This window comes from Neolamprologus multifasciatus, chromosome 6 (genome assembly GCF_963576455.1).
Source record: "Neolamprologus multifasciatus chromosome 6, fNeoMul1.2, whole genome shotgun sequence".
Classification (NCBI taxonomy): Eukaryota; Metazoa; Chordata; class Actinopteri; order Cichliformes; family Cichlidae; genus Neolamprologus; species Neolamprologus multifasciatus.
The window spans coordinates 12,322,291-12,429,389 of record NC_140444.1 but is presented as its reverse complement, the minus strand read 5'-3'; the positions used below and the strand labels follow the sequence as shown (position 1 = coordinate 12,429,389).

Below are 107,099 nucleotides of genomic sequence, written 5' to 3'. Positions count from 1 at the left end.
ATATATAGTCTTTGTTTTATGGTCAACCTCAATCAGCCACTGGAGTAACATATGATATGACAAGATAAAATAAGCCAAATTATTGGCTCTGGAATAGATGCTGCTTCCAAAAATGAAAGTACAGTTTATTTTATAAATGTTGTAAATAGATTTAAATGTTTTTTTTCATATCCAAGTTTCTTTTTCTGCATCATGTTTTGTTATTATTGAACTGTATTTATTTTCTCTTAGATTGCTTTATTAATTTTCCCCACTCTTTAAAGCTGCAAGGTATATTTAATGTTTTCTTTTCAAACAATGAATTAAATTGGGCCCTAATTAGATGAATTTATTGTACTTATGTACATCTAAAACTACACATTTTCTTCTTTCTTTAAAATGAGGCTTTTGTGGGTTTTTTGATGAGGATGATAACAGCAGAAGCACTCATGTGCATGCACACATGTTGTTAACATAAAAAGACAAACAGCAACAGGTATCTGCATTCACTGACTACTTTATTAAGTACACCTTGTCATATATCTAATCTAACAATCACATGGCAGCAGCTCATTGTATTTATGCATAAAGACATGGTCAAGACATCCTTCAGAAGTACAAACTGAGCAATGGGAAGGGGAGAGAAAGGTGGCTCAAGTGACTTTGAAGGTGCCATGGTTGTTGGAGCCAAATGGGCTGTGTATTGTATGCCCCCACAATGATCTCTAGAGTGTACAGAGAAAATAACCAATTCCCCTTCTAAAAATGTGTTATTGATGCCAGAGGTCAGAAGAGAAAGGCCAGACTTCATTAAGCTGGTATGAACAAGAGAGTAACTCAAATAGGTGGGCACAGCAGCAGAAGACCACACCAGGTGCATTTACTGCCAGCTAAAAACATGAAACTGAGGCAACAAGTTACATGGGCTCACCAACTGATTGAGACTAATGAAGTGAAAAAACACAGTATAGAAGGCGAGTTCAGAAACTCACCATTTAATCAGAAACCCAGTTTACCTAAAAACACACAGAAGAAACAAAATATTAATGAAAATCAAATAAAGGAGTCATTTTTGCTATACTGATTTATCATTATTATCTTAAATTATGCCCCCTTCTGTTGTATGAAATAGATATTAATGAGGACTGTCTTTCAGTAGATGCAATTTTCTCAAAATCGTGAAAAAGCAGTCTGAAACTTCAAAAGATGACCAGAATGATTTGTGACAACCCTCAGCTCCGCAGTGCTGTGGTCCTAAATCAAAGAACATTGTTTCTTTGTAAGATCTACTGCAACTTAAGGAGAAAGAAACTTAACACCATAATGATATACAAAAGTATATCACTGCAAGCCTTTTTTTTAAAACATTGTCAGTGACAGCAACAGTCAAAAGAGCATTTTCCTTTGAAAGCAAACATCTAAAATCAAGTGTACATTTTTACCTTCTGCTTTTTATCTTAAAGTATCTCCAAAACATATCTTAAGACTGCAGCTCTTGCAGAATAAAAGACTGTGGTTGAAATCCAATACATATGAAAAGAAGCATTTAGCTGTCCAGAAAATCTCAAACATTTTCTCTTTTCTTTGCATTTCTTCTCTTCCTCTGCAAACCTTTTCATCTTATGGAGGTTTCACCGCATTACTACAGAGACCTTAAACCGCAAGACCAAATCCTCAAGGTACACATTGTATAGATTCTGTTCCCACAGACCTTAAAGACCCATATCAGCACATGTCTGCACATCTCTCCCTTACATCTCCCTTGCAGCCTGTAAATCACCGCTCTTGGCCCCATTAAATAAATGTGCTGGAGTCGCTAACTAATTGATAGCGTTACAATCTGAACTGGTTCATAGTGGCACTAAATTGAAAACACAAGGGGAGGAAGACAGGGGGATGCTGGTGGTAAAGGGAGGGAGGAAAGGCTTATGAGGAGAGAGAAAGAGTACAGCGGAAATATCAACAAGGGACAGAAAGGATTTATATGAGGAGAAGAAAGAAAATAGGCAGATAACAAATATGTTGAAGGGAAAATGGTAGGGAGGTCTACCAAGGAAGAAGACATTAAAAGAGAGAGAAGGAAAGATGAATAGCTACAGTGATACAGAGGAGGAGATGGAGGACAAGAGAAAGACATCAGGAAAATATGTGGGAAATATTTATATTATGTCCACGTTAAGCTTTTGAAATCAGACAAAACAGGAACTTAGCCTCATGTCATCTATCCATTACATTACAAACAACACTGGGTAAGGACTCAGCAGTAAAGGTTGCTAAGTTTTTAACTATTAATCTTTGCGTCATTGTTCTGTTATTTTAATTTTGTCCGCCTATTAGTTCATAAACATGTTAATTTCTGGGCTTTTTAACATGGGGGTCCATGGGGATTTCCTTTCCAAATAGCAAAGTGGCTCAGGACCGGATCCACCCTGGATATTCTACTGGCTCCATAACAGATTCACAAATTGGGTTCAGTCTGCTTGCATGGTAAAATGGATCAGAAATGAATTAGGATCACAGATCTGGGAAAGATCAGGACTGGATCTGATTTGGATAGCTGACAGTAACAACAACAGCAGCTGGTTACAAGGTAACATGTCTGTGAAGGTTCTCAGTCATCCAGGTCATTGTAGTCAAAGGAGCTTGCAAAGAAAAGCGTCTGGACTTCTTTAAGTCGCTTGAAGACGTTTCACCTCTCATCCGAGAAGCTTCTTCAGTTCAGTTACAAGGTAACAAAATTCTGTTGACTAACGATAGCTTTGAGCAGCCTAAATATCGCACTCTCCCTCTGATAAGCAGTTATATTACATTCCAGTATTTAATGAGAATTTATTCCCTAAGTGTCTGTCCAATAATGATAGATCTATTTAAAAGAAAGTTCTACTGATAGCAGCTAACAGCAGTAATACAGCAGTGCTTGCTGGCAGAAATGTTCAGGATATCTTCAACACCTCACCTCTGTATGGCCGTCATCAGACAGAAGTGAGCTTCACTGACTCATCTACTCAAATCGGACTCCTTTCACAACATTTTTTTAGATATAACTGTCACAGTCATTCATGATTGTGACGATCATGTGATCATGTGGTGGTGGTGTTTGGTAACCACACAAACTACATGTAGCTTGCTTCCTAGACCAAAAAACAAGAAAACACCAACATTAATTAGTTTTCTTTATTTATTATTAATTTATTTCCTTCATAACAGAGGTTCATTGCTGTTCTAGTTCATTGGCCTGCACCCAAATTTCAGATCCTACTGAATGAAAAATGGATAAAACATAAATATCTCATTTTGGGTTATCTTTAATTGTTTAAACTTACATTTATACACAATATTTTAGAGGACACAGTGAGAAAAGGAGAGAAAGACAGAGTTGGATGTGAAGAAGCAGAGGGAGCAAAGGTAGTCAGGAGGAGGGGGTGTTGTCTTTGATCTCAGTGCATGTCTGCAATGCTATTTTCCTTCAAGGCTTCCTGGTAAGTTTCAGTAGACACCAGCGGGTCCACTCTCAGGAATCGGACACTAATGGATCAGTTAAAGGGGCCTATGCTTTATGGCCAGGCTAAGTGTTATCATCTGGGGTTAAAGACACTGACCACAGAGCAAACTTCTGCCTGATAGCCGCTCCTCTGGGGGATTACAGTAGGCTCTTTGCCAGAGTAAAGGTCTAACTGAGAGAAAGTGCTTCTCATTCTTGTTTTGTTTTGGTTTATTTATCTCACTTGGATCTCTCCCTTCATCTCATTCTCTTACCACTCTCCTCCTCTTGTTTCTTTTTACTTTTAGATTGTTCTTTTCGCAGACACACATCAGGGAATACTTCTGTAAAGCCCCCTGAATGCTATTTGAAACCATTTGTCAGCTGTGCAAGACAGAAAGCTGACGATGGATTCCAGAGGTTGAGGTGACCCCTCTCATACAGCAGTTTATCCGTGGGACCTGTCAGGGCCGACTGGTTCAAATATGATCCAGGGCTCGTCAGATAAGGATCACAAAAAAAGAGACATGCCTCCTAAAGTGATCATTCCTCGCCTGTGTTTTTGTTTAGCGATCGAGCCGAGAGGTAGATTGACAGTCGATACACTCGCTCTAATTGAATGTGATAGCTTCAGTCATTAAGTTAATTGGCAGCTGGTTTTGATCATGACCTGTCACACTCACTGAAAGATTTTATGGCTTAATTTTTGTAGCCAATTGGAAAAAGTTCAATCTTGCAACAAATACCACATCCACGAGGGAAGACCATACCTTTCACTTGGGTCTTTTCATCACTTAGTGTTAACAGCATGTGTTGTGCCAAAGTGTCACTACCGAAGCAAAGGTAACACAGAAGCATGTTTTCACCAACTGGGGTCCAGGTGAAGACGATTTCAAATTTTTATTAACTGCTGAAATTTTCAGATATGTTCCATATGTTGCACTGGTTAACTGTTTCTAAATAAAATGCAGTTAATTCTTTGTTTAATCAAAAAAAAAAAATACAAGACAGTGCAAAACCCTTTACTCGGCAGGTCTGAGGATGTTTGTCTCATTGTCAGTAAGCACCATGAAAAACCAAAGCCATGAATGAATTGGTTTTTATAATCACCTTTCTGCATCCTTTTGGCAAAAAGCATCCTTGCAGTGAACAGTGAACTACACTGAAGCACTGGAGGAATATAGAAAGAATGAGTAGAAGCATTTTTAAGAACGAAAAACAAAATCTGCCGTTCTTAACATACAACCTATAAGCGAGCGAGCTGCATCATATATGACCCCAGTCAATTATTTATATGCGCCATTGTGACATTTTTAGTCATAAAAATGTTTCCTACTATTAATTTGTCAAGCTACTTCTTCAAAAAGGATTTAGCCCATTTGTGCACCAACGATAATGGAAAGTTATATAGGGTTATTTATTACCCCAGAAATATGTGTGGGCTTTTATTAAAATGAGGCTTTTATTTCTTTCTTTTTTTTTTGCAGTTTCACACTTCTATTCACTACATTGTAAAATTTTGCAGTATGGCTAACGCGATAAATATTGTACATACTGCTGATGTTTGATGAAAATTAAAAAAAAGTTTATTTGATTATATGTGATCATTTTAGAATATCTTTCATAGATAAAGGGACAACAAAGTATAATATACACAGTTTATGGTGACATTATTTGTATGCTGTATCTCACTGCACTACAGGTGATCGTTTTCTTACTCACCACTTTATCACCATTGTCCTCTTTAGCTAACAGAAGAGAGCAGCATTGTATGCTGTTCATTTTCAAGGCTCTACCTCAAAGGCTGCCTGCTTATCTCTTCTCTTTTACTCAATTTAAACACAGTCAGTCAGTGCGCCCCAGGGTGGCTGTGGCTACAATGTATCTTGCCATCACCAGTGTGTGAATGTGTGTGTGTGAATGGGTGGATGACTGGTTGTGTAAAGCGCTTTGGGGTCCTTAGGGACTAGTAAAAGCGCTATACAAATACAGGACATTTACCATTTACTTACAGCATAAGTTCGTAGGACTTTTTTAACAATACCTGTTAAAGGAATGGTAATTATATAGAGTTTTTATCCTCTAACTGAGCACTCTTTTTACTACAAGCCTCATTCACCCTCTTCATTACACAGACATTCACTCAAGGATGTTTTTCTGTATCTAAACACTTTTTTTAACGTTCACTCACACACTCAGACTCTGATGGATGCACTGGGGGCAACTCGGGATTCAGTATCTTGCCAAGGATGCTTTGGCATGCAGACTAGAATTGCCGGGGTGTCGATTTGTCAACCGTGCGTTGGGTTGACGACTCGCTCTACTTCCTAGTTTCCTCTTAAATCCAATACTTAGTTTCTTAAAATGGAACAAAATACAAAAACTACTACTAGTAACTACTATCTGCAATTACTCTTGTACATAATTTTCTTAATTTCTGAACCTGCATAATGTGTCCTTATGTGTCTATGCGAATGTTTGTTTACGCAGGTCTCTATTGAAAAAGATTTTTTTTATTGTTTAAATAAAGGATTCAATAAAAATAATATAGTTATTTGAAAAATATCATGCATATCATAAACATAAACATCCCAGTCATTTATTTTAATCACTAACATAGCTTTGTCACACGAGGGTTAATAAAGGAACAAGGCAATGGTTTCCCTAATTACACTTAAAGGTCTCCTACAGTGGTTTACTCATACATGGTTTACGACTGAAGTAAACACATACGAAAGATGCAAAAGGGGCCAGTTTCATGAGCAAATCTGAGAGATCATGTCTTTCAAGACCTACAGCAGCCCTTAAATGAAACATACGTATTTTTTTGTTTATTTTTTTATACACAGTTTCTTAAATAAGGCTTGTTTTGTACTTTAAAACTTTTTAACAGTCAACTTCAACTAATTCTTCAGGAAAACAATCTGTTAGATGTTTATAGAAAAAAGAAAACAATAGACAGATTTTAATTTTGCAGCGCTGTGAGCATAACCAGCTAAATTTTATTAGCTTCTGCTGCACAAAGGTGACAGAAGAAAGCTCAACACGACAAAACTTGGACAATCTCGACAGTTTCATACGGCACCACAAGAGGTAAGTAAAAAAAAAAACCAACAACAAAAACCAAGCTCATATGCACACTGTCATTTTGGTGAACCAACCAAAGTGAGTTTTCCCAAGATTTTTCTGAGGTGAGATACAGTAACACTTACTTATGCTGGCTTGGCTCTGTCGAGTCTGTCAATCAAAGAGTGACAGACTCGACATGAAAAGGTCCTGTGCATACATCAAAACATCCAAGTCAAGGAAAAGTGGGGACCCATTGTAAAATAGCCAGTAACACATGTTTCAAATTGGCCATTGGTTATAGATTGGTTTACAAGGCTGGCTGGTTATCGGCCCAGTGGCGTTTCCCTGTGTTGATAAAGCACCAGGGAGTTGTGGGTCAATTAGTTTGCCAAAGCAGAAATTCCTGCAGAAAGCCAATTAAAGTTGTTGGCCTGTAGTCATGAAGCACACTCTTCCTGTTGACGACTCACGCAGTTATTCTGAGCCCCTGGCAGCCAGTGTAAAACTTTACACTAAGTCCAGTACCATTAAGACAGCGCTTCAGGAGATCTCTATAGTTAGCTGAAATTACTTTGATAAAGTTAAAGCATGTGTGTTTGTGAGAGACTTCCATACAGTGCAAATCAGTGATTGAGTTGCTTTATTTTGTTCCTTTAAGTCACTGGAAGGGTATACATAAAGATAAACACAGCATATAAAGAAATAAACAAAATCAAATAGGGTTACAAGAAGTTCAGCTGTTCAAAGGAGCATTTCGTAGATAGATGATTGGAGTGGAGGCCAAAGTGCTGCAAAGGATGACAGGAGATGATTGCAGGGAATCAGTTTTCCACTCTGCTCAGTCTGTCTTTGTCACAATCTCCTCTGAGAGCAAACCTATCTTCTGCAATGAGGAGGATAAACTTTTTAATCTTCTTCCCTTTGCTTCTGAGTGAAAAAAGTGCTCTCTGTCACAATATGAAGTCTTTTGTTCGCATACACGCTGTTGTTTTGGTGACGTGACGCAAGCGGAGCGTAACAGTAAACACTGGTTTGTTGTCGGCGGAGGTTTGGAGATCACCAAAGCCTCCACTGATGGAGCGTCTCTGTGAAGGGCAGGAAGGTCATCAGCTGAGTCATGAGCTGAATGAAACTGAGAGAGGATATTACTAAGTAGTGACGAGCTCTTGTTCTGTAATTCTTCTTTTATTACTAACAAAAGCATGCAAAAAAAAAAACCCAAACCCACACCTGTATAGCTGCTTTTGTTTACTGTGGGGTCCACATTAAATCAGCACAATCATCAATTTTACAGAAAGTGTAAAACTTCAAAGGTGAATCATATAATTGGATCAGATTTAGTCACGCACCTATGAGGGGGATGTCAGTCTGTGTGTCTGTCTGCGTGTCAGGGGCCCAACACAAAAGAGAGTTGGGTCCTAGGATTTCTATCATCCCTGTAGCTACCTACATAACCAATTTATGATTACTTATAAAAAGTCTATAGACATCAGCTGATCCACGCAGACAGGCACAAGAAGTGGCAACCCGGGAGAATACCCCTTTAAAACCCAATTATCCCGTGGAGCCGGTGTCGTTTCAAAGGCCAACAGGAGAAGATTCTGGCCCCCGATAAAGGACACATGTGTTCCATCACACTTAATTGAAGCAGGGTTTCCTGAAAAAGAAACAACCCCGGAGCAATATGACAAAACAAACAGATTTAAGGACATAACAACTGTATTTGTAATAGGAACGTTTTTCATGGTGCATGGAAATTGCTGTTGTGGGGGATATTTCTTTTTCAGAAAGACATTTTCTCATAGTCTAGCACAGCGTGTTGAATGTGTGCGAGAGCATTTCTTTTCTTTTCTGTTTTTTTGTTTCACTGGACATCATTCTGTCTTGGAGAGCACACCATGACGATAGGTTTCCAAACCTTCCCAAATTTGATTACAGGTCTGCAAAAACCTCAAACAATGCCGTGGCAAGCATGTCACTTACGGTCACAAGCCAAAGTCCTTCTCTGTTTTATTTTTCCTTCTCTTTGCCTTCTTTTCATCCTTATGATCTGAAGTTAAGAATAAAGACACAAGTCATGTGTTTTAACAGGAAACACGCACAACAAATTTACGGTAAAGAAAAAAAAACTGCATTGGGGAAAAAAAAAACTTGGATTCTGATTTATGTGTAGTGTACATTGGAAACGCAGAATATGGTGGCTTTCATTGTGGAATGAAAACGTTAAAGTAGCATTAGCACGTCTTGATTTGGACATTTTAATCATTTTTTCATCTTAAAAGTTCAGACTCTTCAAAGTCTGTTGCTCCCAGTGTATTCACATCATCTCTAGGATGTACTTTGCATTTACAATTTCTCATTTACAGGAATAATATTTCCTCTCTGGCACTGGGCCTCATTTTTGGAATCTGTCCCTTTACGTTTAAATCATGTGAACATTAAAGTCTTTCCTTGACTTACAAGACATGACATCTCTGGAAACATACAACCTAGGTCAAAGATGGAGCTCATTAAAAGATTGCACACGACCACAAATTCACTGAGAGAAAAAGGGACGAAGAAAAAAGAATGTTTAGTTAAGTCAGACTTCAGTCATTGGGGGGGGGGGCTGCTGTAACTGGCTGCTGGAGATGAGAGACAAAGACAGTTTTGTGCAGACCGCTCATTGAGGCTCTCCTGTCTTACTCAGTTTATCACAGAAAAATTGTGTTTGTTATCGACAATAGCTTTTAACAAGCACCACAAGCAATAAGGGGATATGACTATGAGGAGATAAAACCTCACAATAATGCACACTGTACTTTCCTCCCTCTGATGTTAAATTGAGACCACATTTTTAAAAAGGTCACATATAATTAAAAGCTGGTGGAGCTATTTGATCATAAACTGTTTTTCCCCTGTTCTCGTTTTTTAATCAGCAAATCATTCTTTTCCCCTCATGGCTCAGGTATTTGTACTCAACCTTCAATTACTATTAAACAAACTCATCTAAACCACTCATAATACACGCAATTCAGCAAATGAGCAGCACCTACAGAGTACAAAGAAATCTCAAATTGAGTTGCTCAGTCTTCAGAGCATCTATAGCCAACACTCAGCCGGGCATAATTACAGCTAACTATTTGTCTCATTAACTGCAGTTTGTATCCCATTAAACCGAGCCGGGGAGACACTTAATGACCCCACAGACAAGCAAATTACAGAGTTATTATTGCGAACTTTAATTAGTCTTTACTAGCTGCCTTCAGATTTAGATTTTGTTATTTTTAAGTCTTACTTTTCCAAAGAAATCCATTAGACAGAGGTATAGCTTCACGAGACAATTTTACACATCCCATAACTGCTCAATAATCTCGTTCACTTCATTTGGAGAGCTTTTTAGACCTCTGCTGAATTGCCCAACATCATGATGCAATTTGGGGTTTTTAATCGCCGTTTTAGCAGTTACAGCCTGGCTGTCCGATTTCCTGCAACAAAAGTGTGTAGTGCCATTAGTGCGAGTAATTCCACACAGCAGGCTTCCAGTTGTGGATGTGATCGGACCTGAAGAAAACAACATGCTTCACAATGGAAAACCTGAGCTAATGTCTTCGATCGTCCCAACTTTATTGTGTTTTTTCTGGGGCAATTACACTTTTTAGACATTACGAGGGAGAAGTACCCACAGATGGGATATAATCCCTTGGCTCTGTTGTTCAGTATGTTTATGCGAACTTGCTCTGTTTTCAGGTGTGTTTAGTGTTACACCATGTCATACTGAATACCGTGTCCCTTAAGATTTTCTAAATGGGGCTGGTAGAGCGCTGGAAAGTTATTGCAAGGTCAGTGGTGAGTCATGGACCTGATGGCAGGCCACTGGGGAGTGTGGTATAGTGCTGGGATGGTTTGCTACTGTGTCATTGTTACATTAAGAGATGTCAGGGTCAGACTTTTTAAGTACTTCCACAAAGAATCCCCTTTTCTCTCTGGGCCGGCCAGCACAAGTCATCTTGTGGGCAACCACGCACCTATAGTTAAGTGTATTTTTACATATACCAAGTGCCATATGTCTGACGACATGGAGGCCAACCTCTCCATTGCGGCCCACTCCAAATTTCAGTCCAGTGCAGAAGTCAAACAAGCAAAGCCACACAGCGGGTCAGATATTGAAAATTGTGCACTTATAGAGGGAAAAGCAAAACAGAGAGACTCCTTGTACTGTTTAAAACTTTGTCTTATATAAACGCAGCCAGAGCTGGGGTGATATCTGATAAAATAGATCAAAATTACATTATTGGCTTTTATAGCCCACTGAAAACATAGCCCAAAGGTATGCTATTTGGCAGAGAGCAGCTCGTAATATGTCTAAGAATTGTTACCATCTGGCTTGACTGCAGGGAATGCTTCTCTCTTAAAAACCTCAAAGTCAAAATGATACAAGTAAAATGCAGCATTCATAACCAGGTTGGCTTTTTATGGATGCCTGTCTACATTGATTTGGCTCCACACTGTCTTGAAGATAACTTGCGCTATTTAGAAGTAATCGTTTTTCTTTCTAAAAGTAGGCCTCGTCATATCGCTATAACGGTACAGAGTCCAGATAGAGTGTAAGATTTGAAACGTGCAATTCCTGCGTTAAAGAGGGATTGTTCTTTGTGAAATTTGTTATTTTTGTGCTAAAAAGTGATTGCCAGTAATCCTTTTAGTTACAGCCTGCCTGGATGATAAGGAAGAAAACAGAGCACCTTCATCAGCTTTGGGTTTGTCTTCATTGGTGAAACCTCGTGAAAAACACAAACGTGGAGTACTGTATGCCTCCGCCTGGGCAGGAAATGTTGTCCTCTGACATTTTAACCCTTTTTTTCTGAACTACACCCTTCTAATTGCACTCCTGTACACAGTTTCAGTCCTCCCATTACCTTATTATGAGATTACAATGTCAATGTGGTCAGAACTGTGACAATTACAGTAAGTGGTGGAGTAATTTTCAGCGTTAAATGTGGTCTTTGTACTGCGTTGCCGCATATTCCCGCGGCCCATCGTGGGTTGAAAGGAGGTGAGTCAAATACATTCTCATGTCTACAATGAGGTGAGCAGGTACACAGATGCATGTGTATGAGCACAGGGTCATATAGGTTATTGATTTATATTAGCAAATGCACATGCACTCACAAGCTTCTGTGGACTAGGAATGTGCGTGTGTGTGCGTGTGTGTGCGTGTGTGTGTGTGTGTGTGTGTGAGGCCAGTGGCATATGAAACATGAATCCCTGTTTAGCAGTGTGAGCCATGGGGGAGACTGAAGGGGGAGGCTGTTTTCTCAATGCCTCCTTGACCTGTCACTAGTGATGATGTGTGTATGTATATGCATGTGCATGTGAGTGTGTGAGAATCCAGCAGACATCTACAGGGGACAGCCACCCCTTCCACCCCCCCATCTCCTCCCCCGCTGCCGATATCCTCTCATGCCACCACCACCACCACCCCTCCCTCCCCACCTCTCTGCCTCCTCTCCTCCCCTCTCCTGGCGCCCTGGTATGAGAGAGAAAGCTGTTGTTAATAAAAAGTTTTCAAAGAATGGGATGAAAAGGGAGGTGAAATTGAGCGGCCCAGGCCGTATTATTTCTTCTCCGTATGGGAGCTGGCCTCTCGCGGTCTCTTCGACGCTCTCGGACCAGGAGGGGGTCGCCAGTTCGGTGACCATTACTGCCCCGGGGCCAAAGCAAATGATTTGCCTCTTTGAGGCTTCAAAGGGGAGCAATTACACTTAAGTAACCAAATGAATAGATAGCCCAGCTTGGCAGCAGTTTGGAGGAAACAGTGGAGCCCTTTGAGGGAAGAGGCACCACACCTTAGGAGTAATATGTAACAGCTCGCATCTCAGGGAGAAAGAAGAGAAGAAGAAAATAAACAAGTAAATATTCTGCCACTGAAATCTGAAGAAAAAAGGTGCTGAAACCTGCCCAAACCAAAACAACAACATCATTTAGAGTGGTTCACCAGTCCAGCCGATAGCGCTTAAAGTAATTGTTGCCTTACAGAAATAGAGACCCAACCACTGGCCACTTTGGCTAGCATATCACATAAACACATACTGTATGCAGCATCATAATGTGGCAAATTTGGGAGAAATTAGATACAAAATTGTTATTTTTCCTTCAAATATGCTGCGCTGCATTTCCATTCATTTGTTTTAGAGCATTGTTTATCTGAAGTAAGCCTCAGAAAAAGGTCCACTCTCTGTGCCACCGAAACAGTGTTTGTTTGCGTGATGCTTATGTTTGTTTTTTCTTGGATGTTGTAATTGCCATTTACACAAAATTTCAAAAAGACCTACGTCCAAGTGTGCTTAAGAAGACGATGCTAAAACAAGATATAAATCACCCTGGCGTTACACAATGAGCAACATTAATTGCAATCTTGAGAACCATGAATTGCAGTTATGTGAGGGGCACACACATAAAGTCAGCCTCTCCCCACTGATAAAAGGCTTGAAAAAGGCCCTATTGAGTGAAGTGGAGACTGGGAGTTTGGTAGGGGAGCTCACCTGTGGAGAGGAGTCTATAGCTGCATAGAAGGCCCAACAGCTGCCAGGGTTGTAAGTCTAGGCACCTAGCAGAGCTGCAGAATGGGAAATGCAAGAAGCTCTTTCAATCCACTGCCACTTAGTAACAGAAGGCATGTGCCAAACTTGCAGAATGAGAATGAAAACTCCCCCTTCGGAGTTCACTAAATATCAGCAGCGACTTTCTTTTTATCCCCTCCCCTTCTCTCCCCCTCCTTTCTTTTTCTTTTCTCCTTCTACTTTAGTCTATTATAATTCCTCTATAAAAGAACAATGGTTGACTGAAAGACCCCAAACCACAGAGATATACCAACAATCGGCAGGGAGAAGGAAAAAGGGGGGACTCGGCTGAAGTGTGGAAGCCATCAATTACTGAGGGCCTAAAGTTAACATCCCAGCAGGATATGTGCATTAGAATGCAGCTACGGGCAGCAGATGCCTAGCGGAGCGGTCAAAAGAGCATCTCGAGCTCATAAGAGGACATATGCAATGTGGGAGACTCGCCTCCGCTGCCTTGCCTTGGAATCTACAAAAGAATAGAAAATTAAATTGAATGATGATTGTAGTAGTGGCTGAAAAGGAGCCATTGTGAAGAACTAAATGGAATTATAGGTTTAAATGTGACGAACAACTGACATCTCACATAATAGATGCCATTACACATGGCTGTGGTGCAGTCTCAATAAATCTCACAGATCGGCAGTGAGATTGTATGTGATTGCATTTGAGATTCACAACTGCGGGATTCAACAAGTGGCCCTGTGAGCTCCAGTTGGGTCATAAATGCACCGTGATTCCTCCATATGCACTGCCCTAACAGGATTTTCCCCTCTCACCACGTCTCTCTATTCTGGCTACTCAGCAAGACTCAGCCCTCCAGGCTTCCTTGCACTGCTAATTTACACTAGCCTGCAGGCTACCTTCACAGCCAGGACAGTGCAATTGTATTTTCAGGCTCATTAAGCAATAGCACAAAAAGGGGGAGCTCTTACCCCCCATCTACTTTCTCGTCCATGGTCTGTTCAGCGGGTGAAAAGGGGGTGAACAGAGGTGATAAAAGGTGGGATAAAGAAATGAGCGGGGCAGTTAATTATAGTTGTGAGACTCTATCAGGTTTACTGATGTTTACTACACGAGTGTGTTTGGGAGTTAAGTGTAGGAGGATGAGAAGAAGAAGGAGAGCGTGCACAGTTGCTGCTCTCAGTCTTCTGAGAACCAATCCGGCTGCTGGGTAGCAGCCCTATTCAGGACCAAGGCATGCTTATTTATTTGAAAGAGACCCCGCTTTTTAAACTTCCCACCCTCTCCTTTGTTCGACTTCTCATGGGGAGGACTTTGAAATTGTAATCTCAGGATATTCAAACACACATATTTGTTCTGACCTTTGGTGCCTGCAATAACATTATTACTATGAAACAAGCCTTGCCAGCTTGGATCTACAGTGCATGAAACCGCTTTTGACTGCAAAATCTTTGACTTACAATTAGATTCAAAGTAAGATTAGCTAGTAAAGAGAAGCTAGTGATAGACATTTTAAATAAAATAATGAATGGGGGCATTTTTAAATTAGCTACATTTACATGAATTTCACATCAATTATGGGGGATGGTTCATTTCTTGTAAAACATACACTGACAGGGGAAAAAAATCTAAAGATTCTCACCTGGAAGCAATTGTCAAAAAGAAAATGTGACTGTGATTTAGCTTTGTGAGAAAAAAAATTGTCATCCTTTTTGACATAAATTGTTTTGAACACTTACTGTTTTATTGCTGTGATTATGATTATTTTCCAGTTCAACGAAATGTTATACATACAAATTGTTCCTAATTTACTATAATCGGACCATATGAGTACTGTAAATGTACCTGCATTCAGCCATAAGGATTGAATAATCCTCTCAGTTACACTTTGTGGAAATAATTTGAAAGGAATTATTGATATTTTATCTCGCCCCGCTTAAATATCAGCCTAAACTTTTTTATTACGTAAAACAGAAAATATGATATCTACCAAATTGCTGTAATTTATACAATAGTTACTGGTTTTGGCCTCTCTGGGATTTGAAGCCAGCAGTAAAAGAGAAAATTGATGCTGCTGCCTTAGTTTTTTTTTCTTCTTCTTCTTCAGATATACTGCATCACAGCTTTGGCTGCTAAGAGCGTATGAGATTGTGGTGACATTCTTCGGTTTGTGAATGAGACCGCAGAGTAGCCACACAAAGTTCCTCGTCCCCAGTGCTCAACCTAACTCGCCCACTTGCATTGTCTCTAGACTTTCCTCAAGAATGTGGATTTCTATGGCCGATGGAAAGCCAGACGAAATTGCCAATTGCATTGTCACCTCTTGAGGTTTTTCTCCTTAACAATCTCTATTGGCAAGAGAGCTCAGGAGGAACCCTCTCAAAGAACACAACTGTTTTTGAAGATGCTCAAGCGAGTGGTGAGCAGTGCTAGAGATGTTGCTTAAAAATCTAGCCTGTATCAGCTCATGAGCAAGCATTAATTTAAAAGCCGAGTTCAAAATGCAAAATCCCATACCCACTGATGTATGAAATAAACCCTGCCGTTATTTGGTTTGAGTCAAAAAGAGCAGCTATAACACCGCAGGGCACTCCGTCCCCGATTGCTTTTTTACAGTCCAAAAAAGAAGCCATGATGGAGGCAATTTGCTTCCTTTCCTTTAGCACGGCAAGAATATTTCTCTCATTACCCGACATTCAAACACAGGGCACTCTGATGCCACAAGAGGAAGTGGCTTTGGCAGAAAATGTCAAACTAGCGTTTAAGTGCAGGATTGAAGCCAGTCTGATGTGGAGTGGATCAACTTGTTAAGTCAAATTAAAGGTCAAAGATATTTTCCGCAGCACGGAGCAACACAAATAACTGCTTTTTAAACTGCTGTTAAACAAAGAGCGCTGTGCTGGTTGCCGTATGTGAGGAAGCTGAACGGATTAAAGTGTTTGCAGAAGTAGAAATTTTTAAATAATAAATAGTTACCTCTTGGTTTCATGGAGAAATAATGACTACATCATTACGAAGAATGTTCCGTTTGATTACATGAAGAGGGTAGCTTTGTTAAACTTCGGCTCAGTATTCCGGTTTTCTTCAGCTAATTTCAGACAAGAAAAGCCAGAGAAAGCAAGATTGGCGTGTTGGGATGTTGCTGAGAGTAACATGCTCCCATGTCTCCATCTACTCCACACGCTGTCATGTCAGCAAAGTGTCCATCTCGCTGAGGCCTGTAGCTACAGGTCTTTGTGCCACTGTTGACACATCTCACAAGGATTGGGTTCCACGGCTCACTCACTCCTCATAAATGATCTGTTTGTTAGGAGGCCTCGCTACAGTGGGGAATAGACATATTATTGATGGAAGACAGATATCAACTCAACAGGAATAACACAGAATCTGAGTCCATAGGTTTTTGCACACTTCAATGAGTCTGTATATGTAAAAAAAAAAAAAAAAAATGTTGAAAGAAAGGAAAGAGAAAACTGGTTTATTGGGCTCTATGATTAAAAAAAAAAAGAAAGTTTGACATGAGAGTGACCTTAAAGGTCTACAGCCCTAAACTGTTTTCTCACATAGTTCATTGTGCCACCACCACTTTATGAACTGGATAAATGGTTTCACCTACACATGAGATTGTTGGAAAAGGCCCCCCTGCACATACATGTGAAAAAGTATTCATTTCTGGTGCCAGTTGAGGGGAAAGTGCTTCCCATTGCGCTTGCATCGACCTTGAAGAACAGATCTGCTTTCAAACTCACTAACACCTTCTGACACTGTTCGCTCGCCTGCATGCTGTTACAGAAATGTCTTTTGAGGTAGGGGAGAGGGGGCCCAAAGCTAAATACACTGCACCAAACACCGGGGGAGGAGAGGTAAGTGTACTTCTCATGTAGATTTATCTTTGGATGTACCTGTATCAGATGAATCAGCCTGTGCACTGCACGGCCCAACTCTCATCCCCTTCTTGCACGACAGTATTGCGATGAGCAAGAGGGAAGGGGTACACATTTAAACACATTTAAACACAAACCAGCTGGGTGACAAGGGGCCAGGGTGTGTGAGGAGACAGAGGACTAGTTTTGTCAGCTAGGAAATGAAGGAGCAGACTCAACATCAGGATTTACTCAAGTTGAATGATTAAGCAGGAGTTGTGCCTCTTACCTGACGAGAGGTAAATTCTTACACCTGAGGGCGTTCAGGGGGTCAGCCATCAGTGATCTCAATCAAATAATGGTTCTCTGTTAAATTTTTAAAGAAATGTCTGCTAATCATGTGAATTGTATTTAAAGTCAGATGCTGACTCCTATGTGAGGTTCAGCTGTAATACATGGTTATGCACAGGATAGGTCAAGTCAGTTTACATACCACTGTCATCCAGTTAAGCAACTAGCCTTGGAGGGGGGCTATTAAAGTAATTTGGGGGAGTAAAAGAGGATGGGGAAGTGGAGGGCTTAAGTTCTTGGACTGACCACTAGCTCAGTCCATCTTCACACTAATCCTCCTCTTGTGTATTTGATAGCATTGCTGACTGTGTGAGTTCTCAGTGGGGTCTTGTGTTGGCTTGGAGGCTGCAGTGTGCTGCTGACATGTTTAATGTGATATCAGCTTGGACATGTCAGCGGAGAAGAATTTAGATGTTAATCTTTATTAAATTTAAGGGATTTATACTGTAGTTATTGTTGTGAGCAACAAATCAAACCATGAGGTGTCGCGCCACAAGTATTTCCATATTTATTCAGCTTCTACCTCACTACACATTTACTGTGCTTTTTATTCTATTTATTTATTCTATTTTATCATATTTAAAGCACCCCACTAAACAAAGGATTTATGACAAAACAGTTATAAACTCAGTGATGAACAGAAATTAACTTTATCAACTACAATGGTAAAAACGTCCAAGCTAAGAATACTCATTCAGTATCATGGGTATGTTTCTCATTTTATGAACATTTTCACATTAATAAAAGTTTCAAAAGGTTTCTTTCTTTTTTAATTTATTTTTTGCTGTAGATTTTTTTTCGCATAACAAAATATGTCCAGATGACTGGAAAAATGAACCCAGACGTGAAACAGTTAACTGTCAGCGCCTGTTTCCACCCAGCTCCATGCACTGGACTATGAAATATTCGGAGGACAATTGGTTAAGTGGAGTTAACCGTTGCCTTTTCTCCCCGAGGTATCTTCCTTTTTGATCCTGCCGAGTCTGGCGCCTTGCAAAACACAACTTGTCTGGCTTATTAAATAGTATGACCTGGAGAAAGAAAACGCCTGTTGCTTCTCAACCGAGGCTATTGTTAAGGAGAAGAGCTCCTGACAGGCCTTAAATTGCTGCAATGCTGTGTGACCAACACTCATACCTAATCAATTTCTATCCTGGCTCCGCACTCTTTCTGATTGGAATTTCTGTTAAGCTGCTTCACTTACTTTTATTTCTATAATATACACTTATACGGGCAGGTTATTCATTGACAAATGGATTTTCTTTTATTATATTTAATTGGGGCACGAAATATATTTTAATCTCTTTGATAAAAGTATGGCTTTGATATCGACACGTAACTCATTAGCCCCTGCTCAGCTTTACAGTAAGAGAGTAATTAAACTAATACTACCGATGGAAGTGCTCTGCTAAAGGATGTAAATGGTCAAGAGAGTCCTCCCCACTGGTTAATTGCACTAAAATTGGTCTAAGCTACTTTGTGAGAGCCATCAATAGTCCCGCACCGCATGGGGTCTGTATGATTAACGTCTCCTTCCTTTCAAAGCCTTCTTGATGTTCTCTTGGAAGGCTACAGGCCAATCAAAACCACACTCTGAGACGTCACGAGGCCAACTTGACGAGATGATTGGTGGAAGCAGGGAGGGGGGACAGCCCCTGTCCTTTTATAGACGACCCCGTCCAGCGCGTAAAAAGCTACTGGGCACCGCTGACAGCGCAAAGACGCACATTGGACACCGTACCCCTCAGCCACGTAATTCCTCTAAACGGGCCGCACGGAGGTGCATGGCCCCATCCCCTTGTATCATGATGAATCCTGTGCAGGGGTCGCCGTCCCAAGACGCCAAACAGCTTCATCAAAAAGAGGAGACGGATACGGAGAGCGAGGAACTGCAACCCAAAGACATGACAACCGAGAAAGGATACAAACTCCAGCGGAGCAGCCTCCCGTTTAGCGTCGAGTCATTGATTTCCAAGAAGACCACCTGTCGGACTTCTTACTCGTCCTCAGATTTAGCTCTGGTCCTTCCGAAGCCCGTGGCTGGGCAAGGCGAACATCTCTCTCCAAGGACTTTTTACGCGGAGAGGAAGATATCGGCTGAGAGCTCGCAGGGTGTTTCCAGTAGCTCCAGCGAAGACAGTCCACAGTTTTGTGAGAAAGATCAGAGCACTTGGTTCCAGACGTCCTCCTTTTCTACACCTCCCCGTAAGTCCGTCCCTCCGCAGTTATCAGAAACAAAAATAAACTGCATTTATCCACCTCTCTATAGGAGCTGAATAACAAGTTTAACTGTGAGACGCCTTTTTGTTTCCTAGACACGCATGATGCATAAATACTATTTTTATTTGGTCATTTATTAGGTAAATAAATGCATAACAATGCAAATATGTTTTGCATCTGAGCTCAAGAAACACTCGCTTCTCTGCTGCACCGACCCTTTACCATTTGATGCCATATATGTCTTGTTATCTATAAAATAAATAAATAAATAAAACAACTTTTAAACATTTAAAAAGTCATAAATGAAAGCAGAAAATCTCAGTATGTGCTCAAGCCTTTGATTCCACAGAGGTGTGACAGTGTGTGATGCTGGTTATTTTGTCAACATCAATATACTGCAGTGTATTTATCAGTGTGTGTGTGTAAGCTGCGTTATGCTGGTGTTTGCATCCAGTGGCGAGGGCTCTTACGTTCACCTGCTGTGACAATCCCGCTTCAGTTAAACTCCAATTTAATCTAACCTCAGCCTTTTCTCTTTGCAATTTCTTTGTGACAGGAAGCTCAAGTCCAACTCAGTGTACTTTAAGGAAGCATAAAAACAACAGGAAACCTCGCACGCCCTTTACTACCTCCCAGCTCCTGGCACTGGAGCGCAAGTTTCGCCAGAAGCAGTACCTCTCCATCGCAGAGCGAGCCGAGTTCTCCAACTCTCTCAACCTGACGGAGACTCAGGTCAAAATCTGGTTTCAGAACAGGAGGGCCAAAGCCAAGAGACTTCAGGAGGCCGAGCTGGAAAAGTTTAAGTTAGCCTCCAAGCCCGTCCTGCCTGCATTCGCGCTGCCTTTCCCCCTCGGAGCGCACATGAGCTCTCCATCCTGGGGCCCTTCAAACGCCTTCCCGAGACCCAGTCTGCCTGTGCCAGGACTGTTCAGTGGACCCGTCACTTATGGGATGTACTATTTGTCTTAATAATGTTCCTGTGTGTGTGCGTGTGTGCTCTTGGCCACAGCACACTTAAAAATTTTGGAGTTTAGACTATTTTCCCCCCAAACTCCAAAACCGAAGACAAATACGACATGTGGCGAATATCGGTGTATAAACGTGTGCGTAATCGTTCCGAGTGCGGTCACTTGCTCTCATTTTGTGTCTACTTCTGAGAATCGTGGATTCTCGGCCTTAATTTTCTTAAGCAAAACTCCATAAGCAGATGTCATCTACTCACACAGTAGATGACATGCCTTAAATATTTCATCCCAGCCTGTCCTCCGTGCTCTCCAGTAGCAACTGGGCAATTAAATGTGTCCGGATCTAAAGGCAATAATCCTCTAAAGCTGGGGGACATTATTAAAAACAACAGAAAAGTACTTAATTGGTGTCAGTGCCTTAAGACCCCGAAGTGTACTCTCTTTATCATCACTTGAATTCCTCATTCAAGATATGAATATTTTTTCTGTTTCGTTGTCCATTTTTGCTGTGTTAATATCTGTATTATTGTCACTATTTCTATCATTCTTTTTAAAGAACGGAGACAGAATTATATTTTAGGAAAAAAAATACATGTATTAGTTTTTTTTTAACCTTCACAACGTGGCCTTTATGGGAGTGATATTAGATTTACTTTGATGAATTTTGCTGTAAATGTAAATAAAATTTGTAGTGTTCTTAAAAGTCCTGCAGTCTCGCTTAAAGGGCAGGAGAAGTGGTATTTATTGAATATCTTTGTATCTGTACTGTGTACATACATGAGTCTATCAAAATGTGCAGTAACTTGTAAAAACTGATTTTAGTAAATAAACATTATCCAAGAATTGATAAGTGCTTGACGTGCTCACGTTTTTTTTTTTTCTGTTAATATCGCCATTGACCTCTGGAGCCTCCAAGTGTTCTGCGGATTTTTACTGTGCAGTGCAGTGCAAGCAGTGCAAGCGTTAAATGTTTTTCAAATTTTATTTAGATATTTTATTATGTGATTTATAAGTGTGCAAAACGTTTACCTGACAACCTCATCGCATTCACACGCATTTAATTATCTGATTTGGGAATGACCACATAGCTGTTTGATTTTCAGTGCAGATCCACTTACTTTTACCACATTGTGCACCTTTAGTAATTTATAAATAAAGAGCATAGCGTATTGTCTTGTTTTCCTTATATACATTTTAAAGCGAAAACAGTTTGGTCTGTAAATCCTAAAAAGATTACTTAAATCTCAGTTTGTCGCGATGATACAGTTTAGTGGAAATAGTACACTTTTATTTTACTTTTAAATATAATAAACACATTTTTCCCACGACCGACGCAAATGATGTGGATTTTTAAGGATAAAGGAAACCTTTTATCTTTGCTGCGCACATCAAGTAACCAAGTGACATTCATTTGTCTATGACAGAAACCTACAGGCTGCACCAATTGCGCCACGTTTCTGGGAAAATCTCACATTTTTAATGATGGCTTTGGTTTTGGAATTGATGCATTTTATTGTTTCCATTTATTGCCTGGTTACACTTGTGGGACACCGGTAAACTCTTAAGGCCAATATAATTACCTGGAATATAGAGTTAATAGACACATTTCCCCCATAATTGAACCAAACCCTCAAAAGTTCCCGTTTTTCTTCAATTTTTAATTTGTTCTTGTTAATCTGCCTTCAATTAAATTAGTTAGACCCTCCTTCTTTCTTTCTTTTCTTTTCTTTTTTACAAAAAAGAAACAGAAACCAAATGCTTAGAGTTAATGAGATTTAGGGTTTATTTATTTAATAATTACTCACTGTTAAAGCCCACAGTTCTAGAAGTTGGCTTATAGAAGCTGGATCGCAGAATTGCGAAGTTTGCAAATGAAAAAAAGGAAAGAAAAGGAAACGCATGAAGGCAGGCTGTGATTACTCAGCCTGTCCAGCAGAGGGCGGTGGCGCCGATTTGCGGCTCAAGGCGCTGATGAAGAAGGCTCTTCCGTTGGTTCGTCCTGTCACAGACAACACTGCAGCGAGGTGAGTACAGAGAAGGGGTGACTGATTGAAAGAATATCTGATAATAATTTCTTAAATAATGGTTAGTTGGGGTCATGCATGTGTCGGTGGATGGAAGATGGAAAAGTAGCCTGACCGGCCACATTCGTGTTTTGTCAAAGTCCCGGCGTTATAGACGGAGTCCTCTGACCTTGGCTAGCAAGCTAACAGACTTAGCTACCGTTGGCCGGTTTTGAGTGTTTAAATTGAGCAAAATGTCACGGACGGTGCCACTGCAACTATCTTTAAAAAAATATAAAACGCGCTATGAATAACTTGGGTGCATTTCATCAAGACACAACAATTATTTAGCTTCAACAGGCTTCATACTGTCTGACCGTGACCCAGAGGACCAGGAGAAACTCTGGACCTCTGGGTCCAGCGAAATTAGGACATTGAGTTGAAGTATTTTATTCATATCTCGGCGTACATAAACTTGAAAGTGAACTTGTAATATATATTTACTGTCTGAAAGTTATTTCATTTAACAACGCAGGGTACTCCTCATCTGTCAGTTTCATGTAAAAGCAAATGTCTTTCCAAGTGCTGCAATCACTAGACACTCAATTTTATATTTTATATATTCCATTCAATCGGGTTTTATACATTGAATGCCACGCACAGTATGCAAGCATAAATTAAGGAAACATGAAAATAATTCTATACCCGTTCGTTCCTTAATCATATACATTCATTCTTTATTTTTTGAGTGAGGAATATGCCTTTCACTTGTCCTTATGTTTAACCTACGTGATGCAAATGCATTTGAAATGTATATTAAAATTTTAGGCTTACATATTTAAGTTTATTCTGATTTTAGTCTAAGGAATTGGTGAACCTTAAATACCTGGGGTCAACCAACCAAAGCAACAGACAGTGTACAAGAGAGGCGAAGAAGTGTGCAGGGTTGGTGGTAATGTTTGACAGAAGGATAGCAGCAGGAGTGAAAGACAAGGTTCTCAGATGATTTTTCTGTATGATGCTTGCGTAAGTTTTGAAATCCAGTAGTAAAATAATAGTCTTCTCATTGTGGTGCCTCAAACCATTCATGAAGGTATCCTCCTCATCAACAGACGATTTTACTGTTTTCTGTTTGTTTCTCAACAAACAAACTAAATATTGACCAAAACACATGTTGACAAGATTTATCTAGATGATTGTTGACATTTTAATTCAATACTTAAAAAAAAAAAGAAAATAATAAAAACATGTGTCCTTTCTGTTTTCAGACAGTCGAGATGGCAGGCCGTCGTGTAGCCCTGAAGGCCATTGACTGGGTCGCATTTGCCGAGCGAGTTCCACCCAACCAGCGTGGCATGTTCAATGCACTGAAGACTCGCAGTGATGGCATCTCTGCCAAGTATGATATACACCTCTCACTATGTTACACATCATCATCTCCAGTGTGTGGAAATTAGTCTCCAGCTATCAATAGACTAATCTGTCAATTACCCAATCAAGTAAACTCTCAATAATCAGATTAAGTTAACAGGTCATCTGTTTGTTTTAATTCAGCTTCTGGAGGATTACTGCAGATTTCTCCCAGTGTAAAACAAACGTCTGTGGATTGAGCAGCCGCAAAGTTGGCTTTTCTTAACATCAGAGTTTGTTGATCACATGCTTTGATGAAGTACTCCTGTTAGGTTTTCCCAGTAAAAGATTTAAGGGTGAACACAGGAACTGTGCAGATCTTTTGGATGTTAGAAAACATGTTTTCTTTCACTAAACCTGAGCTCACCGTAATGGTAACGGCTCCGCCTCTTTGCAGTGCGTAAACACTCTGGCTCCACGTTAAACTGGGCCAGCATCATCATCACTGCTGCCATTGTGTTATCAGTGTTTTTGTTTAAAACTGGAGACTACCTGGGCTTAATGTTGTCAAACCTTTTATTCGCATGCTGCTTCTGAATATGTTTTTAGTGGAAAATATGCATCACTTTTTCATGGCAACAGTAGCACGCTACAGAGTGTTAAACGAAGCATTGAATGTTTGTCGAAAATTTTTAATAATCGAATCAATCAATCGCTGCAGCTTTAGTAGAAAGAAGATGTTTTCTGCTTTCAAAAGAACACAGCAAATAGTGCAAATGGTAAATTTATCTTAATTATTGCTGCTTGAACGGCTCATCTTGTACACATTGTGCGCTACTGATGCTGGAAGTATCAGTAGCGCACTGATGCTGGAAGTATCAGTAGTACAAAACAACTGACTGTAGTACACTGGGATGTATTATTTAAACTGCAATGTTTCCTGCATAATTCCATTCTATTTGTGGTTGTAGAGAGAGCCGTGTTTGTGGGAGGCTTAAGGATTTGGAATGTGTTGGAACAAGAAACTCTTTTTAAGACATGGCTTAATGACATGGAGAGCAGCAATAACAGCGACTGGGTCACCCAGCCAGTAGAAAACAGATTGACCAAGTTGACATGTCATCTTGTATAACCTGCAGACTAAGGCCTGGGTGAATAATTTCATTTTAATCTCAGTTATTATTTTGGTTTCCAGTGATTATAAAAAACACCAGAGAAAAAAAAAGCATCACCTTAGTAACTGCATGACATCAAGTTAATGAATAAATTTATGTTAGCGATTTAATAAAAAATTATGCGGCTGTCACATTATTCTTTGCAGACTTTAATTCATCCCATTGTTATCATAATTAAAGTGGGCGGTTGCATTAATTTGTCTCCTAGAAGCATCGTCACTGAATTTTGCATTTGTATCAACTTGTGAACAATTCTGTTGTTCATTTTATTTGCTCTTTGCACCTTAAATATCATCTACTTGGGTTTCTCTTTTGCTCTTCTCCTCCCTTCCAGGCTAGCCTCCTTGCCAGAAAAGCCTGTGGCTATTGACTGGAGCTTCTACAGGAGTGCAGTGGCCAAAGCCGGGATGGTTGATGAGTTTGAGAAAAAGGTGAGCTTTTCTCAGCAGGTTATTAGTCAATATTAAAGCACCAAATAGAGCATGTGTAGAATGCCATTTTTAAAAAGTTGTTTGTGGCATTTTTAATGTTGTGTCTAATTGCTCTGAAAATTTTCCACATAATTAAAATTGTGTTTTCATTTTATGAAAGATTGTCCTGTAATGCCCCATTGTAGTGGCTGTAAAATCAAATCAGTTTTCACACAACTACATGAATCCCTGTGGAAAAATTAAGTACACCCTTACATCTTCCATTGAAATTAAGAGGGTAAGTGGCAGTCAGGTGCTGCTAATTCAAGATTTGCTTTCACTTAGCAGTACCTCAAAGACGCAATGCAGAACAAAATTATGTTGCACAAGCTCACATAAAGACATAAAAACATCAGTACAAAGATTAAAAAGAGGCAAGTATAATAAATAAATCAATATAAAGCCAGTGGTACATATTTAAAAACAATAATAAAATAAATATTCAATTATTGCTCAGGAGAAATATTGATTGCACTGAAAATATTTTGTTTACAGATTTATAGAGTATAATCAAATGCGCTTGATTAACCAATCAAATAACAAGTGTGACCACCTCGACTGAGATTTGTCATACATCATGCACAGTCATTTTCCCGGTGACAGCCATCAACTTCCAGCAACCACTTATTCCTGGTAGGGCACTGGTGCTTGCCAAATGGTTAGCAGACCAGTCTTTAGATCTGTGTGATTGGAGCCTTATTTACTTGACTCTGCATTGTCACAAGTTAGGTCACATGGTTGTTGGCCACATATCTTCAAAACCTCAATAAAAGCAGAAGTTTTAACAGTTTTAAAACTTCAGTGTCATATTAACACAATCATACTATCTTCACAGGAGTGGACCAGCAAATCCACTCTATGTTCAGAGCGTGCAGTGCTGCGAGAAACTGCAAAAAAGCCACAAGCTACATGTCAGACTCTACAGGCCTCAGTAGCATGTTTACATGTTAAAGTTCATGACAGTACAGTTAGAAAAAGACCAAAAAACTATGGTTTATTTGGAAAGGCTGCCAGGAGAAAACCTCTTCTCTCTTAAAAAGAACAGTTCAGTTTGGAAAGTTGCATCGTAACAAACCACATGACTCCTGTCCTTTTATACAGAGGAAACCAAAGTGGAGATGTTTGGCCATAATTTACAGTTTCACATTTACCAAAAACAAAACACAGCATATCAACACAAACGCCTCATACCAACTGTGGAGAGCTAATGATATGGACTTGCTTTGGTGCCACAGGATTGGATTGTCTTACAGTCATTGAGTGTTTACCAAAATATTCTGGAGTCAAACGTGAGGCCATCTGAAAAGAAATCAAGGCTTTGGAGTGACCCAGTCTAAGTACAGACCTCAATGCACAATTCTCTTAATGTCCCACTGACAGCATTTTGATCATTTTGAGAAATGTAAAATGATTACTTCACCTTATTACTAATAAGGTGGCTCTGCAGGCTATTCAATCAATAGTGTACTTAGTTTTTCACAGCAAAGAGTATTTTGAAAACCTTCTTTTACATATAACAGTGAGTTAACAGCTCACGAAAACGAGTCAGGACCCACTACTTTTAGAAAGTGTTTTGTTTTTTTCTCCAAAGCTCATGTTCCTTGTTTGCAGCACAATCCACTCAAAACCGGTCTCAAAAACAAGCGTGTTGCAGACACAAAATAATCCTGCAATTGAAATACCTTAGTTTCCAAGTTTTATTGCCTATAATTTAAATTTTTTTTAGCACATGCTTTGCCATAACATGGGGCTCCCAACTCCCAGTTTTTTTTACCATGGGAGGAAGCATTAATGCTTTATCCATTTTTATGTGTAGTCTGACAGTCTCAGACTAGCTTTGAGTGGGACACAAAAAGTAGAGCTTAAATTCCCTGTGTTATTAAATTCTATCTTTTACTTTTTTATTCTTCCTTCACACAGTTTAAAGCACTGCAGATTCCTGAGCCCACTGACACACAGACAAGCACCATCAATGCACAGGAGGCTGAGGCTGTAAGTGGCGAGATCAAACAAATTAATGTATTTGCATGTTTAGCTTGAAAGTAAGAACATTTTTATCTGGAAACTGTAATGATGAAAGAAGAATTGGCAGCCATACTATGTGTACATATTTTAATAATAAGAATTGTAAATGTGCAAAGAATTTTCCAAAGGTCACAAAATTGTTTAAACACAAATTGACATTTAAAACAGAGGGAGCTGCATCCCAAATCTCTTCTTCTTTTTGCTCTTTCAAATTCATAATTTCACTCTTCTCCAACAGAACAAAAGTGCACAAGCCTACATTGAAGGGTCCAAGGCCCGCATTGCTCAGTATGAAGAAGAGGTGAGACAGTAGTTGGCTTATTTGCTGAAATGCACCATGAATGTGTTATGGTGTTTAAAAACTTATTTTCTGCTTTGTGTGTTTTCAGTTGGCTAAATTTAAGAACATGATCCCCTTCGATCAGATGACCATCGAGGACCTCAACAGCGTCTTCCCTGAGACAAAGTTGGACAAGGTCAAACACCCGTACTGGCCCCATAAGCCCATTGCAGAGCTGTAACTTCATTACTTGACACTGACCTCACAATAAAGATTATGTATTCTAAGGGCGAACCGTTGCTGTCTTCATTGTTTTATTAGTGTGTGGAAAAAAAGATGTATTTTAGTTGTCTCTCTTAAAGTAGCACTTTGTTAAATTGCAGGTACTTCCCACGAGAGGGCAACGTTGCTTCAGTTTTACTTGCAGTAAAAGGTATTGGGTGAAAATAACAGCCGTCTTGTTTCGATGAGGTACTATATTTTAATGTCAAGACAGAGAGCGATTTCCCGAAAATGACATATAGCTAATGACAGATTTAAACGTAACGGAAGTGACGGACATGTGAGGAACTAATTGAGGTTTGATTGTTTTATTAACACTTTTATCATTCTTAAAGGTGTAGCGGTATCCCGCGGCAAAGGCGAGTGATGGTTGTCTTATTGTCAATCATTCCAAATATTATCTAATCACGGGTCGCCTGGTTAGTTATTCTAAATTCTCATTGGACACAGATTTTTATTTACATAAATGTGGGCGGGAGATCTGGGCCAGCGCCCAGTCTTGTATTTTAATTGGGCCGACTTGACAACATCTCCAATGTTGATTGGACGGAGGTCTAGCGGACTTAGACGAGGAGGGGCTACATTGAAGATGATTTCCGTTGTGTTTCACTTGACTGTACGTGACGATTGACCGGAGTGTATCAGCTTAGGTAAATCCTTCTATACCTATATTATTTAAAGAGATGAGTTTGGTATATGTTTTAGTAGACGACTGTATAATTTTACGAGGCTTTTACTTAATGATATTAGTGAAAACCGGAGATAGCTCTTCAACTGTGTCACTAATGTTAATATTATAGCTCTGTCACGTTGCTCTTTTGGAGGTCAGAAAAAGACGAACTGTAAACCCAAGCCCGTTATCGTATTTATGATGGTTATAAGTTCTTGCACCCCCAAGTCATTAATGATGGCCGGAGAAAACCGGTAACGACAGCTAGCTAACATTATCCCGTGACAATAATCTGTCAGGTGCCCTCTGCCTTGAAGGTAGCAAAGATTTTTCTACTTCCAGCTTATCGGCTGTGTCCTAATACTTAGCAATATCATAATAAACGGTTCTCCAAGTTGAAAGAAATAAACGAGGCCCAAATATAATCTAATCTGTGTAGCCACTGTCGTCTTCGGGATTGGTTTCATGTGAGTGTTTGCTAGCTAACGGTACACTACTGCGACAAAATAAAAAATAAAAACACCATCTGCTGGTGTGTACTAGCTACCTAAATGTCGTAAAGCTTACTGTAAAAACTCCACTTTTTTGTAATGTACTGAAGGTGAATCCTCACCACCATGGTCTGTTTACAACGCAACCAAATAACCAGAGTCAGCAAACCACCGCCGCTTCGGGCGCAAATTATGGAGAGCAGTTTTAGCTGGATGGAAAAACGAGCTAATGTCATCCTCACACAGTGGGCAGTGATGTAGTCAGAAGACGCCCCCTGAAGAGCAGGAGTGTAATTTAATATGATATTTATGTTTACAGGCTCTGGACAGAGCACAATAAGGCTAATGTGAACATAAATCCGTGCAGCCGATGAACAGTTTTTGAACAAAATTCCCAGTCACGTGTAGCTTTCCTGCACCTGGTTAGCATGGCCACAATTTAACAGAACACTTCCTAAATATATTAAACTGTATATTTTGTGCGAGAAGGGCTTTAATACTCAAATACAGGCAAAACACTGGACAGATCGGTGCAATATAACTAGCTGGTCACTGCTTTGCTGCAGTTTGCATGTGTCAGGGCTCTATGCTGCCTGTATTTTATTTTAAAAAATCCCAGTTTGGGCTGAAAGTAACAACAAAAGAACTGTTTTGTTTCCCTTTACCTGTCTTAAATACACTATTTAACCGTCAAGATACAGAGTGATAGTTCAGTCCACTTTGGAATCTTTTTGTCATCTGTCAGAGTTTCCAACCATACACATCACAAGACCTTGAAAGCCCAAACTGTTGTTATTGTTACCATGAATCTCATGGTATAGTCGGTACTCTGTTAACAGTCAGTCCAGGTCAGACCGTGTATAGTGGGTTAAACACTGGCTTCATTGTTCCTAGAGAACAATAGGAGTAGGGCTGCATGGAGAGGGGCACTGCTTGGAGGCTAGAGGGTGGATACTATCTCCTTTGGGTCTATCATCCTGTACTCTTCTTAAAGGTGCTATTGCCACACTTTGTTATGCTGAGTGAAGTGTCAAGTGTAACTCTAAGTTTCAGTTTTTATTTTGTCTGGATTTACGCAAGGTTTGATGCACTGGCTGCTTCAACAGAGGCAGAAAAAAGATTTTGCAACACATGGGACTACTTTATCAGTCCATTCTTAGCTCGCCTATTTGTCCATTCTTAAATTAGGCCAGGTTACCATGGCATCCTTTGTTGTGTTCCTCCAGTTCTTGAGTAGTTGTTTTCAGTATGGAGGGCACGTGGGGGGGTGCTTGGTCTGCAGCAAGGTTTCGGTGGCTGGTATATGTAAAAGTAACATCCAGATAAATGCCAGGACCCAAGATTTGTGCCTTTTGGTAGGAAATGCTAAAGATGTTCCTATGCGGTGTTGTAGCTCTGTGGGTCCTTTGCAGCAGCATGCTGTTCTGTGGTTTTGTTTATGATGCACAGGGTTACTTCATGTAACACAACACTCAACTCTGTTTTTCACAGATTGAATTTCATCCATGCATCAGTCCAGCCTCTCTATCTCTCTCTCCCAGTCACCAGTCGCACAGGAGAAAGCTGCTGCTGATTGCAGTTTATGTTGTATACATCCTGTCTAAACTTTTAGGCAATTGCTGGTAACATCGAGACATGCTGTATGTTGCACAAATTTTAACAGTCAGTATTTGTAGAAAAATATAATCCAAACTCAGTTTAAAGGTGTGTTGAGTAGGGATGGGTATCGTTTAGGTTTTATCCGATACCAGTACCAAACCGGTACTTTTGAAACGGTGCCGGTGCTGGAACCGGTGCTGGAACCGGTGCTTAAAGAATGGAGAACACACACTTTGTCCAAAAACCTCTCATGTTTAGCTGTTTTTTTGTAAAAAGATAACAATGTTAGCCTTTTCTGCAGCTATAGAGCATATATGGTATCACTCTTGGCTGGAAGCAGTGCTTAATCAATGGAAAATACACCAATTTTGTCCAAAAACCTCTCATGTTTAGCTGTTTCCCACTTTTTCTTTGGTCATTTTAGCCTTTTTGGCCAGGGTGAAGGGAGTACCTGCCATCAAACAAGAAGACAGCCGCATGTAACTACGACTGTGTTTGCTAGTTCACTTTACGTGCATTAATGTAATAACGTGGTTAGCCTACTCAACGTAAATTACACACGAACAACATTAAGCGACTCACCCAGAGAAGAACGGCTGCTTCTGCCATCATCATCCGTCATCATTTCTGCTACACTGGCAGGGCTAGGGGCCAGGACTCTCCTCTTCGGGTTCTTGGGGGATGTTGCTCCGGGTCCTATAACAGGCACCACTCCCACAGTAGATGTGCACGGTGTGAGGTCTCACAGTAAGCTATGAAATACTGTGCATTTCTCGGCTTTTGAAAAAACGCTATTCGGCGCCAGGTGTTTCATCAGATTCCAGGAGTTACCCCTTTGCACAGTATCACCTTAAAGCACTTGTTGCAGGCTGCTGAGTTTGCATCTTTTGCTGTGAAGTACAGCCAGACTTTTTATTCTGTAGCTCTGCTCTAAAAGAATGTACGTACCTGGGCCCGCCTACTATCCTCAGAAAGGTAAAATGATTGGCTAGAATCCAAAGTGTATGACGTCTCAGGAAAAAAAAGCACCGAAATGTGCTCTGCTTTTCGGTCTGGTTACTACCGTTTATGTCAGAACCGGTGCCATCCCTAGTGTTGAGTGTCTAATTTATTTATTTATTTTTTTCAAGTAGGAATCCAAAACAAACACACACAAAAAAAATCAGTCATTCTCAGTTAGGATGATTTACTAATGCTAGTGTTTCAATATAAACAAAATTTGTTGCAGCTCTTTATTATTATGGAAAATGATAAAAAGCTTTGGTATTTCAAAATTGTTTTTATAGTCCTGAATCAGTCACATTAAAAATTATCAATATATTTTATAATTTGTTAAGATATAAAGATATTTTCTTTTTCATTTATCAAAACTTCCAATAACTTCCACTGTCCGATACCAAAAGATTTTATAAAACAGAAAAAAGGGTCAGCATTGTTATTGTTATTGTTATGTCTTTTCTAGCCATAAGATGCTTGCTTCTTTATAGGCATCTTCCTCTTTGTGCAGCAGCCTAATCTGTATGCCCTTAGCAAACATAGAATCTGCTTGTTTAACCTCCAGCATCACTTTCTGCTTGAGGTTTTAGAGTTAGTGGGTAATTGGTTGACCTCAGTCAGCTTCGCTATTTATTTGTCTGTAGACAGTGAGCTTGTTGTTTTTGCTATAGAATAAATGCCTGTGTCAGCTGAATCTGTCTGTACTCTGGCAGACGTGGGCAGTTAGGTGGTATGTGCCTGGATAAACTTGTACATCTCCTACTGCTCAGTGTGTATCTCTCTGGGGAGGTAAAATACTACAGTGTGCAATGGCAGTGGTTAAGGGAAAATTGTATGTGCAAAAGAATAAACAGAAAACAACAAAAAACCTCTCCACTTATGCAGTCACTCGTAAACACACGGAAACTAAGATACAAACCCAACAAACACAAAGCTGTTGTCAACCAGCATTTCTGCCTTTTTAAAAAAATTTTTTTTTAAATTTCATCATCATGTAATGTCTCGTTAAAAATGGCACAAATTTAGTGGAGCAACAAGAAAATCATTCCTATTTGGATGAATGGGAAAGGATAAAAAGGTGAAAAGGGGGTAATGAGTTACTACCTGTATAGTTGTTTATCTGTTATCTAGCAAGCCTGCCGTGTTTCTGTGTAACTAAGACAAAGGCCTGGATCAGTGATGTCAGCAATATGCTGTTGTAGGATGCAAATTCCCTTTTCTTCTGTGCAGTTGAAGCGATTTTTGAAGAATAGATGCAGTTAGACAGCTAATCCAGAAACTTTAGTTAGGGACTGAGAAATCTTCTTCTCTTATGCAACTGTGTGTGCTAACAACTTCTTTGTCTTTGAACTACATTTGCTCGTTCTGCCCCACTATTTTTTTTTTCTGCAGCTGTGAACTATTTAATTTGTTTGTGTGGATGCACGTCCATAGTAACACTCATACTCCTGATAGTACAAACTGTGGCTTTCTCACTCAGCTGGGCAGCATAGACTACCAAACTGTAACATGTCAAAGAACGCTTTATGTTGACTTTCAACAAGTTGCTTTGCTAAACATGTTGGCTCAAGATATGTTTGACTTGTGTTAACAGGAAAAATCACAGTAAGCAGCTAAATAGAATTTGCCTCTCCATAATTTGAAAGTTTGTACCTGTGTTTTTCATACCGTGCCATGTCAAAATAGCTTTTTGTTGAGTATGCATATCTATCTTTGTTCTCAGTGGCTGTTGATGGACCATCCCTATGAAGAAACAGGGTTACAATGGGACAGAGTACCTCCGAACAAGAGGGTGAAGGTCACAGCCAAGAGGTTGGTTTTGACTACAGTATTTATTTGTATACGTGTCCTTGCTCCAGCGGATGGGCAGTCTTTCACAATCCTAATGTGGAAACAGGCTTCAAGGTCATTAACATAAGCCACAGCAACCTGCCAGTAGAAAACGGTGTGCTGGTGACTTGTATTAGCACATAACTTTGTGCTTACAAAAATATGAAAAGCTGACTTTTAGGTTTTAGAAAGAGACCTCGAAACAAGTGTCCATTTAAAACTTCTCAGCTAGTGCAGAATTTGAGCTTTCATTTTAAACAAAGTTAGCTTGAGAGTGTGTAGACTACGTTTACATCACTAGAGCCATCTGCTTGTCTCTAATATGTCTCGTTGGTTAGCCATCACCAGTTTGTCTGTCTGTAGCTTGGTCATTCTTGACCACCCTAGCGGTGCACAATTTGAGCTTTCATTTGAAACAAAGTTAGCTTTAGAGTATGTAGACTAAGCTGGATATGGTTTTTCATGCATGCACAGTGACAGATTTGTCCTAGTTGTCATTTTGAGACAAATGCACATGCATGTACACTTTCCACACTCAACTCACTGATTTATAAACTATATTTTAAACTCTTATTCTAAGTCTGCAGGTGTAGTGCTTTTCCATGTGCACATGCTGTCCATGCACTTACCGTCTCTAATTTCCACTATCACTGAGTGTCAAGTGACGTGTCCAGCTTAAGACATTTACTGCTTAATAACCCTTAGCTAAACATACGGTAATCAATAATGACTGATAACGGACATGCAGTCTTACTGTCTGGCTGTCAGACAGCACCTATTACTCTTACTCTTGCAATATGGTATCTGATGGATTGTTAGTGACACACACACACATAAAGACACATAAAGAAGCTTGTCTTGGCCACAAGATCTTTGCACTCTTTTCAAACTCTTTGAACTGACCGTCTTTATTTGAAAAGTAAGTGCTGAGTTTGATATTACTTAATTTAAGTAATAAAGATTTCCTTAGTTGAAAGAAAAGCCAAAATATATTGCCTGTGAGCCCAATAATTTTATATCTGAAATCCTGAGTCTATTAATAGTATCCAAAACTGTGAAACTCTGTGTGGTAATCAGTTTGTAACTATGTGAAACATGGTAAGGGCAAAGTGTGAAGAGGATCAGATGAGTTGCTGCGTTCTCATCTCCTTTGACTGTTGTTTCATGTGCATTAGGCAGTCCTTCCTCAAGGACAAATTCTGCATTCTCACATTCCAGTGCACTTCAGAATTGAAGCCTGCAGGCCCGGGCTTCATACTAGGAGATGATTTTAAAAAAAATAAATTAAAAAATCCCATCTCGCCACTTGGTTATGGCGTTCCACGTATGCCCTACCTGCTAGCATTTTGCACCCTGCTGTTATATGCTGGATTGTCAGGAGCATCTTTACACAGCCTGCACCTGTTGTCTTACCTGGTGTGATAGACCCCAGCTTTTATGGATCTTGTCCTCAGAGCTTGTTCCTGTGCTGCCATGATTAGTGCCTCCATGCTGTCTTTCAGTCCAGCTCTGTCTAGCCACTGGTAGGATTGCTGGATGCCAGCTGCTTTATCTATCTGCCGGTGGCATATACCATCCAGGGGCCTGTCCTTCCATCATGGTTCTTGTCCTTGCTCCTCTTCTTTCTTGTGTTTCTGCTGACTGAGGTATTTACTAAGCAGGCAGTCATCATGGATGTTTGTTGTCTCATCCTGGACAGTGGTTCTGAAGCTCACTAGTCCCCAACCTTTTTTTTTGCTTAGCATAAACTCTCAGGGTGCTGGATTTGGGGTGAAACCTTCCATGCATGCTAACGAGCTTCCTTATCTTAATGTCCATGGCTTCTGTCTCCTCTTTTGGCCAGCTTAGTATCCCAGCAGGATATCTAATCTTGAGCAGGATGTAGGTGTTGATTGCCTGGATCTTCTTCCCATTCAGCTGACTCCTCTGGACCTGCCTTACTCTCTGCAGGTATTTTTTAGTTGTGGTTTTCCTAACATCCTTCTCATGGCTTCCATTTGCCTGTGGGCATGCAGTTTGATGTCATCAATGTAGGTGAGGAGGAGGTGGCTTACAGTTCCCCTGTTCCGTAGTCGGTATCCATATCCCCCTTGAGTTCCCGAGGAAGACTCTTAGGAACCTGTTGATCTTGTACAGCTCTAGGTTTCCAGGATCCAGGTGTGGGGCATTGAGTCATAGGCCTTCTTGTAGTCAATCCAGGTGGTGCACAGATTGGTCAGTCTGGTCTTGCAATCGCAAGCAACTGCTCTTTCTACCAGTAGCTGGTGTTTCGCCCCTCTGATATTCTTGCCAATTCCTTTCTGTGCCCCTCTCATATATTTAGCCATATGCCTGTTCATATTAGCCACTATGATGCCTAAAAGGAGCTTCCATGTGGTACTGAGGCAGGTTATTGTCCGGTAGTTGGTTGGGACCAATACCTAAAACATTTTTTATTTTGTTTTGTTTTTCATTTTCTGATTGACTGTACTGTTTGTGTGTTCTCTTGTTACATTAGGACGGCTTTGATAACATCAAGACTTTTGTGGAGGAGGAACTACAAACAAGCATGGTGAGCATCCAGTTTGATTTCATGTCTTAGTAAGTCTCATTCAACAGCCAATTTGTCACACAGGTAAGGGAACTGTAGATTTATACACTTGGAAATAAATTGGAAAACTAACAGAAACGACCTAATACATCTCAAGTAGGTGTAACCATGTTTACTGCTGGTAATATATGTACCTTGATAACAATGAACAAATAATGAAAAACTGAAAATAAAATTATTTGTTTTTAATGGCCTCAACTTAGTTTTTTTTTTCTTTTTAGAAAGCACAAATACTTTAACTAAAATATTACTTGGGTAATATCTTTATTATTAAAATATCCAAGTAAATAAATGTTTTACTGTTGTAAATACTATAATGTATACCACTGACGTTCTCCCTCTTTGGTTCCTGTTTATTCAGATGGTGGGGATGGTAATTGGTGCAGGTATTGCCATAGTCCTCATCGCCATCCTGATCTTCTTCATCTTGCGGAGGATCAAGCTTCGAAGTCAGTAGTTGCTGAAATGCATTTCTCATTGTACATCTAAAACGCATAAGGATAGTCATGAAGTCAGTAGTGTGTATACCTGTGGTAATGTCATTTATTATGTTTAACAGACTTAGAAGCTCAGGAGGCTCCCAAATACCGCTTCCGCAAGAGAGACAAAGTGATGTTCTATGGGCGAAAGATCATGCGTAAAGTGAGTCAGGCTGTATAAAAGCTCTAGCTGGCTCTCACACACAGAAACACGTCATTCTTGTAGTGTTTCAGTGTATAGTACCTTTTTTTTTTTTTAAGGAAAGAGTAATATTTAAACAAATCTATGTTTCATCAGGTCTCCCAGTCTACCTCGTCCCTTGTGGGTACATCCTCTTCTTCACGGCCACGCCTAAAGAAGAAGCAGAAGATGCTCAACATTGCCAAAAAGTACATCTGAATGCTAACTTTTACCAAGCATACGCTATTTTGACTGTACTAACATTCTTTATGTGGCAGTTGCTTTCCTCTTATTTCCTTCTTATTATCTTCCTGCATGTGACTTGTGTAGGATCCTGCGCTTTAAAAAGGAGGTTCCCATCCTTCAGGCTAAGGAGCCCCCTCCCTCAGTGCTGGAGGCAGACCTCACTGAATTTGATGTGGCCAATTCCCACCTCCCCTCTGAGGTGCTCTACATGCTTAAAAATGTCCGGTAGGTTTAATGTCTGTGTGATTGTGTTCTGTAGTCCAGAGTACATAGATCCAGGTGCTTGGTCCTCCCTAAGCACAGTTTTGTTCATAGGGGGTTGCTTAATTTGATTTGTTGGGGTTTTCTCCAGAATACTATAGGATCTTTACATTACTATAAAAAGTGCCTTGAGGCAACTGTTGTTGTATCTGCTGTTATTGAACCATCAACTGATAAATTCTCGTGTCATATACTGTATTATAATATTTAATTCACCTCTGCATATTTTTTACAATATATAGATCCACAACTAAACAGAAAGACAATTTTAATTGCCCTTTGTACAAACCAAGTGTTTGCAGCTGTTTGCAATGAGTGTAATTCCTAACCCCCAAGCTTCCCTTTTGTCCTTTCATACAGGGTGCTGGGTCACTTTGAGAAGCCACTCTTCTTGGAGTTGTGCAAACACATGGTGTTTTTGCAGTTCCAACAAGGGGAGTATGTCTTCAGGCCAGGTCAGCCCGACAGCAGCATCTATGTTGTTCAGGATGGAAAACTAGAATTGTGCCTTACTGGAACGGTATGCAGGCTCCGTGTCCCTTTAATCATGTTTACCTCTGAATTTTATGTAATAAACTGTTTATTTTAATTATGACTATAGTTTATTGTATGTTTTGTAAGTTTGCACAAATACTTTGTGCAAACTTATGCAAGCAGCAAAGTGGTTTACCAAGGTGCTTACCCACAAGAACACTGGCTTTAAAAAAATTGTAGCTAATCATGTCTCCTTTAGCCAGTGTTAGTGTTTGGATATATTTACCAAGTTTTAAGTCCTGAGGGAGATGTTAGTGCAGGCTTTATCTATATTGATACTTGATTGTGTACATCTATATGTATATTGATTGTGTGAATCTTTATGTACACACTCATGTTGAACTTGAGTATAAGTTCTCAGAAAACAACTTGATTGTTTACATAGATATGAATGCGTTACTCCTGTCTTCCAGGATGGCAAAGAAAATGTGGTGAAAGAGGTTTACCCAGGAGACAGTGTGCATAGCCTCCTGAGCATTCTGGATGTCATCACAGTAGGTCACACCTATTTCTTACCTCATATAAAGGCTTTGTGCCACACCTACTTATACAGACCCTGCCAGTTCTCATAACAGTCATTTACACAGCGCTAAATAAGATAACATGACTTTGTGTCATTGTGTTGGCCCACACCTACATACTACAGCACATTCACCTGCTGACTCAGTTAACCTTTTCTCACTGGATGACACAACACTCTAAAGTAATTATTTGGTTTAAACCCAGCATTCATTTCTTTTCTTTTCTTTTTTCTTTTTCATCCATTTCTAAATTTCATTTCATTTATTTATTTATTTCACACTTGGTACAACAGTTTCCACAGTTAGTTCTGTCAGACAAACCAACCACACTTTCTATCAGTAAAGCACTGCAACATTGTGTGAAAAGGAGCAGGAAGAAGAAAATGTTCTTATTAAACCCTGCCCCCTATCTACAATCCAACTTATATTGCAAGTGGGCACCAAAAATCAAGGAACAAACTAACATTTATCTCCAGTCCTAACGCAAACCAAACAGATCAGAATATACCACTCCACATAGTAACAAGGAGAAAAGATAAGTAAATAAAATAAAATGAGGTAAAAAATAATGGATCCTTTTTCAATTAACTCCAATTTTGTTCACGTTCTTCATATTGAGTTATCGTTTTAGACATGTAACACTTTTTAAAACAATGTAAATTTATACAATTCTTTAAATCATAATGAAGAGAGTTCCATAGTCGTATACCCCTAACCGTTGGACTCATTAATCTTTGTGTAGTTCTAGCTAGCTGATGCTTAAAATAAAATTTCCGTCTGCTGTCTTCTCCCCCCGAACACATTAAAAATAATCTTTGTAACTTAAAAGGCAAAATATTATTTTTAGCCTTAAACATAATTAATAGTGTTCGTAGTTTCACTAAATCTCCTAATTTTAATAATTTTGATTTGATTTGATGATTGAATTGATTTATTTGTATGTTCTCTAATGTTATGAATCATTCGTATCACTTTCAAATTCAAATTCAAATTCAAATTTTATTTGTCACATACACAGTCATACACAGTACGATTTGCAGTGAAATGCTTAGACAACTGCTCGTGACCTAAAGAAAAAAAGAAAAGGCTATGAATAAGATAGGAACTTTCTTCTGTAATAAGTTTAGAGGTTTTATAGTATTCTCATATGCATTCCCCCAAACTTCCACACAGTAACTAAAGTATGAGAAAAACAATGAAAAATATAAAATGCACATTGTTTTGTAGTCTAATAAATCTCTTACATTTCCCAAAATATAAATTTTTTTAACCATCTTCTTTCTAATATACTCAATACGTGATTTCCACGTCAAATTTTCATCTACTATTACACCCAAAAAGCGAAATTCAGTAACTCTTTCAATCAATTCTCCATTAATGGACATAATGACTTCTTCCTCCTTTACACAATTGCCAAATATCATGAATTTTGTTTTTGTCATATTCAAAGATAATTTATTTACATCAAACCATTTTTTCAATCTTAACATCTCAACCAAATCTTTCACACTCTCTCCTGAGCAATAAAAATTTGTGTCATCTGCAAATAAAATAAAATTTAACCTTTTTGATACGTCACAGATATCATTAATATATAAATTAAAAAGTTTAGGTCCCAAAATAGAACCTTGAGGAACACCACATACAATCTTCAATCTTTCAGAGGTATTGCCGAGATAATGTACATATTAATCTGTGTTGATTGAAATTAAGTAATGTTTTGGGGTCATTCCATATAAAAAACTAATAAACTGCTAATTAGAAACATCCCACCTCTAGAGCTTCTGTAAGTACAGGTAGACTGAGAAAATGTAAAGTATTCTTTTGGATATTTGTGTGCAGGGCCACCAGATGCCTTATAGAACAGTGTCAGCACGGGCTGCAGAGGTTTCCACTGTTCTCCGTTTGCCTGTAGAAGCCTTCCTGTCTATATTTGAGAAATATCCTGAGAGTCTAGTGCGAGTAGTACAGGTGAGTTGTATAATGATTATTATTCCTCAGTGTTTGTGGGTTTTTTTTGTAGATGTGCTTAAAATTAGAGTCGTATTTATGGATTTGTTTTCCACACACTGTATTTCTGGCTCGACGTCTGTAAACTAATTGTTTTCCTTTCGTGCTTGAAATGACTAGCTTTCTGTTGTGCCATTTCAGATTATCATGGTTCGTCTCCAAAGAGTAACAGTGCTAGCCCTGCACAACTATCTGGGGCTGACCAATGAGCTCTTCAGTCATGTGAGTTCATCTTATCAAGACACCAGTTTGAAAGAAAGTCTTAAACTGATTAATTGCCTTAAGAAAACCCAATTATATTCATCAAAGAGTTCAGAATGGTGTTAGTCCTGAAATCAAATGTAAGCCAATGTAAATATTTAAGACGAGGAGTAATGTGTGTTTGCCCATTCAAATGCTTTTAAATAGTCCACAGAATTCCTGTAATATGATAGTTATCACTCAACCAGTAAAGTTACTGGTAACATAGATTCACAAGTGCTGTAACCCTTGTGACCTGGACCTCATAGTCCTCATACACATCCTGCTGTTATCATGATTTCAGTGCCTAAATACTAATATCATGCTGTACTTTCCACCTTGTGAACACACTCTCAAATTAATTATCTACCTCACTCTTATCCATACATTACTTATACTTGTTTTTACAGGAAATGCATCCCTCACGTCTGCCACCGCAGTCACCCCACCCTACTCGCACCAGTCCTGTACGCCATGGCAAACGCTTTGGCAGCCTGACGGTACCTGAGGAGCACCGAGAAGCAGCCGTTAAAGGTGAAACTCCAGGTAGGGTGTCAGCATACAGATTAAGTAACTCCCAGTGTTAGAGAAGTTGAATCTTAGTTGAGGTGTACAGAGTTGCTTTAAAGCTTCATATGCAGTGGCTGAAATCCTTGAAAATTCATAAATTTTAATATTGTCTTTTCAAGGTTCAAAAAGTGCTTGAATTTCAGATGTGGTGCTTAAACGTGCTTGAAACTATATTTCATTCACCACAAATAACTATCTGACCGAATAATTTTCTTATCAGATAGAAAAATAAAATGAGTCGCAAAGTGTAAAAGCAAAATTTCCCTGCCTGGGCTGCCTCGCACCTCTGCATGTCAGTCTGTTTCAGTGTGTGACCCCGCCCCTCCCCCGAACAGTCGGAAGTCTTATATGTTGAATTGAACTGAGTATGTCATCTGTTCAAAGCCTCTCCCAGTCAGAGCTGTTCTCCATGCTGGTCTTACTGTACATGATGTTATAAGCACAAACACTTATGACTTTAACAATAATACAGACTGCAATGTAGTCAAACATCTCACAGTTAGTTTTACTGGGAATTAACTTTAACCTGTTAGGCCCCAAGGGGTTTTCTGAGAGGTGTAAATATTACTGCAGATGTTACTATGTCAAAGTTAATGTGACTCAAACATAGAAAAATTTGATTTTTTATCTCCTTCACCTAAATTAGTAATTTAGTATTTAGTGACACTACTCAGTCGGCACTTATATTTCTCGTGTTATAACCGATTAAACTTGATTTTGGCCCCATTTTTCTGGGTGTAGGTGTTTTAAAAAAAACAAACATCTGTCTCTTATTTTTGTGTCACATAGGAAAGAAGCATCAATATCTGATGAGAAGACTTATTAATGTGGCCTTGCTGTGTATTATTGTGGTGTTTGGTGCAGTTTTCTTGTTTTGTAGAGTTGTTGTTTTTTTCAAGTGGAGGTGAATATCTCTAACAAGTTGATTTGTTCACATTTGCACATCTTAATTTTTAAGAGAAATGTGTTTTTTGAGTTCGTAAACCTCATGCATATAAGGCAACTATTTCTTTTTTCAGTATTTTTGTGTGGTGCATTTTTCTCTGTTTTAACAAAAGGGGAACAAAGGACATTTAGGTCGATCTAAGATGATTTGTTTACATTTTTACATGGTCTTACTGAGGTGATGCAAAGTGAAACATAAATAGTTTTTTTTTTTTTTGGCTATGTGCTGGAAAAGCTTGAAAATGGACCTTGAAAGTGCTTAAATTTGACCCCGAAAAATGCGTATGAACCCTGCATATGTCTTCTCCGGTGCTATTTTTGCTTTGGGGTGACTTAGAAATGCTTTAAATTTTTTATATATTATTATTATTATATATTATTATTTTTATGTATTTATTTTTCACAACAGGAGAACAAGGGAAGGATGGAACAGTGCCAACTCTTAGCAGGACAATCTCAATGCCTGTAGACATTGCTGGTGAGGGATCTTTCTCTTGTACTGACAGATGTTGTCTTACTGTTCTTTAGTTTTGCTGAAAGTCAGACACTTTCTTCCAGTGCAGTGTGATATTTTAAACATGTTTTAATGTAGAATGATTACTGAGAAGCCAGCAGAGAATGGGTAGCCACAGTGTTACACTGATACCACAAACCGTTCAGCTCATCCATGTACAATATGCTATGCACACCTAATCTATACTGCTCATATTAAAAAGTTTGCCTATTGCCCACTTTAACATATATGACCAGTTGTTAATGTTACCATTTTAGAAACGCTTGTATTTGTAAGAAATGTATTTTAACAGTGCAGGTAAATAAGCAGGCAAAACCTTTTAAAAAATGACAATATATTTTGCCTTTTGCTTGCGCCATCACATTTTCGTTTGTTCTTTTTAAACATAGATCAACCTAAGAATAATTAAACCACTTAAATGTTGACCTTTTAAACAGGTGTACAGAAAAGTCTAAGATCAGACTTTGACATGGCATATGAAAGAGGACGGATTTCTGTCTCGGCAGAGGAAAGCAACACTCCACCCACTTATACTCGGGTCAGTACACTGCAGACTCTCAGGACAAAAATGAGAAAAGATATAAACCCTCCTTATATGTATACATTACATTGGTTAATTACTTAAAGTACGCCACAGTTAATGAATAACATTAGGATAAGCTAAATATAAGATATTTGAGAAAGTGTGGAAAAAGAGTAGTGCTGTATCTCTGATAATGTTTTTTTAGAATTAGAATTCCTGATTTAACAGCAGGAACACCCATTATAAATTGGCAAAGTATGCATATTACATTATAATTATTCTATTACATTATTACAGTCCATATCACAGGAACAGCGTGAGAGGAAGGTGACAGTAGATGAAGTTCCTTCAGGAATCTATCTGTATCCAGAGGAAGAGCCAGTTGTGGACAACATTTTTACACCTGTGTCAAATCGATCCAGTGCCGCTCTCTTTGAGGAAGGTCAGAAGGAGGTCCTAAAGCTTATGAGGATTGAGGTTCGTTTTACTTTTTTTGATTGTTCAAGGATAGTATTTTGCTGTTGTTCTATGCCGGTTTAAACTCCTACAGGCTGTGATCATAATACGACGAACAATTTGTTTTGACAAATAATGCAAGCAAATAAGTTTCCTTATGATTGACTGTTGCTTTAGAAAAAGAAAAAATTACTGAGTCTGTGGTGACAAAAAATAAACGCAAGAGTTCAGTGGTGCTTTAGGGGGTTGAGTAATTCACTTGATGCAATCTGTGCCTCTGTGCAGGTGTTGCCACATTTAAACTTTTAAAATAAATTTGTGTAACTAGATCAAAGTGTGAGTATGTGAAATAAATCATTGCCTGCAGCACGATCTTCCTCCAAGTCTCAACAAAGTGGAGTAAAAGCATTTAGTCCACTGTCTTTTTCCACTTAACTTTATCGTTTGTCACTGCTTAATAAATTTTTGACTTTTGCTTTGCTTTCTGCCTTTTGTTATGCAGGACCCATCTCTGTTAAACAGCAGAGTTACTCTACACCATGCAAAAGCAGGAGCTGTGTTAGCAAGACAGGGAGACCAGGTATTTTACACATTCTGAAACCCTATGACCTTTTGAAAACTTACAAATTACTCTTTTAAGTGTATTAATAAAGCAGAAATAGATTAGATATAGTAAAGAAAGAAAGTACATTATTGCAGCAGTAAAAGTTATTTTTGTCTTTGTATTTCTTTTTTCCTCCTTCCTATTTTCACTTCAAAAGGACGTGAGTTTGCACTTTGTCCTGTCTGGTTGTCTGCACGTCTACCAGCGGATGATCGGCAAGCAGGAGGATGTCTGTCTGTTTGTCACCCATCCGGGAGAGATGGTGGGCCAGCTTGCTGTACTCACTGGAGAACCCCTTATATTTACCATCAAGGCTGTACGAGACTGTACTTATTTGAAGATCTCAAAGTCTGAATTCTATGAGTGAGTCTTATGGCTTTAGTGTGGATAAACTTTTAAGTGCAAGAGATGCAAATAACTTTAGGTCACTTTCACTTATATTTAAGGTTATTGTAAATTACATTTTAAAAAATAAATTAACCTCCTAAGACCTGAACTCTTTCATGGCATGCATTTTTAATTTCTCTTTGCTATTTGGCTTTTTAGTGTTCGATAGAAAACTATTAAGTCACAATTGAGTAATAATGTGCAAAACTCTTTATTTGGTGTCTGAACACAGCAGCAAAACACTAAAGGAAAATGAGAAACAACAATTGTGCCTTTTTGAGCAATACAGCCCGTTTGAAAGCCATTTGAAAGAGCAAAATTTAGTATTGTGGTCTAGACAACCCAAAATGGGATGTCCCCATATGCAGATGCCAGGTCCCAGGGGGTTAATTTAAAAACTACATTTTTGTAAACCATCTGAAACAAATAAAAACTAATTAAAATACAATAAAAATATGGGAGAAATACCCTTAGTTTTAGCATCTGTTAATTTTATAAAATTTGTTATCACAACTTGCCGATGAGGCATTGATGGACATGTTAATTGAGAATTTGAATGCGATTCACCTGCTTTCAAAAACGCCTGCGTTTTTTCTTCTTCTTTTTCTTTTTTTCTATTATTATAATACATGTGCTGATTTTCTTAAATTTTGCCTCTAACATTTGCACTCCATACAATAATAATTAAAAACACTAAAACAACTGAAACTAATAAACACTCAACTAAAACTAAACATTTTCAAACAGTAAAAACTAGACTGAAATGAGCAAACCCACTCTGGAAGCTAACTGAAGCTAAATTGAGTTAAAAACAAAAACAAACATGCATACACATTTACACAAAGCTTGTATCACCTGAATAAATAAGAAAAAGCCAGCTTGTGAAATTCATACATACATCCAGAGAATATGAAAGCTTAAAATATAAAAAAGTAAACTTTTAGTATTCTTTTCTAAAGTAATCTCCCAGTTTTGAGTTATCTCTCTACTTTTGACCATATTCCAGTGTGAATTATTCAGTATTTGTTCTCACTCTTTCTGTTATATGCTTCCCCCTGCAGGATCATGAGGGAGCAGCCCAGCGTGGTGCTGAGTGCAGCCCACACGGTTGCAATCCGGATGTCTCCTTTTGTCAGGCAGATGGACTTTGCCATTGATTGGATGGCTGTAGAAGCTGGCAGAGCCCTCTACAGGTACTCTGCTCTCATCTTTACTTAGACAAAGAAATGAAAACAATCTTTGCATCTATGTGAAAACAATACTTGGTCATCCTGTTACATTTCTTATTATTCAGTCATAATTATAATGGTAAATGTAAAATATGCTTTTTTTTCTGTAATCTACGCATCAACAGACAGGATGACAAGTCAGACTGCACCTACATTGTTCTGAATGGACGTCTGCGTTCAGTCATCCGCAAGGCGAACGGCAAGAAAGAACTGGTGGGGGAATATGGTAGAGGAGAACTCATTGGAGTGGTGAGAACAAGGCATTTTTGTCTCATCCTACCCATGTGTGAATAGATATTAGTTAGTAAAAGAAGCTCAAAACTATTAAGTTAAAAACAGCTGTGGTCCTGAGCTAGGATTGGGACTAGAGCAGTGTGCTGCATTTTCCACATCTGGAAAATTTCGATTAGATTTCTTCTCATTTCTTTTTTTTTTTTAAGTTTTAAGTGAGGGACTAATCCAATCTAACTATGTATCAGGTGGAGGCACTGACCAAACAGCCAAGAGCCACAACGGTCCATGCTGTGAGAGACACTGAGCTGGTTAAACTGCCCGAGGGAACCCTTAACAACATCAAGCGACGATATCCACAGGTCTGTGACTTTGTCTTTGAAGTACTATTAAGTGGCTATGTACTATAATAACATAGTTTCTTTTCAATTTTCTCTACTGTTGTGTTTAGGTGGTGACAAGGTTGATCCACTTGTTGGGTCAGAAGATTCTGGGAAATCTGCAGCAGGGTCGTGGGCCATTCTCTGGTAAGTCCAGTAAATTGAGCAGAAGAAAAAAAAACAAAAAAAGATCAGGTGACCAGATTTAATGAAATGAGCATACACTAATGAGCAAGGTTGAGAACTAATGCAGAACCACATGAGACCATTATTCACTTTATACAAAAATTAAATGGTATTCTAAATATTGCAGATGTTGCCGAGACACACACACATATACTACTGTTATTATTGCACGTCATCCCTGGGACATGTGGCTGCACATACAGATTTAGTTTGTCATACTAGTTTGATTAGTGTTGCTAAAGTTAGCAGTGTTATATTCTTTTCAGGGTAATGCCCCCACGCCTGTGCAGGATGGCGTTATGCGTCACTCTGGTCATGTAGATGAATGCTAATTTATCTTGACATAGTCTAGTTCATTTTGTCGATTCAAGTATTGACTAGTGAGGGCAGAAACACACATGCGTGCTTCCTCACCAGCCAGCTGTGCTTTTACAACCTTCAGTTTCTCATTCACTCCATTTGTTCACTGTTTTAATCTTTTAGGTTCAGCCCTCAGTCTTCCCAGTATGACAACAAGTGCTGATGTCACCAACCCAGCAAGCAACCTCTCCACTGTCGCAGTGCTGCCTGTTTGTGATGAAGTGCCAATCAATGCATTCAATCTAGAGCTCAGCCATGCACTTAGTGCCATTGGTAAACCCACGCATTTCAATTTTGTTCGTAAAAATCCTTTTTTTAGTGGGATTGCTTGACTTCTGTGTAGCTGTGTCTTTAAATTAGAGCAGGTCGACAAACAAATGCACAAGTTCTTTACTTTTTTGTGATATACAATTTGTTTGACTCTTGTAGGACCTACATTACTTTTAACCAGTGACATAATTAGAGAACGTCTGGGTGCTTCGGCTTTGGACAGGTCAGTCTGATAATCAAAGAATCTTGTCTGTATCACAGACCCTTTTTTCTTGTTGCTTGGGCTTTACTTGAAGCTATGCATTTAGCTTGTGTGTTATTTTTTCCTTACTTGTTTAGATGTTACTGAGTTTTTATTTTTGTAGAGAAAGGCATTGCAAATAAGTGCTATAAATGCTGTAGGCGTGGTTCGTGTTGCATACCTATAATGTATTAAAATGTAAACAAATTACCTCTGCTACTTTTCATACCTCCAAGTCGTTGTCTGTGTCTCTGCTTTTCTTCTCTATCCATCAGTATCCATGAGTATCGTCTCTCCGGCTGGCTGGCCCAGCAGGAGGACATCAATCGGATTGTCCTCTACCAGACAGACAACAGCATGACCCCATGGACACAGCGTTGCATCCGACAGGCTGACTGCATCCTCATTGTTGGTCTTGGGGACCAGGAACCTACACTAGGAGAAGTATGTGTGTGTGGGTAAAGAGCTGGGAAGAGAAGAAATCGAATGGCAACAGATAACTTTAACTGTCTCGTCTTCCTTCAGTTGGAGCAGATGCTGGAAAACACAGCAGTGCGAGCTTTGAAACAGTTGGTCCTTTTGCACAGAGAAGATGGACCTGGACCTTCCAGGACAGTCGAGTGGCTCAACATGCGCAGCTGGTGCTCAGGGCATCTTCACCTCAAGTGTCCCCGGAGGGTCTTCTCCAGACGAGGTCCCAGCAAGCTGGTACAGAGTCAATTTTTTTATAGGATTTTTAGATGCTTTCAGTTTATTTACATTTAGGGGTAGACAGAATGGCAGAGATATCAGTACCATAATTTCTAGAAGGTATAATATTCTAGGAGAATATAAAAGCCTTGTTTTGAATATTGAGTATGCTAGATTGATATTAACTACAGTCCACATGGGTTTGAGCCTTACATTTTAACAGTAAACAATACACAGTTCTCTGCTTTTTGCTAATTAGGGCACGTGCACACACATTACCCTTTCACATCTGTAGCTTTTCGCATTGTTAAATACTAGCCAGACCTCCTGACTCTCTTGGAGAGTAATTTCTTTTTCTGGCACTCCAGCCACAAGACACACCATTAGGATAGCTCTCACACTAGAACTTTTTTGTAACTCTGTTACAGCTGCCAGTATGCACTTCATGTTGGAAACATCATAGAAGGTTTAGTTGGTAAAGCACTCCCCTGTCACTTTGGGGAGGCCTCACTGTTTTGTTTTGTTTTGTTTTTTGCATCATTTCATTCATTAAAATGTTGCTTGAGCGTTGTTGTTTTTTTGTTTTTTTAAAGCAACCTCATCCAGCCCTATTTACTGTTCAACATAACAGCAATTGTAATATTTTGATAATATTGTTACACAAAATAAAATGTAACCCCTGTATTTATTTTTGTGTGTTTTTCTTGCTGTGCTTGTGCAGAGGGAGGTGTATGAGAAGGTATTTGAGAAAACGGCAGACAGACATAGTGACTTCTCTCGGCTGGCCCGAGTCCTCACCGGAAACAGCATTGCTCTCGTGCTTGGAGGTGGTGGTGCTAGGTGAGCAAAGTCGATGAGACTTTCTGCACCAATAAAGTTCACAAACGTTCAGCAGTACTAAACTAATGTGCAGTTAATGTCTGTGTGGTAATGTATGGAAGGATTTCTAATGTGGAAACACTATGCTGTGCCTGTATACAGAATAAAGCAGCATTAGGAAAATGTGTCTGTCTTTTAGTCTAAAAGCCATTTCAAATACTGATGTTGTAAATGTACTCAGCATCGTGCGTACTTGCTTGTTTTCAGACAAATTGTCTCCCTCTTACAGAGGCTGCTCTCATGTGGGTGTAATTAAAGCTATGGAGGAAGCAGGGATTCCTATTGACATAGTGGGTGGGACCTCAATTGGCTCTTTCATCGGTGCCCTTTATGCAGAAGAAAGGAGTGCTGTTAGGACAAAACAGAGAGCAAGAGAGTGGTCTAAGGTAGAGCACACACATCTAGGACTATCAACGCAATCTTTTTTTTGGTCATATCTGATGACAATTTAGTTTTTCACAAACATCTACTAATTCCCTGCAATTTGTTTAACAGGCAATGAATTCGGTGTTTAAAACAGTTCTGGATCTTACCTATCCCATCACCTCCATGTTCTCTGGCTCTGCCTTTAACACCAGCATCTATAAAGTGTTTCAGGACAAGCAAATAGAGGTGGGACTGTGGTACAAAATGTTTTTTCCCCATTGCAACAACCATAAGACAAGAAGGTTTTGTTTTTTTCTATCATTAACTTTGAAATAAAATGTTTTCCCAGGACCTGTGGCTGCCGTACTTCAATGTCACCACTGACATCACGGCCTCAGCTATGCGTGTTCATCAGGATGGTAAGTGAGCGCTGTTCTAACCGCAGGGGTGTTACCCCTGTAGAATTTTATTAGCTTAAAATTTAGTCGAGATTACTACAGTACGTTTGTATTTCACATTATGTTTACATGGAGTACATTTACTAAGATTTAAGAATAGTTCACATTCATGCATACATGTAAGGGGAAATGAACAGTTGCTTCTTTTTAAATTTAACCCAACTTAATCCATTTTTACTGCCCTGAATGACAGAAAACTAATGTGTGAAGTTGGTTTCATATGTAATTAAATGGTTTCAGCAGTCAGTCAGAAATAATATGGTACAGTGATCAAAGCTCTTATCTAAGTGAATATACTGGCATGTTGTTCTACTCAGTCAAGTGTCACGAGGTACTAAAGGGATTATAATGTCTCGTATTCTCTAGATGGCAAGTCTGTAAATGTTGTGCGTTTAAGCTTAAGCTGATGCCACAAACAAGCATTTAGCTGGCTAATGCATTATGAGAGTGGCAGGATTGCATGTTCTCAGAAGTCTCAGAAGTAAGGTTGGAGGTGGATGTACACCAAACTAAACTGAACTGGTGTGTTTGCAATCTCCACATAGACAAATACTAATATGGTAGATATATGTGTAGGTGGCAAATTCTATATTTGATTAAGAGGGGGAGGCTATGATGCTTCTCTGTACCTTCTGTCATATATAGGGCCATAATTTCCAGTAATGAGGTCAGTACATGTAAAAGTCATCCCTGTGAGCCACTTCTTCTTTTGAATTGTAAATTATGCAAAACTACTAGAATAGCATCCAACGCATGCATCTGGAAATGGGCAAAACAGAGGCCTGCTTTTACTGTGTCCACTACCCGTGGGAGGATACTTAAAGTTATTCTGAAAGCACGTTTAAGTTCCTCATATCAAAAATATATGAGACAGGGAGAAATACTAGATTGGATAATTGAAAATGTTTGAATATGTGATTACAGTGCAGTTATCAAAGGTACATGTAGCCTTTCGTTTGCAAACCCATTTATTTGTTCCTACAAAAAACATGCCAGTTTCAACCTTGTTTGGAGTATGCCTCCATTAAAGTGTTAGAAAGAGATTTTGCTGTATGTACAAAAGAAAGGACGTGTGTTTTGATGCTTGTCTGTGTATTTGCTGAGATGTGTGTTCTTTTTGACTTGCTTAAAAATGCACCATCAAAAACAATAGCCAAAATGAATCTCTGCAATCTAAAACGACTGTTTGTGGAAAAAACAACCCTCAAATCCAGTTTACCATTTTCTGTGTAATGCTTGTTTCTAATATTCAGTCTTGTACATTAAACGAAGTTATTGTAGTCTTTGATGTAAAATCAGTGTTTTGAATTATTAACTGGCTGATTGCTGGATTTGAGGAGTTCATAAGCTTTCAGGTCTCAGTCCTGCAGCTAAGCACGCTGAATGCTTATGTTTGCATCTTGGCATGTGGATGAACTAACTGCTAGAGCTACGCCTTCTTACTTGGTTTCATTGTTGCCATCTTTTGCCTCTTATCATGTGCCTACTTAAATTTCATTCTTTCTTTCTTCCTCTCTCTTCTATATCTGGATTTTCCTTTCTTACTATTGCCATGTGCTAATATAAAAAACAAACAAACCTGTAGCTTTTTCATTGTTTAGTGCCAATCCAATTTATGTTTAAAACTCCCCGAATTCACTTCATATATAACTTTATGCCTGGTCTTTCTGAGCATGGAGAGACATTACAGATATGCTCATTTATAGTTTACAACAAAGACAAAATAACCTGTGTAGTCACTCACCTCAGAATACTGAATCTTCTCCCATGTCAACATGTAGGATCCAGAACACTTTAACTTACCATTTACCGCATTGCCTTTTAGTGGTTTCCATCCCATGTTGCATCCATCACCCCTTCATCTCCATTCTGTGCTTTCTTTGGTTTTGGGTTTTTTGGTTTGCTTTTGTCCAGCATTTCTAGCTTGGTGCTATTGTGAATATGTCACTCTGAGTCACTGAAAGGAAATAATAACTGTCATTTTGATGGTTGTTGTAAGGCAGAGAGTTTGAATTACTTACTTTGCTTTTTATCCAGTGAGGAACACAGCCAAGGCACAAATTTAAGAATGATATGAAGCTAAATAGAAATTGCAAATCTTTTACAGAAAAATTACCTAGGATTTTTCTCCCTTTTTATATTTTTTAGAAGCTTTAGTTGGAGGCCTAAGACTCTCTGTCTGTCTCTCTTTCCTTGTTTCTGTCTGTTCATCTCATGTCTCTTACAGTTATCCCTTGTCTTCTTGTCTTTATCGCACCTTGCTGGATGAACCAGTCATCTAACAGTGCTAATACTATTTCTCTGACATGCTTAATGAACACATCAGATAGCATCACTGTTCTTTATTTTCTTTTCAAATTTGTACACTGATACTTTGTTCTTTCTCCTTCATTTTCTTTCATTTACATCACCACTGGCTTTTAATATTTATCCTAAAAATAAACTGTTCATGTCAGATCATATTCTGTTCCTTGAATTCAATTTTACTTCACAAATATTTTTGATATCCTGTTAGTATTCTGAAGAAAGCTCTGAGGTAACTTCTTTTCCCTCAAATAGTTACATTTAAAAGGTTATATAGTACTCCTGCAGTTTAGCTCTCTATATAAAAGTTGGATCATATTAGAATTTGCAATATTTTCTTAAAATCACAGGCATATAAAAGTAATTTTGATGAGATTATACTCCCATTTCTCTTTTTAGTTACTTGCGGCTACTTACAGTTTCCTCACTATCTTGCAGGCATTTCTTTCTCCATGTTCCTTGCTCTCTCTCTCTCTTTATTCTTCTCCTTTCTTTCTTTTACTCTCCTTCACATTTCTTTTACCCCATCTGTGATGTGGAGTCTGGCCCATATTTGATGTGTTGCTCCTTCTCCATCTCCATTTCCTGACAGGTTGTGTCTGGCGCTATGTTAGAGCCAGCGCCTCCTACACCCCCTATTTACCTCCCCTGTGCGACCCCAAGGATGGCCACTTGCTTGTGGATGGTTGCTATGTTAACAATGTCCCAGGTCAGATTTTAAACACCCGCTCACCAAAACCTCCCCCCTCCCGCCTCCATCCCCAAATCGACAATCAACCACCCAGCTACCCTCCTCTTCTTTCGTCTCCCTCCCAAGTTCTCAATGTAACTAACCCCACCTTGACTTGGTGGATATTGGGAGCCCATGGTTTGGAAGGAAAGACTACATCCTACATATATCTTAAAGCCCAGATTGCATCATACCGTCTCTCCCATTGACTTTGTTATTCACACAGAGAACACGTTTTATCCATTTAGCTTAGTGTCATCTTAAAAAAAAAATCACGAAACCCACTGAACTCCACTGTGTTTATTCAATCTCAGGATTTCTCCATGCATGTTTGGATATCTGACGGTCATAGAGAGCTGCATGATCATCAGGCTTCATCTGAACACATCTATTTGCTGAAACTCACACTTCTCCTATGACATTAAGGTTGAGGCATGTCTTCATGCACCACTGTACTTGGCTTTTTTTCTTTCTTCTTTGTCATTTTCAATCGAAGTCAACCTCGATTAATTTAGATGTTGGCAGATTTATCAGCTCGAGATCAAGCATAGAGAACAGACAGTATTCAGTGTTGAACTGACGAGATGGTGAACGGCTGCAATCTACATGAGATGTTGACATCACATGTAAATCACTGTGTGTTCCAATTCACCTAAATGTGTATGTCAAATGGACTGAAATGCAATTTGATTCCCTGCTTCTATTTTATTTCAGTCATCTCTGCCTACAGGAGCAAGTTCAATCCCTCCTATCCAGCTGTTGTCCTCTCCCCTGGCTTTGCTTGCTTTTTTATGCATGCCAGTATGTTAGTTAAAGCCATCCCATCTATATATCTTTCATAAATATATATTGATGACAAATATCATCATTATTATTACTATTATTATTATTATTATTATTAGAAAATATGTGTTCTGGATCTTGCTGTTGCACATTGCACCTCCTATACACAGTCAACGAAGCCCTTAAAATGACAAACAATCAACAGGGATGAAAATCTGCAAGTTTTGTTTTTTCTGAAGTCACATTTCAGTAATGTAATTCTGTTCAAGCATTCACATATTCTCTATGCATAGTAGCACCCCTCACTTTTCTCTGTGGTGCTCCTTATCCTTCCAACCCATGCAGCACTTTGTCTGCTCCTGCCCTCTGCTGACACTGAGCTGTACTGCAGGACAGAGTAGGCTGGTTGCTTCCCTGTAATATTCACTGTGAAAAATCTCCAAACATTGTCACATCAACATCTACTACTGCTCCGTCCCTACACACAGTTGGCAATAGGAGTAAAATTGGATTCTACTGCTTTGGTTTATTCACTAATGTTGCAATAGGTCTGTCGATTTTGAGGAACTTATAAAGGAGGATCATATGCAGTGAAGCACTGTTTTTGGGACATAGTTTGGAGATAAAACAACCTTGATTCTCTGTGATGGTTGCCATTTACTTTTTTACCTTTTGCACAAGCCACACAGGATCTATGTGCAAGGTAATGAGGTTTGCAGTGGTTTACAGCAGAGTTTAAAGGTAGGCAGAACGACAGTCCTAGCCTTTGCAGGGATCGACTACCTTCTTTTGTCCGACCTCGCTCTGGTGTTTGGATTGCGGTCTGTGTCGACACTAATCTGAAACGTATAGCAAACATTATTGAGATGTTATCCCCCCCTTCCTCCTCCCTCCTTCCCTCCTTGGTGTGCCAGGCTCACTGTGGCGCTATGTACGGGCGAGCATGACCCTCTCAGGGTACCTGCCGCCTCTCTGCGACCCCAAAGATGGCAACTTGCTAATGGATGGTGGCTACATCAACAACCTGCCAGGCAAGTATAGGTGGTAACCCCCTGCTCCCCACCTCACCCCACCCCGAACCAATCCAGTCCTTAATTTCTATCCAACTCCTGTCTCCCAGAGGAGGGGGAAGGTGGGATGGTGATGGGGGGATGCTTTGAATGGTAGTTTTTAGGTTAGCAATATTTAGAGGTTGTGTTTTTAAGTAAGTGGATGAATGCTTAATGTTAATGGATTAAAGTCCTGTGGTATTGCTGAGCTTTCCCCATCTGAATTTTAAGCCGGTTCAAATTTATATAATGAGAAAATTCAAATCAGTGGACTGAAAAGCCCAGATTAAAACAAACTATACTTTAGATCAATCGCTGAAGTAACCTGGTTTGCCAGATGGGGGAAGAAATGCAACATTTAAAGTTTATTTAAATTTTATATAAATACAAGGCTTTTTCTACAACTAGGAAATATTGCATTAAACAGTGGGGATGTATTTGTATGTGAAGCAGCCTGGTCTCAGATAGGGATAGAATTAATAATGTTGGAGAGAAGTTTCTAGTAAATATACATTTGAAGAAATGGAAACAAATCCTCTTCTGACATTAAAACCGCCATGCATAAGACACCAGTCTGCTTTGAGATTACATTCTGATTCTTCTCATGTTGAAACTGTTGTATGATTGGCAATAATATTTTTAACAGGCTTGCAGCAAAATTGTAATTGTTATTATAATCATACAAGTGTTCCACACATTTTCAAAATTAACTACTTCAGGCAAGTTTACATTAAAACAAACCCAAAAAAGCTGCCTGGTGAGGTTTCTGTTTAAGCTGCAAGAATAAGACGTACGTTTTTTTTTTTGTCATGTGCTTTCAACAAGAGGAAAAATCAGTGGTGTGTGTTCAGACTCAGGGGAACAGCTTTTTTTTTGTCTGCAGACTAGTAAATGGATGATCATTGCTTAAAAGCAACTGCACAGAGCCAAAGGTACATATTCCTGAAATGTTTGTGCGATGAAAAACACAATTGAGATGCATACTACTTGGAGTTTTCATTTTGATGTGGCGGTGAAAATTCCCCTGAGTCTGGGTTGATGTATTTATAATAAAGAAATATCCTCTGTACTGAAGAAACAGAACCATATTTCACAAGGAGACTGGCCTATTGCAGTTTTCTGCTCTGCATTTAAATCATTTCTCATTGTGTCCCAGCGATGCTTTGTGAAATATGGTGCTGTCTGGGCCCAAAAGATTGATCCAGTGGAAGGGAACTTTATCAAATTAACATCCTGTGTTTGTTTCAGTCTGCCTTCTGTGTAGCTGCTTTTAAAGTTGTTCTTGGGGTGCTGGATCAGTGTTTTAGGCTTGTGGGTTGTCTTCCACAGACTCAACACCACAAAAATGCCTACTATTGCAAAGCTCCTTTTAATAAGGGGATAAAAAAAAAGGCCCTGCGCTATTTGGCCAGGAAATATGTATAGTTTACATATATACATCTCATTTAATTGGCTGTAAATTCTCTGAAGTGAGCTTACAACTTTTATGTCTTAAAAGTTTTGTGTTTTTGTGGTGTACGTCTGTCAGAACACAGTGCCTCTAAAAATGAAGGTTTCTGGAGGCAAACCTGAAACAAACTTATTAACACCGTATTTATTGTCTTATCATCTCTGCTGCCGGATTTTGTGACGCTATGGTCGTTCGTCTGCGTGATTGTGTGCTTGTGTGTGAAAAAACTGGTGTTAAACGTCTATCAGCGGACATTGCGAGGAACACGGGTGCCAGAACAGTCATTGCCATCGACGTGGGTAGTCAAGATGAGACTGACTTGTGTAACTATGGCGATTGCCTGTCGGGCTGGTGGTTGCTGTGGAAACGGATCAATCCCTGGGCAGAGAAAGTAAAGGTACTGGATGCAGGAGTTTTCCTGGCTTAGATTGGACTAACATAAATGTCTTTTGTAACTGAGTAAGTGGAGTCCAACAATACTGGTTACAAATGTTTCTATTTGGCTCGAGCTAAAACTTTCTTAGAGGGTGCCAAAATTTTTCTATGAAAATTTTTTCTGGGAAAAAGCCTTTTATGGGTTGGCAGTATGGGGCAGTGGTACCTTTTGAGTCCATCTGATCAATGTGTAGCATATCCAATTCTGCTATGGAATCAGCAGATTCATCTTTATTTATTTATTGCAAAATATGGTAGTGTGTTGTCTGAATAAGATCTATGATACTCCCTTCTGTAGGTGCCGGACATGGCAGAGATCCAGTCACGGTTGGCCTATGTGTCGTGCGTGCGACAGTTAGAAGTGGTTAAGAAGAGTGCCTACTGTGAGTACATCAGACCACCCATTGACCGCTTCAAGACCATGGACTTTGGCAAGTTTGATGAGATCTATGTGAGTTACTTACCCAGTATGGGGTTTTTAATTGCACAAAAATACACTTTATTTGTGTGAACCTGAAACCAGGCTACTTCCAAAATGGCTGTAATCTCTTTGAAGGGTGAGAATCTGAAAAACAAGTACAGTTGTGTAAACCCCTAGTCTCATATTATGGATCAGCTTTAAAATTCGTGTGTCTATCATCTGATTGTTTGGGCAAAAAAGGGAGAAGTACTACTTTGGTTTCTGTTTATACTGGAAAACAATGTGGGCTTCTTTGAAAATGGAATCGACAGCTAATTTTTTAAATATTTTTTTAAGTAAAGCTACTAGCTTTAGATAGTATATTGCAATATAAGAAAAGCTATCACAGCTTTAATTAGTCAACTGTCGGTTTAACATCCCATAGTGCAAATATAAATGTTGATTATTACTCTAAATACACCACAGGATCCATCAGTGTTTCAGTCTGAATTTAAATCAGTTGCTCTGTTTCTAAACACTTATAGCTTTCATTTGAACTACTGTGTATTGCAGGATGTGGGCTTTCAGCACGGCAAGTTAGTGTTCACTGGCTGGGCTCGGGGTGACATCATCGAGAACATGCTGAAGGACCATCGTTCAGCCGACTACAATGACAGCAAGAGAACAGATGTGAGAAGGGCACATACGCACACTTAAACTATTAATCCTATCTTACATGGCTGCTGTAACTCGTGTCTTTAAAGGTGAACCTGCAAGTTCCATATGTAATACTAATAATAACATGTTGTCCATTAGTCCTACACGTGTCCAGGAGCTGACTTCACTGATCTTGCAGAGATTGTATCGAGGATAGAGCCAGTCCAAAGCTACCTTGCTGCAGAAGGTAAATAATTACTAATTCATTATTGTCTAGAAAGAGTTGCTCTTGATGTTTTGTTGGACTATATTTTCCTTCTGATATAGAATAGTAAAGACAGAGCTTACAGCATTCTCCTTTGTGACAACGTACAATCCAATAAGTCTGATAAATAAGGAATTGTATCCTTGTCTCTTTTCTTGAATATAAATGGATGGGTCAATCTCAATAAATTCTTTCTATAATATCTCCTCTAAATCTTTCTGATCAGCGGAGGAGTCAGACTGTCTGACAGAATACGAGGAAGATGGAATGGACACAGTAAGAGAGGAAGAAGGGGAGGAAGAGGAAGATGAAGCAGAGTACCCTGAAGACCACTCTCCTGGGGAGTGGGGACAGAATGGAGTTTTTCAGACGGTAACACTACAGTTTTAATTCTCTGAGCTCCAGCAACCATTCTTTGCTCCAATGAAACAATAATAACTCACCTCTTTAGATGAAAAGCTCTCCAGCAAATCTTCAGACCCTTAAAATGCTTTAATGTTTATTACATTGGGGGCGACCGTGGCTCAGGGGGTTGGGAAGCGTATCTGTAACCGGAAGGTCACCGGTTCGATCCCCGGGCTCTCTGTCCTGGTTGTTGTGTCCTTGGGCAAGACACTTTACCCTACCGCCTACTGGTGTTGGCCAGCTTCTGTCAGTCTGCCCCAGGGCAGCTGTGGTTACAACCGTAGCTTGCCTCCACCAGTGTGTGAATGCGAGAGTGAATGAATAGTGACATTGTAAAGCGCTTTGGGTGCCTTGAAAAGCGCTATATAAATCCAATCCATTATTATTATTATTATTACACTTATTATTACACTTATATTATTATTACACTCCACATTACAAATAATACGCTTTATTATGTCATACATGCGTAATGAAAAGCAAGGTTCTGTAAACCTTGGTTTACAGAACCAAGGTTCTGTAAACCTTCCTAAGACATTTTATGTTTGATATCTTGTGTCCAAGATGAGATTTTGTCAGGCGAGAAACGGAGGATCTCTTGGCATTAGATTTAAGTTGCACCAAATGGTTAAAACACTGTCTTCTCTACAGGATGAGGAGAAATCTGTGAGGCAACGTCGGAAACTTGCCAGTGACTCCAACACCTCTGAAGTCTCAGACTGCTGACAGTCGGCCACGAAGGAGTAGGAGCATAAGACTAAGGGTCCATAAATTTTCAGTGTTAGATGTGGGCGTCACACTCAACCCTTGCATCTACTAAGAACTCAAAGTTTTCTTTCTGGAGCATAGCCACTTATTGTCTAAACTGCTGAATCTTCTTTGCATCAAGTGACTTTCTCCTGATTTATGCGGTTTAAGAACAGGCTTTGAAAATTTACCCCACCCAGAATCTGTCTCTTCAGACACGTCAACTTTACCGTAATTCCAACCATAACAAAAACTGAGACTCTAAACTTCCATTTCAGCAACTGAAATCACCTGCATGTTCCTTCTGTTTCTCTAAATCTTTATGTACATCTTTAATGTCAGCACACCTTCTCTGCACTGTGTCATTGATGATTTGACATACATAGTCCTCAGTTCTCATGTGTGCTTGTTCAGATGAGTGTGTGTGGGTTACCTGTGTGTTGGAGTGACTGGTACTGATGTGTAAAGCTGTGAATTGTTGAAATGGTAACTGGGCACTAAAAAGAAAAGTAGGGAGCATAGACAGAGCTGTAATTACTAATAATGTAATTATGTTAAGATTATCCTAGATACCATGTAGAAAGTCAGTTAGGGAACGCTACAGGAAGAATGGCAAATTGTTATCACCAAAGTGGAGTGGTTGAATGAGCAGAAATATTTGTGAATTAATGCAGTGGACAGGTTTCAAAAATACATTATTGAGATAAAGCTGGGTGGATGGGGAGCAATATGGAGTGTGCGGTGAAAGTTAGGGATGAATGTGAGTGGACGACATTTTGTCTGTGTGCTAAAAATTTGCCGTTTGAGTTGGGGTTTTTTTTTTTGAGATGATGCCAGATAAAGACGATGCCTTTTCTACCAGAGTTCAACACACTCAGAATGAGCATGACTGTGGCGTGATCATTTGACTGACACTAAACAACAAACAAGTTTGCGTCTGCCTATGCTTAGGCAAGGTCACACGCACAGTACTCAGGGTTCCTGCGTATGACTTGACATTTATGCCAATAGTGTCCTCTGGTGATAACAAGGTGTACGTGTGAGTGCATTGCAAATTTTGGAGTAATGATAATCTCCAAAACGAGCCAAGATTATCTATAAAACCCTGAAAATATCAACAGATTATGTGGATAATACGCAGAAATCCCGAGTAATCCTAAACCTCTAAATCACAGAAGTTCACCTAATATAATATTTAATTCATATGGACCTCTTGTAGAAACTGTAACAAGATTATATTAAAATACACAAAATGTTCATATTAATATATGTATATGAAGTGAGAATTTGTAAGTTGATGCTTTGCTGCAAACCAAGGGAACTTACACTTAAAAAAAAAGGGGTTTGTTCTTGTAACATCAGTTCAGTTATTATGGACAGTTGCCAGACTTGTTTTCGTTTTCTTTTATTTATACATGTCAACTAATTCATTTTTAAATTTGGAGACAGGATCGTATGTTGTTTTAATGAACTTGGCTTGAGCTCTTTGCACTGAAATGTTTGAGTTTATTCCTTTTCTTTAAAGATGGTTGTTTTAATGATTGCCCTGAAACTTGAGATGCCAAGGGAATCTAAGGTATAAAAAAAAGGTTAATATTTAATATGCATATTGAAAAATAAATATAATATGCATCCAATTATGTGTAACCTGTATTGTTTTTGTCTATCAAACTGTTTTTATGAGATTTACGTGTCTCACATCTGTCTACTAGCTGTGATAAGCTTTCAGCTTATTTTAAAAGGATACTGATTTTGGGCTACACCAGAAGTTTATTTGCAGCAAAAATGTTTGGTTGCTTCATCAGGTAGAGGAGCATTTCATGATGAACTGGCAGATCTGTAGTATCCTATTGTTTTTTGTTTTTTCTTTAAAAGTTTTTTTTTTAAAGTGACTAAATAATAATAAAAAAAAGTTAATCAAACAAAAAAGGACGAATAAAAGTCCATTTATTATAGTTTGTAATGTGGAGCTTTCGTATTATAATACTTTTTTTCTTATAATAACTTTAAACAACCATATTTTTCCAACATATGCTGAAAGAATTACTTTAACTTAACGTTAAGTGACATGAACAAAGTCACAGGTCAAGATTAGTTGAAGGCAGTCTTGCTCGAGAACACATGCAGGTAAGTTTCTTCCCTGCAGTTCACTTTTTTTCGTTTGCTTGTTTTGTTAAAAATTTGACAAACTTGATATGTACGAGTCAAGAGTAGGGAGCGAGCGATAATAACAGCATGAAGCTACTGATGACAATCAGTGTTGTTTTTTGGCTTTTCTGTGTTGAAAACTAAGGAAAGTTAACAACCTGTTGATAAGTCCATGAAGCTCTAAACTCATTGAATCTACTTAAAATGCTACCAGTTATAGCTTCTTAGCTTAGTACAATCTAAGGATATTCACCACTTTGTACAAGTGCCATGGTACAAATAAAAACTAAATTCTGAAAATGTTCATAAATTTAAAAGTGTATTGTTGCAAAAATGTATCTAAACAGTCTAAAGACTGTTATCATTAAATATTTATAAATATTTATTTACTTATACAATAACTTATTACTGTTCCAGTAGTTCAGGTGGATGCAATTTTGAGAAATCTTGTATCTAGCGGTAACTTTTAAATGATTTTAACCATGGATCAAATTTATGCATATTTTCTTGAATAATTTCTTAATTGTTTGCTTAATAAAACAAAAAACAAAAAAGCAGCCAGTTTGCATCTAGAAAGTGCTATTAAAATAATAGCCATGTATTCCTAAGTTAAATTATTCATTACCCACTTAATTGTTATGGTTTTACTTCTATAATCTGTGGGGGAGATTAAATTAATTAGCTACTCAGCGTATTTTATATTCTTATCTAACTTTTATTTAACTGCAGTCGTGAAATAAATGTAGGAAGTACAAGTACAGTATTTCCTTCTGTTGTAGTGGAGCAGAAGTAGAAAAACAAGTAAAGTAAAACTACCTCAAACTTGCTCGCTTGTGCTTGAGTGATTTGTTTGTTACCCCGGTAACTGTAGAGAGTAAAATTGGAACAAAGTGCTGAATCAACAACCAAACTGCCAGCGTGTTGATAAAATAAATACTTTGGTTTGCATTTAATATTAACCAATTTAAAACATTTGATCCACAGTGACCTCCTGTAAATTATGCCCCTTTTTATGTGCTGTAAATGACTATTAGTCCTAAGATAAAGATGGAGCACCTTCCAACTTTTTCTAATCACTATCAGTAGTCAGTGGCAGCTGTTTCCATTTGACCCATATTCTGAATGGTCATGTAGTGGCCGTTTATCTGTATGAAGGTTTCCCTTTTTATTTATGTACACTCAGTAAATACATTCTGCTAATTTGAGAGTCAATTGTGTAAAGACAGATTTATATATATGTTGAACATGCATATGCTGATATACTTTTTTCCCCCCAAAATCTCTTTCCACTGGAAATTGGCCTTGTGTGAACTGTAATGCCCTGATTAAAGGGGTCATTTATCACACTCACTCACAGGTAAAAATAAATAAATAATAACAAGTAAAAATTATATTTATTAAAGTGTCATTGTGGATTTTGTTATGTAGGGAAGAATAATAAGGAGGTGACAGTTAGAATTTCTGAACATAAGAGGAATATCTGAAATAATGACATTATTAATCAGCTACAGTTGGGCCACTGAAAAGTGGTGGCGATCATATTTGTTTTTATACAAATACTCTGATAATCTGTATGCATTGACACAACACAAAGTAAGCATTACTTTTTGTATTTTGGTTAATGTTGATGTATTAATCATTGTTGCCACTTGTGGTATTCAAAACCTAGAATGTCAGTGGGCAGATCACCTCAGCAGGATTGATAACCTATCATGCTTTTAGAGTATGCGAGTTAAAAACGTTAGTTTTTAACGCCGGTGAGACCTTTGGTCTGTACTACCTGATGCTTTTAAGTGAGTCAGTTGTTTAATTTTTAGTTCCCCCGGTAGAAGTGCATAACCAAAGGATCCTGAAGAACTCGCCACAGTGTGACATTCAGATATGCTTTTGTCATCAAGGCTGAGAAATAAGCAGGTGGAGTTATTTAGTATAACATGGGAATATTTACATCTGCAGTTAAAAGATTGGAGCCATTTAGCCTGTTAACTAATGATTTACAGGTAAATTTGTTTTTGAGAAAGGCACTAAATCTTCAGGTTTGAATAGCACAAACTGTAAGAAGAATTTTGAAGAGGACGTCTCCACATGCAACGCAAAATAATTATAGGTTAACCCTCTCAGCAGTGGTACTTCTGAGTAAAAAAAACCTCAGAAAATATGTATGTGGGGTAATCAGGTTGTTAGCTTTTAACTGTTGCAAATCTGCAATGCCTGCCTTGAGAGGGTTAAGGATTAATTGTTTGCAATAACCTTCAAAAAGGGCTATACTATTAATGTTCATTTTTATTATTATTAATTTTTTATCTTTCAGATTAAGGACCTTTTCTTTAATACTTTAATGACATTCTATACACCCCTTCTTTTTTTTTTTTTTTGCAAAACATATGTAAATTTAAGATAACATATAAGGCATATTAGAATAGCCTACTTGCATTTTATTTTCAGTTTAAGTCATGAGCTTTAGGCTTCAACATCAAAAACAGCCATGTCTTATAAACTGTAAAGTACAACTGTTAATTATTTAGTAAAGTAGATAGTCCAGAAAATGCACAAGGCCATCACTTGACGTCACATGATGTGGACACTGCCTCCTGTTAGCAGATTTATATGGAAGTGTTTCCTGAACCAGAGCGCTCACAGATTTTCCTGGTCCGGCGACTCTGCAACTTTCTCACCATGAGCTTCATCAGTGTGCTGCCCTGCCTGAGCCTCTTGCTGGCAGTGGGTGTCGCCCAATACCCCAAACCCTGTGGTGAGTATGGACTTAGATGAACAAGATACTCAAACTGATGTCTATATCTGTGTTAAGAGACCTGCTAAATGTGCCTGAAACAGAAATATGAAAAAACTGAATTCATAATGTTAGAAAATGTATTTTTACTCAGAGACACAGACATATTTTTTTAATCTATCTTAAAAACCAGGTATAGTCAAACTAGGCTGCCAAGATTAATTTGTATGGTAAGCTAAGGTTCTCCAATGAGTATATTTATGCATTCAATTTTAGATTGTTATAACAAATGGAGCTTATGACTTTGACTTTCTCTTCCACAGTCGTTCCAGAGCTGCTGAGTGGAGGGCTCACTGTGGTGAGTTCACTGATGTGCCCCACAGATAATCTTTAGGAACTTACTGTATATCTCTATTGCTCTGATCAGTGTTAAGCAAACTTCTCTTGTATTTTATGCCAACTGAACCCTTTTCTGTTGGATGTAATATTTCCTCACATAATAGTATGATTCTGCAGCAACAGAGCAGTTTTTTGTGCCTTAATATGTACGGATTAGGTTTTAACAGAGATGGAAAGTAATGAAGTCTAAATACTTCATTACTGTACTTAACTAGAATTTTCAGGTGTCTGTACTTTTCTTTAGTATTTCTTTTTCTGACAACTTTTTATTTTTATTCCCTACATTTTTAACAAATATCTGTACTTTCTAGTTCACGCATTTTCAAAAAAAAGCTTGTTACCTTTGGTTTGTCGCATACTTGGTTTGCCTAACCCGCACTTCAGCATCTAGCCAAACACATGAGTGTGTGTGCAGTTTGTCACACAGTGTGTTGCTAGCTATATTCATATTGGTACCACTATATTGCAGTGGTATTGGATAAATGCAAAATTTACATGTAAGTCCTCACTTTTGTAAATCAAATATTGGGTCTGTACGTGTGGCATTATGTTTTTACATATTGTGAAACATGCTGCAAAACAATCTGAGGTAGACTGAATGCATTATTTAAAGGTTTCATGAAAATACTCAGAAGTTTAGAAATGAATTTGAAGTTAAGCTGATCGTGGCTGTATACAGTATAATATGAAGACAGCATAAACAGCTTACTGTCAGTATAAAGGATGGAAATCAGCCAGGACAACTTATGAAATAACTGCTGATGTATTGTTGAATTCAGCTGTGTAGATCCACAAAGACCAGCAGGTCAGCTGATCAATAAGCTGAAGTTGAAGTACTTCAACTTGTACTGAAATATGTTTTAACGCTAGTACCTGGGTTTTAGACATTAGCTAGAGACAAGTTCAGGAAAATATGTTCGGGACATTCACTTTCTCAAATGCTCACAGCATAAGCCTCACAAGATGATATCATTTGCTTCAGATGAGTTCTCACAACTAGAAACACTTCATTTCATTGAGACAAAGATTTTGTTGCTTGGATGGACACATGATATCCAGTTGCTTGCTGTGAATCAATTAGACAGTTCTCTGTGCTTTTCTCAGTAGTGCAGTCAGGCATCATATAAACTTTTAAACTAAAGACATGGCAGATTAAATATAATTAAATGACCATATAATTAAATTAAAACTTGCTTTTATCTCTCCTTTTCAGATGACTGGCGATGGACTCATCTCCTCAACGGGATTAATAACATATGATGCTTTGGACAGAGGATGCGAGTTAAAAACTTCGGAATTGGTGACAATCAGGACTTTGCTCTGGACCAGCTGATGCTTTTTAGAGAGGTAGTAAAGCCTCATTAAATTGTTGATGTTTTGTGTTTTTTTTCTTTCATAATGATCCCTCCCCCTTGAAAAAGTATCTAAATATCATTCAAATTACTAATTTCTTCTGTCTTACCTAACACATAAACAGAATTCCAATCATTACACTTAGTGTGACATTTAAAAAACTAAAATGAAAGTATAAAATGACAAAAATATTTATGCAAACACATTATAAGACCGTGGCAGCATAAAAGCCAAGATATGAACAGGATAAGAGCATTCAATCTCTTTGTTCATCCTTTCAGGAGGTCTATTACGAGTCCAACTGGAAAACACTCTCTTGCAAGAAGATGAAGCTGGATTCCTCCTTCATTCCCATGCAAGTTCCCCCTGATGCTAAACTGATGGGTCAGGTGTTCATGGGCTCCTCCTCCTCTTGGGGAATGGGTGTGCTAATCAACACCTGGTATGGCAGTCTTTCAGAAAATGGTAAGAAGCAAAAATAAATGTGTTCTATACTAATTCTAAGGCTGAAAGGCCATGAATACTACCACTAGTGCTATGTGCTATTTTCATTATTTTGGAAGACAAAGTTTAATTTATTTTTGTGTAAATGTACACGCTGATTGGTAATTTCAAGTAGACTTTGTAGTAAAGGATTGGCAGTATGCTACAATAAACCTTTCGATCCTACTAGTTATTAGGTTAAGCCAATGTACTACTAAATGACCAAATCACCTTTGCCTGTGCATGCATGTCGAGCATAGTGACAAGAAGAGTAAATTCCTATTTATGACAGAATAAAAATAAATAGTAGTGAATTTAGTAAATGTAAAATAACACTTTTTAAAAAAATTTTTATGCCACTCAGGTAGCCTGTTTACATATAACCCATACTTTATGTTTTCAGGCCTTTATTCAACTGTCTTTACTGAGATCGGCTGCATCCCTGTGTCCTTCACAAGCTATACTCCACAATCTGGGTGGCTCACTGTCAGGTAACTGTAAGAGAGTCTGTCTCGAATGTAAAGGGAAGGTATGTAGGCAGACTCAGCAAAAAAAATTGAGTTATGAGAAAAAGGTAGATTAGATAAGATTTACAGTATTCTACATGACATATGAAAGTTAGACATAAATGAAACTCCACAAATTAATATATACTAACCAACATGACAGGCACACAACATACACAGCACACCTGTCCCCATCTGAAGTCTACATAGCCAATTAGTCCAGATATACCAATAGTTGGTAAGCCAGTGAAACTACAAAGCTACATGAACATCTGAGAAACACATAACACTCAGTAATTTATCACTAGCTCATTTTCATGGCTAAATGGTTCCCTATAAATAAATAATTAAAAATTCAATAATAATTCAAATATTGTTAACAAATCCATTTAAAACAAGCCTTCCTACAGAAAGACCCCCCCCCCCCCTGCAACTTGGTTTGGCCCAGTGATGTCAACCATGACATCAGCAGCACTATAAAAGTAACAAGATACTTGACCTGCATGGATCCTGGGGAAAAAGTTAAAAAAAAAAATTGAACATTATAAAAGACACTTGAAAATGTATGTGTGTGTATTTCCTTTAACTTGATCAACTGTTTTGATGTTAACCACAAATTTAACACACACACAAAGTGAAGCAATGTTACCTTAGGATTGGCAAACCACAGAAAATAAGCACAAGCAGACAAAACAATATAATGTTGTGTGTAAAATTAACACGCATAAGACAAATGGTGAGTATTAAAGTGTGCAAATGCTCCACCCACTTTGTCGCAGTAATGTAAAACTAAAACAGACAAAATGGAACAAAAACTGTGCTAATGATATTAAAAACAACTTCAGCAACCATTTTAGATTTAGCAACAATATAATGCAATATAATGCAAACAGTAGAAAACAGAATCATATGTATGAGGACCTTTTTTGGATTTTTAGCCCTGAACCATGCAAAAGTTAAGACACTGAAGTGTTACGATGTTCTATTCTCTGCTTTCCATCTGTAAATTTTGAATTTGATGTTGGTAACCTAGTCATACAAGTAAACTTGTATTTTTTTTAATTTCAGCACCTTCAACTGGGTAATTGGCACCTCAAACCCTATGGACTACTTGCCTCCTGATTTCTGTGCCAACTCTGTACTGCAGGAAACAGAAACACCACATAATTTCTTCACTGTCATGGAGTCTCTGGCCATGAAGAGCAAGAGAATAGAGTAAACATCTTGAGCATCTTGAGCAAGATAATTACAGATAATTACAAATCCTGTCCCTCAGCAGAAATCCATATTGAATGATTCAGTCATCATCATGAGATGATCACTGGATCATCGTGTCATTTTAAAGTTACATTAACATGACATCCAGCAGAGTTGTCATCTGCAATTCACAGACCTTACCTTTGGATTGTAGGTAGAAAATGTAAATAAAAAAATCTATATTATTAGAGTGAGAACTACAGATACGCAGTCAACACTACATAAAGGAGACCTTCAAATAACAGATTTCAGATTTGCTTTGTCTTCTGTCTTTGTCATTATGTCAATAAACTTATTTGCAATTAAATGCTTGTGTGGAGAATGTTAATATAATAAATAAAGTAAAAAAACAAAAACAAGAAAAAAAACCCAAACAACATAGAAAGACAAAGTTTCAACTTTAATTTGACATAACTAAAAATAAATTGTCAATGCTGTTTTTTATACTGAGACCTAAATCATACCTGTGCAAAATCAATCATTGATGTGTAATTAAGCCGCGTATGAAACACAAAATATAGCTATATAGCTATATATATGCATACACACACATATATATATATGTATGTATGTATGTATGTATGTATGTGTGTGTGTATATATATATATTATATATATATATATATATATATATATATATATATTATATATTGGCAAGGTGGTAGAAAATCATGACTATGCCTGTTTCTCCTGCAACTCTGAGTTTCTGTGGTTACAATACCCTAAATATTAATATGAGAAAAACAAAAGAAAACCAGACTCTCATGCTTTGGCTGTAACAGCTGCGCTTTCACTTTCCCAAGAAGAATCCCAAGAATAAAAGTTATGTCAGATTGATAAACCTGCATCACTTGAATGTTCAGAGGGTTAGAGTTTTTTCTCTAATCTAAATAACTGCCATTGAAAACTGATAAAGATAGAGATCATAAAACGTTTATCACAGACTGCTCTATATTTATCTTCTGACTGAAAACTGTTTATAAACACACATACAGATAATCTATATGAAGCTACATATCAGAGGATCTGACCTAATAAATTTGATACTGATCAGTGAAAGAGCCTTCCTGTATCAACAGTGAAGCTCTGTGATAATGTGCTTCTGCTGGTCCAATTGCATCAGCGTCTCTTTGAACTTCATATTCAGCGTTCCTGTAAACAGATACCAAATGAAAGAATGACATTATCAACTCCAGATCTTTTTTCTGTCAAATGTTTTATTAAACATTAAGGGAACCAATCTCACATAGTCTTAAAACATTTTATTAGTCAATTATCCAACTGCTTTTGAACCTCTGAAACGGTATATAAATTGTTGTAATTCCTAAACAGTTAATGCAAAACTTACACAAATACATTGAACAAATTCAGAATGTGCAACAGGTGATTTGCATTAATTAATATTACACAAAATTAAAGTATAGCTTTTGGGTTATAGCTTAACCATTTTATGTTATGATGAACAGGAATTTTATTTCAGTAATATTTCCTTTTCCGATGCATTTTCAATGCAGTTAATCATGAATTACCACAACTGATGACATAAGATTCTAACAATGAAAATAGCTTCAAGAAAGTGTATAGAGTGTATAGTTTTTACATATACAATGCAAATCAAACAATAATCAATGTGTATATTAGCACAAAATTAGTCATTTGGGGGTAATGTAGGAAAATGTATTTTTAAAATGAGGCTGTTTGCACTGTTCTCCATCAAGCATCTTCTAAAGAAGTCAGGATGCATCTAAACTGAGTGCAAAAGAGCAGAAATGAAATGATAGTGTATATCATGAGGGGCAAATTTGTCACATACGTGTTCATTTGCTTGTTTAAATCAGGGGGGAATCTGGGGAACAGGTTTTAAAATTGATAAGAACCTTCAGAAAATGATGTTATTCAGATAACTTGTTGTGCTTAACGTCTCACGTAGAAAACTGCAGTACTAGTCATTCTTCAGCAGATGGAGGCAGCATCCCTCGTCATCTCAGATGATACTGCTTTCATTTATGTCTTTTCCAACTGAATGTGCTGTAGCGTATGCGCTTGAGTAATCTGTGTCGTAAACCTCAATTACCTTGTTAATAATTATTATATAGGGCTTTAATAAATGTTCCCAGGAAACAACAGCCTAATGTTGCATGTGTTTACCGAGGGCCTTATTTCTAAGGTATACTCTGCATTCATATCTGAGTATGAATTATTCATTCAAGTATTTTATGAGATGCATCTAAAAACTACAGATCAACTCTAGATGTGGCCTGAAATTCTGGCAGTTTTTGAGAAATTTGTTTTTCTAAAGGTGCTGTGAAAAAGTTCATTAGAGGGTCATGTCACACATTTTTTCAGTTGTGTGGTGTAGTATCATTGTATACAACACCTGTGGTGTATTATCAGTCATACAGTTTTATATATGCTACCAGTGCTTCACATGAGAAGTTGCATTTGTTGACAAGTACATCAATAAACTCTTTAGTCCTTTTGTCAAGGTTATCTGTGACGCATAATATATGACTGGTACTCAAGATAAATAGGTAAAGTGACGCAAACACACTATCCAGCGCTGATGAGTTTGTATCTCGCACATAAAAGGAGTGCATCTTTTTAAAAGATATCTTTTCTACTTTTCTTGAGTTACAGTATAAGTCCTCCATGTCTTCTCTTAGTCATACCTGTCTACACAATGAACGTCAATAATAACAGAATTTATTTTTATTGTTATAGGGCCATCACACTTATTTCACCTCAGGGAATTGTGAGTCATCGTCTAATACTCTGATAAGAAATTACATTTATTTTGTTTAATTAATTAATTTATTGGCCAGATTCACTTGAGCCTAAATGTTAACGTAGGAGGTGCTATATGCAGATTTGTTAATTTTGTGCCTGATTGACCATCAGTCACAAAGTCACTGGAAAGTAGAGGCAATTTCAAACCCTGCTGCCTTAAAACTCTCAGCAGTAGCAAATGAAAATGCCCAAATGAAATGGAAAAATAAAAAAGCTAAACACATTGAAATCACAAATACATTAACGGTAAATATTTGATGTTCAACGTGTTTAACTCTACTATTCATCCTGCAGTGACAGTCACTTGGGCTGGCTGTCAAAAAATATGACCAAACCAAATAAAGATGTCGACAGGAACTGACCAAGCTGTGAAAATGCACTGAGGCACTATAGGAGCACATGTAATACTTCTGACAATCATTTGCAGCTGTGTCTGCCTGTGCTTCATGCTGTTCGCTCTACCTTCTACCCTCCAGCAGTAGCCAGTCTAACATCAGTGAACCGGTTCCCAGCCCGACTGGTAGCATAATGACATTTGGCGCAGAAGGTTATGTTTACCTTTGCCACTATTGTAGCTGTGTTACCCTGCTAATAATTGCTGATCAGCACTAAATTCAAAGCACAGCTGAGACTGATTGGAATCTTTTTCAAGCATATCAAGTAAAACTGGCAAATTTTAACATTATGATAAATGATTATATTTGTGGAAAAAACATACATTTTATTCAAACAAGTTTAACACGAGACTTTTAGACTAATTGTCTTATTATCTTGTCTTTCAAATCAGGATGTCGTTATGTGTCGTTAAGCAGTTCCAGTGATTATAGGCTATCCCATCTGCAACTGATACTTCATCACAAATGTCCAGATACAAATTGGTGATCTGGTGCTGACTTATAGGGCAACCAAGAGCCAACCACTGGGTTTAGCTTTTGGTTTACTTTGGAATTACAGTATCCTTATAGCATCATTTTCTTCCACTGGAGAATATTTGATCAGGCCTATATGTCATTTGTATGATGTGTACAGAGAAGCTCTTGCTGTTTGATGCCAACACCCACAGTGCACATACAAACGTGTCCTTGGTATAATATTGCTTCCTGTTGGATGATGGCTGTTTTTGTTTTTAAACTCAAAATGTGCCACGTTTTCCCTCTGACTCATATGCAAACACATAGTATTTAATTATATGGCAGTAAAATTTCCATGCCTTCAGAAAATCAGCTCACATTACCAAACACTCCCAGATGATCAAGTCACTGCATATTAAAATTGATTGCAGAGAAGCACATTAATTTACAAGTTCTTACAGGTTAACTTTTTTTTTCACAGCATGTACCAAAAAGAAAGAAAATAGATCAGTAAATAAATGTATGAACCCTTGTTCACCCCCCACACACGACAAATGGCTACAAAACCTCTTTTATTACTACTCAGTGTACTTATTGAGTACTCATCCAGCCTGATCAAAGAGCCCTAATTACAGGCATTAGTGAGTGATAACTCCGGTGAGTGGGTACTACACATACAAATAAGACTCTGTATGCGAGGTTATAGGTTTTAATGTGTGTCTATGAGAATTTGTGGGTGTGTGAGTGTGAACTGCAGTGTGCTTTATAGCTTGTGATGCAGCAGAACATTGTTAGTCATTCTCACCTCACTATTCAGTAGAAGTTGATGGACATCAGAGGGTCAGCCACCAATTATCCTCTTTACACAAATGAGAGAGGCAATTCCTCCTCTACATACTTCTCTAGCTCTGCTCCTCTTTCTTTCTCTTTCTTTGTCATTAATCTTCTAGCTGCCTCCTCATGTGTTTATTTGCTAACTGTACGAGCAGCAATATACATTTTATTTAATAGTAAAGGAGATTTTACTGACATACACAATATATTTTTTCTCCCAAAAAGCACAAGGCATTCATTCAACCTTTGTGGGTAATTTCTGATTACTACTCATCTTTACATCTACATTTATTTGAAAAGTGGAAGGTGAAAAGCCATCTTTGCAGGTTACTATGAAATTGAATGGGCATTGTAACTAAAATGGTATACACCCTAAAATTTAGTTTAAAGTAGATATCTACGTCAACCTAGCTACTCTTTCAAAAAAACAAACATGAGTTTTTGTATTTTAATTCAAAGTGTCATTGATATTTTACAGCGACACTTGTCCATCTCAGCTACATAGACAAGTACCCAGATAAGTATTACTGGACAGGAATTCCTTCAAATTTAAAAACATGTTTATGCCATGTTGTATATATCTACATGCAAATTACATTTCTCACATGATTATGCTCCATTGTGTGTTGAATTTTGAGCTTACTTGAATGAAAAAGCCTCTGAACAGTCAAAACGTATTGTTTCTTGATGCTGGAAAGGCATGGTGGTGCTGTGATTAGCAATGTTGCCTCACAGCAAGAAGGATCTGGGTTTGAATCTGGTGGTTGTCTAAGGCGATTGCAGAGGTACTGTAGAGGGAGATGCCTACTGTTTCGAACCAAAATTAAAGGGATTTTCTTTATACATGTCTTTTATTTTGCTTTTTGAATTAAGTCTCAATACTGCCTACATATCAAGCAAAGTCAAATTTTCAGCATTTTTCTTTTTCAATTTTTTTTCAATTTTTTTTATTTTATTTTATTTTTAAATAATCAAACTACTGTTTTTAAGCTAAATCATCTGCTGTGAGTTGGAAACAAGTAAAGCTTAGGACGGTGTTGGACAATCAGGTCAGGACATTCTCAATTCAATTCAATTCAATTTTATTTATATAGCGCCAAATCACAACAAAAGTCGCTTCAAGGCGCTTCATAGATACAGAGAAAAACCCAACAATCATATGACCCCCTGTGAGCAAGCACTTTGGCGACAGTGGGAAGGAAAAACTCCTTTTTAACAGGAAGAAACCTCCGGCAGAACCAGGCTCAGGGAGGGGCGGGGCCATCTGCTGCGACCGGTTGGGGTGAGAGAAGGAAGACAGGATAAAAGACATGCTGTGGAAGAGAGACAGAGGTTAATAACAGATATGATTCAATGCAGAGAAGTCTATTAATACATAGTGAGTGAGAAAGGTGACTGGAAAGGAAAAACTCAATGCATCATGGGAATCCCCCGGCAGCCTACGTCTATTGCAGCATAACTAAGGGAGGATTCAGGGTCACCTGGTCCAGCCCTAACTATATGCTTTAGCAAAAAGGAAAGTATTAAGCCTAATCTTAAAAGTAGAGATAGCGTCTGTCTCCCGAATCCAAACTGGAAGCTGGTTCCATAGAAGAGGGGCCTGAAAACTGAAGGCTCTCCCTCCCATTCTACTTTTAAGTACTCTAGGAACGCCAAGTAGGACTGCAGAGCGAGAGCGAAGTGCTCTAATAGGGTGATATGGTACTACAAGGTCATTAAGATAAGATGGGGCCTGATTATTTAAGACCTTGTATGTGAGGAGCAGGATTTTGTATTCAATTCTGGATTTAACAGGAAGCCAATGAAGGGAAGCCAAAACGGGAGAAATATGCTCTCTCTTTCTAGTCCCTGTCAGGACTCTTGCTGCAACATTTTGGATTAGCTGAAGGCTTTTCAGGGAGATTTTAGGACATCCTGATAATAATGAATTACAGTAGTCCAGCCTGGAAGTAATAAATGCATAAACTAGTTTTTCAGCGTCACTCTGAGACAGGATATTTCTAATTTTAGAGATGTTGCGCAAATGGAAGAACGCAGTCTTACATATTTGTTTAATATGTGCGTTGAAGGACATATCCTGGTCAAAAATGACTCCAAGGTTCCTCACAGCGTTACTGGAGGCCAAGGTAATGCCATCCAGAGTAAGAATCTGGTTAGATACCATATTTCTAAGCTTTTCAGGGCCAAGTACAATAACCTCAGTTTTATCTGAATTAAGAAGCAGAAAGTTAGCGGCCATCCAAGTCTTTATGTCTTTAAGACATTCCTGCAGTTTAACTAATTGGTGTGTGTTATCTGGCTTCATGGACAGATAGAGCTGGGTGTCATCTGCATAGCAGTGAAAATTTATGCTATGTCTTCTAATGATGCTGCCTAGGGGAAGCATGTATAATGTAAAAAGAATTGGTCCTAGCACTGAACCCTGTGGAACTCCATAATTAACCTCAGTGTGTGAAGTGGACTCTCCATTTACATGCACAAATTGGAGTCTATTAGATAGATATGATACAAACCACTGCAGTGCAGTAGCTGTAATACCTACAGCATGTTCTAATCGCTCTAATAGGATATTATGGTCAACAGTATCGAATGCTGCACTAAGGTCAAGAAGGACAAGCACAGAGATGAGTCCACTGTCAGAGGCCATAAGAAGATCATTTGTAACCTTCACTAAAGCTGTTTCTGTGCTGTGATGAACTCTGAAACCTGACTGAAACTCTTCAAATAAACCATTCCTCTGCAGATGATCTGTTAGCTGTTTGACAACTACTCTTTCAAGGATTTTTGATATGAAAGGAAGGTTGGAGATTGGCCTATAATTAGCTAAGACTGCTGGGTCTAGAGATGGCTTTTTGAGTAAAGGTTTAACTACAGCCAGCTTGAAGGCCTGTGGTACATAGCCGATTATTAGAGATAGGTTGATCATATTTAAGATCAAAGAATTAATTAATGGCAGGACTTCTTTGAGCAGTTTTGTAGGAATGGGGTCCAAAAGACACGTTGATGGTTTGGAGGAAGTAATTATTGAAGTTAACTCAGAAAGATCAATTGGAGAAAAAGAGTCTAACTTAACATCAATGATACTAAGAGTAGCTGTAGATAATATTACATCTGTGGGATGATTATTGGTAATTTTTTCTCTAATGATAAAAATTTTATTTGTGAAGAAGTTCATGAAGTCATTACTAGTTAACGGTAAAGGGATGGTTGGCTCAAAAGAGCTCTGACTTTTTGTCAGCCTGGCTACAGTGCTGAAGAGAAACCTGGGGTTGTTCTTATTTTCTTCAATCAGTGACGAATAGTAAGATGTTCTGGCTTTGCGGAGGGCTTTCTTATAAAGCAACAAACTATTTCTCCAGGCTAAATGATGATCCTCTAAATTTGTGACACGCCATTTCCTCTCCAGATTACGAGTCATCTGCTTTAGGGTACGTGTTTGAGAATTATACCACGGAGTCAGGTACTTCTGATTAGAGACCTTAGTTTTCACAGGAGCTACAGTATCCAGAGTCGTACGTAGTGAGGAGGTGAAATTATTAACAAGATAATCGACCTCTGTTGGGGTAGCGTTCAGATAGCTGCTCTGCTCTGTGTTGGTACAGGGCATTGACGATGATAACAGTGGCTGGATTATATTCTTAAACTTAGTTACAGCACTTTCAGAAAGACATCTACTTTGATAAAGTCTACTCTCCACTGCTGTGTAATCAATTATTGTAAATGTAAATGTTATCAGGAAATGATCAGACAGGAGAGGGTTTTCAGGAAACACTGTTAAATGTTCAGTTTCTATGCCATATGTTAAAACAAGATCTAGAGTGTGATTAAAGTGGTGGGTGGGTTCTTTTACATTTTGAGAGAAACCAATTGAGTCTAATAACAGATTAAATGCCATGTTGAGGCTGTCATTTTTAGCATCTACATCATAGGTGTCAAACTCTGGCCCGCGGGAGAGTCCGCGGGAGAGTCTGGCCTAATTACATTTGGCCCGCGAAGCCATACCAAATTACTATTAGAGCTGGTCTACTGGTATTATACAGTTCATGTACTGCTAATACTACAATTCCCAGAATGCTCTATTGGTGTTTTGGCGCGTCAGTCATGACAGGACCCATTAGCACCCTCTCCTCTGTTGACCATAGTCATAGCAACCATGCAAATACTGCCATGCTACCGATCCCAAAATGGCAAAAAGAAAGGCAGAAAACAGGAGCTTTCTGGACAGGTGGGAGAATATGATGAAAATTTGATAAATTATAAAATTTAATTCAGAAGGCTGCAAATACAATTTTTATTTAAGAAATGAATTCCACTGATGTGTTATTTAATTGGAATTTCGATTTTGCATGTGTGCAATATTAAGTTATATATACGTTTATAAGTTATATATTGTTTAGTATTAAGCTTTGTAATATGTTTAGTAATATGTTCCATATTCAGTTTTTCAGCAAAACTTGTTTGAGTCCATGAGAAAAGATTCCTTATTATATTTGGAGGAAGATTTTTTTTCAATGAATATTAATGTTAGCCCGCGACTTTGATCCAGTTTAGAATTTTGGCCCACTGTGTATTTCAGTTTGACACCCCTGATCTACATGGATGTTAAAATCACCCACATAATTATTTTATCTGAGCTCAGAACTAAATTAGATATAAAGTCTGAGAAATCAGACAGAAACTCTGTGTAAGGCCCAGGTGGACGATAGATGATAACAAGCAAGACTGGTTTCTGAGTTTCACAGCCTGGGTGGACAATGTTAAGCATCAGGCTTTCAAATGAATTAAAAGTCTGTCTTGGTCTTTCATTAATTTCATTCTCCAGTTGCCTTTTCTGACATGTCTGCTTCAGATGTGTCCTCACTATTGGAAATATTACATTTGGATAGGCAAGGGATGGCAATTCTCACATGACACATTACCCTGACTTGATAATAGGGAGCTGGCTGAGTAAAGACGTTTTAATGTCTGATCATAGCTAAGTGAGACACTAACATTCTCACATAGCTGAGACGAGTAAGACAAGCTCAGGGCTGCATTGTAAAAATCACTTAACACTCTCCAAGAAAGCAAATACACACATTCCCCAACTTTAAATTATTGTAAATTGGGGTTTCATGTCATCATCATTGGATAGATATGATATAAGGGTTTTACAGTTCTGTTAAATTCTTTTATTTGTTGTTTTCAATCCAAAATTTTTTTAAGTTCATATTAGAGAAAACATTTAAAATTTGCAGTGTAAAATATGCAGACATGTTAACAACAACAACAAATTCACTTGTTTAATCTGTTATTTTACATTGAAATCACAAACCCAGTGTTCCTCAGTGAGTTTGTGGTTGCCCATAAACAGGACTCTATGTGCCTCATCCATGCATGCAGTGGGGTTTTCTTTATGTCAGCTTAACTTAATATAATGAGAAGGTAAGGACATGCTATAATATTTAAAAAAAAAAACACTATAATTGTGAGTAAGTGCCCTCGAGTGCTAGTCCACTAAATGTTATGAAACTGTTTTTCAAAGTGAGAGAAAAAGCAGAAGTTAATTTGTGATAACGCGTTTTATGACTTTGCTGAGTGGGTCTGTGACACAAGCTTGTTTAAACAGGCTCAACAATACAGCCAAAACATATGGCCATGAATATGCTTACATACATATATATATATATATATATATATATATATATATATATATATATATATATATATATATATACACAAACAAGATTCCAGGCATATGCTACAACCTTTCCAAATACAATAATCTGGCATCATAAAGAAAGAAAAGTCGTGTTATTCAGTTTGCATGACATAAAGCCTTTGACAGGTTCCTGTGAAACAGATATTTAATGTGTAAGTTATTTGCAGAACCAGTAATTCGATGTAAGGGATGAAAGCCATAGCTGAAGAGGGCACAAATAGAGGAAACCATGCTGTAAATCTGTTTGAGATTTGCTGCAGTAAATAGAATTGATCTCACTGGCTGACACAGAATTGTCCAAAGAGTCCCCAGGAGTAAACATATTGTTCTCCTTTTTTACCATTATCCAGGAAAATCTCCACACATGTGTACCCCATCTGAGCTCATTGACTTCTCACAGAGGGTGACTTTTAGCACAAAGTTAAACAGGATTAAAAAAGCTTTTCCCAGAGTGTAGAATTAAATTCAGCCACTGGCAAAGTCTGTTAAGAGAGGGTGTTAATCTTAGTACATATCTGTTTTGAGATCTCTCTTCCAAAGTGAACATGTAAACTGAGAGGAGGTATTTGGTCTAAAGAAACTACAGTATGCCAGCTCTGCATACTAATAAGAAACTATATTGTAGTAATACAAATTATGTCACTGCAGCGGCACAACTTAGCATTGCTTTACTCTTCTAAGGGTTGTCTCAGGGTTGCATGTTTGGCATGTTGTTGATATGTCTGTTGTTTTATTGCTTATTAACTTTAAATAGCTTTCACCTATTACAAAAGGTGTGTGTGAAAAAAATATGTTAATCTCCCCCTTGATTTTGTATCAGCAGTCATCAGAACACATCTACTTTTACATCTCCGGTGCTGTCTTTCAATTTTAAAACAAATGATTTTTTTTTAAAATGCACCACAAAATGCCATATTATTTTTGATAAACCTTTCTTTTATTTTAAAAACATTTTTTTTTGCCTTTCATGCTTGTATTAGGCATGAACTTGTGAAGATATATAGACTTTTTGAATTCCTTTTCATGGCATGCCTACAGCAAGAGCTTCTTGTGGGACCAAAAATATTGTCTATTTGCTGACATATCCAGCCAGGTTTTCTGAAAGGAATATAAATAGTGATGGCTGTTCCAGTTCATTTATCCATTGGCCATTATCTGTTCCCTTGAGCTTCAAAGTTTGGCAATGGCACTTCCTCCTATGGGGTGGTGACAGAGACAAAGTTCTGTTCTGTGTTTATACACTACAAACTGATAGCACAGTTTGTAGTGTATAAACACAATACAATACTGGGATTCCCATTTCATGGGTATCTGTCTTCCAGATTATATTAGTAGAAATATTGGATTGTTCACTGCATGCACTCACTTATTTGTTTGAAAGGGTCATAGAATTTCATCATGTTTGTGATTTATGGGTATTTTAATATATAGTGTATTTACCTTTTTTAATTTATGTTTTATTTTTATTCACAATTCTTGATTAATTAATGTTAGGATAATTAGCATCATGCACATTTTTTTTATTAATTAGATGTTATTGCATGAGTTTAAACTGATGACCCTACATAACCCCTTTTTTTTTTTAACTTTCAGATGCATTCAAAAACATTGTATGCTATTATTGTTTATTGGGACAATAAGGCCACAATCCAATGAACTCATTTGTAATTAGCCATTTATAATTACTCACAGCTAAGATGAATTTATCTTGCCTAACAAAAAAATCAGTAAATAAGGGGAATAAACTGTTCTTTCATTCATGTGCTGCATCTTCTCACTGTTTTCTGAACTAGTTTGATCTGGTTCCTGCACCTACCTGTCTCCCTATATGGGCTCTACAGTGGGTGTGGTTGCTAGCACTGTTGGCTCACACAAAGATGGTCCCAGATTCCAATCCATTCTGGGATCTTTCTGTGTGGAGTTTATATTTTCCCTTTAGGTACTTTTGCTTCCACCCACTTAAAAATATCTGCAATTCTGTAACAGGGTGAACCCAAAACAATAAGTACATTCAAACTTGAAATGGAGAGGCTTTATGTGGAGGAATGGAGTCTTTAGTCAGGTAAGCGAAAGTTAAACTGGTTGGTTGATGATGGTTTCTTTATTATAAACTGTTTTTCTACTTTGGCAATGAAAGTCAAGTAATAAGAAATATGTGTAAGTGTAAGAATCGAATTTAAAATCCTGCCTCTCACACTCAAGGTCTTGAATATTCAGGCTCCATCTTATATTAATGACCTTATAGTACTGCATCCCCCCGTTAGAGCACTTTGGTCTCAGACCGCAGGCTTTATTGTGGTTGCTAGAATATTTTAAAGTAGCAAGGGAGCCAGAGCATTCAGCTTTCAGGTCCTTCTTCTGTGGAACCAGCTTCCAGTTCAGGTTTTGGGAGGCAGACACCCTCTCTACTCTTAGCTGATTTCAGTTCGCATGTCCGAGGAGGAAAATAGTGACACAGTCTTGAACATGGATATGGACTTTTATTTTTATTGCACAAATGGACCAGATAAATGGTAAAGTGGAAAACCGCATCCAGGACAGTTGCTAAACTCTTACTAATTCTTGTCCATGTCCATGATGCATTGAGTGTTTTTTCTTCAGTCCCCTTTTTCACTCACTATATGTTTACACACTGAGATATCATTAATCTCTGGCTCTCTTCGACTCAAATAAACAAAAAACAAAAAAACTGAACCACCTTACAGCTACTCTATTCTGTTTTTATGACATCATGAAACTAGCTCTTTTCTTAAAGACTAAGTTTGTTATTTTGTGAATAAGCATAATATTTAGTACAAATTCTCTAATTAAGGGCCTTTCAGATGAGACTTAAAGCATTTCATTTCAGTCTAATCTGCCACTGACTATAAAACCATTCAATGAGATTTCCCTCGCATAAAGAATTCCATACCATTTGAAAGCCACAGTGTGGGAACAGATCATGTGGAGTTTGTGAGGCTAAACACTCCTTCACAACCGGAATTTGATTAAACCTGTTTATGGGCTGCTGGTACGACCTTGTCTCAGATGGACATGTCTCCACCTTCAGTAGTCACAAGCAAGGATAGAGACCTGATTTGTGTGGTTTTTAAGTTTGAGCAGTGTTTTCATCATCTATAGGTACAAAAAGAATGATATATGTGTAGTTACTGACACTCACACTTGTGTAGCACAAGTTGTGATTGTGTAAGTGTAGTAACCATGGGAATGAAAAAAAATCAATACTTACATGAACACAAAACAACACATGGTGTATGCTTCAAAGTTTTTTTTTACCTTTACTGACCTAAACATTAGAATTTTTGAACTTTGTGACATTTGTTTGACGCACGCACTGATATTTAACCATCAAATAAAGTCACATGCGAAAAGAAATAAACCCTGTTTCAATCTGCGGTTAAACATATCAGAATGTAGTAAAATAATCTGGTCGTTACCCAGTTCTAGGTAAATACCACCTTGGATGAACTACAGAACATGACAAATCACACTTTGTCATTGTCTATTTGACAAAACTAAAGCAAAAAGAAGAAGAGCCTGAAAATCAAGAAGCAGCTTTAGCAGAAATAGTTTGAAGTAATCAGTTACATTCCTTTTAAGGAAGACACGGCTTTTTCATGGCAACCATTGCAAACAAGCCATGTTTAAGTCTTATTCTAACTGTAGAGTCATGAAATTTGACATTTAACATCAACTTTTCCACCAGAATGTTTTTGAATTTTTTTCCACTCGTGTATAATCTTTTACATTGTAGAATGATAAACATCATTCAATATTGTTTTGAAATGGCTTCTCTAACATCATTGCTGATGACTTTGCTCCTTGGCATTGTGTGAGCACACACCTGAATGCTCCACCCCAACAAACTGCCAAAACATCTCCTGTTATAGTGATGGCCGCATTTGCTCCTTATAAAATAATCATATGTATTTTAATAACTGCACCTAGCTGCGACTCATCCTTTGTACTGAAGCAAGTAAGGGTATGCTTAAACACTGCATCTAATTTTAGGTATTTTTCTGTTGAGTAAAAGCTGGTGTGGCGTCATATGTCATCAAGCAAATGTCACAACTTTTGCTTGTTCATCTGAGGCTAGTTAGTATGTGACACAAACGCCACAACAAAGGCAGACATCGAGGCGATGACATACCTGCGGCTCGGTCTGTGGCTTTCATCAGACTCAGGGACCACAGTATTGTTTTTTGTAGCCATTTCCCCCAATGGCCAGTTTCTAAAATGGCAACTTTGATCTTTGAATGAGAAGCTCTAATGACTCATCAAGTGACACCAATTACTAGCCAATCAGTGGCATGGAGTCTGAGGATGCCACATTTTAGTACCTGGTCGATCGCTTTGGAACCCCGGCTTAGCAGGTACTATTTTTGTACCTGGTACCAGGTACTATGACCTAATGGAAAAGCCTGAAAACCATTAAAGATCGCTGTGAATCGATCTGAGTGGGTACTAATGGAAAAGGGGCTATACTTCCTTAGAGAAACTGAATGGGCTGAACACTAGAAGCTCGATTTTCTTGGAATTGAGATGGAGGAAATTAGAATACATCCAATTTGTAATGGCAGAAAAACATTGAAGCAGGAGAGGCTGTTCAGGTTGTTGGACCTAACAGGAAAATAGAACTCTGTCATCTGCATAACAGGGATAGGAGATTCCATTAAAAGATATTAATTCTTTGGCCCAGGGGTAACATATATAAGGAAAACATAACTGGTCCAAGGATTTAACCCAGGGCACTCCATATATGAACGGTGCAGATGAGGACATACTTTGATTAATATGAATTTTGAAATATCTGTTTGATACTGATGGAAGAGGTACAGACTTGAGCTGTGACCTGATACTGTTGATCTTTCCAGTAAAGAAATCTAAAAAAAAATTCAAACCCATTGGAAGGCATGGGAGTGATAGCAGACTAAGGAGAATTAAGAAGTTTGCTGATGGTGTCAAATAAAAACTTCGGACTATGTTTGTTATTGTTAATCAAACTTTTAAAAAAAATGTTCTCACATCTTTTATGAGTTGGTTGAGTATGACTAGTAACTCCTTTATATGGATATTGGAGTGAACATGGAGATAAATTAGTCTTTTTCCATCTACATTTAGCTTTTCCGCCTTCTCTTTGGTGGTGGATATGATCAGTGATGCTATAATTGAAATATACTAAGTCAAAGGAGTCAAAAGAACAAGCATCAAATGCGACACAACTTAGATAAACCTTATAAATCACTGCTATTCCCCCACCATGGCCTGAGCACCTCGGGGAATTCAAAAACTTGGGCAAAGTTCTATGACGAGGACAACAGTCGTCTGGTTTGAGCCAAGTCTGAATGACAAAGAAAATATCAAAATTTTGAGCTGTGACAAAATTGTTAAGTATGAATGGTTTATTAGATAAAGCTATATTGTTAAAAAGCACAATAATTGCAGGAGAGACGGGCTCAAGAGGAAGAGGCTTTGTCGCACAGTAATTAAATCACTGAGTCTGGGTGTACAAATATGGACAATATAAGAGTTTTTCCGTTTATGCCTTATAATCACTGAAATTGGTAAAGATGAGGTGGCCGACTTTAAAACTGAAAGTCTTGTTTAAGAAGTTCTGCAAGGCTGAACCAGAGGTATTGCTTTCCGATGTCCAGCAGACTGTCCACAAGGTAAATAGTCTTGTTTGAGGGTCTCTGACTGACCATGTTTTAAGTCATTAGTGCCAACATGGATAACTATTGCCAACGGTTTATGGTGGGTTTTCAACCGCTGAATAGTAATATCCTTCACACAGGTCCCCGGATAGGTACAGTGACTGGGGTATCACAAGAAGGGTCAGTTTGAGGAATGAAAACGGAGCAGCATCCCTGTTATAATAATAATAATAATAGATTGCATTTATATAGCGCTTTTCGAGACCCTCAAAGTGCAATTCCACTATTCATTCACTCTCACATTCACACACTGGTGGAGGCAAGCTACAGATTGGGCAACAATCCCATCTTCAGTGCTTAAATGGTCACCAGTGTCGCCGGGCTAAGCAAGGGGCATCTCTCCAGCAGCCATGGAGGCAGAAGCATCATTCCGCTCTGGAGCAGATAGTCCATTAGAACTTAAGTGGTCACTCAGGTGGTCCTGCACAGGAGATCATGGTGTGTTCACATTTTTCAGTTTTAAAAATGTGTTCATCAGCTGTTTAGCCTCTGGGTGTAGATGGAGTGGGTGTCTAGTACGACCCTTGCTGCCCTTTCCAGGGTCTACGGCTCTGAGGTACAGGACGTGGAGCAGACTTTGGCTTCACCATGAGGATGGGCCACATCTCATCAGTCAGACCCAGGAGATTGGCTGAGATGACGAGCTCTCCTCCAGAGGTTATTGAACCAGACCAGGGGAGTGGGGAATCACAGCAAGCTGCTGGGACCGAGCACTGAGTGGTGGAGCAGCTGCCAATGTTGCCACAGCAGGTAACGTGTAAAGAAGCCAGGTGCTACACTTGTGTGGTGGTCACAGATGCAAACTGTATTATAAGCTCATTCTTCTTCCTAAGGTAGAGCTTCAGTCACTGGATATCCTCTTGTAACTGTGAGTATGCTGGTTGAGCACAGACAGCCATGGACTGAGGGCTGCAAACAGACAGGCTAGAAAACAAGGCTAGTCAGGCTAGCCTTGTAAGGAAATGAACCAAGTAAGGAAGCTTCAGGGTGTGTTGGTCAGCAACAATTGCACCGTTAGAGTTGAAAAGAGTGCCAGGCAGAAATTACAATTTCAAAACTACTCAAGATTTAGTGAATCCAGAAAAAACTTTAGAAGCCGGCAAGATACACGGTTTGAAGCTGCACTCATCTAAAACCTTGAAATCAAATAGGGTGTACCTTCTTTTTCATATGACTGTAGGTAACTGTAGTAGAGTCCTTTTTTGGCACTAATTGTAAAACCGTACTCACATTCAACAACATACCCAGCACTACATACACATTACACACCGTCTTCAGGGCACTAAGTGCCAGAAGGTGCACAAAAACACTGAAATAATAATCAATCATTAGAATTACAATGATTAATTATTTATATTGAAGAGTAAACAGTACTAAAACTTTATCATTAGACCATTATGAGCAATAGATGATAGTAATTCTTCTTTGAAGTAATGAGATGAATTACATTGCACTGCCTCCTGCGATCACACCAGTGAAGAGAGCCCTGCTTGTAAAGTTTTATTAGTGAGATTAATGGATTTAATCTACATTTGAGAAACTTCTATAGTAGCTTAAGTTGTGTTTTTACCAGTGTTTGTAGGATTTTTCATCCATAGAACTTCATACAGATACCCACAATTGTGGGATCGGAAGGCTTATCCACAAAATGTGACTAACATAATTTATGCATATAAAACAATGTAACAGACAGATCAGCAGGGCTTAGTTGGGTGCATGGGTTCTAGCAAAAATAATTTTTTAGCAAAATATAGCAACAGGTATTCTAGTACCAACTGCAAAGTAATATGTGCATCTTTATCATATCAACTGGTCGTGGGAGATGGCTGCCCCTGCCTGAGCCTGGTTCTGCCGGGGTTTCTTCCTAAGCTCCCGAAGTGTTTAATCAAAGGGGATTACTCTATTATTGCAGGATCTTTACCTTACAACGTAAAACACATTGAGGTAACTGCTACTGCAACTTGGAGCTGTATATAACTGTATATATAGCTATATATTGATTTAAATTAAACAAACTGCATTATCATTACACATAGACAGAAATAAACTTCTTTTGGGTTATTATTTTTAAAGTTCAGCCATCACAAAAGCCAATCCCCCCCTCCGCAAAAATAGCTAATACTTTGGTACCTTTAGTCCTGGTTTATTTAAAAGGTCGACTCGCTCACTTCAACCTGCTGAAAGTGAGTATTTTTCCCAAAACCCCGAAGGGCTTCAATTTCTAATCTGGTCTGCCAAAAATCATATAAAGGGAGCTCACTTTAAACTCAATTTCAAAGCAGTTTTAAAGGAAGCTCAGCTCAGCATTTGTTGTGGTACTCACTTTCCACTGTCCCTCACATGGTCCTGTTAATTAAACAGTGTGCAGACATTGTGATCCTGTATGCTTTTCTCCGCAGCTTGTCTTTAACCTGTACGGTCACTGTAGTTCACACGGTGCGGAGCTTCTGTTGCTCTATGTACATTCACTCTATGAACAGTAGTATCGCAAACTGGAGGTGGAAGATCCGCTTCAACATCCGTCCTCCAACTTCCATCACTGCGTCGGTGCTGCATAACAACCTTCATTATGCGTGCATGTATGTTCAGAACTGGGTTTCTCTTTATATTTACATTGAAAGAGTGTACTTGAGCATGATTGTTCTTGTTTGTTCATGTGGGAGGTTTATATTTTAACAATACAAACATCCTCATGATAGCATCTGTTTAAACCTGTTACACCATGTACAAAGTTAGTCTGCTGGTGAAAGATTAACAGTAACTTTAAAAGTACAACTTTTAAGATTTTAATAATAGTAATAATAATAATATAAAACGGTCTCTGCAGTAGTTTCGCTTGCAGGCGAGAAGATTAGTTAAATGCCATGCAAGATCAAATTACCAGGTTTGTGAATAACTAAAAGATTCACAAAACATTTTATACCAGGTAATAAGTATTGTTTTTTTTTTTCATGAAGTCCAAAATATTGAAAGGTAGAAATTATCAGCCAGGTATTTAAATGACCTATATTTAATATTTAAGTCTTCCCACTCAGACAGATGATGAGAGAGATAGCCTTTATTTGTCAGTTGCAGGTCTTTTGCCCACAACCGAGATGACAGACCTTGCCAACCGTACATACAATACACAAACATCACATTAGGGAGACAGGTCAGGCTAGGTAGCGAGGAAAAAAACATCGAAATGTGTAACACAAAAGGATAATACAGGAATGCACAGATATCAACACACCATAGCACAATAAACACAGACAAGCAACATGGGAAAAGAGTTCCAGTGTGTACATCTGATCTGGGACCGCTGCAATCTTTCGACTGCGCCTCCAACTGACCCGATGTCCACATCAGAGGGGAGGTAAGCGTTGGAGGTGGCGTTGGATCCGGGGTAGGGAGAGTGATGCGTCGGTGAGTGCTTATCAGTATCAGTATATGTATGTGTGTGCGTGTCGATAGTTCAGCTGAGACAGTGTCCTTCGCCCTGGCAGGCTAAGTAAACAGTCTTCCAGCCAACCCTGGTGGCCTTGATCACACAGATCATAGGTAACATCCTGTTTGGAATAACCAGCACAGTTAAGGAAATGTTAACCCGACCCCTCACACTATGTGGCTCAATTTTGAAAGTAGTCTGGGAATATTTTTTCAACCATTAATTAATGAATTCATTTGATTAGGCAGTTATTATGTTGATTCATGTGTCAATCATTCTGATGATATTTAGCCCTGTGCTAGACTGGTGGCACTCCAAGGTGTACTCCCCCTTTTATCCCATGACAACGTGAATAGGCTCCAGTCCTCTCCCTGAATTAGACAGGCAGTTAAGAAACTGGATGGATCGATGCTTGATCAATATAACAAATAATATCTTTAACTAGTGTTTAAATATTTCATCCTTACATTCATCATTAGATCTAATTTCCACAATACAGCTGTTATATGTCATAGGTAATAAGAACAGAACCTATTTGTCAGATGACCTATTTGAAAAAGACTGTGAAAAAGTGAATGTGTCACAAAAGTGAACACATTCATTTTATATCATAGAAACTCTTACCTAACTCTTACCTACTCTTATCTAGCGCTATACTAATTTCTCTGTTAGAGTAATATGGAATAATATTTCTAACCCTCAGTGTCAGAAAAAGTAATAACAGTCATGACTGATTGTTTAACTTTAACGTGTTTAATGTCAACACAGATGCAATGAAAGGTCATCAAGAAAAGCAAATAACGTACACACACACACACACACACACACACACAGCGAGAAAGAGCTCTTTTTGTTTATTAGAGGTAAAGGGCAGGTTTGACATTAAGTCACAGACATCTTCCTCTTCATCTGGAGTGAGAACTTAAAAGTGTGCATGCAAACTAGTTCACTCAGTCCTGTCTTGTTTGTACTTCAAGAGGCGACAGAGAGTCAGTGTAGATTCCAGTCTGCCCTCAACATGTGGCTATGAAGAAGAAGTACTGCGTTAGTGTTGTATTACATTTATGTCAGGCCTGAAAGTGACATTGTTAAGATACATGTTCAGATTTAATAAAATTTCAACTGTTTTGCTAGATAGTTACATCAAGCATTTTATGCATGTGTGGTATCTTTGAACCTCTGTGTAATTACCATGGTAAACCAAATTTAGCCTCACGGAGAATGAAGTGAGATTATGTTTTAAATTCAAATACTTACATGTGTATTGATCATGTAAGATTGTACAAGATTGCTAAATGTCTCACAAAGAGACTTTCTGAATGCAGTTTTCTGCCTACGTGAAGAAAATAACATTTCTTGTGTCTGACGAGAAAAGAAACTGTGAAGAATAAAACATTTGCACATGCCTTCAGCCGTTAGCTTGAATCAGCTTCTTACCGTAACAGAAAAAAACATTTTCTATCAAAGTCAAACAATTTCATTATTATTTACTTCATTATCAGAGCTTTTTACTGTGTGTCTATCACTGAATAGATGTGGGTTCACAAAAAAGGTTGTATTTCTAAGCAAAATGCTCACCAAGATCTTTTGAATTAAAATTCTTTGAGAAATAATTTGGTTATTCCCATCAAAGTCTGATCACTAAGACGAAAATGAAGTAAAGAATGACTATGGTTTCAGTTTTAATGCTGCACCACTAATATCCTAGTAAAGTAAAGCTGTTGTTGCAGTCTTTGTTTTTTTGTTGTTTTGTTTGTTTGTTTTTTGTTTTTTTGTGGGGGTTTGGGGGGGGGGGAGGGGTATTTCTGTGAAGTTTAAGATTCTCTGATTATCACTTGATGCCATTAGCTTCGAACATCTTCAGGCATAAATCTGAAAACAAAATATTTTCCAGCTCCTCTAATGTAATTCTTTTCAGTCTTACACAATAGTTGAAATAATGCGGAGATGAGTAATGTAGATAATGTAAAAAATGATTCTTTGTGTTGAACGGTGCCAGAGAAACTGTTTGCCCCCTTTCTAATTTCTTAATAAATGAAATCATCATTTAAAATCTGCAATTTGTATTTATTTAGGTTATCCAAATAATATAATTTTTTTTGATGATTTTAAACATTAAATGTGACAAATAACCCAGAAAAGAAATCATTGAGGGGGGAAATACTATTTTCATGATATTATGAAAAATATTTTTTTTTAATCTCATCAATTATGCTCATTAGAATTTATTCAAGAATCAATCACTGCAGCATGTTTTGCAAAAGTTTGAGGAAAACTGTGTCGGAAAACTGAAATATGAAGCGTCTGCCATTTGTAGAATTTTTTAACAAACGCTGTTTGTTTTTCAAGGCTTGGAAAGTGATATTCTGCACCTAATAACCACAATTGTTTTTTGCTTTTTGTTGTTATTTTAATGAGTATCACAAACACATCAGGATTTTATCTCAGCCGACTAAACTGTACCCCAAAGGCCTCTGGTTTAAGTAAAAACACCTGCTACTACTGTGAGTGTTATACAAACACCAAGCAGCCGTTGATGGAAGAAATAATGGAACCAGCCCATCAACACCTGCCATTATCCCCCTGTTAATCCAGTCATATCTGTTTTAAGTTCTGTTTTTGTGTGTATGTGTTTGTCCCCATACCTACAGCTACAGAAATAGCTCAGTGAGTGTAATGGGTAGCTGAGGTTAAGAATGGCTGGCCTCCATTACATGCATTGTTTCTGCTCTCAACCAGCTTTGTTCAGATGTTCTGCACTGATCTGACACATTGTTTATGGCCATTATGTGATGTGTGTGAAGGAGGTGAGCAGTGACACTGGTTCGCGGAAGTTGTGCATTTACTGCCTTTCTCCACCTTCCCCTAAAAAGGTTTCAAATGTCATCTTTAACCTTTTGCTTGTGACATCAACAATGGTGTTGTTTGTCTACTTTTGTTCATTTCATGTGTACTTTAGTTTGCATGAACCATCACTATATCCCTAAAAAGTATGTCACACTATGCACAATATACCTATAACAAAAACAAACAATCCCCAGTCCCAAAAAAGCCGGGATGCTGAGTAAAATGTAAATAAAAAACACAATACAATGATGTAAAAATTTCATAAACCAATACTTTATTCACAATAAAACACGGAAAATAGGTTTAAATATTTAAAATGTTTAAATTGTTGAAATGCTTAAATTCAGATATTTTACTGTTCTATGAAAAATATTGGCTCACTTTGAATTTTATGGCAATAGTACATCTGAGAAAACATTTTTTAAAGCAACATTTGCTCCGTATAGCTTTCAGGGAAGGTCTTTTAGTTTATCAGTGTCTTCCTGAAGACACTGATAAATGCATACTGCGTCTATTAAAACAGAATGGATTCATAGTAGAAGAGACTGGGAACTGAACTAGTCTGCCTGCAGTTCAAATCTTTCACTAGCTGAAAACATTTGGCACATAATTAAATGGAAAATGCAATAAAGAAGGCCCAGGAATATTAAGCAGCTAGACTCCTATATCTGACAACATTTCTTCTCCCAAAAGTGCAGCAGCTGGCCTCCTCAGATCCCAGGTGTTTACAGACTGTTGTTGAAAAAAGAGGGGATGCTAAATAGGGGTAAAGAAAAATGAAATCTTGTAATACAAGACTTTATTTATGAATCAAAGTAAAGCAAATGTATTATCAACATGTTTTTTCTTTTCAGTTATCAGAAGTAACTCATGGTAATGCAATGATTTAAACAGCAATTCAGTATTGCATTTGGGTTTATTACATCCTGTACAATTATTTTGCTAGTGCATGCCCATACTGCGGTATTATTTTGCCTGTGGTTTGAGTCTGTTGTTAGATGGCTGCTAGACAACATGATTACATCATAATATATCGTGTAATGTTTTGTGGATGTAAGTTACATGTTACAGTGCACAAAAAAGAGCAGTGAATAAATCAGCTGTCTGTCAACTTGCTTCCATTTTCTGATGTATCTATTTAAACATACAGGACTATGTGTTTATTTAATCCGAAATTTTTCATTTATTTTGCTTTTGCATTCTTAAACATTAAAGAGGAGTCAAGACAGAAAACATCTATGCTGTGTAGCATAGATTTACTAATCACAGTCATGTACCCAGAATGTTTTCTATTTTTCATTTGTTAGAGCATCCTTCATCTGAAGCCTTGCAGTCACCCATGCTGTGATTAAAGCTTTCAAACGCTTTGTTTTATGACAAGCACCAGAAGTCATTTCTCATCATCAGTAGCTTCAGGTACGTCTTTACCATTGTTCAGATGGCGTCATCAAAATGTAATATTGAAATTTAAAATGGAAGAGAACATGATATCTGAACCAAACCCATAAACAGTGACAGAGAAACTATGTTACTGTATGAGAAAATGACATGCTTTTGTTTTTATATTTTTCTAGGTAAATGGGAGATTGTGCCAGTATTAGTGGGCATGCAGTATATTTGACATAAACAGTGTCTTTACAATTCTAACAAGCTTCAAGTTCAAGATTCGGTATGACCAGCTTTGTTCTTCAACACAACCTGAACTGTCTATGGGAACCATTCCTGTAGGTTATTTAAGTTGTCCAGGCTTCTTGGAGGGCATTGCAAAGCTCTTCTTTGGACGTTGGTTGTCTTTTGTTCTGTTCTCTGTCAAGATGATCCCAGATTGTGTTGTCTTTGGCATTTTTCATTGATTCCATCAAATAAACGAGCAATGAATAATTCGATGATGACTGATAGGCCAATGTGCAAAGAAACTTTGAACTTGAGAAAGTGCGGTGCACTTTTAATACATTACAAGAAAGTCTTAACTCCAAAATAAAGAAATGAGGGATGCCTCAAATCTTTGCACCCCTCATTTCTTTGCTGTCAAATGTTTTAATGTTACGTTGTCCTTCTTTTGCCAGCATCCAAGTATATTTAAAGTAAGAAAAGAAAACCCTGGCCTCACACTATTTTGACGCCTGGTTAATTCATCCCAACTGTACATTACTTGTAAACTAGGTAGCAAAGGACACTTCAACTCAGTCTGCCTCTGGATTAACCAACCTCAATTTATTTTCTTCCATTTTGTTTAGTTTTTTGTTTTTTGCTTTTTAATTCCATTTTCTGTCAAAATCAAAAAAGAAATTTTATCCCTTTTCCCTCAATGTTTTTCAATCTTTCATGTTCTAACAAGCACTTGCATGTTCTAACATGCAAGTGCTTGTTAGAACATGCAAGTGCTTGTTCTAACAAGCACTTGTCAACTTTGAATAACAGCACATAGTTTTAGTTAAAGAATTACTTTTGTGTACATTTCAAAGAACATTTTTGCTTTTGAAGTTGAATGACGTGATTTGATTTCCATTTTTGAAACACAGGATTCACATGTATTTTTGCTCATGAAAAAACCTTTTTAGTTTAGACAAATATTCCAAGTGTGTATTTGCATATAATTATGTCTCTTCACTGACGTGCATCCCCGCCGCCTCTAAAATTCACTTTGCGTTCTTTGGGAATCCTCAGTACGATAGGTTTAATTGTACTTCTCGAAATTAAACTGAAAAGCACTGAGCGACAAGCTGTGTGTTCTCTCACCAGGTGTGATCATTATGATTTGTGATGAGAAGAATAAGAAGAAAAACCCTCAGGCAGACAAAAACATTTTTCAAGAGACTGAATAAAATTTGTAAATTAATTTGCCTCTATAAAATTGCTTCTATGTGTAGTAAAAAACCAAATCTCTACTTAAAATGACAATAACAATTACATACAGTTAGGATTTAAATACCATTTTCCAACCCATGAAAATTCAGCCCATTTACAGAGTCTTATTGCTGTGTACACACATACACACACACACCCACACACACACATACACATGGAGGGACAGCTGACACTCTGCAGATGGTGTCCAGTCTCACAAAGCAGCATACATATGCAAGTTATAACTCAGCCAAATCCTCTACACTGAGACCTGGCAGAACGCTGAAGGTCTGCAGCCAACTGACTAACATTTACAGGGAAATCACCCACCTGCACTCAAAATCCAGACACAGATGGTGAAACAGAGTTTCTGTTCAGGGAAAGCAGAAAAGAATGCGACCACTAATTTTGTCAGCAGCCTTGTGTTTGTTTATAGACATAGGCAAAAGACAGTCAGAGGTGACAGAGGACCCCAGAGACTGTTTTCTTCTCAGGGCCACCAGAGCCTTTGAATTGTTTGCTGTCAAGGTGTTTCAAGTGATATAATGGAGGCAAGGAACAGGGTGAAGCTTCAAAAAATCTGCTCATTTTCAGGTACACTCTATAGATGACTGCTTCCACTGAAGGCTAAGCTCAATTTCTAAAAGAGAATTGTGGAAGAATAGCACTTACCATGAAAGTAGTTTGAATTGCAATAAAACTTTGCACCAATCAGGTACCACGATAAGTGGATTCTGGCATGCACCAGTCAGTTTTATTTCATCGTTGCCAAACTGGTTTCGAGTTAGAAAAAAACACTGCCTAACACATACTGGCTGCAAAGGTTACAAGCGTAGTGACAGACCGACAGCCATACCCTGAGCTTTGGTTGTTTTGGTGATATTTACACAGAATTACATAAACTTTTAAATTAAAATTTTATTTAATGTTTTCTTTTCTAAGCTCAGGCTTTACTGAGCTCAGATAAGCATTAAATTGATATGAATTTTAAATTTGGCAACAGATATTATGTGTTCATCTCTTCATGTCCCCAACTAGTGAAGAAGGAAAAGGGTTGAGTTCTTTTAGATTTTCTTGCCAAAAGATCCAGGCCCATCTGCTTTTGCTGAAGCCAAAATTGAAAAGGAATGGCCACAAATATATATATATGTAAGTTACAGGGAAAGTTATATAAAGTTTCTTAGCAAGATGTTGGCGCACGGCAAACTACCAGGACACCTTCAGAAAAGGTCCCATACCCAGGGGTATATTCACTGCAACCCTATATCATTCCCTGTGTAAGTGTTGATGAACTTAAAGGGTTGACCAGACAGAAATAATTTCCAACTTTCCAGTTTTTATTAGCATAACAAGCTAAGTGAGAATCTCAGGCTCACAAAACCTTCAACATTCAACCCTCCTTTGCTCCACCCCTGCAAAATGTCTGAATTTAAAAGGCTGTACAAAGTAATTTAAGTTTCCACATCTTGTGAGATGCAAACCTTAACCAGATCCTGTCCCAGTGTACAGAGATTGCTATTTTATAACTTTTCATGCAAACAAATAGGCAGAACACCATGAATGACTTTCAGTGTTTGGTAAGTTACTTTAAATTAGTAACTTAGTTACATTACTAGTTACTTCCATCAAAAGTAACTCAGTTACTTCAAGTTACTCGTTACTTTCAAAGTAACTAGTTACTAGGGAAAGTAACTTTGGTTTTACTCAGAATTCTCTTGTTAATGTGTTGCTTCCATAACTGGATACCCAGCAAGGATGTCAGTCTTCTAGCTTGCTTAAGTGCACTGTGCCACCTACCAACAGAAAGGAAAAGATAATGTGCATATTTCCATGAGAGAAATCCCACGTCTGGACCTTTGTTGACCACAGCTATGATTCTAGCCTACGTCACAGCGTCATGTTCGCTTTTTACATCCAACACAAAAACTGCAGTCGTGGTGCTTTTGATTGTACTCAGAACTCGGAAATTCTGCCCTCTGAATCGGAAGATGTAGGTAACACCAGAAAGTAATATTAAATACATTCTAACAACAGCTGATCACACGTGCTGCTGTTGTTTAATACGACATCCGCTGGTTTCTTCTTTCTGGCGCCAGAAGTTGTTTGTAACAACTTCTGGCGCGAAGTTGTTTGTAAACAAACAAGAGAGAAAAGCCGATCAGCTGATCATTGATCAGTTTCATGATTGAAGTAGAAACGGGAGAGGGAGGGGGAGAGAATGAGAGAAGAAGAGGCAGCTGTGCAGCAAAGACACAGTAACTCCAGCTTTGTGTCTTTTTCATTGTAGCTGAAGTCCGGGACAAACTGCGTTCCTTTTCACCTCAATACGAAACGCGTGATATTTTCTCGGAATACGAGACGATTACGTTTTTTAGGGGACGGTTGGCAACTCTAATAATTAACCTTATGAACAAAATAAAGTTCAACATCAGTAACACAGCACTAATCCAGCTGTATAGAAACTCCGTCATGCTAGCTAGCACGCAGTATGAAAAATAAACTCCACCTAAATTTGGTTTATATCTGACCCAGATAGACTGCAGGTCATAACTTCTTACCTGAAATTCAGTTCACCTGACACTCGGACCGGCGGCCGCTTCGGGTCTCTCCTCCTGCCTCTCGTTTCCATCATCCACCTGCTGGCCTCCACCACTTGCTAATGTTACTGAATCTGTGGAAGCTCCGCGATAGCCACCACATGACATAACGGATAACGAGCCTATCTAAATCGTTCCTGATTTTGGCATAATAACAGTGTTGGTCAAGTTACTTGAAAAAGGTAATCAGTAACTAATTACTGATTACTTCCCCCAAAAAGTAATCTTGTTACTTTACTGATTACTTATTTTCAAAAGTAATTAATTACTTAGTTACTTAGTTACTTTTTAAAAACACAATTTACAACCTGAATAGGTGATAAAGCGATAGATCTTTCAGCCCAATTCTACTTTTTCTACATAATCATCATACAAAATGTAATAAAATGGAAAAGTCTCTTTTTAAAACTTGTTTTATTAGTTTTAATCTTTTAACTTTATGCATCAAGCAACAGTTAAATTATATGCAACATTCTCTGACTGGAAGAAATTTGTTTAATATTTAAACCTATTTTCTGCACATTCCAGCACATAAAATAATTTTTCTTTTGTGTGTTTACACTCACTCTTTCAAATAGATGCAAGTAAAACACAGCAGAAAATAAATAAAGTCAAAGACTCAGCAGTCCTTTTGCTCTATTTTCACCTGTAAAGCAGGAGTTGGGTAGGCGGAGGTTTACCTTGGTGCAGGTGTGCTGCAGCGGTCAGTGGAAGAATCCGCCAGTTTCTCTGTGAATTTCCCATTATATCGTAGCGCACTCGATGTTTGCTTGGAAGTTTAGGGGGTTTTTTTGCTGTAAAAAGAAGTTTTCTTCCCACGCACAACGGACACTAATGTTTTTGTCACTTTTTATGGAATCAAACTCAAAGTAAGGTCAGTACTTCCACGCTTTAAACACTGCAGGCTCATACTCTCTCCCGCACTCATATATTATCCATTGTTGATCTGCACACAGCTGTTTTCACAACCGTTGCACTTGCTTACTCACTGTCACGAGACATTCTCGCAAAAAAATCACGGTTTTAAAGTAATGGTAATCTAATTACAGTTTTTGCAATAGTAATCCCTTACTTTACTCGTTACTTGAAAAAAGTAATTGGATTACAGTAACGCGTAACGCGTTACTGCCCATCTTGGTTACCGTGCTCGTTACCACAGTCCCAATACTGATGACTTTAGACAGAAAACACTGTCAACATACTGCGTCACTTCAGTGTAGCTCTTCAGAATTGTTATAAATGCATTTGCCTTCAGTTGTCAGACATGTCCTACAAATGCTTTTTCCGGCATGCTCTAATGCCACACTGAAACCAGAATGTCTTTTTTTCTTAAAACAGTACAACTTTTTGAACTCCTGCCCCCATATTCACCCCCAGGCCCGTCACAGCATCTTTAGACATTTAAAGATTTATGTATAGTGTTAGGCTCTGACAGCAGGATTTTCAGTCAGTAGACGGTCAAACTAAACTCCTTAAAGTGTATATGTCCTTGCAGCCCGTACATCAGGGGTTTGTTATGCTTAATCGGTGGAAGCATCTTCAAGGGCAAAACACTGAAACTGAAAATCTGCAGCCCTTGAAAAATTTGGTTGGTGTTGAGAAATGAACCATGTTGGTCTATTTCTTTCTCTGGAAAGCTGTTAGTCTAAGGCTGTGTAATCAACACGCTCACTATGGTTTTATGCTTCTTTGCCTGGCATTTAAATGAAAAACAGTGATTGATTTTACCCTTTACAGCTGGTTCATGATTTCTCACATTGCTCTTGTGTTATAGAGGCAAGAGCAATATACAGAGGCTTGCATTTCATTAAAGCTTAATGAACTTTATTTAATTGTAATCAGTCATCTAGAAAAGAGAACATATTGGGCCTTTGAAGGAATGTAAATATTAATGACTAGTTAAATGATGAGGTTGTTGCTAGGTGTTTATTCAGGCCCCAAACTGCTGCACCGACCTGCATAACATCCATTTAAACTTCTCCCACACAGTGAAATCATTGGTTAAGTGTGTTTGAATTTTTGCAGAGAACTTCAGTGATATGTTTGTTTTTCTCTACTCCTACCTGGAAATGGGATCAGACAGAGCTATCAGTCAACACTTGAAGCAAATAACAATATATGTTATTTTAATATATTTAAATAATATAGATACAAATAATATTTGTTTTAAATGTACAATAAATTCTCAACCTAAACATGACTGTCCTTATCTGACGTACTATGCAAGACACTGGAACACACAAACCCCAAGAACCCTTTTCTGTCCCTCGACAACCTCTGATTTCAAGTGATGGTAACCAAGCAACCAACAGCACCATGATTATCATTCATGAGGTAAACCACTTATTTTTACAGAAAAACTATTTTCCTTACTGTCCCGCCCTGCCCAGTTTCCAAACATAAATGCTTAGGGTGAACTGTAGGGGCTGGGAGTATCGGTGCAGTGAAAGCAGGATGGTAAATACAATTTTCTGTATCTTCTTTTTTTCTATATGAGCATTGATTTTTTTTTCCTCTAAAAAGCAAACTGGGAGATGGATTCAGCAAACAGCAAACAGGACTATACTGCATTCATATTGTACTGGAATATTTTTGTGACACTGAATCTTTATAATATGTATTGATCCATTATTTATCCATGACACTTTATCCTCTTCTAATTTTTACTTGTGTCATTAGCAGAAATTATATGAGGCTTTTTATTCCAAGAATAATGCCTGTTTACCAAACCGTGCTGAGAGTAAATGGCTCATATTCTCTTAAAATGTTTTATATTCTATCCAACAGACTTCACAGTCATTGAAATGCATTCACTGATTACTCTTCTTATATCTATGCTCACAGAAAAATCTGTTTCATTATTGTGGTGATTTTGCCTAATTACATCTATTTCAATATAACTTACACATTTTGCATTATTGCCTAACATTTCCCAGAGCGGACTGTAGATACCAAATTGATTTCTTTTCAGGGATCTGTTTTCATTTCATTTAGCTTGATATGCAGTGAAAATCGCTGTGCAGCAGCTTGAAACTTGCAGGAGATTACCTTAATTACTACTCCAATGTATGGCAAATGCACAACAGTTGCAACTCCATACCATGTGCAAACATCTGCAAGGATCTTGCAGAGGTTTTTAATCTTGCTTGAGACAAAAACTCCATTAGATTTTAAATCATTGGTCAGTTAGAGGAAATAATTATATTAAATATATATATATATATATCAAATATATTAATTATATTTAAGTAATTCAATATTGTGGACTGCATAAACTTACTTTGGTAATACTTAAAATAACTTACGGTAAAATTATTTTGTACATTTGTGCAATTTTGTAAATATATATACCATAACATAACATTTTAAAATTGCAAAATCTATATTTATTACCACTGTGACAGTTTTGCAGCTACTTGCACTTTAGATTCTGACTACACCCACACATAGGCTACATAAGCTACAAGTGCTACAAAGCACTGTTTTACTTTATTTATTATTTTCTATGCTCAGGCTTAAATTTATTCTTCTTTATTTTAGTTGGTTGTTATTTAGTTGTGTGAAGGGAACCTGCAAAGTAAGGATTTCATTGCTCTGTGTAACCACTTGTGTTTTGCGGTGTACATGACAATAAGCTTGATTTACCAGCTTGTGGTCGTGTTTCTCTGGGAGCCTTTGATTTGCTGTTAAGATCCACATTTATGAAGACTCATGCTTCATACACAATGATTATTGTCACCTACTGAGTGTCCCAAATAATCTCAAATATGACCCTCTAATTTGATTTTCCTTTTTAAGTGAAAAGAAGCTGTTTCAATGGATGATGCAAGGTAAAATTCCTTGAATTAATAGCTGAGTTTATTTCCCGATTTAGAGGGTTAGAGGGTTAAACAATTGTAATTATCTTTATGTGACTTTTAAAAGACATGGCATTAAATTAGAAATTTGTGACTATCTCTACACAGAGAATCAGTTGGACAGCAGATAATTTTATATACTTGTGAGTCATTATTCTATAACAGATTAAAAGCCTGGCCGGGAGTAGGCTATCTATAGAAATGATATCCAATTATGTGTACATTTTTTTTCATTCTTTGTATAAAGACTGAAATTACTAAAGATAGTAACAACAGAAATGTGATACTCAACTCTCTCTGCACTCTCTCCACATGACAGTATGCTTTTCACGATCCTTTCACTGTTGCCTTTTACCTCCTCAAGTATATTGAGATGAAAAACAATATACTTGAGCAGGCTCTAAGATGATTGTTCCTTAAACATTTACAAATCAGTATGTCAGTTTCACGTCTAAATATGTCATAAATATCTTTTAGTTTTTCTTTTTTCAGTGGTATTTTTTCACCCTTTCAGTTACATATTTATTCTCACAGTAAATCTTTACTATACACCTCAGGTCAAGCTGTTAATTTCGCCGCTAAATTATTCACTGCCTTCTCAGAGAATATGAGTCCAAGTATAAATGACTAGTCATCACTGTGTTAGTTAATTGATGCAACCAAAACAAAACACCAACAGTTTACTGCCCGAATATTGGGCCCTTAGCATCATCACTGATATTTGGACTAGCAGTGTCACCTCAGGTCTCATCAGTTTAACTGGGCAGTGAAACAAAGAGAATTTTGCTCCGCTGAGCCATTTTATTTGGAAAGCAGTCGGGTGGGATTGTTCACTAGCCAAGCAATGCAAGTGATGATATGCTTCAGATGATTGCCGGCACGAAAAGTTCTGTTCACACTGCCTTCCAAGACAACGCCAAAAAAAAAGGATAATGAGTGATGCAGGACTTCCTGGCCAGCAGTGTGTCACCCACACCCTCCAACTGGCAGCCAAAATGGTCTTTTGGCTCTGAGAAATGTCTGCGAAATAAATGGTATGGCAAATCCCCGACTTTTGCAGCCACTGCTACACTCGAAGGAATCAAACAGTCTGAAAAGGCAGATAGTTTGATACAATTATTCGAAAAGCGAATTAAAATAATTTCTCAGTCTATAGTTATTTGATCTGAAAAATAAAAAATGGAAAAACTTCATAAAAACAAATTCCTCGTCATCTACCATACTTTTCCTTTTAACTAAAATTTCCAATTCCATCTCAAATTAGTTTTTAAGCTGTTTTAGTTATTTTATGTTAATGTTATTTCTGTTTTAGCTTAAGCTTTATACCAAACTTTCAGAAACAGACTTTAAACTATTGCTATTTGTAAATTTGACACCAGCTGTCTGAACACTTAAAGGGAATTTGTTACAATCTTCCTACATTGAAAATTAGATGTTTTGATTGAAAGAATTAATTTACCTTGATGTCATAGAATAAGCAGGTAATTAGAATGAAATTTACCAAACAGATTCATCTTGTTGAAATGTTTGTTGCTGTAGATGTCTAACTGTTAACTCATATTCTGGATTAGATTATTGTTTGAAATATGCCATTTTAACCAAAAACCAAACGTTACCTATCACAGATTCAGTTTGTGTTTTAGAACATAACAGAGAAGAAGAGAACTCTGTACTCATTGGTACAGACAGCTGCCTGTGAGCAGGTTTCAAGAAATTGGCTTATTAGGTAAATGTATGTATAGGCTCCAAAAGCAGTCTACAGTATACTCCCATTATGAAATAGAAAAATCTACAAAATAAATAGCCACATTTATCAGCTTACTCGCAACAAACAGTTTGGCCTCTATAGCCAAATCACTCCTTAACAACAACTGCAATAAAGTTGGACTTTGACGCCAACATATATGGCTGCAGCTGTGGATTGTCTGCAAGAATTCACCTTGTCCTTATAACCATGCTTGTGATGCCTTTTGGAGCAATTTCAGTCGTCAAATGTAGTTATTTATTTAATCTGAATTTATATGTAACCACCAAATGTAATATTACCGAGAGAGCAAACTGCTGAAAGGCTGCAAAAAGAAAAAAAAAAAAAACAGAAAAAAAGACAACAGGGTCTGACAAAAACATACATGGGACAAAAATACCGGAAATTAAAACAAACAGAGACAGTGAACAGGCACCATGAAATAAATCAGCTGCTCTAGAGACGCTCTAAAATCAAAACAACCAGCTGGAAATTAGGGTATTATTTCCTCCTTAATGAGCATAAACCAATATGGCCAGTGACCAATTTCCACCATGCCAAGTTAAAGCCAGCCAGTACAATAAACAAGAAGGAATTATTTAATATCTCTTATTTTGTGCTGGCAAAAAGGGAACATTGTTGTTTCCTGTCACCATCACCCTCCTACATGGGGCTAATTGGGCCGTAAAGTTGACTCAAGTAAGCTCAAATAGAATTAGCCTGTTCTGCCTCATTTGGCAGAGGCATAATCCTACCTTTGCCATGCTGCCGGCAAGCCATTCTGTGGGCTAAAGTTCCCTGGTTAAACAGCTGTGTGTAAACACTGAAGAGGCAGAATCACAGCCACCTCCTCGTTCAGTGACATTTGGATGATCGGTGCACAGCAGGCCAAGCTGCCTAGGTAACCAAATCAAAAGAAACATGCATGCTTTCTCGATATGTTAACAATTGATGACTCATTTTATTTCTGAATATGTGTATTATAAAACAGATCTTAGGACTGCAATTTGCCATTGATCTACTCTGGTCTCTCATCTGTGAGTTTTTATCTGTGAGTCTTTTAAGTTATTAAGTATTTTTAATTGATTTACTGGACTGCACTTAAAGTAAAAGGCATAATGAATGAAAACAATCACAGAAAACACAAACTACTTCCTAGTTATTCTCAACATTTATGCTACAAAGCAGAGTGAAAATTGGGTGCTTTTTTAAATCAAATGGGATGCATCTTAAAAATGATTATGTTACAAAAGCACTCCTGTCAGTGCACTGTGAGGTTACAGTATTGGATTCATATTACTGATGCTTGGGAAAGCAGACGTTTGTTGTTACAGCTCATTAAGGCGAAGGTAATCATAGTTTCTTTACGTACTGTGGCGAAGTTTAATGTGTTATATCATACTATAAGCTTATATCACTATCTATATTTAGTCGGGACAGACATAGCAATCAGTGCTTGACCAGTGATATCCAAAAACAGACATCAGTTAAAACATACCAAAGTGAAAACCATCTATTTCATTCATCCCAAGAAAGGATGTCTTTATTGCACACTTGCATCCATCATTTAAACTACTGCCATCTCATTGGCACAGTTAACCAGTGTTTCTGGAAACTCACTAGACTACGAGCCACTGCCCATGTTCATGGGCGTGTCCATGTTTGGTTAACAAGGACCAATGAACCTGTGCTCCTTGATGCAAGACTAACAGGACATAGTGCACATATAGAAAGCTATATCAAAGTTTAGTACTTGAGTATGTTAAATTTTAAAAAGTACATTGCCATGAAATAAATTTGGATATAATAGTTTTTAACTCAGCAAAGAAAGAGAGCAGAAAAAGAGATGCTTAGCTTCCAGTCCTACTGAATTCAGACAACTGCTTCTCTAAGGACAATACTAAATCCTGGCTGTACTCTTCTTTCCTGTGACTCATTTTAAAAATGTATTTTTGTTGATCTACTGTGCTGTGGAGCCTTTATTTGTGACATTGGTGATTTTAACAACGGCGTCTCATTTTCTACTACCAAATCATTTATTTTCATCTCTTCTGCACTAAAGGGCTATTTGAAAAATAAAGAGATACTAAGACAGAAAGTACTGTATATTCCCAGTCTAATCTTCTGAGAAGACTGAGGTCATAGACCCTAGTAAGATCCCGCATTACTACATATCTTGTGTGAATGCCTACTGAGAGCACAATATGAGCTAATGGATCAGAGTCTAAAGAGAGGTAATCTGAGCTGCATATGGCCACACTGTAGCATCATGTACACATATATGTCCTGGTTCACAGTGTATGACCTCCTACTGAACTCTCACACCTACTGACAATAGACCATGTAGTGCTTATATATCTATGGGCAGATGGTCTAATAACAAATCTATCAGACTTATTATAAAATCTGTCATAAAAACAAGAACACACAAATATTTTAGAACTGTGAATTTTAAATTCTTGGATAGCAGCGATCATTATATTTAAATAGCATCTGTGGCATACACATTATATGTGGTGGTGATCTAATAAATGTAAATGGTGGACATAGCAACCATGACCTGCTGCTTTCCCTTTGTGATGCTACAAGCTAACTGTTTTGGCCATAATCATGTAGCTTTATGAAACCAATGAGCAAGGTGTGGATCTGACTGAGAAGCTAAGGGCCATTAGCCAGTCCTATTCCAAACCCTGCTTTATCGTGTGTTTTGACTCTTATGGGGGCCATAATTTACAAAAAAGAACATCATGTTGTATTAACTAAGATCTGAAACCAGTGACTAAGATCATAAACTCATCAGAAAAATGTTCACAGAGGTCATAAATCAAGCAAGCTGGGAATTTTTTTCCATAGACTTTATGCAGTGACTTCTTTTTGATACCTGAGGAGGCGCCCCCTTGTGGCAAATAGAGAGAATGCAGCTACAAGTAGCTATAGGCCTGGTGTTTCGGGCTGTAGGACTAATATTAAAGCTTTGTGATGGAAATGGCATGTAACAGGTTGGTTTCATCTCCTGGTGACATTGAGTGGGAGTGGGTTTTACTGTGTGGTGGACTGTTTGTACTACTACCTGGAACATGCAGAGGAAGAAGAAGAGGAGAGAGAGAGGGAGGGAGGGAGGGCCGAGGAGGAGTAGGCAGCCCAAAGCTAGTAAATAACACTGGCTCATGTAATAAGCTACCGGCTCAGCGCTGACATCCTAAATTTGCTATTGATTTGTCCGTACCAGCCTGGGCTGAACAGCTGAATCTAGAGATTCAACAAAGGGAACAATGATAAAGTATTTTGATTAGCTCTGCGATAAAAACTATTATCTCATTCACTTCATCTCCTGCTTTAATAGGCCGAGACAATACAATACAATATAGAGTAATACATGTTTGAGTGAGGTGTTTACAAAACATGTTTTGGAAATCATTTACCTACATGATGCTTCAGCTCCATTTTTTCAATACATTCCTAATCATTTGATCACATGAACACACATACTTAGTTTATCCAGGGCACCAAACATTACAGCAGGAAAACACACAATGAGAAGCATGAGAGTGACAAAGACAATGTCTGCAGCTTACCAAACATTAATAATCGTTTCATTGACACGGTCACTGTTGCATCGCTGTCTTTCTGGCCCTTGTGTGTTATTTCGCACCATTAATCTTGTTCTGTTTACTCTAGTTAAAATCACTCACTCAGACACCTGTTGGGAGGGTTTAATGATAGTTCCCGTGGAGAGACTTTTGTGGTCAGCCAAGGTGGATGGCAGTCAGCTAATGCTGTGGCTATTAGCCCATGGGATTTTCCTTCATTGTTCTTCCCACACATTCAGACTCTGTGTGTCTTTTCCCTTTGTGTACAGATTTTTATTCTTCAGGCAGCTTTTCTTTTCTGACGTACAAGCAGGGCAATCCAATTATCCAGTTACACACGTGGGTTACAACAATTCATCTTGCCTGCATTGTCACGAAGTATAGAAATTCTACTTCATGCAGTGAAGATGCTTTACTCTTGCTCATCTTTCTTTTGCTCCTCTTTTCATACTGTTTCTTTTCACTTCTTTTTCATTGTCTTGCTTCACTTGCCTTCCTCCAGGTAGATAGCTTTCCTGAAAAACAGTAACCCATTTTCCCTGTTTTTCATTTCTCTAAGTCCTCAAGAGGCCTTCGTGCTTTCTCCAGAGATTGTGTTAGCAAGTTATAGGTAGCTAAGTACACGTCTTGCTGGAATCAGAAGTAAGAAGTGTTAAATAGCAAGGAATTTGTTAAAGGGGATGCTGCATAGTAGCTAAAGTTAACTTGGTAAGTTTGTGTAACTGCAAACTTACCAAGTTAACTTTGGTTAACGAGGTAACATAACTTGGTAACATTAATCATTAACATTAATCTCAAGTCAGCATCTCTCAGAGTCTCAGGTGGAATTGTCGGCCGCCTATGGGTGGAGCTTCTCCGTAAGGGTTATCCTTCCGCACATGCTCAGAGTTAACTCATCAAGCTCATGATATTTAAGGGCAGCTTTGGCCTCTTTGAAACATGCGCGATCTTCTGCATTTAGCCTCGTAACCCTGTTTCTCCATCTGTTTCCCAGTTTGCTGTCCAAAGCTTGCTTGACAAATCTGTTATCTTGGATCCCCATTCTCCTGAGGAGTTTTACAAACGCTGCCAGCTACTCATACCTGAGCCATCCAGCTGTTTGCCATCGTTGACCCTCCAAATCTACTATCTGAGAAAAACTAACAAGTAAGGTCTCAAAATTACATCACAAATTTCTTACTCACCCCTAACACCTCTTCTCTCATCTGGCAGTTCCTGGTCGTGTTCATGTTGTGAGACCTCTCTACTGAGCCACTTACTTTCATTTTTGCCTTCTTTTTTTGTCCAATCTGAGCTCAAGCATGATAGTATCTGTCCATCTGCCAAATCCACATTCATTGTTCACTCTTTTATGTGTTTTGGTCTCCAACAGAAATATTGCTCCTGGCCCACTAAATATTGCAAGGTGAGATAAGATAAGAATAAACTTTATTATCCTGCGTGGGAAATTTGTCTTTGGCAAATGGTGGCAAGCATAGCAGCATTCACATCGTAAAAGCACCAAAAATCAATCAATAAATTAGTTAATTAATTAATAAGCATTTTTCCCATAGTAGAACTCCAGTAAAATGTAAGTGGTGACTCTAGAACTTTTAAATTGTGCTTATTCTTTATTAAAAAATATTGTAGATGTTGGGAACAATGACAGCTTACAGAGGTTTGTTTTACAGCCACTTGCTCATTTCCATCTCTACTCTGAAAAAAAGGATACAGGATGGATCATTAACAGTTTTCTAAGCCTGATGATGAGTCACTTTTCTTCCTTTTTTCCTATTTTGATTGGAAATAGTAGGCAGGTGCTAAGTTTCATGCTTGGGTACAGTCATAACTTTGACTAGACCTAGGTATTTGTTTACAGAAAACAGTGATATTGAACCAGATAAATAAATATTTGAACTGAATGCCAAAACAATTAGCTCAAAGACCTTAAAATGAGGCTGAATTTCAACTTGGGAGTAGTTTTTTCTTCATACATTATAGAGTCAAGTATTAATGCAATTATTGATTGGTGTGATTGTTTTGTTTTGCACTATTACTACTTTGGTTTTATGTTATTAGAGGATTAAGATGGGAATAGAAAACTGATATGCTCAGTCACTGTGATGAGATACAAGGTAAACGCAAATGAAAAGCAATCTTGAAAATGTGTCTCTGTGCACAGATTCATCTAATAGTACAGTATGTCATC

At 38.1% G+C, this 107,099-nt stretch overlaps 3 protein-coding genes and 1 pseudogene across 9 annotated transcripts; all 4 read left to right on the top strand.

Annotated features, from left to right (window-relative positions):
* Window positions 1-18,627: 18,627 nt before the first annotated feature.
* On the top strand, window positions 18,628-21,427 carry LOC146516559 (homeobox protein MSH-C-like). Its single transcript, XM_085163029.1, has 2 exons — window positions 18,628-19,511; window positions 20,083-21,427. The coding sequence occupies exons 1-2, from the start codon at window positions 18,860-18,862 to the stop codon at window positions 20,493-20,495; spliced, it is 1,065 nt and encodes a 354-aa protein (XP_085019155.1). The 5' UTR covers window positions 18,628-18,859; the 3' UTR covers window positions 20,496-21,427.
* Window positions 21,428-22,381: 954 nt separating this feature from the next.
* On the top strand, window positions 22,382-28,088 carry LOC146516558 (ATP synthase peripheral stalk subunit d, mitochondrial-like). The gene is made up of 6 exons (XM_085163031.1): window positions 22,382-22,515; window positions 23,763-23,893; window positions 25,354-25,450; window positions 27,410-27,481; window positions 27,753-27,815; window positions 27,904-28,088. Exons 2-6 carry the CDS (start codon window positions 23,772-23,774, stop codon window positions 28,033-28,035), a joined length of 486 nt encoding a protein of 161 aa, XP_085019157.1. The 5' UTR covers window positions 22,382-22,515; window positions 23,763-23,771; the 3' UTR covers window positions 28,036-28,088.
* Window positions 28,089-28,206: 118 nt separating this feature from the next.
* On the top strand, window positions 28,207-60,875 carry pnpla6 (patatin-like phospholipase domain containing 6). Of its 6 annotated transcripts, XM_085163028.1 has the most exons (37): window positions 28,207-28,726; window positions 33,556-33,644; window positions 36,160-36,213; window positions 36,614-36,701; window positions 36,812-36,894; window positions 37,030-37,121; window positions 37,243-37,383; window positions 37,780-37,939; window positions 38,367-38,447; window positions 40,317-40,445; window positions 40,626-40,706; window positions 41,135-41,270; window positions 42,649-42,717; window positions 43,191-43,291; window positions 43,574-43,753; window positions 44,235-44,312; window positions 44,494-44,699; window positions 45,785-45,916; window positions 46,078-46,201; window positions 46,432-46,545; window positions 46,635-46,710; window positions 47,233-47,382; window positions 47,539-47,602; window positions 47,896-48,064; window positions 48,146-48,328; window positions 49,032-49,150; window positions 49,419-49,575; window positions 49,685-49,801; window positions 49,905-49,974; window positions 52,910-53,026; window positions 54,745-54,861; window positions 56,578-56,726; window positions 57,063-57,215; window positions 57,738-57,854; window positions 57,981-58,068; window positions 58,313-58,458; window positions 59,143-60,875. In XM_085163028.1, exons 2-37 carry the CDS (start codon window positions 33,597-33,599, stop codon window positions 59,215-59,217), a joined length of 4,164 nt encoding a protein of 1,387 aa, XP_085019154.1. In that variant the 5' UTR covers window positions 28,207-28,726; window positions 33,556-33,596; the 3' UTR covers window positions 59,218-60,875. The 6 variants fall into 6 exon arrangements, with proteins under 6 accessions (XP_085019154.1, XP_085019151.1, XP_085019149.1 ...); XM_085163025.1 differs by lacking the exon at window positions 52,910-53,026 and having other exon boundaries at window positions 41,135-41,258; XM_085163023.1 differs by lacking the exon at window positions 52,910-53,026.
* Window positions 60,876-63,828: 2,953 nt separating this feature from the next.
* On the top strand, window positions 63,829-68,422 carry LOC146516556 (ependymin-like; annotated as a pseudogene). The gene is made up of 6 exons (XR_014874576.1): window positions 63,829-64,138; window positions 64,441-64,475; window positions 65,730-65,863; window positions 66,151-66,334; window positions 66,756-66,843; window positions 67,927-68,422. The product of XR_014874576.1 is annotated as an ependymin-like (transcript).
* The last annotated feature ends 38,677 nt before the right edge of the window (window positions 68,423-107,099 follow it).

What these genes read in the sequence shown, in the direction of transcription:
- pnpla6 (XM_085163028.1), top strand. Translation starts at nt 33,597, where the DNA reads ATGGGACAGAGTACCTCCGAACAAGAGGGTGAAGGTCACAGCCAAGAG. An exon ending in GTCTAGTGCGAGTAGTACAG is followed by an intron (nt 40,446 to 40,625) that starts GTGAGTTGTATA and finishes GTGCCATTTCAG; the next exon opens with ATTATCATGGTTCGTCTCCA. An exon ending in ATGACAGCAAGAGAACAGAT is followed by an intron (nt 57,855 to 57,980) that starts GTGAGAAGGGCA and finishes GTTGTCCATTAG; the next exon opens with TCCTACACGTGTCCAGGAGC.
- LOC146516558 (XM_085163031.1), top strand. Translation starts at nt 23,772, where the DNA reads ATGGCAGGCCGTCGTGTAGCCCTGAAGGCCATTGACTGGGTCGCATTT. An exon ending in TTGATGAGTTTGAGAAAAAG is followed by an intron (nt 25,451 to 27,409) that starts GTGAGCTTTTCT and finishes TCCTTCACACAG; the next exon opens with TTTAAAGCACTGCAGATTCC. An exon ending in TTGCTCAGTATGAAGAAGAG is followed by an intron (nt 27,816 to 27,903) that starts GTGAGACAGTAG and finishes GTGTGTTTTCAG; the next exon opens with TTGGCTAAATTTAAGAACAT.
- LOC146516559 (XM_085163029.1), top strand. Translation starts at nt 18,860, where the DNA reads ATGTTCTCTTGGAAGGCTACAGGCCAATCAAAACCACACTCTGAGACG. An exon ending in CTCCTTTTCTACACCTCCCC is followed by an intron (nt 19,512 to 20,082) that starts GTAAGTCCGTCC and finishes TCTTTGTGACAG; the next exon opens with GAAGCTCAAGTCCAACTCAG.